General features: G+C 31.9%; 1 protein-coding gene across 3 annotated transcripts; it reads left to right on the top strand.

The window, feature by feature from the left end:
* The first annotated feature begins 19,586 nt into the window (after positions 1-19,586).
* LOC135142613 (scavenger receptor class B member 1-like) lies at positions 19,587-108,189 on the top strand. 3 transcript variants are annotated; one of them, XM_064074352.1, is made up of 9 exons: positions 19,587-19,670; positions 74,314-74,487; positions 94,989-95,244; positions 95,293-95,434; positions 95,482-95,682; positions 106,912-107,152; positions 107,199-107,464; positions 107,516-107,644; positions 107,697-108,189. In XM_064074352.1, the coding sequence occupies exons 2-9, from the start codon at positions 74,370-74,372 to the stop codon at positions 107,901-107,903; spliced, it is 1,560 nt and encodes a 519-aa protein (XP_063930422.1). In that variant the 5' UTR covers positions 19,587-19,670; positions 74,314-74,369; the 3' UTR covers positions 107,904-108,189. The 3 variants fall into 3 exon arrangements, with proteins under 3 accessions (XP_063930422.1, XP_063930423.1, XP_063930424.1); XM_064074353.1 differs by lacking the exon at positions 19,587-19,670 and adding an exon at positions 51,047-51,201; XM_064074354.1 differs by lacking the exon at positions 19,587-19,670 and adding an exon at positions 65,569-65,639.
* The last annotated feature ends 2,365 nt before the right edge of the window (positions 108,190-110,554 follow it).

Here is a 110,554-nt window from a genome sequence, read left to right as displayed (position 1 = left end):
ATTTTCTCTCTCCTATTCCCCATACTATTCCTATCACTTTGTTCGCTTTTCGGACCATTTCTTGAATATGCGCTCTATCTGAGTTATTGCACTTTAATGTATAATGTAATGTTACGTGGCTCTCGACCGCGACTAGGCTCAACCGGGAAGGCCGTGGGTGATGGTAAAAAAAAATAAAATAAAATTGGAGCCTACAATTAATTAAATTTATTTAGAACGGGGGAGGTGAGTGACTGTGTGACTGAGTACAAACTATCGATCTAAATATAAAAAAAAAACTTAAATAAATTACTATCCTAACCTTATGAGTACTTCGCGTCCGTACCGCAACAGTGCCGTTCCTGGCGGTGGCGAAGATGCCGAACGCGAATATACTTAACCGAGCAAATAATAAAAAAATTGGTCTAAAGAGTTTCGACAGTACTTCCCTCGCTGTCGGAAACGTGACGACTGCATGCCTATTATGTTTTTTTTTTCGCAGTGGATTTCAAAGAATTCGGTTTTGTTGTTTCTGAGTAAATCAGTAAAATAAATTTACGCATTCATTAATTTTTTTGAGTCACCCTGTATATGCAAATCCAAAAAATATGAATGGAGTGATAGATCACAAGTACAGACTCATCATATTTTGTACATTTTAGATATGATTTATTCGGCAAACTTTCGAGCTGACGTCATCAATTTTTTGGAGGGGATAAGCAAATGTATTTTGACTAAACATTTATTATGCTCTTTATAACCTTAAAACATCTGCAAGATTTCAAAGCATTCGGTTTTGCAGTTCATGATTAAATCGAAAAAATAAATTTACGCATTCATTAATTTTTTTGAGTCACCCTGTATATGCAAACCCAAAAAATATGAATGGAGTGATAAATTACAAGTACAGACTCATCATATTTTGTACAGTTTAGATAAGATTTATTCGGCAAACTTTCGAGCTGACGTCATCAAGTTTTTGGAGGGGATAAGCAAATATATTTTGACTAAACATTTATTATGCTCTTTATGACCTTAAAACATCTGCAAGATTTCAGAGCATTCGGTTTTTGTAGTTCCTGATTAAATCAATAAAATATATTTACGCATTCATTAATTTTTTTGAGTCACCCTGTATATGCAAATCCAAAAAATATGAATGGAGTGATAGATCACAAGTACAGACTCATCATATTTTGTACATTTTAGATATGATTTATTCCACAAACTTTTGAGCTGACGTCATCAAGTTTTTGGAGGGGGTAAGCAAATATTTTTTGACTAAAGATTTATGATGCTCTTTATAGCCTTAAAACATCTGCAACATTTCAAAGCATTCTGGTTAGCAGATTAAAAATTAAATTTCAAAATGTTGTTTTATAATTTTGATTTTTTTTCCAAAAATCTGGACGTTTCGGGTGAAAAGTCGATTCGGAGTTGTAAACTACATGTGTAGGACTATGTTATTTTATACAATTGAAAACCCATTTACTATGTACAATTTTGAAGTGACGTCATCGCATTAGTGGTGGGGATGATTAGACAAATTTTGGTTAGCGTTTTACCATCTACATGATATTCTTAATATAAGTACAAAATTTCACAACAATCGGTCGAGTACTTTCGGAGATTATCTGTCTAATAAAAATCCGGGACAACAGACGGACAGACGGACGGACAGACGGACAGACGGACGGACAGACGGACAGACGGACAGACGGACGGACAGACGGACAGACGGACAGACGGACGGACAGACGGACAGACGGACAGACGGACAGACAGACGGAAATGGGAGACCTATTTCTTCGTCTTCTAGGGGTCATGAAAGATCGAGAAAACGTAAAAGTAGAGAGTCGGCCGACGGACTCGATTACAATACTTCCTTTGCTTACGCTCGGGAAGTAAAAAAAATACAAGAAAATAAAATAATACCTAATACCCTATAACTAACGCCTCTCCTTGTTTCCGGAGTCCAGCACGGCGTCCTCACTTAGAAAATGGGGGTGGGGTGGGGCGGCTAGTTGACCTTCGTCCAACCTTCACACAGAAAAAAAACCTTTCCACGCCAAGAGCGCAAAAAGATAGCAACACGTAGAAAAGAGGAGGGAAAAAAAACCCAACGGTAAAAGTAAAGCGAAAAAGAAAGAAAAAGGCCTGAAAAGAAGATTGACTAAATTTCAATCCAGAACCCAATCCAGTAATTACCTCTGATGGTGTGCGGCCTTAAAGTAGATTTTCGGGGGTCTCAAAAACACAGGACACACGTCCTCGTTCCCAAATGCGGTGGCCTCAAATCGTCTCTAACGCAATTTGGAGAAGAGTAATGCCACAACTGGCTAAAATAAGGGCTCTACCTCCAAAAATGGCCCCTTCGCACTGGATACTCTGAAAACACTCGCACCCGTTCCCAACGACTCGAAAAATCAAAATGGAGTCCCTCCTGGTTTTTTTTTCCCTCTCTGTGGCATGCGCGGTCCGAAATACCCAAATTGATTGAGGGAGGGGAAATATCGATACCCCGAATCAATGAGAGCTGTCAACTAACCTCACAAACTCATGTAAATAAACAAAATCAACCAAAATCGTATCAGTAAGTACTGGAATTCTTTCACCTGTTCAATGTTCTTCCCTCTCCATGCCCACTCTTCCTTCTCCTTTCTTAGTTTCTTCCCAAACACCACCATTTTTGATTTTTCCACATTCATTTCCAATTGCTTTTTGTTACATACTTCTCGAAACTTTTAATCATTGTTTTAATTTCTTCTCTTTTCTTTGCCACAATCACCAAATCATCTGCATACGCCAACGCCCACACTTTCTCTTTGCCCACTACCACCCCTCCTATCTGTGCTTCTCTGAACATTTCATCTATATCTCCTAGATAAGCTGCAAACAATGCGGAGCTGAGTGGGCATCCCTGTCTCACTCCTTTATTTGTATAAAAACTCTCGCTCTCTATTCCATTCACTCTCACCTTATTTACTGTTTCTTCATATATTTCTTCCATTTTCGTTACCAGATACGCATCTACTTCCTTTTTCCTCAAATACTCCCACATTTTCTCTTTATTCACACTATCAAACGCTGCTTTGAAATCTATGAACAATGCGTACATTCGTCCACCCTCTTTCCTTATTTCGCTTCCCACTAAATGCCGCAGGATGTACACATTGTCCATACTACTTCTTCCTTTCCTAAACCCTGCCTGACCGTCTGGTAATATACCCCTTGCTTCTATCTCCTTTCATAACCTCTCATCTATAATCATTGTGTATATCTTGTACCGCCGTATTGAGCAAGGTGATCTCTCGGTAGTTTTTCTCTTCACATCACTTTTTTGCCCCTTTTTAAATAATGGGATTATTAGACCTTCTCTCCACTGCCAAGGAAACCCTTTTCCTTTCCAAACTCCATCTACCACTTCCCATATCCTTTTTTCACTCCTTCTGTCCCGGACATCCACGCTTCGTTCTGGATTCCATCCCCTCCTGGTGCTTTTCCTCTTTTCAGTCTTTCAATCTGTCTTCCTATTTCATCTTCTGTTATTTCCGAACCTCTCCACATTTCTTCCGTCGTTGTGATTCCTTTATTTATTTTGCAGCATTTTTCCTCACAACCTCCCAATAATTTCATAAAGTGTCTTTTCCATTCATGTATTTTGATTTTCCTGCTGACTTCAGTTTTCCTTCGCCGTTCCTTCTTTATATGTGTCCATACTTCTTCTTCTGTTTTCAGAGACTTTATTGTCTTCTCTTCCTCTTCTCCTTTTTCTATTTTTCTTTCTTCCCATTTTCTCCTATAATTCTCTCTCGCTTTTAGGTAATTTTCTTTCCTTCCCTTGTTATTCTTCCATTTTCTTAATTTTTCCCTTGTTTTCTCTTCAACTCACTACATTCTCCGTTCCATCGATTATTTCTCCCTTGCCATATGTATATCTTTCTTTTTTTTTTGTAAATCCCTACCTTGACGCCCCTCTAGGACGTGGCACAATGCTGCCGATGAAGGTGTTGAAAAACACGAGCTGCTCGAAGGGCTTCATCTCGGGCTTCTTGGATACCGCCTGGGTGTAGTCGGAGATGGCTCGTTTGACGGGGTCGCCCACTACGACCAGCATCAATTTGTGTAGGTTGATTAAGCCTGAACCTAGTGTGCTCCCTTGTCAATTGCTCTAAATTGGAGTTGTTTAAAAACTGAATAGGGTTTCTGGATTTTGAACTAGCCGGGATAGCGTCACTGACCCAATTGATATTTGAGTAATTAATGACTAGTTTGGAATTATTATTATTCATTTGAAGAAGTTTGTCAAATAATGAATTATCGTTTTCTTCTGGGCTGTAGTGAGGTGTATATAAACACACCAGAGAAAACTGGATGCGACTGGACAAAAATTGAGGTGTAAAAAGTCAGTGTCACCAATGTGGCAAGGTTGCGATATTATTGTGAAGTTTGTAAATCTGAAGTTTTTGATATAAATACAGACACCTCCGATTCTATTCACCCGATCGCATCTGTAGCCAGGTAGTCCGGAATTCATTAAATTACGAATAGAGTCTTCTTGTATTTATTTTATCTTATTGATGTGAATACGTAACAAATGCGTTAATAAAATACTGACTTACTGCTTTTTCCATTCTAACACGTTTTTTTACCCTTTGTATGTTAGAAAAAATAAAAACAAATATCTATAATTGTCTCATCAAATTTTTCAAAGTGCAAAAGTAATTGTTGCAATCACCGCATAATTTGTGACCGGGTCATCTTTGGAAAGATGTCGATGATTAAACCACGCTGATAAATGTCAAAGAGTGACATATCGACTAATTCACATTAATTTACTATTAAGAAGTTCGTTAACTATTTATTTATCCGAAGAAAGTGTACAGTGGAGAAATCTGGAACTAGTGAAGTCCTAAAAACAATATATTTTCAGGGTTCGCGTTTCAAACATTAATTCAACGACACTTCGCCAGACGGCGACACCAATCTGAGCCACCGCTTCCAAAAGTCCCCATACAGAAACCTTCCCTCCGTATAACTGGTTGCCTATCCCCACTCTCCAAAACCCGCGAACAAAAAATATGAATGGACTGCATGACTCCTTCAAAGGTCAGGCCATGGCAAACACTTTTAAATTACATCACGCTATCACCTATTACAAAACCCCATCGTACGAGCAACTTAACGAGCACACGCTTCACGTAATTAATAATAAAATGCTTCTTTGACGACCCGCCCGCATTTAAAGCGGCTTTTCAAGGGGGAGCACCATAACGAAGAGCCGTCGAGGTCTCGCCATTGTTCGCAGGATGCACCTCTTTTGAAACCCAACACCAATCAGTACTTACACAAAAATTTCGGCAACGTACTATAAATATTAATTTAAGAGCGACGACGTCATGCAGTCGCGTCATTCTGCTTTTTCGAGCGAATCCGGGTTTTTTCTTTGTTGAGAGGACGGGATTTCACGGCGATTTGAGTGGCTTATGGCTGTTTGTTTATTTATTGTTATTAACAATGCGTGTATGAGTAAATGGCAACGTGTTGTACGTAGCGTAGACAAAGATCTGTCGATTAACATAATTTTTCGATTTAAATTGCGTGTGGGATTAGGTGCGTTTTTGCGTTTTTCGGGGCAGACAGTTGTCGGACTTGAGGTTTTGGCTTCCTGATGAGATGTTTGATGGTGTTGTCAATGGAATTATCCGACCGCACCTAAGAGGTTCGGAATTTCAGGGTAAAGGAGATCGACGGCCGCGATTCTAATGAGACTGAAAAATAATATGTAATAATAATAATTACTTATGTATGGCGTAAGGGGTTGTGGTGTCCCTATTTAAAAATGAAATTTCGCGCAAAGAATGAAATTAAAGCCGTGAAACCGCATTAAAAAAAATAAAAAAAATATTTCAACAGTGTAGACAACCAGCCATGTTTGGGTGCATTTAGGATATTACGGAATGCCACCCTTCAGTTAAAATTTGAGGGTTAGCGACAGTTTTGATTCGTGGAGATTTTAACACTTCTTTTTATGGAGCGGCGTTGAAAACATTTTGTGCTATTTAGAATTTGTATTTGTATAGAATAAAACAAATCATCACAATTAAGATAGGGCGGGTGGGCGGGCTTACATTTTGCCTCTTTGTTTTAATCTGTGTAGACCAGGGGCGGCTTGTCCTATGAGGCAGGTGAGGCAGTGCCTCACCAATGAATTTTACGCCTTATTAGGATTTTTACTATTTTTTAACGACACATTTCGGCCAATAATTTGTGTCTTTTTTCTAAAATTTTAAAAATAAATATGGAAAATTATATTCTTATTTTTATCTCAGTTGGTACTCGTTGCTCCCTTAATTAAACTGCGCGCTGAAACACTCGACACAACATGTATTTTGTGACGCGAATGAGGCAAACTCGAAGCTTGCCTCTACAGCAGATATAGAAATCATATCGTTAATAGGCAAGCAACCTGCAATACACTCATAAGCGGTATGAGTTGAAAAAAGACAAAATTGAGGCTAGCCTCATTTCCGTGCTTGCAAAAGAGATGGACAACAATATTTGCGCGCGGAGAACGTGCGATTACAATGCAGTCTGCATTTGCAGAAGTATTCAAAATTAGGCCGTTGATTGTTTTGCCACAAATCTGTGTGTGTATAAATTGATTCAAAATTTCGGTAACAGAATTTTGTCTTAAAAGTGCCTACGTTTGCGTGTGTCGCGTTAGTGCTTTGTGCTTGTCATAGTTTGATTTCGGTAATCGTTATTTAAGATTACGAGTAAATCGGAATTTTTCTCTACTAACGTTAAATGACAATAGCAGTTCTGTTTTTTCTACTTTCACGTATGATGATAAATTGTATGTAGTTAAGGAATTAAAACGGCCGGTTCCTGATTTGACTAAATCGTTAATTGATCTACATATAAAAAGGTTTAAAATAAATCCAGAGTATTTATGTTTTATGTTTTTCGTTTTGTTTTTTGTTATAAATCAAATTAGGTTTATTTTATGTTGTATTTGATTTTTTTCGATATGTTTTCTTTAAAGTTTATTTTAATTTTGTTTTTTTTTAAAGTTATATTAGTTTTTTCTGACCACGTTTCCTTTTCCTTTTGTCCTGTCATTCCCATCCTTTCCTTACAAGAGTTCCTTACACCTTCACGTTGGTTCTTGGTGGACAGTTAAATAAGTTTACAAATTTGTTTATTTGACTAAGTAGAAAATATTTAGGTGTAAGTAATCTTGATTTATTTATATTTTGGAGCGTATTGTGCTTTGCCTCATCAACTTTTCAAGTCATGAGCCGCCCCTGGTGTAGACTTCTTTTTGCAATATGAAACTTAAAATATGTTTAAAATTGCAAAATCTATGTTTCCTTGCAAAAACCATTTTAACCGAGGGGTAAACCGCAGAGGAAATCAATTGTACACGCTAGAGGAAATCTAAGGAAATCACAGGAAATCACAAAGGAAATCACAGGAAATCACAGGAAATCACAGGAAATCAAAGGAAATCAAACGAAATCAAAGGAAATCAATGAGAAATTAACCAGAAACAAAGGAAATCCAAAATCATCATAGCAAATCCAGTTAAACTAGATATTTTCTAGAACTAATAAACGTAACATGTACGACATAAGTCATAGCATTCATCATAAGAAAGAAAATATCAATTTAATCTTAAAAGTGGAGATTAAATAACCTTTTGAGGGCATATTGATAGAAACTTCCAGTATAATATCATTAACTGACAGCATGATATTTCAGCTTGACAAATATTAAAGTTGTAGTTAATGAAGTGCAGTTCCGATGAGAAATGATACATTATATTACTTTATACCTACAAACCAAATTTATAATTTCACCCTAAATTAGTTTTTAAAAATTGAGTTTGTGATATGCGGTACCAAATTCATTAGTTCAGGTCATGCAAAAATCTTACTGATGATATGTTCTTGCCGTGGAAGTTTAGCTTTCAAACTTGTGAGAGTATGTTTAGAAGCCTTAGATCAATGACCTCAACTTTTAGCACAATTGTTAATTTTAGTATAAAAGGTATGTTGCATCGAAGTGACAGACTGCAAACTATAAACAACATTAAAAACGATTTGGATAAAAAATTCGTTTTTCTTAGAGAAATCAGGAAAAAAAGTTCAATCATGAAGAGAGATTTTGAAGATGAAATGTTTAGTGAAGAACAGTGCGATCACATTGAAAATTACAACAATTCTCAAATAACCATGAAACGTAACTGATTTCAAAGTTTGGAAAACGATCCAGTTGACCAAGATGAAGATTTACTGAATGATCTTTGCACAATTTCGTACGAATCTAGGAAATTTGACAGAGACATACACCTTAGAAGTTTTGATAGTGACGATATTTTTGTTAAGAAAAGTGATCTAGTCAGAATACGCTTAGATAATACAACAAAAGTTATAAAAAAGTCTTCACTTTGCTGGCTGTTAGATAATGAAAAGGATCGCGTCAGTGTGGATCGTCTCAAAAGATTTATTCAAAATAAGAAATGTAATAGTAGTGGAGTTAACTCAGAAACAGATACCTGCATTCAACATAAAGATGCATCTCAAATTCAAAAACCAGTCCAAATTGGAAAACAAAAAAGACGCTATAATATATCAAGTGACTCATCTGATTTAGACAACCAAAGTAGTATCGAATATGAGAACAGTACGGACACCGAAAGTTTGAATTCTTCCAATTATTCTGATGATTTGAATCTTCGTTTGAATTTCAAGGCTGAAAATAGTAAGACTGATCGTTCTAAACCAGACTTAAATGTAGACGATTATATTATAGTACAATTAACAACTCAAAAACAAAACAAAAAATGTTACATTGGTAAAGTGTTATCACTTAACCCTATTTTTTGTGATTTTTTGAAAAGGAATCCAAAAATTCCGGATGCTTTTATGTTTCCGGACATTAAAGATCGGGGGGAGATCCAAGAAAATGAATATATAATGAAACTACCTCCACCTCAGGTACTCAGAAGAGGCAGTTTAGTTTTTGAAAAAAAATTATTGAAAAAATATTTGATTTAATTCTACTTTTTTTTTAAGTGATGTGATTAAAATTTGTGATAATGTAACCTCAACCTGGGTCGAGATTTGTATAAGTGTATAGAATACTAAAGTAAGAAACTGTGCAAAATTCTAGGTGCCCATGAACACTTTTAAAGGGGAAAATTACCTCTGAAAATTTATCAAGTGGGGTTATCCACTCCTTCATTGTGCAATAAAAAATTCATTCATTCATTCAAAATTAAATTCAACATCATTATCGGCAAAACAAAAAACTCAAGTTAAAAAAAAAGTCAATAATCGCCCTGTAGTACATTATGTAAACAAATTTTGAGGAAATCAAAAGGAAATCATAGGAAATCAAGAGGAAATCACAGGAAATCATAGGAAATCAAGAGGAAATCACAGGAAATCATAGGAAATCAAGAGGAAATCACAGGAAATCAAAGGAAATCACAGGAAATCAAAAGAAATCACAAGAAGTCAAAGGAAATCAGAGGAAATCAAAAGAAATCGGGGAAATCAACAGGAAATCATTGTCAAAAGGAAATCAATTGTACACTTGATGGTCGGCGGTTTACCCCTCGATTTTAACCATGTTTTAAGTTCCTTGTTATGAAAAGATGGCTGTGTATATTAAAAAAAAAGCAAAATGTAAACCCCTCCCACCCAACATATCTCAATTCTGATGATTTTTTTTATTCATCGTAAGCCGAGGGGAGGAGCTTAATTGTAAAATCGATATTTCCCTATACAAATTTATGATTTTACACATGTTTTAAGTTTCTTGTTGTGAAAAGATGACTACACATATTAACAAAAAAAGACAAAATATAAGACTCGCCCACTCGCCCTATCTCAATTGTGATGATTTCTTATTCGTCGTGAGCCAAGGGGAGGAGCTTAATTGCAAAATCCTTATTTCTCTACAAGAAATAAAATACATGTTTTTGAGTATCGTGTTGTTCAAAGAATACTATGTATAAGCCAAAAATTAAGCCCCGCCCATATCCACCCCAAGCTCAATTGTGATGAATTTTTCATTCGTTGCCAGACCGAGAGGCGGAGCCTAATTTGGAAAATCGATATTTTCCTATAAAACTTTACGATTTTAAACATGTTTTACAGCTATTTACAATATGAGGTTTTCGGTGAACAGGTGATTCCTTTCATGTCTATCCGCATGTCTGTCTGTCTGTCTGTCCGTCTGTCTGCCGTCCCGATTTTTTTTTTTGTATGTTTTTGCAGAGCATGAAGCATAAATCAAATAGTATATACTAAAGCATTGTCGTATCAGAAATGCGGGATTTGCAAATTGCATATAACTCGGTCTCTAACCTTGAATGTTGAAAGTATGATAGTATAAACTAAAGCATTTATTTGTCATATCAAAAATACGGGATATGCAAAGTGCATATTATAATCCAGTTTTTAATAGCACACTGTGACCTATAGGTAAAAAAAATTAAATGGGATGGTGGATCGATTAAAGTCTCGTTTAAAGAGTTAGAGACAAGCGGTATATTAATTTAAATAACCTTATTATCTTCAAAATGGATTTCTTCAACACTTTTAATTAAAATAAGGCAGATAATATTTGCTACCGCTATCAAAAGGTCCACGGGGCATTTTTTAAGATAACAGATTTTTTTAAGTGTTTGCTAAATATGTTTGTTTGTTTCTTAGCTTCAATTTAATAACGATATATCCAATGTTCTGGATGGTTTTCCCTATGAGAGATTTTAAAATATTTCATTAACATTGAGCTATTTTGGGAGAGAGAGGACTCTGAAAATTAACATCATTTAAACTAATAAATAATATTTACTTTGTGTTATCATGGTCATGATCTCAGGAAATTGGAACTTTAATCTGCATAAACGTACGAGAAGACGTAGCTAGTGAAGGCAGAGTGATGGGTCGGAGTTCCAATTTACAGGTTTCCTCTCATTGTCATTGTTCATGCGAATGTTTATCATCCGCCTAGCTGGCTGTCTTCTTCGCGAAAGACAAAGGTTTCTTCTTGCTAGTATAATAAATTAGTAATACCGAGTGTCCCAGGTTACCTGTTCCACTAATATATCTCAATTATTTTAAAACATAAAAAATTGGAATTTGGCAGGGGAGGTGTTAGATCTCCATATTCTGCATTTTGATTTAAGGTCAGTTTTCCACCCTTGGAGTTCACTTCGCATTTGAATGCATTCCGCCATTTTCGAACACAATGCAGGATTCTATTTTTTTGACGATCCCAGCTCAGGGCCAAATTTTAAATCTTCGTGTTCATTACTTTAATGAAAGACCATCTATCGTAAATGAATTATGTATTTACGATGCATAGATAAGTTCACCAACCACACAAACATGCTTTGATTACAGTGCTAAAATAAACACATAAAATTCAAATTTAGTTTTAGCATAAAACCGTGAATTTATTTAAGAAAAGGTTTTACAACTTTTAATTAACATGGTTTAAATTTAATTTATATTAGATTATTGTTAACATTAGCAATAGTTACAAGACAGTATTATTATTAACCAGTAGATAATTCAGATTTTTATCAAAACGTTCTTTGTTTTTAAAAGCCAGTTTGATTATTATTATTTATTCAACATGTTCCCAATGTACACTTTTCATAACGAGGAAATGTAAGTGTGGATAGTGCTGACCTAATATTAATAAGTTCCGAACAAATAAAAGGTTGAATCAGATATTCCGCCAAACCTGCTGCGTCGGGTGCGCCGACCTAATCCGACCCTGAACCTGGAGCACGCATACTCAATTTGACGGACAGTTATATGTAAGAAACAAAAACAACCCTAATAAATACTATCGAATCCGTTCCTTACCCTGTTTAATGTTTCGAGTCTTTCGTGGCGCTTCGGATACGACAGACCGGCTTTTGTACTCTGAAAGATCAGGACCGTATCTGAAAAAATAATCGAATCGGATAAATTTTGATTAAAATGTGAAAGATGACAATCTATTATCGTCTACGTATGAAAGTCACCTTGGGTCACCCCTGCTTAAACTATTAAAATTAAAAAAATTAATTGACCAATTATTTATATTGCTGTCTGGATCAAATAAAAAACTGTTCTAATTTTGTTTTCGGTACCTACATTAAAAATTATTTTTATGTGTCGATCAAAAAACGCCAAAAATATCTTCGACAAAAACTCTGAAGACGGTTCTAAGCCAACAAAACAAAGACTAAATGAGCAGTCACTTGACCCTGAGGCGAAAACATCAGTATAAACAAGGTAAAGCACGGTCGACAATTTGAGAACAATACATGAGTTCGCCGTATTTACACCATCTCATATTTCATATTTTTGTAGTACATAATTGCGTTGTTTGCTAGCTATGTTCGTATTTTTTTTTAAACGAGTGTGTAAACCAGTAATTTAAACAAAGACAAATAAACACAATTCGTCATTTTTATAACACAATTTAATTGTGCTTGAATTTCGGCTTAGTCTTCTCAAACTTGGGAAGAAATTTGTTCATACAGTGTGTCTTTAGTGGCAACTCATTAACATAAACTATAAATAAGAAGGATGTTAAAAGTGGGGCCCTATGCTATTCGGTAAACAAAATTTTAGAAAAATAGAAAACTTGTAACGCACGTAACGAAAGAAAAAAAGAAAGAAATTGTCTAAAAAAACACCGTTTATGAGTCTTCTGACTCTCGTGAATCTCATTTAAATTCTGGTGGTGATGTAATTAATTCTTCTTATGCTACTTCTTCTGTTTCGACAAATAATTACTCTTTCACCTCATTTTTTATCCATTTAGAACTATCAAAACATTCATGGTATCAATTCAAAATTAAATGATTTCTATAGTTCTTTACTTTCTTGTAGTTTTGATATCATATGTATTTCGGAAACGTGGCTGACTGACTCGGTTAGCAATTCTGAGTTCTGCCCCTGGAATTTCAATATTCTTAGATCTGAACTCGGTTGACATTATCGGTGCTAAATGTCTCTATGACCATTCTTCCTTGTCTATTTTTGTAATATATGTTCAACCAAAAGCAGCCATTGATGAATTCTCATTATTTTTCAATTTTTTAAGTGTTCTAATACAACTACATGATCAACATATTTTAATTATTGGGGATTTTAATATACCAAAATATCACACAAACTTAGTAGACGTTGTTATTGGTAATAACAAATCATCTGTCTTAATCAATTACCTTTCAACATTCATACCATACTTAGCTGAGTTAAACGCACCATTAAGACAGTTGCTAAAACAAGATATAGAACGGGTTTGGAATGAGAAGCATCAAGAGAGTTTGGAAAAGCTGAAACACTTGTTATGTAAAGCACCAGTATTATCGTATTGTGACCAGAAAGTTCCAATAATTATTATTCAAACGGATGCCTCAGGAAATGGTTTAGGAGCGTGCTTATTGCAAAATCAACATCCAGTTGCTTACGCTTCTGGAACACTAACAGAAAGTGAGAATAAGATGGCACAAATAGAAAAGGAACTGTTAGCGATTGTGTATGCTATAGAAAAGTTTCATTATTACGTTTATGGTAAGAAGTTTACAGTACAGAGTGATCATAGACCCCTGGAAGCGATACTGAAGAAAGAGATAACGAAATTCACTAGTAGATTACAGAGAATGATACTGAAATTGATCAAATATGACTTCAAAGTGACTTATATACCAGGAAAACATATGTACGTAGCGGATACTCTTTCTAGAGCATATTTAAAAGATCCGGTATCAGATGATCCAGAGCTTGAAAAGGTCGTTCATTCAATATCTAAGCATTTAGCGGTAACTCCAGAAAAAAGAAAAGTATTCCAAGGAAGACAAAGTATCAAAACTCATAATGAAAACCACTTTAATGCTTGGCCAGACAATAAGAAGACACTCGAAGAAGAAGTAAAAGAGTATTGGAAATATAAGAATGACGTGGATATTCAAGATGGATTAATTTTTATTGGAGATAAATTACTTGTACCGAAGAAAATGAGACAAGAAGTTTTACAACAAATTCACCAGGGACATTTTGGCATGGAAAAATGCAAGATGAGAGCAAGATCAGTTATCTTCTGGCCAGGAATAACGAAACAAATATAGAAAATATCGTTTCCGGATGTCGGATATGTAAGAAATATCAACACAACAACAGGAAAGAAACACTTATCACATATCCAGTTTCGAATAGAACTTGGGAGAAAATAGCAGCCGATATACTGACATTTCAGAGAGTTGACTATTTATCGAATTGGATAGAACTGGTTAGATTGAGCGGAAAGACTGCCACAGACGTGATAATGAAACTAAAAGAAATTTTTTCACGCAGCGGGATACCTGAGATATTGATTTCGGACAATATGCCATTCAACAGTGTGCTGTTCAAAGAGTTTGCAAAAGAATGGGACTTCAAGATTGTTACAGGTATGCACAGTCTCATGGATTAGCGGAAAGAGGTGTGCAAATTGCCAAGAACATACTCAGAAAAGCATGGAAACAAAAGATAAATATATATACATTTCTGATGGAATATAGATAAAAGAATTAAATAAATCACCAGCTCAGATAATGTTAAACAGAAGAATCAAAACTTCGTTACCAATTTTATCCAAATTACTAGAACCAGAAATACCAGATAACATCAAGAGGAAGAAAGAAGAAGTACAAAGGAAAACCAGCTATTATTACAACAAATCTGCAAAAGTTCTGCGACCACTAGAAATTGATCAAAGCGTGACGATAAGAAAGGAGAACGAGTGGGAGCCAACAGTAGTGGTCTACCCCGAGATCATTCGTTGTTAGAACCAGCAACGAAGAGTACCCATATGCAATTGTTGATAACGGTACCAAAGAAGGCAGAGTCTCCTTACCCCTTAATGACAGGAATGTACAAGTAACAAATGATCGTCCTGTTAGACATAGAAAACCGCCTGTTAGATTTAAGGATTATATAGTTAAAAAAAAGGAAATGTATATTATAGGGTATTTGGTGTGACAGGTTGGCAAGGAACAGGAGTTGCAACATGACCGCCGAGACACACAGTACAGATGTCTGTGAAAATCAATAAACATCCTTTGTTATAATCGAGTTTCTTACAATGCACAGTATATATCAAGTTCTTCTTTCCCATTCTGCTTCTGTTTGTTTCCCTCCAAGGATTCTTCTAAATATCTTCCTTTCCCAAATTTCCAGTCTTTGTTTCATTTTATTTGTCATAATCCATACCTCGCACGCGTATGTTAAGGTTGGTCCCATTATGGTTTTATACATTCTTAGTTTTGTTTGCCTTGATATTTCTTTATTTTTCATAATTTTTCTTAATCCTCCTGCGCAGTTGTTACTTTTAGCAATTCTCAGTTCTATTTCTTTGTCTTCTTGGCATTTGTTGGTTATCAACATCCCTAAGTCCATGAACATTTCTACTTCTTCAAATTCTACTTTTATTCCTTCTTGTCTGTCTATTTGAAGATTGTTTTTGTTTCTACTCCCACGGTTATTCTTTCGTTCGTCCCATATATTTTGTTTTTTCTATATTAAATTCTAAGCTTACCTCTTCTGCTTGTCTCATTAGCTTTGCTGTTATCCTTTCTAATTCCTTTCTGTTCCTAGCTAGTAGGACTAAATCGTCTGCTTATTGTGTTTTTCAATGTCATTTTTATTAGATTTATTAGTTTTTCGGGAATATCTGGTTCTCTCAATATGTTTACTTTGTCCTGTTCACCGTATCGTAAGCTCTTTTGAACTCCACGAAGAGTAAATGAGTAGGAATTTCGTATGCGTAGTTTCCTACCACGATTTGTTTCAACATAAATATTTGATCGGTTGTCCCTCTTCCTTTTCTAAAGCCTCCTTGATATTCTCCTAGAGCTTCTTCCATATATCCTTCAAGTCTTCTTTTTATTATCGATGTCAGTAGTTTGTACGTAACGTCTAATAACGCAATCCCACGATAATTTTCGCAACTTTTTCTGTCACCTTTTTTAAACAGCGGCGTTATTAGTGTTCTTTCCAGCTATCCTGCATTTCTTCCGTTTCCCAAATTTGCTTTATTACCAGCTGGATATCGTCGTTTAGTTTTTCACCTCCATATTTTAGGTTTTCTTTTGTAATTCCATTTCTCCCTAGGCTTTTGTTATTCCTCATCTGATTTATGATCTCCTCTATATTTTCTCTTGTTGGCGTTGCTATACTTTCATTACTTAAAGTTCTTTTTTTGGTACTTGTTTTTGCTCTTCTCTCTGACCTCGTCTGATTTCGCTATTTAATATTTGTTCGAAGAACTGTTTCCATCTTCTTAATTTTCCTTCTTCGTCGCTTCTTAAGTTGCCTTCTGTATTTTTTATATATTGCGTAGATTCGTGTTTTGTTGACTTTACGTTTTGTGTGTCTTTATAAAAGTTTCTTATCTCTTTCTTCTGGTATGTTTCGTCTATAGTTTTTATTTGTCTTTCTAAAAAATCCCTTTTTTTTTCCTGCGACATATTTGCTTAACTATCTTTCTTTGACTGTTACAATTCATTATATTTTCTTCGTTTCTTATCTGCAGCATTTTCATTCTGAGTAACTTTTTATGTTTCATTTCTGCTTCGCATTCCTCATCTAACCATTCTTTCCTTTCTCTTGCTTTTGTTTTGCTCACATGTCTTTTTATCGCTTCTGTTACTATTCGTTGTATATTGTTCCATTTGGTATTTATATTTGTTTCTTTTGAAAGAAAAATCTGGTTTGTTTCTTGTCTTCCTGGAATGATCCATGTTCCCTTGTGTATATCTTTTCGTTGAAATTCGTACTTACTATTTTCATATTTCTTTCTATAGCCAATTCGATTAATCTTGGACCATTGTTGTTTGATTCTTCATGCTTGCTGTGTTTTCCTACTATTTCTTTATATATTTGTTCTCTCCATACTTTTGCATTTGCGTCTCCCATTATAATTATGATATCTCTTTTTGGTATTTTGTCGATAACTGTGTCCATTTCTTCATAGAATGCATCGTTTACATCATCTCCTTTTTCTGCTTTATTTCTCTTCTTTTCTTTTTTTGCTTGTTACCATATTTGTTGCTAACTTGAATATTTTCATTCGTTAGTTTTTTTTTAATTTTAAGCTGCTTCGTTTTTATCAGCTTTTCTTTTATGTTGTCCCATTTTCACTCTTCAGTTCCTATCAACAGTTTTTTTATACTTTATTTTAGTGACTTGCCCGTTTTCTTTCTTTTTTTGCTCTTATTATAATTTGCTTTTGTATTTCTCTATCTTTTTTTGATAAATCATCTCGAATAAATATCTTTTCCCCTGTTTTCGTACTTAATTACACACGCGGACACGGCAGACAGTCAGACAGAAATGAGAGATTTGAAAATTGAATAATGAGTTTTTGGCCTAAACAAATCGATAGTGTAGTCAATATGTTCATCACTGACACGTGGAAAAACTTTTATAAAAACAAACATGTTAGATAATAACTCCAGTAGAGATATCTATAGACTCGTGTTATCAGGGACGTCTTAAACAACACCGGGGTACTGAAATTAGTAAACAGTGATGTGAAACAAATTACTTTGTACAAGACACATCCATTAAATTATTAGAATTAAAGCACCGTATCTAATGTCAACCGGCAACCGAAATACCACCGTTTGCATTTGTTTCAGTTCAATTATACTGAGCATGCGCACTCATACACAGAAAACACACAAACGAATCATTGTAAAATGTACTAATTCAAAAACCTTGGCGATCGTGTTCAAAAAACACTTTATGAAAAAAATCATCTTAATATGAATTGGGCACTCTTGTGGAAATTTTTAAAATATGCATATACTGGGAGTTCTCTCTCTGATAACACAAAACTAGCACATCGAACTCGCTCACTGCGATTTATAACCGTTTTTGACATTTATGAAACGAAATAGACCACGTCAAGTTCAATGCAGACCGCAGCTTTCGAAACAGAATCCACAAGCCGAAGACCCACACTTTTTCACTAATGAGAACTACGAAATCCGGTGATAAAGGTAACCGTTTGTCATAAAGAGCTACCAGAACGCATAAAATATTCAAACTACTTCTCACGATCATTGACTTATTATTACATCTCACGGACGCGTGAAACTGTAGACCGTAAAACCCACACAAGTATGTACCAACAAAAATAAAGTAAATCACGACTACATAATTTTCACATTCAAATAACTTGCAATTAAATGAGCAGAAAACAAGTTGAAATTGCCAGAAATGTTGTTAATTTTAAATACCCAAATTACCAAGTGTTAGTGGAAGACAATAGAACACTAAACATCTAATTTACGTCTCCTAAATGTTGCAATTCCTGTTATATGTGACGATATAAAGTTATTCACTATGAAATTTGTAAGTCAAGGTTTTTTTATTTAGCACGTTGTTAGTTGCGTTGTTGGTGGTTCCAAACCATGAACTTCTTTTTTCTTAATTGATGTGACGAAAAACAGCTTTGTGTTAAACGTACAGATTTTCGTTAATTGCTCTAGAGTCAGTTGTCTGCTTTTTTAAAAAAAGGGAGATGAGTCTTGCTGGAATTCATGAATTATGTTAATGTTTGTCTCAAACCTTGTCGGTACGTTCTTACCAGGACAACGCCCCAGACAGGAAAAACACAACCAGTAAACAGTTTTAATTTTGTAGTCAAATAATGTTCTTAAAAAAGATACATTTGCAGCACTTTCATTAATTTGGGATGAGAGTATTTCTAGAGGATTTTTTTAGAATTTTTATTCATTAACTATGCTGTCATCAACTGATGAACTTGATTTAGTCTTAATTCGAATTTTAAAACAAATTGTACACCAAAAATTATGGATTACGTAAGTATACTAAATTAATTGTTTGCATTATTTAATTTCGCCGGAAGTAACCTCAACTTGGCAATAAAAAATTTGACATTGCTCGACAATTTTCTAATATTTATATTCCGCAACGTGCGAAAAGTTGCGTAAATATTTTTCTTCCGGATTTGGTAGACGTTGTTTCCTTGTTCCGGCACTTTTTTCAATGCGTTTTTGATTTATTTTATCTAAATTTTAAAGCCCCAGCAAAAGGGCTAATTTTCCTGAGTTAATGCTAATCAAAGTTGATGATGTCATTTCCCTAAAATAATACTAAATTTTATATATCTTATCTCGAGGTTGTTTAACTTTTTATGAATGAAGTGTTAATCAGCTGTTTTAAAAAATGCACGTTGTTATCTTATCGTCAACACTGTAAAGAATAAATTTCGCCACTACTGTTATTTTCTTCCACAATTCGTAATTTCTTTGCTTATTTGTTTATTATATTTGATCGAAACATTTTTGATGACACGTGTTTATATGTTTCTCCGAATTTTAAACATGGCTTTCTTTTATCATTATCAGTATGTCAATAACGTGCAGCTTTTCGAACAATTCCACTCGCCAAATTGAAACAAAAAAGTTTTGACGTTTTAAATAATGATGACATTCTGACCCATCGTAAACTTTTGGATCATCCGCAAATTTTATAATTAACTGCACTGGTGACCATGACAGTATTGTGACCTAAGCAGTATATAACCAAAATTACACAATTTTATGCGCATTGCAGACAAAAATCTTGCGTGTACCAGTTGAATTTTCACTTTATTCGGTGAGTAGAAAATATTTTTTTAATGACATGGGAACTATTGGAAAATAGCTATATGTGTACAAGTGTGTACGACAAAAAGTTGACATTCGATTTTTTCTATAATTAAAAAAATCTGATTTTTGCTTTCGCAGTTTTTTTGACTGCAAAAATATCGACAATCATGATCCCAATAAATTTTCTCATAATTTATTCGCCCCGTAAAAATATCTGTCCAAATATTTGTTTTAACAAATGACGAAATTCTGAATTTCTAAATTTTTCTGTAAAAAATGCAATTATTGTAAACTATTTATGAAAATACGGTTGTGTATGAATCATTTTTCTTTTTCTTGGTTTTGTAAGGAACTATACTCCTGCACTTGTGTTTTGTGAATCCGTGTTGAGTTTTTATTCTAAACGGTCAGATTTTTGGGGAAAAAAATCAAAACTGTATAACATTTTACAATTTAACATCGAAATTGCAAAACCAAATGCTCAAAAATCTTGCAAACGTTTCAAATTTATCGTGGTAAATCGGTAATCAAAATATATCCCGTTAACCTCTCCCAAAAAACTGATAACGTCATCTCAAAATTTTGCCGGATAAGTCCCACATAAAATCAGAAAGATATTATGACTCCATGTGGTTTATCACTGCTTTCATAGTTTTTACAAGTTGAAATGTTATAACTTTGGACCAACTTTTTTAGTAAAACCTGAACGGCTCGCTGTGCTCGCATTCTAAACGTTTTTTTTTTAATTTGATCTTAGACGTATTTAAGAAAGGATCTTAGGGAAGTTATTTGTTTCTAGATTGTAAAAAAATACACCTTTAGAATACGAGTGCAGTGTTTAAATGGCTAGAATCTCCCCAAGTGTAGCAATTAATCACAAACATTTTTAGGATTAATTTTTTTTACAAAAAAAAATCTTATTAATATTTTAGTCTCTGAAGAACACTTGACGAGTAATTTTTAATAACATCTAACGTGCTCGCTGCGCTCGCATTTTTAATATTCTTTTTTGAGACAATGCATAAGAACGTTTACGAATGAAATGTCAGTGAGGTTCCTTAGATTTGTTTTATTATAATAATCCTATACAGGTCCCTGTGAAGTTAAGTTTCATCTTTTTTAAAATACATTTTATCAGTTGAATTTGTTTAGATAAGTTGTTTAAAAAAAGTTAATGAATCAGTTAATTTTACTGATTAATTTTTGATAAAAATTATCACCAAAAGTACTGTATGTGAGGCAAATACTGCATGGTCCCCAAAAATATAAAAAATTGTGTAAGGTTAATATTTTTAACAAAATTCTGATATGACCTTCTACAAGTACCAACGGAATAACCCTGGTGCTAGTGCAGAAAAAATTGAATCTGTTCTTTTTTTCGAGGATAAAGATGTGTTATTGGGAAAAATGGGACAAAATTTGAGGACGCATTTTACTACGGCCCATAAAAATTTTAAGAAACAAAGCCCAAAATTTAAATATTATAAACATGCAAGACATCAACAAATTTTTGACGAGGACAAATATTGAGAATGTTGTTTGGTGAAACAGTCATGGAGATAGCAAATAATAATTAGAGAAATTTTATTCCCAAAATTTTGTCAAGAAATGTACTTTTCCTTTAAATAATAAAGCAAACTCACAAAACTACCAATATTGGAGTACAGAAAATCAACATTTACTTGCCTACTAACACCCAATAGCGCGGTAGTGTAAATGTGTGAGTCATCATTAATTTAAAGAACGGGTTTATTACCCAAATATTTTTCAAAATATGCGCATATAGAGGATTAGTTTGTAATTTGAAAATTCCAAAATTGTTCTAAATGTTTCACGTTAAAAATTGCGGCGTTTAATCAAGTACCCCATCGGGTAATAACGGGTTCAGGTATCAGTCGAGTATTTGGCAACATTTCTATATATATTTGCACCCTCAAAAGTGACTTTACTACAAATATTTTTTAACATTACTTATTAAGGAATTTACAGTTGGAATTTCCTCAGCATCAGATTAGATTAGGATATAAAAGTTTAAGTTGTTAACTAACCTTAACCATCTTTGCCGTTGCATCAGACAACGTAATTAAAATCTTCTCTGCCGAAACAACATCAGGAAGAAAGAAATTTGTGAAAGATTCATTGTAATACTAGAAATAGTCTCATTGTAAATATCCGGTACATAATTTTTTATCAACATACTTTCGTCCGGTATAACAATTTTATAATATTTTTCTAAAAACGCTTTGAAACAAGGGTCTTTCAACTTTCTAAAGGGAATATTGGCACTAAACGTCACTTTACGTAAATCTGCTTACTGTTCATTTTTCTTTGAAGGTGCAACAAGATTTTGTTTCAAGAAAATTTGCAGCAGTTTTGATTAGTAGAGATTTTGATGCTTCCTTTTCTAGAACTGTGTTGAAACATGTTGTGAAATTTGGAACTTGCACTCACATGTTACCTAACATTTTTTTTAACTCACGGTTTTCCCAGTGCTTCACACAAAATGTTTTCGTCAGTTGAAATAAGTTCAGGATTAACTTTCTCATAAATTTATTAAAGTTTGCGCATTTTTCAAAAAATGTACTACCATTGGCCTTCTTCAATGTATAATTTTGAATGAATTAGCAATATTTTGCCAGTAAGGCTCGGGCTGTATGCAAAATACATGTTCCCTAAAATGTGGTATATTAAAAAAAAAATGTTTTCAGGCCATATAACATGGAACAAAACATACATGGAACAAAACATAGATGGAACAAAATCTTTCAACGTGATCGGTGGTGTGTTTTACTGCTATGTATTTTTCATAGTTTTGTTGAGTTTGTTCCAATTTATTTAATTGTTGAACAGCACTAAAGTGTTCCTAACTGGTTGATACGTCGATCCCCGACTTCCCCCGAGAAAATTCTTTAATTTGGGGTTAAACTGCCGATTTTTGGGTTTGTTGGCATTCTTGATGCTAAAATTTTTATCGATTTCGTTTTTGCTGCTAATGGATAAAATTTTGAAATCACATTTTATTTTGTAAATATACTATACGTGTAACGAAAACAACCAAATGTCACTTTACCTATGTTATGTGAAAAAAGGGTACACTCGTTAAAATTTTATAATTTTTACTTCCCGAGCGTAAGCTGAGGAAGTATAGTAATCGAGTACATCGGCCGAATTGCCACTTTCATATTTTCTCAACATGACATCTAGATTACGAAAAAAGTGGTCTCCCGTCTCCGTCCGTCCGTCTGTCTGTCTGTCTGGTGTATGTATCCATTTTTATTCGACAAGTAATCTCTGAAACAACAACAATTGTTGTCAAATTTGGTATATGTATTAAAAATATCATATAGATGGTTAAATGCTAACTAAAATTTGGCTACTTGTCCCCACCACCAATGGAATGACGTCTCATCTCAAAAATTTATATTAAAAACTTTTTTGAAGTTTTATAAAATAAGATACTCTTGTGGTATATGAATCCGTTTTGAATTTTCTCCCCAGAATATTCTGTAATATAACTTTGAAACTGTAAAACCGAATGCTCTGAAATCTTGTAAATATTGTAAGGTTATTATAATCATAGTAAATCGTTAAGCAAAATTTATTCATTTATCCCCTCCCAAAAAATTCATGACGTCATCTCAAAATTTTGCCGAGTAAATCCTATCTAAAATATACAAAATATGATGAGTTTATACTTGTGATTTATCATTGCATTAAAATTTTTTAAATTTCTTATACAGGGTGACTCAGAAAAATTAATTAAAGAGTCAATTTATTTTATTGATTAAATGAGGAACGGCTCACTCAATTTTCCCGAAAATTTGGGAATACGATAGTGTTATCATTAGTATTACAGTGCACCTATCCAAAGTGGTATACGTGTCTTTGCATCACAAAATTTTATTAAGGGAAAACTCATTTGGAACGTACACCCAGCACGCTTCGTTACATTTATTTTAACGTTACGTACATATCTTTATTTGAACTTATAAGGGTTTATAATTTTTCAAAATGCTGGATATGTTTTATTGTGCTTAAGGAGCGAGGGAAGTTCTATCGAAACAACGTTGACCATTCTTTTTGTTTAGAACGAATTTTCTGGAAATCTCACAAAAATTGGCCCCCCGTAAACGAAATCCTGTATCCGCGCCTGTGCCCGTGATAGCTTTAAAACACCTCCAAGATTTCAAAGCATTCGGTTTTGTAGTTCCTGATTAAATCAATAATATAAATTCAGGCATTCATTAATTATTTTGAGTCATCTGTATATGCAAATCCAAAAAATATGAATGGAATGACAAATCAAAAGTACAGACTCATCATATTTTGTACATTTTAGAGAGGATTTATTCGGCAAACTTTTAAGCTGACGTCATCAATTTTTTGAAGGTGATAAGTAAATATATTTTGATTAAAAATGTATTATGCAAAAATCGGGTAAAAAGTCGAAGTCATAAACTACATGTGTAGGACTATGCTATTTTATACAATTTAAAACCCGTTTACTATGCACAATTTTGAAGTGACGTCATCGCATTAGTGGTGGGAATGATTAGACAAATTTTAGTTAGCGTTTTACCATCTACATGCTATTCCTAATATAAATACAAAATTTGACAACAATCGACCCTGTACTTCAGGAGATTATCTGTCTAATGAAAATTCGGGACGGCAGACAGACAGACGGACAGACGAACAGACGGACAGACAGACGGAAACGGGAGACCTATTTCTTCGTACTCGAGGGGTCATGAAATGTTACGCTCGGAAAGTAAAAAGCAAAAACGAACGATTCCTGTGAAAGTCTGATACCAAGATCAGACTTATTGCTTCCAGTCAAAGGTTTATTGAACAATAATACAGAACAGGATCCCCTAAGTTATGATGAAACTGTAGAATTTATGGATAAAGCCATGGGTGACTTACACTAAAGATGTTGATGGGGTGTACAATTTATTATATGACATGTAAGCAAACAATCTTCAAACAAATGTAATTAACAGAAACTCGGCCAAAAACAGTTAAACAAATAATATGCTTATGGATTTATCTTTCCTGCAAGAGGGATCTCATACTACAGAAATAAATGTTTTCTCTCCTAATTAAAGTTTCGCTTAGTTCTTAAATTATATATTCATCTTCACTTGTTTAAATCACACATCTTCTTCTTCAAATTACTTTGTCAGCTCTATTGTTTACACTAATGTGGCTTCTTAAATCCAAAATATGATGATTTTTGCGATTTTATGGAACTGTATAAACCCTCTATTATATTGTTAACCGAAACTTGGTTGACTCCTGCATTACCAGACGGATTAGTTTCTCTGGAAAATGATTCACTCTTCCGAAATTATCGGATGCATATGAAGGAAGATGGGGTTTGTATATATTTTTCAAAATATGTCTTGCCCAATTTTCAGGTCACTCCCCTATCGTCCGATAAATGTGGTATTGAAGCCTTGTTCCTCAAGTTGGCTAATAATGTATGTTACTTTTGTTATGGGCTGTGTATATAGGTCTCCTTCGTCTTCAATTGACGAGGATCAAATTTTAACTGATTTCATCATGAATGTTTCGAACAATTTTGAGAAATCTTTTATTTTTGGCCTGATATTTCATCGCCTCCAGACACTAGTCAGTCTTATAATGCATGCTCCCAACTCTTAGTCGAACTGCTGATTAACAGCCGTCTTAATCAGCTGATTATGAAACCTACGAGACACAAACCAAATCAAACTCCTTCTTTACTTGACTTAATAATCTCATCCGACGACAACTCACTGGTCAACTCGGATTACTTAAGTCCAATTGGCCAGTTAGATCTTGCTGCCTTAAAGATTGACCTACAAATAAGCTTTAAACCTTATATAAGGACCGTCTCAATTAGGAAGACGTATATAGATTTTAAAGTCACAATCTAAACGAACTTGATTGGGAATCTACATATATTGTCCAAGCAGGTAGTCAGTGATAACTGGAACGTGTTTAAAGGTATTATTCATGATAAGGTTGAGGAACATATGAAGGTCGTAACCCTTAAAAAATCAGCAAAAAAACCTTGGATTCATAGCAAAATTTTAAAGGTAATCAAGAAGAAACGGGCTCTATGGCGCACTTTTAAAATATCTGTTTCTGAAAGACGTCAATCAAAATTTCACAAGTGAAATATTAAAAAAACACCAACATATTAATTCAAAGAAATGTAATAAATAAATTGAACAATTAAATAAATTTAACTAACATAAGTAGGTGTACTGTTCAAAATGCCCTCCCTCCTGCGCAACACATACTTCGATGCGATTTAAGTAAGACAACCGGTAGCGGACAAGTGTTTCGGAAGTTATTATTATTAAGAAGAAATCAACTCAATAGGCATATGGCCCAATTATTGAGTTGTAAAAATAAATAAACTAAATAACAATTAACTTGTTTGACAGAGCTTTTTAAGGTCAACAAGTTTTGATGAAAATACTTATATCAAATTCTTGTTCAATATACGAATAATTTTGCAGCGCTTGATAAGGGGGTGACATTTTCAGTACATTGGTTTTAGGTACAGGTATCTGAAAGCAGTTTGTATTTCTTAGCTTTGACTGAGGTACCCGTAGGTACACTTGCTCAAGCAGTTCTGGACAATCAATTTTTGCATTAATGATTTGGGGTAAAAAGGATATTGACTCAGTAATTCTTCTTGCAATCAGATTGTTCATGCCAAATCGTTTCAATAAAAGGTTTTGTGGAAAATCCTGACTTGGGTAAACATTATCAATTAAAAAAGTTAAGTACTTGATGAAGCGTTTTTGAATTTTTTCGAGCCTATCAATGTGTACGTTGTAAACAGAACTCCAGACAACTGAGGCGTATTCCAGTTGCGAACGAACCAAAGAGTAATATAAGATTTTTAATGAATCCACCACTTCCAAACCTTTGATATTATTAAATTCAATTTCAAATCAAATATAACGCCCAAATCATGTATGTGCTCTGGCCTGGCTAATATATTATCACCAATTTTGTAATCAAATTTGATTGCATATTTCTTTTTAGTGTACGACATAGCAAAACACTTCTCATGATTAAGGGCCAAGTCATTAGCAGACGACCAGTTTATTATTTTTTTAAGATTTGATTGAAGGTCTTCACAATCGACAACATTTTTTACTTCTAAGAAAATTTTTAGATCATCTGCGTACCTTTAACCTTCCAGTTAAATTCTCAACAACGTCATTAATAAAGATATTAAAAAAGAGTGGTCCCATGACCGTTCCCTGTGGTACACCACAAAGCTGAGTATATGACTCTGAGTGATAAGCCAGACAATAAACATATTGAATCCTATTTTCTAAATACGACGTAATCAAGTTTACTAAAGAGTCTGAATCACCAAAATATCTGAGTTTACGAATTAGAAGACGATGATTTATTTTATCGAAGCCTCGAGAGAAATCTGTATAAATACAGTCAACTTGACCCTGTTTGTCCAAAACGCTACATACGTACTGAGCTTTTACAGCCAAATTAGAAACGGTGGACCTCCCGTTCACAAATCCATGGTGACTAGCAGTAAACATTCGAGAGACATGAGAGTATATAAATGAATGAAGGACGAGCTCAAACACCTTTGAAAAATTGTTTATAATGGCTATAGGTCTGTAATTGACGACCTACAGCCATTATTATTGCAGCACATGCATTTCTAGTACTGGTTTTTAAACCAATCCACTTAAATATGTATTTGCAAACGTCTCATCCCTAACGACTCTATGATAATGAGGTGGTGCCCCGTCCTATTGAAACCACAGCTCTTGTATTGTCTTGTTGAGAGGGACATTTTCTAATAACTCCGGAAAATCATTTTCCAAAAATTGTCGAAAATAGTGACAGTTAACAACGCTGACCAAAACTTTGAATTAAAAATTGTTGTCCAACTCTAGTTGATGTTGCATAAAATTGCAAAATTGTATTCTTCTGGGAAAGTCTTCTTCTTTTAGATCTTGTACTACTGTCACATGGTAAGAGTGGAACTTATTCGCTCTCAAAATTTTTGAAACGGAAGATTGAGATATTCCTACCTGTCGTGCTATAAATGTTTAGCTAGTGTGTTTGGCATATTTAGCTAAATATTTTTAATAAAATGGTGTATATTTTGATCAATGATCAATAATGGGTGCATATTTAATAATAATAATAATAATAATAGTTTGTTTACGGGAAACCCCATGATATTACAGAAAAACAAAAATATAAGAACAATACAAAATAACTAAACTAAACTAACTTAAATAAACTTACACAACGTGTGATTGAATTTAACAGAAACACAATGTAAATAATGGTAAAAATCAATACTGTATATCCCACAATGAAAGTTTAAATTTTCTGAAAGATATCCCGAACAGTTCCACTTCGTGAGAATTTGCTTCACGCGTTAGGCGAGCAACAGTCGATGAGAATCCATAATTTGTTCGATGTAATGGAGTAAAGAAAATTAGATTACTTCTAAGACTTTTTTTAGGACAATTTAAACCAAAAACATATAACAAATCACTGGAAGATAAATAACCATTAAATAATTTGAAAAGAAATATTAAATCCGATTTTAGTCTTCTAGTCTCAAGCGAATCTAAAGAAAGCAGATTTCTCAACTGGCAGTAAGTGTAACTATCTTTACTGTGACCCATTTTCCACGTACATGTTCGAAAAAAAGAATTTTGGATTTTCTCCAGCGACCTAATATGCACCAAACACGTGGGTGACCGAACCACAGTGGCGTATTCTAGAACAGACCTTACCAAGGCACAGTAGACAAGCTTATGAGCATCAACAGAAAGACGATATAACGATCTATTAATTAAACCTAACATTTTTGATGATTTACTCAGAACATAATGCATATGTGAAACAAAGCTCAGTTTTTTATCAAAAATTACCCCTAAGTCGCGTATTTCCGACACTGCCTTTACAGAAGTTTTATTAATTCGATAACAGAAATCAGCGTAAGGTGTTATTCGATAAAAAGATATTTTAAAACATTTCTCTGTGTTAACTTTCATGTCATTCCATACACACCAATTATATATTCGATTCAAATCATTTTGAAGAAGGGCACAATCCAGAGCTGACTATATCTCTCGAAATAATTTTAAGTCGTCTGCAAATAAGAGTATTTTTGAAAAATATGCCGAAAGGCAAATGTCGTTAATAACGAGATTAAATAATAAGGGCCCACAATGGGTTACTTGTGGGGCACCTGATTTCACAGAAATGTTGTTTGAAGAGGAGCTTCCAATTCTAACAACTTGAGACCTATTTGATATGACACTTTCAATCCACGGAACAAACATCTCATCAAAATTCATAGTTCTTAGTTTGTGTACTAAGATTTTGTGGTTAACCCTATCAAAGGCTCTCGCCAAGTCCCCATAAATTCAGTCAACTTATTTACCCTTTTCCAAAGTACCAATTAAAAAATTTTGGTACAAAAGCTAATTTGTGGTGGTGGAACGACCTTGACAAAATCCGTGTTGAACATCACTTATTATGCCACTACTGGCCGAATTTTTTAAACTTAAAATACTGTTAAATACTTCTTCTTCGGTAAACCTATGAAAAGCAAAGGAGACTTCACCTGAAACACCTATTCTGTTAAAATGTATATTGTCTGAAGGGTCACTATACACCCCTTGAAAGAACTGAGCAAATAAATTAGCTATTGATTCTGGCCCAAAGGCTTCTTCAACATCAAATTTCATGCGACTTGGATATCCCAGATTGTTGTTTTGCTTCTTCCAGAACTTCCAAAAAGATTTAGAAGGGTCGGAATATATTTCGTCTTCAACTTCTGCGATATATTTCTGATAACATTTATTTGATTTGTTTTTACATAAAGCTCTAATTCTAGAAAACTCCATGTAATCCCTGTTTTCACCAGTTATTTTATACTGTAAATGGAGCTTTTTCTTTAAACGGATTAATTTTTTCAGTTCACTAGAAAACCGTTTTGGAAATTGAGATGTTCGAAATTCTTTTTTAGGTACTAAATTATGGATTACGTCATAAATTAAATCATAGAATGTGAGAATTGCCTGGTTAATATCTTTGTCTAAGAAAATTGCCTTCCACTTGATTTGTCACAATCGATAGTTAATTTTTTCATAATCAGCATTTTTAAAATTATAATATACCATATCCTAAATGTCGCTGATCCAAATTACAAGTAACCTGAAATTCATAACTGGAGTGAAAAACTGATTCTTTTAATAAGGGCTTATGGGCATAAGTAGGTTGTAGGTCCATAATATTGGTAAAAATAAGATCTAAAAAATTGTTAAATTCATTGGGCAACTGATTGACTTGAAACATATTTAAGTAAGCAAAACAATTTGCAATAGTCAGAGCTTTTAGGATCGGTATTCCCCTCAAGCACGATAGTATTGTCAATAATATTCCATTTGGTATAAGGTAATAATCGCCACAGATAATGAACAATGATTCAATCCGGTTATCTAGAATATTTTAGTAATTTCACAGTACCTCTCGTAAACTGAAAATTTTCCATTCGGCGGAATGTATGTTGCTTCCAAAATAATGTCTTCCGATTTGTTCAGTTTTATTTACTAATGTAAACTGATCAAACAAATTTTCAAGTAGATTTATTTAGAGAAATACCAGAAAACCCCAAACAAATGTTCAAATGTACTTAGACTTTCGCCAAACGGAAATCATATATAAACTTTATTGCCCCCTAATAAACCACTGTAGGCAGTGCTGACTATAACAACAGCAGAACTAACTTCATATTTTACAAGTATTTTAGGAAAAGAGGTAGTTTTATTTTCTTTTAAATATGCACACATACAGACAAGATATGCAATGGATCTTCAAAATATGCAATAATTAATCTAATTAGGGGAACATTTCTGTGTTTACATGCAAAATTCCGATTTCCAAAAAACGACTCTACACCCGCCATAATATAAACTGCACTTAGCCTTGACTGATAAGTAAAAATGTTATTCATATCAAAACAATGCTCTTGTGTAATGAAAACAGAAACTGACAAAATGTGAATAAACTTTAGAAGGTATAAATAGAAGCGACAGTGCTCTTATCGCCACAAAACAACTAATTTCACAGTACCAAGTATTTACTTTCAACTGATACCGAAGGTTTCAAGGATAACTCCTTCGTCGCTTCGCACATCTTTTGTCTATTGATGAAAATAGTTCCGCCTTACATATCAACAGCGTTAATTAGTACCACAGTACAAACACAATCGCACACTTTTTTTTACATGTTTTTCTTTACCCATCTCGTAGATAAATTAATTATTTACACTATCATTGATAAAACCCGGAAATTTTTTCCAATTCTGAGACAAACTAGATCGGTTTCAAGATCTTTACCAAGGCTACTAATTTATATCTATTTTCTCCCGCATTTATTAGTTCATTAGTCTTAGGCCTTCGTGCGTTTAACACACACTTCGACCTTTTATTATTTTGACATCTTAATTTCGGTAAGTGTTCGCCAAGCATAAAGCATTTCTGCGGTTGTCTAAATACCTGAATTTTTTTTCCCAATTTCGCCTTCACCGATCTTAATTTATAAGTATGTGTGGGTTTCTATTGTTGCACGGTGTTGTATAATTTTAGTTTCGTTTGTCATTATGTAAAATTGCGTTGCAGTTTTCTATTTTAAGTACTTCCAAACTTTCATGTTCTAATTAAAGTTTCGTGAAATTTCTGCATCTGATTTTAGATGTTAATATCGTTGTTAATTAGGCGTTGTGTTTAGGAGAATGAATAAGTTCCATGTAAAAGCAAGTGGTGTTTTAATCGAGAAACAGACAATGATAATAATCGAGAGAAATAGTGCATTTATATCTTTAAAGCTGTGCGGTTCATTACCCACCTGAAAAGAAGAAATCCTTCGTAGAATATTTCGCAGATAACAGCGACTTTAAACGTTTATTTTGTTTCCTGAAATAACTTAAAGTTTAATCAACTCCTTCACGTCCTTTAAATTTAATAATGTCGTGAACGTAAAATATTCTATACAAACACTGATTTTATTTGGAAAAAGCGTCCTGCAAGAAAGTCATAATCTGTTTTAATGAAGAGACAAATTTTAAAACTAAAGATATGTAGAGAATAAATACTGAAATTTTGAAATTTGTTACAAATATCTAATTATTCTTCTAATTAAATTAATTAATGGATCAGTGGTTACAAATCTTAATATTTCCAAATTGTTTAAAGACGTCTTTAATGGCACCGGTCCACAAAAAGTTGCTCCCAACTGCATGAATAATTGCCACCAAATATCTTTTTTACACTTTTAGCTAAAATTCTTGGTTTTATGAAACTACGTCTAGGAATTAGGTAATTATGACTTTTATTTATGTCATTATCGAGTCGTTTGGGCAGTTTGACATTATATTTGTTAAGCGTTCTTAGAAAAATTTAAATATTTATAATTTTACCGTGTTTATCTACGTCATCCAACTTTTTAATAATACTATATATTTCTCCTTCTTCAGCGTAAGCTAAGAAAGTATTGTAATCGAATCCATCGGAGATTTGCTATTTTCATGTTCTTTCGACGTTTCATGACCTCTAGAGTACGAAAAAAAAAAGGTCTCCCGTTTCCGTCTGTCTGTCTGTCGTCAGTATCAATTTTTATTGGACACAAAACTCCGAAATTACTTTTTTCGATTTGCAATTTTTCAGTTTTGTAATTTTTCGACATTACAATTTTCATTTTCCGATTTTTAAATACTTCGTTTCCTCAGTTTTTCAACTTCTTAACTTTTATTTTTCATTTTCTAGATTTTTTAATTTTTAATTTCTCGATATTTTATTGCAATTTTTGTTTTTCAATGTTTCTTTTGATTGTATAATTTTACGTTTACTCAATTTTTCAAATTTTCAACCCATGATTTTTCAATTCCTCGATTTTCCAATTTGTCAGTTTTGCAAATTTTGTGTTTCGAATTATTCGATTTTCGATTTTACAATACATATTTTTTTTATTTTAAGTTTATCAATTTTTAATACTTCGATTTATCATTTTTCCAGGTTCTTGATTTCCAGTTTATATTTTTTAGTTTCCATTTTATACTTATTCGTTTTTCATTTTTAATTTTTCTGTTTAAGAAATTTGTACTTTTTCCATTTTTTTTATTCGAAAATTTTAAAAATCGAAAAATTAAAAATTCAAAAATTGCAAATCGAAGAAATCAAGAAACGGAAAGTCGAAACATTGAAAAACTAAAGATCGAGACACTTAAAAATCAAAACACATTAATAAATCGAAAAATTGGAAAGAAGAAAAAACGAATCGAATCGTAAAATTGAAAAACCCAAAAATTATATAATCGTCAAAATTGTAAAGTCGAAAAATTGTAACATCGAAGGACTGAAAAACTGACATATTATTAATATCGAGAAATTGAAAATAAAAAATCTAAAAATTGAAAAATCGAATAAATGAGAAAATTTAAACTCCAAAAAATCAAAAATGAAAAAATTCAGAATTTTGGTTTTTTCAACATTACTTTTTTCAATTTTTGCAATTTTTGTATTTGCAATTTTTGTATTTGCAACTATCCGATTTTCCGGTTTCTTTAATGTTTAAATTTTTCCATCACATGTTTCGATTTTGCACTTTTTCGATTTTAAAGTTTCTCAAGATTTAGTCTTTAGATTTTTTCTGTTTTTATTTATTCAATTTTGTACATTCTTAATTTCTAGATTTTAGATTTTTCTGTCTTTACTTTATACTTTTCCGTTCTTTCATTTTTGATTTTGTAGTTTAACAATTTTGCAATTTTTCGACTTTATTTAATTCGAAAAGTCGAAAAATTGAAAAATTTTAAATCGGAAAAAATCGAAAACTCGGAAAACAAGCTTTAACATTACATACTTATTTTTATTTTATTTTACTTCCTCTTGTCTTGTTAAAGCTCGTTTACTGTCGTCTGAACTATCTCGGTAAATTAGCCTTTACACGCACCCTGCCTGTAAAGCGTTACCGTGGCAGCTTTACAGGCACCTTGCCTGTAAAACGTAACTCATGACAGCACCGGAATCAAACACACATTCGCTGCGTCGGCCTTTTTCTTAATCTCACTAATACTGTGCTAATACTAACGTTAAAATCACCTTCAAACTCTTCATCTTCATCGAATTCCACAATTAACAGAGCTCAGAAACAAAATTAAACTATTTAAATTATTAATCGAATTTACAAATTGACAGTCCCGTTATTTTCAAACAATTCAATTTTCCATAGTTACCGGAGCAAACTATGAAAAATAACTACAATTTCTATGACTGTAATTTCAAGTAAAATTTCTAGAGATGCCAAAATTGTTCATTTTCAGGATTTTCAGCAAGAGGAAGTAAAACGTTGTACGCGGCTCGCTTGCAACTAGCCTTTACTGGGGCTCACCGGATTACAGAGCTCGCTCCTACGTCGCTCGCCCTGCAAACATTCCGGCTCGCCCGTAAAGGCTAATTTACTAAGCTTGCCACGTAAATAACTATTATAAGGGTTATAATTTATCATAGAAAAATAAAATTCGCATAGTCAAATCTTATAATTATTCGAAAAATCTCAATTTAATTACTTTATGCCAATTTTGTGATTATGATAGTTTTTCGTTGTTCATTTTCTACAATTTTACAATTTTTTGTTATCACAATTTTTCGTTTTTTTTCAATTCTTCAATTCCTCCACTTCCAAATTTTTCAATTTTTCGTTTCATCAATTTTCGGATTTTTCATTTTCTCAATTTTGCAATATTTGGATTTCTCAATTATCCGATTTTTCTGTTTCTGTAATTTTCAAAACTCCGATTTTACAATCTTTCGTTTTCTCCATTTTGCACTTTCCCGATTTTTAATTTCTCAATTTTTTATCTTTCGATTTTTCAATTTTTCGTTTCTCCAATTTTTTACATTCTTAATTTCCAGATCTTAGATTTTTCTGTTTTCATTTTATACTTTTTCGTTTTTCATTTTCAGTTTTTCTATTTTACATTTTTTTTTAATTCGAAAATTTGAAAAATCGAAAAAATGAAAAATCAATAAACTAAATTAACGAAAAACCGCAAAATTGAAAAAGCGGAAAATCCAAAAATTACAAATCGAAATAATGAAGAAATGGAAAATCGAAATATTGAAAAACTAAAAATCACTTAAAAATCGAAAATATCGAATCGAAAAATTGGAAAGAAGAAACAACGAATCGAATCAAAAAATTGAAAAACCCAAAAATTGTAAAATCAAAAAAATTATATAATCGTCAAAATTGTAAAGTCGAAAAACTGTAACATTGAAGGGTCGAAAAATTCAAATATTAAATATTAGGCATTTGAAAAATTAAAAATCGAAAAATTGAATAAATGGAAAAATTTCTACATCTAACAAATCAAAAATGAAAAAAATCTGACTTTTTGGTTTTTTCGACATTAATTTTTTCAATTTTTCAATATGTTGAAGTCCAAATTTTTTAATTTTTGAATTTTAAATATTTCGTTTCCTCAGTTTTTCAACTTCACAATATTTCGTTTTTCATTCCCTTTATTTTTTCAGTGTTTCGTTCGAATTTATATTTTCACGTTTATTAATTTTTTCAAATTTTCTATCTTTGAATTTTCGAAACTGAGGAGTTTTCCAATTTTTTAGTTTTTCAATTTTGCAATTTTTGTTTTTGCAGCTATCCGATTTTCCGGTTTCGTTAATTTTTCAATTTTTCGGTTTTACATTACGTATTTCGATTTTGCACTTTTTTGATTTTAAAGTTTCTCGAGATTTATAATCTTTAGATTTTTCTGTTTTTAATTTATGCTTTTTCGTTTTTCATTTTTGATTTTGTAATTCACTAACTGAAACTTGTTTGTTATATTTTATAAGGGTTATCATTTATCATAGAAAAATAGAATTCGTATAATCAAATCTTATAATTTTGCGAATAATTTGGATTAATTTACTTTATACCAATTTTGTGATTATCACACTTTGTCGTTTTTCATTTTTATTCGATTTTACAATTTTTTGTTATCACAATTTTTCTTTTTTTATTTTTTTTTTTTTCAATTTTTCGTTTCATGAATTTTTCGATTTCTCATTTTTTCAATTTTTAATTTGTTGATTTTTCATTTCCTCAGTGCAGTGTTTCAAATTCTTGATTTTTATTTTTCATTTTCTCTACTTTATATTATAATTTTTCTTTTATTATTTCCTTCGTTTTTCCAATGTTACTTTCGATTTTATAGTTTTTCATTTATTCAATTTTTCAAATTTTAAATCTTTAATTTTTCAATTGCCCGATTCTCCAATTTTGAAATATTTGGATTTCTCAATTATCCAATTTTCCGATTTCTGTAATTTACAAAACTTCAATTTTACAATATTTCGTTTTCTCCATTTTGCACTTTTTCGATTTTTAAGTTTCCCAATTTTTAATGTTTCGATTTTTCAGTTTTTCGTTTCTCCAATTTTTTACATTCTTAATTTCCATATCTTAGATTTTTCTGTTTTCATTTTATACTTTTTCGTTTTTTCATTTTTGAATTTTCAGTTTAACAATCTTGCAATTTTTACATTTTTTTTTTCGAAAAGTCGAAAAATCGAAAAATTTAAAATCGAAAAACTAAAATCTCGAAAAACTGACTCTTACATTGATATTTTGATTTTATTTTATAAGGGCTATCATAGAAAAATAAATTTCAAAAAATCAAATCTTACAATTTTTGGAAAAATCTGGATTTATTTACTTTATACCAATTTTGTGATTTATTATCACAAGGTTTCGTTTTTCATTTTTCTTCGATTTTACAATTTCTTTTTTATCACAATTTTTCGTTTTCTTTATTTTTTTCAATTTCTCAATTTATTTCTTCCAAATTTTCAGTTTCCGTTTCTTCGATTTTTCGATTTTTCATTTTCTCAGTTTTTAATTTTTTGATTTTTCAATTTTCCGTTTCCTCAGTTTTTCAAGTTCTTGATTTTTATTTTTCATTTTCTCTACTTTATATTACCATTTTCTTTTATTACTTTCTTTGGTGTTCCAATGTTTCTTTCGACCTTATAATTTTTCGTTTATTTAATTTTTCAAATTTTCAATCTTTGATTTTTCAATTCCCCGATTTTCCAATTTTGCAAGTCAAAAATCGGAAGAAATCGAAAACTCGAAAAAGTGGAAAAACAAAAAATTCCAAAACTGAAGAAACAAAAAAATTAAAACACTGAAAAACTAAAAGTCAAAAAACTGAAAAATCGAAAAAAATTTATCGAAAAATTGAAAAATTAAAAATCAAGTAATTGAAAAATCCAATAAACGAAAAAGTTTTAAAGTCCAGTAGTTGAAAAATGAAAAAATTCTGAATTCGTAAAATTGAAAAAAACGAACATTTGAAAACATGAATAAAACAAAAAATCGAAACCAAAAATTACAAATTGAAAATTGAAGACATGAGAAATTGAAAACACCAAAAATTCAAAACTCGTGAAACTAGAAATCGAAAAATTGCAAAATCTAGAAACTGAAACATCCAAAAGTTGAAAATCGAAAAACTAAAAAAGTTAAAAATAAAAATTCTAAAAATTGCATATCGTAAAATTAAAGAAACATAAAAATGAGACATTAAAAAAAAATAAAAAACAAAACATCATAAAATCGAAACTTTGAAAACTATAAAATTGTAAAAATAAAGAACATGAAAAACCGAAACGAAAAATTACAAATCGAAAATTTGAAAAATTATACTTAATTGAAAAATTGAAGAAATATAAAAAATAAAAAATCGCATATCGAGAAATTGGCGAAACAAAAAATTATAAGATCGAAACATTGAAAATTCGAATAACTGAAAACATAAAGAAAGTAAAAAATTGAATCGAAAAATTGCAAATCGAGAAATTGAAGAAACAAAAAAAATTGAAAACTGAAAAACTGAAAAATTAAAGTCAAAAAAGCCTGCTGGTTCTCATTATAGAGGTTATCTAAGAACAAAAGTAATAAAAATAATAATTGCTGAGGCATTGCCTCACCTACCTCATAGGTTATGCTTGTATTTCTATGGAGTTTTCCCATTTGAAAAGGTCCCGATCAACATTATTTCAGCAAGGACACGTATGTTGTTAATGCTGTCATAAAATACTAATTAATATTATATCAATTACAAAAAAGCAGTCGACTGGGAAAATGTACGCATTATTAAAATGATTGCCAATTAATAATAAATTATTTTTGAAAAACACAAACTAGTATAACTAGTATACACAAAAATAGTAGTACCTAAAATGCATACGTGACGCTATAATAATAAATATCGCCACACCTTCAAATCAGATTCATCGTACTGTATTTTAGATTACATAATCAACTAAAAAAAATAAAACATAATTAACCACAAATCCGCTACTCTAACTGCACTTTAATGACCTCTTCACCGCACTGGCTAAACTATTGCATTTTCTAAATAAACACAAAATGTGTCCTCGAATTTCATTTTTCCGTTATATGTACACAAGTTTTTAGACAAGAGATTAATCCACATTTACACAGTATTTCATTATTCCACTTCTTGATTAAAGTGAGTCATTTTCAGCATCCCAGTGCGAAAAATTTCTAACTGGTATTGTATACCATAACCTAAATAATTCATCTAAAGTTTTTGTTCCATCGTCCACATCATTGTAACCAGTTTTAATTAATATTAATAAAAATTGCAAAAAAGTACAGCCGTAAAATTAAGTGCGTTTTTAAAAGCTGTTTGTTTCGAATATTAAATCGAGAGGTACGGCCTTAAAACAGCTTTTTGTGTCCTGTGACGCACAACGAAATACTTTAGACAGTTTTTATACATGACATTAAGTCATCGGTTGTAAACCTAAAGCAATTTTTTTACAGATAAAGATAAATATAAGGTCACTTTTGAAAAGTGGCATTTCATCTAACAGTAGTGTAGATTAGTGAAAAGTTTCAGAAAGTAAGTAATAATAATAATAATAATAATAATAATACAGTGACAAATTTTTGTATTGGTTTTGTTTTACATTTTTCATGTTTTATGTGCATTTTTACAGATTTACGTTTCTTAATCCATAAAAGAAAAACAATATCAGACACCCATGTTGTTTGGCCAACTGAATCTTAATTTAGTTATACAGGCTGATTAATTTTGAAAATTTTCTCATATATGAAACTAAAATTTTGACTTGTTAAAGTTATTAAGACTAAAACAATAATATGATAATGAGAAATAATTCTAGTATAATAGAATTTGTAAATAAAAAAAAAATGCTGCTAATTGGTATATTTTAAGTCTTTATTATTGATAACGTCAATAAATTTTTTACAATACACTTAAAAACGAGTGCAAAAAATTTACGTCTTGGGACAAACAAATTTGGCTAAATTAAGGATTAGCATAATATATAGACATGCGATAATTATTTAAAAAAAATATACAGATTACTTTCGGAAATTCCAAAAGTAGTTTACGCATTAATTTGCAACCTGAACATTTTTTTAAGAGGCAATTAACGACAATCATTTCATCATTTTTTGTTTACATGGTCAAGGTTTTCTGCTATAAAAAAATTATGGCCATCCAAAACAAGTTCGTGAGTTTGAAAGTATATTTCTGTAATGTCAACGGCTATTTGGAGTCTCCCTTGGTACATGCCCAGACCAAATCGTATTATTTATCTCTTTTCATATGTAAAAAATAAGCTTTATCAAATAATCCGATGAAAATTACAGCGTCTCATTTAAAAAAATCATTTACAAATTTAACGTAAATTTTTTTGACAAATGTCAAAAGATAGACAGTAAAATGGAAGGCTTGACATGTTTTTGGATTTTTTTCAAAAACAAATGCTGCCCTTTTTATGAATTTTGTGCATTGTTTTATGATAACTCTGTTTATAAAGACACGTTGATTGAAAAAAATTATTCCAACTAAAATCGTTCAGCAGGGGAGCGCGGGGCTCCAAGGACATACGGGCAGAATTATCGCATCTCTTTGTCTGCTAAAGATTTTTTGAGAAAAGTAAAAGCAATTCAACGTCTGCATTATTATAATAGTAATTTGTTAAAAAAAAAATAAGTAAATTTATTTTTCCTCGACAAGAAGGCAAATATGTGGTTTCAAGGAACGAGTTTGTTAGTTGCTTTCGACGATAAACAACTAAAAGCACTCCAAGGATTGTCTGTTAAGATTAAATGCAATTCTGTTTTTTTCTTAAAGTGCGATCACTTTACCCAACTCCATTCACTATTGAATCCCTCTTTGGGGGTCCAGTGAACTTTTTTCCAGTAATAAATTAATACCAAATGTGTTTACTATCTTAATTTGGAGAAGGCGCAATTTTTTTGAAAATAAAAACGAGACAAACACGGAAACGAGGGATCTATGTTTTCGTACTCTAAGGGACATAAAACGTAGACAAAACATAAAAGTAGCCAGTCGTCCGATGGACTCAGTTACAATACTTCTCTAGCTTACGCTCGGGAAGTAAAAACGAAAAAGAAGACCAACATTTTTAAACTCTTGATATTTCAAAGCTTGTTTACTCGAAACACATGCATCAGAATTAAGTTGCTTTTAATTTTAAATGTATTTAAAAATGTGAAAGACCGAGAATTTAGAACGCACCTTTTAATAAACCAATATAGAACAATTCAAAAGATATTAATTTTCATTATACATATTTAATTCAAATAAATTAATGTTGCATTTCACCTTCTGCGTGAATTAAAATGCTGGCACAGCGAATTTATTCTGAATTTTAAATGAACACTTAAAAGTGCGTTGTTACTAATTCGGTTATTAATAAATTAATTAGGGTTCTCAAGCGTTAAAGTTAGTCGCTTTTGTGAAAATCTAGCAAAAAATTACATTATGCATTCTATGTAATGTAGTCGTGTAAAGCACGCGTTCTTATAAAAAATGTATTAGTTAAAAAAGCGAAATTTTTAAGAGTTTTGAAATTTCAACAACTGCATAATCTGCGAAGCTAATGTTCCAAATTACATACATTGTAATATTTAGTTGGTAAATAAGCTGATACTGCAAATTTTGATACTACGACAACTCGTCGCAGCACAAATGGTCGCACGCGACAATAGATCGCAGCGACAACTTATCGCAGCGTCAATTTATCGCAAGGTAAAATTCATCGGGAAGTATTTTCTTTTATTAAAACTAAATATTTTGTATTCTGAATTTTAAGTTGCAATAAATTTAGCAATCAGGTAAGGTGTAAATATCGAATTAAAAACAATTTGAATATAGATAAGTGACGAAGTTTGTAGTTACACTTTAAAAACTAAAAAATACGAGCGTAAACACCTTGTTACATATGATTTTTTATTATTAAATTGTCATTTTGTTTTTTTTAAGAGATTGTTAATATTTATGTCGTTGCTTATTTTACCTATTATATTATAGGAACTAGCTTCATTATAATAAGTACTCAACATAAAAAAAGTGTTTATTGTTCTTAACTAGATTTATTACACAATTATTTAAAAAATCATATTTTTAACAACCTTTAAATTTTAACACATTTTGATACAGAATTGTCTCTATTGTCTATTCTTGCCTTTATACATATCACCAAACAATAAAATTTATGATCGAATAGTATATCTAGAGTATCCATATGGAGCGAATATAACACTGGACGGATATAATACTTATTTTAATCCCTTGTAAAGTGCAGCGGATCTTTTACAGGGTTTGAGAAAGGTTAACGTGTATTGTAAATATATATTGCAAAAACTTTTGTTAGAGCGTCAAGAATAATTTTGTGTTACCGGGAAATCTAAGAAATGTAGGTACTAAACTAACTAAAAACTCACTTTTTAATTATTATTATGTGACTAGTATTGTACTGAAGAAAAATTCAGTTGTACCATATGTGGGTATAAAATTACATACACAGGGTTAGTCACGAGAAAATTACTTCCGAAAATTATTTTTACGCAACCCAAAATACGAATACCGTGTACCACTTGATACTAACTGAATTTAAAATGAAATGCTTAATCCATGATTGCTTTGAATTTGGCAATGTCATTTTGACAATTCTGGAAAAGGAGGTTACGCGAGTGTCCATGGTGGTACCGCAGCCAGCTGGAGATCTCCGCTGGCGCCGCTAATAAGTTTGTCAGGGCTTGCTTCGAGTGCCTCTTGATCTTTTGCAACCGATTAATCACGAGAAAATTATTTCTAAAAATTCCTTTTACGATAGATATTTCTGTGACGTGTAAAACAGCTCTTAGATCTAAAAAAAAGGAAGAAATAATTGGTTCGCAGTTTTCCATGAATGACCCTGCTACGGGCTGCTACCTGATTTTATTATTCTCCGCACTTAGCATCCTACAAAAATTTACAACATGGGCTGGAATAGATTATTGAAGCCTCAGTTTACATCTGCCCACCTACATCCGGCAGATTAGGCAAATAATTCTGAGTGAATAGTCGGCCTTCCGAGTGAAATGCCCCTCAATAAACTTTTCAAACTTCCCAAACTAAAAATTAGTCACGCCATTGCGAATAACCACTACTCAGTGGCGTCGTCATCCTGGTTGTTTCTACTTTTTAAGGATATTCACAGTTTGTATTACTTGTTACTCGTGATGTACTGATTGATTTAAATATTTTAAATAATATTAATTAATAGATAATATAAATCTGTTATGTGCGTTGTTTTATTCAACAATTTTTATTCCATGAGCCACTTAAAAAAAAACTGTACGTCACTGTCATCGGCAGTATTATCTGGGTAATGAGGGGTACTGTCTATGACACTTTACCGGTTCGGCTCGAAACCATCATTTTAAGTCTGGTACTTCCTCCAGTATGAGTAAATTTTCTGCTCCATGGTCAAAACTAATCTTTTTACAATCGTGTTTACACAAATGGCGTAAAAGTGAAGATTGGTATGTAGGTAGTAGGTACTTAGCAAAGGGAACGGGATAAATTATTCATTCTTTCGTATCTACAAGCGCCTCATTAATAGTGAGAGCGTTCAAAAAAGTTCTGAATGAAAAAACTTCTTTAGTTTTATCATGGATTAAAGATAATCCAGAACTAATTTGTAGTGACCAAAAAATTTTCTGCAAAGAATGCAGTAAACTCCGAGATTAATTGTTAATATATAAATTCAAATTTCTTTGCACCAAATTTATTAAATATATATTTAACTTTTTAAACAATCAAACGTAATGAAAATAATACTTTTTCGCTTAAATTTGTAACGAGAGTTTTTTCACGATTTCATTGATTATGATAAATCTGTAAATTTTTAATTTGACAGTTGCAATAATTTTAAAGCCATTGTTTATTTAAAAAAAATGACGTGTGTAACACAATTTTGAAAGCTATTTTTTTAACTCGTTTAATTGACAAACTTTAAACTATGAGAAAAAAATCATGAATCACTTACTTAAGTGTCTAATTAATAAGACGAATAATCCAAATGAACATTACAGTAGCATACCGACGAAATATGTGTCAACAATTATTTTACAATATTTTTACTTTTTTGCACTTTGGTTTAGTCGGAAATGAGCCTAATACTGTTTTTATGGAACTCGTATGTATTTATTTTGAGAGTTTTTTAGAAATAATTAGAAATTTTTGAGAATATTGCACTTTATTTTATTTTCCTCATTCAAAACAATTACTTATTTCCTCTATAAACGTTATCATTTTTCGCCTGCGATCAATTGTCGCATTGACCACTTGCGACGAAATGTTCAAAATGCTTCACAAAGTTCTATCCTAGGTTCAAAATTTCTACGAACTCTATCTATCTAAGATGTCGGGAGTTATAGATCTGCATGATGCTGTTCGTCGCCTGAGAACTTGTTTGATCCACAGACCGGAGTGCACTCAGGCCAATGTCGACTCTAAGCATTCAGAATTTCTGCGGAATAGTTTAGATGCTTTTGTTTACAAACATAGTATCACATCTCATATATATTATTATTATTATTATTATTATGTTAGTGATGGTCAACAGGCAATAGCCCAATTACTGACCACCTTAGCAAAATATATGACCAACAGCTGAACCCACGAAGGCAAAGTTAAACAGACTGAATGTAGCTACATATACAAAGAAAAAAAACCTATCTATTTAAATATATCAAATGCATTCTGTTCCGAATTGTATAAAGTACACATCTCGTATATAGGTGAGTGTTTTACAACGTTTAAGCGAGGAGTAGGCAAATAGAAGCAATCATGAGAACGAGATGACAATCTGGGGACAAGCAAATATAATCGACTCAAAAGATCCGGACAATCAATATGAAAATGAACCAACTTTTTTAAAAAATTCAACGATGCAATAGTCCGTCTGCAATGTAAATCTCTAAACCCAAATTTATTTAAAAGAGTAATATGGGACGAACCCCTTGGTGGATAAACACCATCCGCCCTAAAAGCTAAGTACTTCAAAAAACGTCGTTGAATCTTCTCCAATGTGTCTATATGAATCCGAGAAAATGGAGACCAAACAACACTTGCATATTCAAGCTTGGATCGCACATAAGCAAAATATAAAATTTTCAAACAATCAAAGTCACTAAAACTACTGCCACATCTTAGTATAAAACCGAGTGATTTGAGAGCATTGGCACATATATTGTTTATGTGATTTACAAAAGAGAGTTTGGAATCAAAAGTGACTCCCAAATCACAGAAAGAATCAACTCTAGTCAAAATGGTGTTATTGAGATCATAGGGATACAAGGTTTGGATATTTTTGTTAGTAAATGACATAATAAAGCATTTGTCAAAATTTACCGGGAGAAAGTTACAATTGATCCAACATAGAAATTTCTGCAGATCATCTTGTAACATCCGGCAGTCATTAATACTCGAAACAGTTCTAAAAATTTTTAAATCATCCGCGTACATAAGAATGTTTGAACTAATATTCTTGGCGATGTCATTTATGTAAATCACGAACAAAAGAGGTCCAAGAACCGAACCCTGAGGCACTCCAGACAAGACAGAAATACTATCTGACACATGACCATTATATTTAACGCACTGAGTCCTATTGGATAAATACGATTTAAACAATGAAAGTAATGAAGCAGAAAACCCAAAATTACTTAATTTAACCAGCAAAATATCATGATTAAGTTTGTCGAAGGCCTTGGAAAAATCAGTATAGGCCACGTCAACCTGAAGCATAGCATCAAAGCTTTCTGAAACAAACTGTGTGAATACACAGAGGTTAGATACGGTGGAACGGTTACTTACAAATCCATGTTGACAATCAGATATTTTATTACGAACATTAAATAACAAAAATTTATGTAAAACAAATTCAAAAACTTTGGCAAAGTTACAAATTAGCGAAATGGGCCTGTAATTCTCAATTGTATTTCTACTCCCTTTCTTAAAAATTGGAGAAATAATAGAATGTTTCCAGATATCGGGAAAGATGGCAGAATTTATTATTAAATTAAAGATGACTGATAAGGGATGAGAAAGCACCGAAGCACAATCAGATAATAAAAAACCCGGAATATTATCGTGACCACTCGTTAAGTTACACTTAATTTTTTTTAGCGCTTTAAACACATCTGCTTCACTTATCGTGTTGAATTGTATAAGATCATTGTAAGACTCACATACGAATTCATTCAAATTTGTGGCTTTACAGTCAGTGTAACCTGAACTAAAATGGGTTGCAAATGCATTTACTATATCTGCAGGATTACAGAGTACCTTGTTATTATAACTCATTTGGGACGGTATACCCCCTTGTTTTTTAAGTCTGCTTATATGTGCCCAGAATTTATTAGGATTGGCTTTTATGTTATTTTCCAAATCGCAGATGTAATCACGATAGGCAATTTTGACATCACGTTTTATTTCGGAACGTACAGATTTGAAATTCAAAAGATCCTCTAAACTTTTACTTCGTTTATACCTAGACCAAAGTTTCCATTTAAATTTGATTTTATTAATAATGTCAAATGTGAACCAAGGCGGGAAGGGGCTATGACGAATGTTACGAGTCTTGGGCACATAAATATCAAGGATGTTAATAAGTTTATTGTAGAATAAAGTACATGCAGTATTCGGATCATTAACTCCATTTAAAAACGACCAATTAATTTGCCCAAGATGGTGATAAAGGTTGGGATAATCAGCTTTCCGAAAGTTCCACCGTTTAACTAATATTTCAGAATTACCTAAAATCTTACTTTTTCCTTGATGAGTATCTATGGTAATTACCAGAGAAGGATGATGACTGTCTTCTGGCAAAAGATAATCATGACAACCATTAACAGAGCACTCATAGTTAGAAAGAATCAAATCTAAAAGTCTGCCATTAGTGTTCATAATAGTATTAAACTGACAATAGTTATTAAGATTTAAAAAAGTGCTTAGGGCAGACAACTTGTTATTACCAACAATATTGTTCTCTAAACCAATATGATATTCAGCAATGTTAAAGTCACCTATGATAACCACACGATCATTCCATAAATCAGCAAGATTACCGAGCAAATTAAATAATGAGATATAATCATCAACAGATGACTTGGGCGGAACATAAATTACCAAAATGTAGAAAGAGACATATCTATATGTAAGTTTTACCCCCACAATGTCAATTAAATGCAACTCATCAAAACCATGCGGGGACAGATCAATCTGCAAAACAGAGAAATATTTGCGCATTGCTATCAAAACCCCACCACCTCTGGAAATATATGTTTTATTCGATATTGACATGCAACAATTTTTTTGTATAACTAAGAATTAACTGTGATTTTTCGAGTTTGCTTTTTTGCTTTTCGATTTCTCAATTTTTCTAATTTTTAATTTCCCAATTTCTGAATATTTCGTTCAATTTTATGATTCTTCAGTTTTTCGATTCTTCAATTTTTCTTCTATTTTTTAATTTTTCTATATTTCAGTTCTGGGATTTTTTAGTATTTCAACTTTTCGATTTTTTGAGTTCTGGGTTTTTCTTGATTTCTCGACTTTTTATTTTTTATTAGAACTTTGAGATTTTTCAAATTTTTGACTATTTTATAATTCGATTTCTTAATTTTTCAAATTTTCGATATTTTAACTGTCCAATTTTTCAAATTTTAGTTTTTTTTGAGTTTTCTGTTCTTCTATATTTCAATTTTGCAATTTTCGGAATTTTTAAATTTTCAATTTTCCAATTTATTTTTTAATTTTTCGATGTTTCGAAATATACAGTTGGTTTCACAAAAAACTGGACAAGATGAGCAAATCAGGTTCTCATAGATCAATGAAAAGCAATGGGAATATGACGTTCATGTCACTGTGATTTGTTCCGTTTTTTTTTGTAACCAGGTGTAAATAGGCCAATATCGAAAAATCGAAAAATTAAAAATGGAAAAATTGATAAATCGAGAGATTGAACATTGAAACATTCGAATTTCAATTAATCGAGATCTTAAAAATTTGAAAAATTGAACATTTAAAAAATGCCGAAAATTGAAACATATATATAAATAAATACATATATTGAAATATAGAAGAACTGAAAATACCAGAAATCGAAAAATCTAGAATTTTAAAAATTGAAAAATTAAAGTATCGAAAAACGGAAAAATTGAGAAGTCGAAATGTATAAAACAGCCGAAAATTTGAGAAGCTAAAGTTTAAAAAACGAAACTGAAAATCCAAAAAGTAAAAATTCAAAAAATCGAAGAATCCAGAAGTCGAAAAATCGAGGAATCGAAATATTGAAAAATCCCAAGACCGAAAGAAATATCCAAAAAAAGAGAAATTAAAAATTTGGAAAATTGAGAAATCGAAAAATCAAAAAAGCAAAGTCTAAAAAACGAAAATCGAGGATTTGAAAAATTGAAAAATCGGAACTTTGAGAAGTCGAAAAATGAGAAAATCAAAAATACATTAATCGGGAAATCGGAAAACTGAAAATTTAGCAACGTCAGAATTTGAAAAATTGAAAAATAGAAATACTGAAGAACCGGAAATTCAAAAAATCAAGAAATCGTAAAATCTAAAATTTAAAACATTGAACAAAATTGAAAAATCGAGAAATCCAAATATCAAAAAATCAAAAAATAAAAATTCGAAAAACTAAAATTTAAAAATCGAAAAACTGAAAAATCGACAAATCGAGAAATTGAAACCCCAGAACTGGAAAAATTGAAAAACTGAAAAATGGGATAACTGAAAAATCTAAACATCGAAAAATTAAAAAGCCCAAAAGTAAAAAAATTGAAAAAACGAGAAATCCAAAAATCGAAACATCGAAAAATTCAAAAACTGAGACATTGAAAAATCGAGAAAGAGGGGTCGAAAGTCGAGAATAAAAGTCAGAAATTGAAAAATTGATGAATCGAAAAATTGAACAGTCAACACATCGATAAATCTAGGAATCAAAAAATTGAAAAATCGAAAATTTTTAAAAAAGAAAAATTGGACAATCGAAAATTGAAAAATTTAAATAAAGAACTGAAAACACGAGAAATCGAAAAACGTAGAATTTTAAAAATTGAAAAAATGTAACACCGAAAAGTTAAAAATTGAGAAACCGAAGTATGAAAAATCGAAAAATTGAAACATCTAAAGTTTAACAAAAAATTGAAAATTCAAAAAGTAAAAAATCGAAACATCAAAAAACCCAAGAGTCCAAAAATTGAAAAGTCGAAAAATCGAAATATTGAAAAATGCCAAAACCTAAAGAAATACCCAAAAAATTAAAAAATTAAAAAATTAGAAAATTGAGAAATCGAAAAACCAAAAAAGCAATGTCGAAAAAAAGAAAATCGAGGAATTGAAAAACTGAAAAATGGAAATTTTGAGAAGTCGAAAAGTCAGAAAATCAAAAATGGATTAATTGGGAAATCGGAAAACTGAAGATTTAGCAACGCCAAAATTTGAAAAATTAAAAAATAGAAATACTGAAGAACCGAAAATTCACAAAATCAAGAAATCGAAAAATCTAAAATTTAATACATTGAACAAAATTGAAAAATCGAGAAATCCAAATATCAAAAAATCAAAAAATAAAAATTCGAAGAACTAAAATTGAAAAATCGAAAAACTGAAAAATCGACAAATCGAGAAATTAAAACCCCAGAACTGAAAAAATTTAAAAACTGAAAAAGTTAATAATTGAAAAATCGAAACATCGAAAAATTAAAAAGCCCAATAGTAAAAAAATTGAAACATCCAAAAATTCAAAAACTGAGACATGGAAAAATCGAAAAATCGAGAAAGAGGAGTCAAAAGTCGAGAAGAAAAGTCAGAAATTGAAAAATTGATGAATCGAGAAATTGAACAATCAATACATCGATAAATCAAGGAATCAAAAAATTGAAAAATCGAAAATTTTTAAAAAAGAAAAATTGGAGAATCGAAAATTGAAAAATTTAAATAAAGAAGAACTGAAAACTCGAGAAATCGAAAAATTTGGAATTTTAAAAATTGAAAAAATACAACAATGAAAAGTCAAAAATTGAAAAACCGAAGTATAAAACAGTTGAAAAAGTGAAACATTTAACGAAAAATTGAAAATCCAAAAAGTAAAAGCGAGACATCAAAAAACCCAAAACTCAAAAAATCGAAATATTGAAAAATGCCAAAACCTAAAGAAATACCCAAAAAATTGAAAAATTAAAAATGGAAAATTGAAAAATCGAAAAACCAAAAAAGCAATGTCGAAAAAACGAAAATCGAGGAATTAACAAACTGTCAAATGGAAATTTTGAGAAGTCGAAAAGTGAGAAAATCAAAAATAGATTAATTGGGAAATCGGAAAACTGAAGATTTAGCAACCCAAAAATTTGAAAAATTGGAAAATAGAAATACTGAAGAACCGAAAATTCATAAAATCAAGAAATCGAAAAATTTAAAATTTAAAACATTGAACAAAATTAAAAAATCGAGAAATCCAAATATCAAAAAATCAAAAAATAAAAATTCGAAGAACTAAAATTTAAAAATCGAAAAACTGAAAAATCGACAAATCGGAAAACTTAGAATTCGAAAAATTGAAAAAATATTACATCGAAAAGTTAAAAATTGAAAAACCGAAGTATAAAACAGTCGAAAAATGGAAACATCTAAAGTTTAACGAAAAATTGAAAATCCAAAAAGAAAAAAATCGAAACATCAAATCCAATCGAAAAGTCGAAAAATCGAAATATTGAAAAATGCCAAAACCTAAAAAATACCCAAAAAATGGAAAAATTAAACAGTTGGAAAATTGAGAAATCGAAAAACTAAAACAATCAAACAAAATCGACAATTGAAGAATTGAAGAAGTGAAAAATCTCAACTTTGGGAAAGGTCAAATTTTAAAAAACTGAAAAATCGAAATATGTATTTCAAAATCGTAAAATTGAAGAGGACAAAAATTAAGAAATCGCATCATTAAAACATAGGAAAAGTGAGAAATCGAAAAATAAAAAATGGAGAAATCGGAAATTTGAGGAATGGAACAACTGAAAAAGTTCAAAATTGAAATATTGAAACATGACATTATCAATTCCTGGGGGTATGAAGGGATAAATTTTGACTAACACGCTTCCAATAACTATAAATTGTACAATGTTGTTGATTTTTTTTTCCAAAAATTTTGTCGTCCAAGGTAAAAACTCAACACGGATTCATAAACCGTAAACGGAGGTTATAAAATATAAATTACATCTACTATTGTAAAATTTTAAAATTACGTCATTTCATTGTTGGTGACAAATTTTGGTGAGCGTTTTACGATTTGATAATACAACTTGAAATGTAAATGTTGTCATTCGGGAACATTATGTTTTAAATCGTTAAAATGTTCAAAAACTTGAATGTGTATCAGATCAGCTCTAACGAAAGTCGGCTTATAGATAAATCGCTTAGAGACGATATTGGCCTGAGTGCGCTCTGGTCCGTAGATCAAACAAGTTCTCAATAGTAGTATACGTATAAACTAGGTATCATGAGAATACGACAGGTGGTCGACTTAAAAAAAAACGTTTAATATCATCCACAAAAAGAGGATACATTAGGGGTCCTAAACCCGAGCCCTGTGGCACCAATCCAGCTCCAGCCGACCACGATACCGCTACTATTTACCAAAAAACACCGCACACCTAACCCAACAACAACAAGACGCTAATTAAACCAGACAACAAAACAAACCCAATCCAGCCAGCCCATTAATCACAGTCCACTACGTCACGAATGCAAATCTTCGCCGTAATTCCCATCTGTCGGAAACGTCGCAAAGGTCGCCATCCACCTCGCGGAACCGAATTCCTCCCACCCCCACGCCACAGCACGCCACATATATATTTCGCAACGCCGCCAAAATTCCCCCAAACGCGTCCAACCTCGCACGGAGCCACCCCCTTCCAAGGTCACGCCGGACGAATCGGAGCGCGCTCGCGAGCGTTCAAAGTTAATGTCGCGTCTGTGCGGTGCTCACGCGTTTGGGTTCTAGTGCGCCAGTGGAGCTTGGGCTTTAGCTGCATCCGATCCAGTAAGTAGACGCCTTAACGGCACGCGAAGCGCCACTTTTGAATAATCGCATTGTGCAAGCGCATTTTCGTGGCTTGCGAAAGCACTGGCCGAAATATCGACGATTTTATTTAATTACGAGTTCAAAGTCGACTGGTTGGTGGTGTTGGGCAATTGTTGAATGTGAATAAGAAAATTTTTTTGGCGGGTTTTTGCGAGATGACGGGTTTTTGTGTCGGGTGGTGAGGAAGGTCAGTTGCGTAATGTGCGACGGGGAGTTGAGTTTGGGGGTTGGTTTGGCGGGAAAGTCGAAAAATTGATACCGGGAGTTAGTGGAAAAGTTTGGTTTGGTTTGGTAGTGTTGGTTGTTGCTGTCTGGGTGGAAGAATGTTTATAGAATGTTTCACGTGCACGAATATTTTAATTGGTCGTTTACATTCAAATCCTAGTGTGTGCAATATTGGTGATAGTTCTTTGCTTCGCTGACAAATGCAGACCCAAATATCTATATTTAGTGAGAAATACACATGCATATACGAAAAAATGTGGAGGACTTACCGTTCAGTGTTAAACAAATAAATAAATTCCTTGTGAATTATTGTTCTTTTGTTTGTCTTCGCTTGATGCTCGTGATTTGTTTTTTAGCACTTTGCAAGTGTCATTATATTCTGTTAATTTGAAGGTTCCACATTCAAAATAGTCTCGGGAGCTATTTTGAAAAAAAAAAAACGTCAAAAACTAAAAATTGTGAAATTTCGAACCTTGTGGGTACGGAACACGTGCTTAGCATATCAGAGTTAAGTTACTTTTAGTTTTGAATGTATTTAAAAATGTGAAAGATCGAGAATTATTGGAACTCGAGTTTTAAACAGAATAAATCATTCAAGAGATTTTAGCCATACATATTTAATTTAATTAATAATTTCATTTTCCATAATTATTTTACGTTTCACCTCCTGCGTGAATTAAAATGCTGCCATAGAGGATCTAATTTCAATTTTAAATTAACTCGTAAAAGTGCGTTGTTACAAATCGGATTATTAATAATAATTAGTAAGAGTTAAAGTTAGTTATGGCTATGGAAATTTTAACAACACATTTAGTATGTTTAAAAAAAGCATTATCGACTGAAAAATATGTCACTTATAATATGCAAAAAATAGTTCAATAAAATTTGACGAAATTTTGAAAATTGAATAAAAAACTGTTTGCTTGTAGTTGTCGCAAAATTCAGCTTCTAAACAATTTTAAATCCTAAATATTTTGAACTATAGAGTTAATTACAACAAGAAAATTATTTCAAGAAACTACACGAAAAAGATTGAAATTTTTGAAAATTTAGGTACTCGAAATTCAGTTCGGAAAATCAAACGCGACTTAATGTTAATAAAAAAACTGGTCCATGTTTATTTAAGCAGAACTTCCCTTGCCCCTGAAGCATAATGCAGCATATTCAGCTTTTTCGAAAATTTTAAAATTTGATTTTGCAAATTTAAGTTTTTTACTATAACCCCTATAAATTAAAATAAATGTATGTATGTAGTGTTAAAGCACAGGTAAAGAAGCTATGCATTTCTTTAAAATGACACTTCAAGAATGAAACGGATTAAACAATAAAAAATATAATAATAATAAACAAAATCACGATAGATTCATAAACCACAGGTACAAGAACATTATTTTGTAAAATATGTATAACTTTAGTTAAGCAATAAAATGAGCGGACCTCATCAAATTTTTGATGGGTCCGAGAAAGTTCTGGAGCTTTAAAAAATTTAAAATTTTTAGAAATTCCAAAGTTTTTAATCTAATCACATCGTTCAATGTTTACAAAAATAAATGAACTTCACAACTTATTAAGGGTAAAGAATGTTTAAATAAAGATAAAAATTATTAAAAAAAGAACGAATTTCGTAACATTTCTAAAATTAATTATAATCGTTGAAGTTATCGTTTTGAGTTGCAACCGAAAACAAAATTCCTCAAAATTTGGTGTTTGTTTTTATTACAAAATTTGCTCTTTGAACTAGTAAAAATTCTTTTGAACTCTCTGAGTTGATAAGCATAAACAATGTAAAACTACTAGAACAAGTCTAGAAAGTTGAAATTAGTTAATTGAAAAAATCTTCAAAATTACAAGATTGACAAAGTTTCAAACTTCGTAAAATTTCACGTTTATTAAAAAATGTTAGCATTAAAATCGGAATATTTTGAACTCTAGAATTAACAAAAACAAAAAACGTAAATCAATTTTTCGATTTTTCAGGTTTTCGATTTTTCAATTTTTTCAGGTCACGATTTTTGATCTTTGCTTTTTTAGTTTTTCGATGATTTTTGAATTTTTCAATTTTTAGACTCCTGGATTTATCGATTTGTCGATTTTTTACTTTTTGGATTTTCAATTTTTCGACTGTTTTATACTTCAATTTCACAATTTTTCAAATACGCGTCGATGTTTTAATTTTTTAGTTTTTAAAATTCTAAATTTTTCGATTTCTCGAGTGTTCAATTCTTCTTTATTTCAATTTTTCAATTTTCCGAATTTTTCAATTTTCGATTTACCAATATTTTCTTTTTTACAATTTTTCAATTTTTCAATTTCTTGATTTCTCGATGTATCCAATTCAGATGTTTCGAAGTTTTGATTGTTCAACTGAAATTTTCGATGTTTCGTTTTTGGATTTCTGTGTTTTTCGATTTTCTACTTTTGGGATTTTCAATTTTTCGATTTTCCAATTTTTTGGGTTTTCAGTTATCCGATTTTTCAATTTTTTAAATTCTGGGGTTTCGATTTCTCGATTTGTCGATTTTTCAGTTTTTCGATTATTAAATTTTAGATTTTCGAATTTTTATTTTTTGATTTTTTGATGTTTGGATTTCTCCGATATTTTACTTGATCAATGTTTTAAATTTTATATTTTTCAATTTCTCGCTTTTTTGATTTTTCAGTTCTTCAGTATTTCTATTTTTTAATTTTTCAAATTTTGATGTTGCTAAATTTTCAGTTTTCCGATTCCTCAATTAATCTACTTTTATGTTTCCCATTTCTCGGCTTTGCTTTTTTGATTTTTCGATTTCTCAATTTTCTAATTTTTTAATTGCTCGATTTTTGGAAATTTAGTTCATTTTGTCATAGATGAGTGAGTGTGAAAGCATTTTTTTTCCTCTCAATTCCCTAATATGATATCACACATAAATAAGAAAAACACGAATGGTCAAATCATAAGAATATCGTTCGGTACACACTTCGCTATGAGAGGATGCCCGAGAATCAACGTTCCAAAATTTAGTCATAGAAAACAAATCGTAAGAAAAAACCAACATAAAATCCCCTTTCCCCACTTCGAATTCACGATGACCGTAGTTGCAAAAAAACTTTTCCAAATTTTTGCAAAATTCGCAAAAAAGTTGTAATAATTTTGGTGAAATAGTGTAAAAAATTATGTTTATCGTTATTGCAAAACTCATTGTGTAGACAATTTTAAAATCGGAATATTTTGAACTCTAGAATTAAGAAAAACAAAAAACGTAAATCAATTTTTCGATTTTTCAGGTTTTCGAATTTTCAATTTTTTAAGCTCACGATTTTTGATCTTTGCTTTTTTAGTTTTTCGATGATTTTTGGATATTTCTTTCAATTTTGGGATTTATCAATATTTCAATTTTTTGACTTTTCAATTTTTAGTCTCCTGGATTTGCCGATTTCTCGATTTTTTACTTTTTGAATTTTCAATTTTTCGACTGTTTTATACTTCAATTTTTCAATTTTTCAAATATTCGATGTTTTAATTTTTTAGTTTTTAAAATTCTAAATTTTTCGGTTTTCCAATTTTTCGATGTTTCGATTATTCAGTTATCCGATTTTTCAATTTTTTAATTCTGGGGTTTCGATTTCTCGATTTGTCGATTTTTCAGTTTTTCGCTTTTTAAATTTGAGATTTTCGAATTTTTATTTTTTGATTTTTGGATTTCTCCGATATTTTACTTGATCAATGTTTTAAATTTTATATTTTTCAATTTCTCGATTTTTTTATTTTTCAGTCTTTCAGTATTTCTTCTTTTTAATTTTTCAAATTTTGTTGTTGCTAAATTTTCAGTTTTCCAATTCCTGAATTAATCTATTTTTATTTTTCCCATTTGTCGAGTTCTCAAAGTTTCGATTTTTCAGCTCTTCAATTTTTCGATTTTTCGACTTTACTTTTTTGATTTTCCAATTGCTCAATTTTCTAATTTTTTAATTTCTCGATTTTTGGAAATTTAGTTTAATTTTTCAGTTTTTCGATTTTTTATTTTTTTGATTTTCAGTTGTTTTTTTTTGAAACTTTAGATTTTTCAATTTTCCTGTTTTATATTTCGATTTCTCAATTTTTCAGCTTTTCGATATTGTAATTTTTCAATTTTTAAAATTCTGGATTCTCGAATTTTCAGTTCTTCTATATTTTTTAATTTTTCAATTTTCCTAATTTTTATCCGGAAACCCGAATGTTTCGATGTTTTGATTGGCTAATCTCGCGATTTATCAATATTTCCATTTTTAACTTTTCAATTTTTCGATTTCGTTCAAAATCGAAAAATCGAAACTTTGAGAAGTCGAGAAATGGGAAAATAAAAAAATAGATTCATTAAGAAATCGGAAAACTAAAAATTCAGAAACGTCAAAATTTGAAAAATTAAAAAATAGTGAAGAACTGAAAAATCAAAAAATCTGAAATTTAAAACATTGAAAAATTAAAATATCATAAAATCAAAAAATGAAGAAATCTAAACATCAAAAAATCAAAAATATAAAAATTCGAAAATCTAAAATTTTAAAATCGAAAAATTGAAAAATCAGCAAATCGAGAAATCGAAACCCGAAAATTTAAAAAATCGGGAAATTGAAAAATCCGATAATTCAAAATCGAAAAGCTGAAAAGTAAAAAATCGAAAAACCGAAAAACCGAAACTTCAAAAAATTCAAAAACTGCGACATCGAGAAATCGAAAAATCAAAAGATCGAGAAATCGAGGAGTCGAAAAGTCGAAAATAAAAGCATCTAAATAAGAACCATTTCCGGCAGAGATTATGACCGCTTAGAGTCGACATTTGGCCTGACTGCACTCCGGTCTTATTTGTTATAGATGAGTGAGTGGGGAAGCATTTTTTTCTCTCAATTCCCTAATATGATATTACACTGTATACAGTTGAAATACTACATCGTGAATCGAATTCCCTATCACATAAATAGAAAAAACACATGTTAAATATGGTCGAAATCATAAGAATATCGTTCGGTACAGACTTCGCTATGAGAGGAATGCCCGAGAATCAACGTTCCAAAATTTAAGTCATAGAAAACATAAATCGTAGCATAAAACCAACATAAACTCCGCTTTCCCACTTCGTATTCACGATGACCGTAGTTGCAAAAAAAATCCTCCAAATTTTAGCAAAAAATAAAATGTTGTGAAAATTTTGGAGAATAGTGTATAAAATTATATGTTTATCGTTATTGCAAAACTCATTGTGTAGAGAATTTTAAAATCTGAATATTTTTTTACAAACTGAAAACAAAATTCGCCAAAATTTCCGCTTTTAATATTTTTAACTTCAGTTAAAAATAAAAAAAAAAACATGTTGCTTTAAATAAAAAACACATAGGCATTAGTCAATACAAATCAACTAAATTACGCTAAAATGAAAGAATGTTGAAAGATGTGTCTACAGTTAAGTTTGTTTCAATTTAGTTACTCCAATTATTTTTGGAGAATTTAAAATTTTAATCAATATACATCAGTTCAGAAGATAAAGTGGTCAAGAGAAAAAGTCATCAAGTTGGCGTTGGTTGCTCGATAAAATAAAACAGCCAGAAACGCGTGTGTTTTATTAATTCATACGGTTGTGTACTGTCACAAATTAAATTTTTATGTTTACTGTAGACATACACATACACAAGGCCAACTTGATGATTTTTTCAGTTGAAAACCCGATATTACACATTTAATTAAAATAAATAAATTTTCCGTAATTATTTTCGTTTCACCTCCTGCGTGAATTAAAAATGCCGGCACAGCGGATATGTTTTGAATTTTAAATTAACACGTAAAAGTGCGTTGTTACTAGACAGATTATTAATTAAAATTAATAAGGGTTTCGAAGCGTTAAAATTAGACATTTTTGTGGAAATTCTAAATATAAGTAATATTATGTATACATGTAATTAACACAAAGTAGTCCTTGAAAAAAACACGTTTTCCTAAAAAATGTATTAGTTAAAAAAACAAGTACAAAATTTTGTGTTTATTAATAACAATTTGAAAAAGAAAATTTTTGTTTTTTCATTTTAATTTGTTATGTATTTGTGTACTTACGGTTGTAGAGTCTGATGTTTATAATATCGAAGAAAATCTGAAAGTATGAAGGAGACTAACAAATTATGAAAAAAAAGTTGAAACTAGTTTGTAACACTGTCCTAAATGCAACTTTTTTGCACCTTTTTTCAACCTTTGGCGCTTACAAATCATAGTGATTTAAATAAAAAAATATCTAAATACGAAACAATAAAATCAAAAATAAATATAAATTGAGGCACAGTTAGAAAGTGAGTCAAAATTCTAGATGCCTTGAAATTTCAAACTTCAGGTCTCAATTAAAATTTACTTAAAAACCTACTTACTAAAGTTAAAAACATTTTTCAAAACAAAAATCGCCAAAATTTGAAACGATTTCAAAGTTTCAAGTCAAAGAACGCTAAATAAATACATTTTATATCTAAGAGCTCCGTGTGACAGGACTGATGAGGAAGGTCAGTTGGGTAACCGTTGAATTCGTAATTACATGGATTGTAGTTTCTTTTTCACCTCTAGAATTACTGCGGTGATTTTGGTGATTGAATTGATAATCACAAATTAAAAAAAACCTTAATAGTTTATTAAAAAAACGAGTTCTGTTGTATAGACATCCTAGTCAAATTTATTATCCAACTGCATTAATAATACATGCACACGTTTAAGCTAAAATGAAATTGTATGTTAAACAAATAAATAATAAATTGCTGGTGTTTTAAATTATTAACTACATGCTACATTGTTTTGTGTAAATGTTTCACCTTTAAACCACTTTAAAAATATTCGATTGTTGCATAATTATACTGATTTCATCAACGTGTTGGTATCAGTAGGGAAAACATTTCTAATCATAATCATACATAATGAATAAAATGCCTGCGGGTTTTACCTTCAAAATCTCGTTTAGTGCATTTATCTTCATATCCGAATGGCAATAAAAAGTTGACGATGGATAAAACGGTAGTACCAATATGCACATTTTTTTAATGAAGCGTGTTACGTCACACAAAAGCACTCTCAGTTTCGTTTCTCAGCGCAAGACAATTTACCAATTTAATAAAATGTATTTATCCATCCCCTCTAGGAAGTTGATGACATCACCTTAAAAAATTATTAATTATAAAAAATGTGACAAACAAAGAAATATTCGAACGAAAAGAACGAAATTCCTTGTAAGAGTTTGTGCGAGAGATGATGGTTTTTATTGTAAAATTGATGAGGAAGGTCACTTACGTAACGCTTGAATTCGTGCAATTATGCCTCTTGGCTGTGATTTCGCTTTTTATTACCTGTGGACGCACTGCAGTGGCTTTATATCAATAGCGTTGATGAGAAAGGAGATAAACCAAAATTAAACGTGAACTGTTTACCGTTTTTGCGATATTATGGCTCACGGTCTAAAAAAATAATTGTGGGAAGATTAGAAGTGTATCAGCTGCAGAAGTTTTGCTGGTGTGCCTAAAGAGCAAATATAGATAACACTCCATAAGAGTTGTTCAGTGTACTCGACTACGGGCCCGTCCGCCGGTTTGCGACCGTCAAGTTTGAAATTTATACAATTAAAAACCATTTAAAAGAATTTCGCCAATTTGAATTTGAATTTAAATTAATCGAAAGTCGTAAAAAGTACGCGGGCAGTGCCTGCGATTTTGTGTTGCTGCACTCTTGCGTAACTGTTGAATTCGTGCAGTTATGGGTGTTGACTGTGTTTTCCTTTCTTTGCTTTCGTGTTTTCGTAGTTGATGGGTTGTAAGATTTCGGTAATTGTTTTAACGAGAAAGCGAGGAAAGTCTGTAATTAGGTGGAAATTGTTTTGGGTGATATTATCATTGGCTCTCAAGCTGAAAAAAATACCGCCAATTATGTTCCATTTGAAGAAATATTTGAAAAGTAGTTTGAATTTCAAATTATTTGTAGAATTGTTGTTTAATTTATCTGTTAAATGATTTTCTTTTCCATAATTTGTTGCCACTCAGTGTTGCCAACTGTTGCAAACCATCAAGTTTTTTGAAAATAGAAATTGAAATAATTTAAGGGATATGTTTCATTGTACTTCAGGAGCAAGGGAAGTTCTGTCGAAAAACTTTTGACCAATTTATTTATCAATGAAATGATTCACAAAAAAATCGCAAGAGGGTTATTTTTGAAAATCTGTATTTCAAATTTTTGTGAATAGATAAATAAAGTTTATTCCCTAATCTTTTCTGTTTTCTTATTCAATAAAAAGAGAAAACAACTAAAAACAGAACAAGGCATTTGACAACTGTAATATTTTAGAATTTTTTTTTTTTTGCACACCTTGTACATTAGAAATTGATTTAATTGATACCACAACATACACACACCTTTGCTTATCTCTCCATAAAATATTGCAACACAGATCTTAAATTAATATTAATGATGCTATGATGTTATTGCGATTTTTTATGAACCCTTACATTTGTAAAAAAAAAAACAAGAAAATTTAAATGACGTGGCAACGGCGCATCGGAATTTGACAAACAAACTACGGTTATAAAGCCTAGAAAGACACTAATGAGAATACGAAAATATATACAGGTTGTTCTATTAAAAAAAAAACTAAGCTTTTTGCTACACCTCAAAATAAATCACTCTGTATACTTAGTTGAAAATAATTTTAATGTATACTGCTCAAAAGAAAAAAACGTACAACTCACCATATGATCAGATATTTTTTTAACTGAAATCAACGTGTGGTGAAATAAAAAAATTCCGTGCCGTTAGAATGGCCTTGAGTCATTTTAGTAACATATACAGAGTGAGTCAGTAAGAGCACTTTATTTTATATTTTTTAAGTTTTACACAACGTTGCCAAGTTATTCCAATTCTCTGGAATTTTTTTGGAGATTCTAAAGTTCACAAAATAATTCGCAATAGGATTGATTTTAACAATAGTTGCATTGTAATGTTGTTGTGTTGTAACATAAAAAAAATCTGTATTCAGTTCAGTCGAGGACCCTTTACTTTTTGTTTTTGAAGTAGTTATGTAAGAATCCCAACGGTTCATTCTTATTTTTAAAGTAATTTGTAAGAATTTTGAAGACCCCCTTATGTGTTGTTTTTGAAGTAATTTGAATGAACCTCGGATATCCCTTTTGTTTTTAACTGGTTTGAAATAATCTCTGGGAATTCTTTTGTTTTGTTTTTGAAGTAGTTTGAAAGAGTTTCGGGGTTTCCTTGTCCTATTTTTAAAGTATTTTGAAAGAATCTCCGGGATCCTTGTGTTTTTGAAGTAGTTTGAAAGAATTTCTGATTCCTTCTGTGTGTTATTTTTGAAGTAATTTGAAAAAATCTCGGGAACATCTATTGTTTTGTTTTTGAAGTAATTTGTAAGAATCTCAGGGATCTTTCTGTGAATTATTTTTGAAGCAATTTATTACAATCTCGAAGATCCCTTGTGTTTTGTTTTTGAAGTAGTTTGAAAGAATCCCAAGGGTTCCTGCCTTATTTTTAAAGTAATTTGAAAGAATCTCGGGGAGCTCCTTATGTTTTGTTTTTGAAGTAATTAAAAAGGATCTTGGGGTCTCAGTGTGTCTCGTTTTTGAAGTAAATTGAAAGAATCTCGAAAACCACTTATGTTTTTTTATTGAAGTAATTTAAAATAATCTCGGGAATTTTTCTATGTATTGTTTTTGAAGTAATTTAAAAAAACCTTGGACACCTTTTGAAGCAGTTTTAAAGAATCCCAGAAGTCCATTGTCTTATTTTTAAAGTAATAATATAAGAATCTCGGGGACCCTTTACTTTTTCTTTTTGAAGTAGTTGTGTAAGAATCCCAAAGGTCCATTGTCTTACTTTTAAAGTAATTTGTAAGAATTTTGAGGACCCCCTTATGTGTTCTTTTTGAAGTAATTTGAATGAACCTCGGGGTCCCTTTATGTTTTGTTTATGAAGTAGTTTGAAGGAATCTCGGATGTCCCTTTTGATTTTAATTGGTTTTAAATAATCTCTGGGAATTCTTTTGTTTTGTTTTTGAAGTAGTTTGAAAGAATTTCGGGGTTTCCTTGTCCTATTTTTAAAATAATTTGAAAGAATCTCCGAGGTCACTTTTGTTTTGTTTTTGAAGTAGTTTGAAAAAATCTCCGAGAACCTTGTGTTTTTGAAGTACTTTGAAAGAATTTCTAATACCTTCTGTGTGTTATTCTTGAAGTAATTTGAAAAAATCTCGGGAACATCTATTGTTTTGTTTTTGAAGTAATTTGTAAGAATCTCAGGGATCTTTCTGTGAATTATTTTTTAAACAATTTATTAGAATCTTGAAGGTCCCTTGTGTTTTGTTTTTGAAGTAGTTTGAAAGAATCCCAGGGGACCCTGCCTTATTTTTAAAGTAATTTGAAAGAATCTCGGGGAACTCTTTATGTTATCTTTTTGAAGTAATTACAAATGATCTTGGGGTCTCCGTGTGTCTCGTTTTTGAAGTAGATTGAAAGAATCTCGAAAACCCCTTGTGTTTTGTTATCGAAGTAATTTGAAATAATCTCGGGAATTTTTCTATGTATTGTTTTTGAAGTAATTTAAAAAAATCTTGGACACCTTTTGAAGCAGTTTTACAGAATCCCAGAAGTCCATTATCTTATTTTTAGAGTACTTTATAAGAAGCTCCGAGACCCTTTACTTTTTGTAGTTGTGGAAGAATCCCAAAGGTGCATTGTCTTATTTTTAAAGTAATTTGTAAGAATTTTGAACACCCCCTTATGTGTTGTTTTTGAAGTAATTTGAATGAACCTCGGGGTCCCTTTATGTTTTGTTTATGAAGTAGTTTGAAGGAATCTCGGATATCCCTTTTGTTTTTAATTGGTTTGAAATAATCTCTGGTAATTCTTTTGTTTTGTTTTTGAAGTAGTTTGAAAGAATTTCGGGGTTTCCTTGTCCTATTTTTAAAGTAATTTGAAAGAATCTCCGAGGTCACTTTTGTTTTGTTTTTGAAGTATTTTAAATGAACCTCAGGGATCCTTGTGAGTCTTGTTTTTGAAGTAGTTTGAAAGAATTTCTGATACCTTCTGTGTGTTATTCTTGAAGTAATTGAAAAAAATTTCGGGGACGTCTATTGTTTTGTTTTTGAAGTAGTTTTAAGGAATCTCGAGGATCCCTTGTCTTACTTTTAAATTAATTTGAAAGAATCTCGGGGATCTCCTACAAATCTCGTTTTTGAAGTAATTTGAAAGAATTTCTGGGATCCCTTGTTTTGTTTTTGAAGTAATTTGAAAGAACCTCGGGGATCTTTCTGTGAATGATTTGTGAAGCAATTTATTAGAATCTCGGAGGTCTCTTGTGTTTTATATTTGAAGTAGTTTGAAAGAATCCCAGAGGTCCCTTGTCTTATTTTTAAAGTAATTTGAAAAAATTATGTTATGTTTTGTTTTTGAAGTAATTTCAAAGGATCTTGAGGTCTCCGCGTGCCTCGTTTTTGAAGTAGATTAAAAGAAGCTCGAAAACCACTTGTGTTTTGTTATTGAAGTAATTTCAAAGAATCTCGGGAATTTTTTTATGTATTGTTTTTTAAGTAATTTAAAAAAATGATGGACACCTCTTCTGTTTTGTTTTTGAAGTAGTAGAGTAAGAATCCCAGAGGTCTATTGTCTTACTTTTAAAGTAATTTGTAAGAATTTCGAGGACCCCCTTATGTGTTGTTTTTGAAGTAATTTGAATGAATCTCGGGGTCCCTTTATGTTTTGTTATTGAAGTAGTTTGAAAGGATCTCGGATATCCCGTTTGTTTTTAATTGGTTTGAAATAATCTCTGGGAATTCTTCCTTTTGTTTTTAAAGTAGTTTGAAAGAATCTCGGGGGTTTCTTATGGGTTTTACTATTGAAGTAGTTTGGAAGAATTTCTGGGATCTTTTGTGTTTCATTTTTGACGTAATTTGAAAGATTTCGAGGTTCCCCTGTGGGTCTTGCGTTTCAAGTAATTTGAATGAATCTTGAAGACCACTTACGTTTTGTTTTTGAAGTAATTTGAAAAAATCTCGGGAATCCTTCTGCGTCTTGTTTTTAAAGTAATTTGGTAGAATCTCTGGGGAATCTTGTGTTTTGTTTTTAAAGTAGGGGAATCTCCTATGGGTCTTGCTTTTAAAGTAGTTTGAAAGAATTTCTGGGACCTTTTGTGTTTCATATTTGCGTCCCTTGCCTTATTTTTAAAGTAATTTGAAAGAATCTCGGGGAGCCCCTTATGTTTTGTTTTTGAAGTAATTTTAAATGATCTTGGGGTCTCGGTCTTTCTTGTTTTTGAAGTAGATTGAAAGAATTTCGAAAATCAATTGTGTTTTGTTACTGAAGTATTTTGAAAGAATCTCGGGGTCCCTTTTATGTTTTGTTTTTGAAGTAGTTTGAAAGAATCTCCGAGGTCATTTTTGTTTTGTTTTTAAAGCAGTTTGAAAAAATCGCGGGATCCTTGTGGGTCTTGTTTTTGAACTAGTTTGAAAGAATTTCTGGTACCTTCATTGTGTTATTTTTTAAGTAATTTTAAAGGATTTTTCTGTGAAATACATATTTTCGAAGCAGTTTATTAGAATCTCGAAGGCCACTTATGTTTTGTTTTCAAAGTAGTAGAAAATACATACCTAGAGGACCTCTTTTGTTCTGTTTTTGAAGTAGTTTGAAAAAATCTCGTGGACCACAATTTGGGTTAGTAATGCTAAGAAATTTTTTGTTTTTTTCGCGTTACTTTTATTTACTGAGTACAGTGAAAACATGTGTTAAAACTAAGGGCGTGTAAAATTTAGTTTGTACTTTCACATAAAAAAAACATCTTTTTTATACAAAATGAATCGCCTTCAACGCCACAGTCCGCCTCAACGAGGGTAATTTGTCCAATATCAGTAAATTAATGATTTTCTAATCCGAAAAAAAAACACGTGTTCATGGTTCTAATGCAATTTAACAATCAAGCAAATGTTCATATAAAACACATTGCGGAATTTTAGCACGCCAAAATGAAAAGTCTCGATGTTTTTACTGAAGTTACTACATTATCACTCGAGATAGGTAAATAGTTCATTTACAGCATTTAATCTTAACCGTTGATCTAATTTGAGAGAAAGAACCTTGGAAATTATCATCAGTTAAATTAATATCATCGTAGGAGTGTGAATTTTAGGTTTGTTTTCTTACAACAGCATGTGAATGTTTATCCGCAATAACGCAATTTTCAACCCTAGTGAATCAAATTGTCTAGTTGGCTGGAAGCCCCATGAAAGTGGATGATTAAAATCCACAACGCTCTGGGCCTATAGTTAGGCAAACAGACCTTCGCGAGAAGACGCCCTTCGCACCGCTGTCGCTTGTTTTTCAGTCATCTTTGTTCCTTTTTGCTCGATTGTTCATATTTAAATTTACGGCCGCACAATCGTAACAACTGGACTATTACGATTCAATTACTTTAATGATGATTTCCTCTTCCTGTGTTTAAATTCGTGACATTCAAAAATTTACGTCATAATATTTGATTTCATTTTTTAAAGATGGAGAAGAGTTTTGCAGATTTTAACCATTTCCTTACCTTAGCATATTTCAACAGTAAAACGCTTTCAGAAACTTGATGACAAAATTTCTTTTGTAAATGTTACTCCAAATTTTAGTTTTGATAATATATTCATCTTTTTTTGAAAACTAAAAAATATCCATTGCATAAATCTTCATACCAAAAAACGTTCCAACATGCACCCGTTGTGCGTCAGAGGAAAGGGAAGCTTTATCTCAATAACTCCAGAGCAATTATTTATCGATGAAGCCGCCGATCGGTGAGGAAGGTCAGTTGTGTAACGCTTGAATAAAAGCAATTATGATTCATTGCGGTTTTGCTTTTTCTTTACTTTCGGTAATTGTGGATGACTTGTGTGAGTTTGGTAACAGCGGTTTAGGAGGTTAATTGCCTTAATAAGAAAGCAAGATAAACCGGCAATTAATTGGAAACTGCTGTTTTGACTGCTATTAGTACTTGCTGAAGCTGAAAAAAAAAAGTAGAACTGTTCTAAGCCGATTTTAGCCGCAGAAACTGGTAGTTTGCATTCAACCGGTGAAAAGAAGTACTTCGAGCGCATAAATATCGTGTTATAAAGTGAATGATAGTTCTTTGTTTCTCCGACAAATCGAGTGTCTATATTTAGCAAAAAATTGTGAGTAGGTATCTGTTATTCGTCTGTTGGTTTCAAATTTCAGTTCTGCGATGTTACGTCACCATTATTTTATATGTGTTTTGCTGTGCGGTAGTAATAGCCATTTTTACAACACCTACACGTTGTTACCTTCAAAGTGTTCACTGGCGCATTATTATTATTAGCATTTCCTGATCGCTTTATTTCAGACTGAGTAGTAAACACAACATTGTATCCTTTGTACGTCACAATGGATCAACGTCAGTTTCGTTTACTAGCACTCTTACACACTACGATGCGCCCATGACCCATTTGATGTGCGTAGGGTAAGCCCCAGACCGCACTGACAATGTCCACTTTCACAGACGAAACGTCTCAAACATTACTCAATATTCGTCTAGATTCAAGTTCAAGCGTTGCAACTTTTTTGTAAGCACTTGTAACCTTTGCATAAGACATTTTTTGTCCTTGGTTTTTAAGCATTTCTCTTTCGATTTCGACCCGTGTCATTGGCATTGATTTGAAACGAGTTTTATGTATTTATATTTTTCACATTTGATTACACGGTTGTTTTGAACCTGAAAATCGTTACACTTGTTGTGGCCGCTTTTCATCGACTTTCTTTCAGTCGGTCGCTAACTGAAAACCCAAATAAAGGTACTAATCAATCGTACCGTACATTTCGGCTCATAAAACAAACATTTGTACATTTTTACATAATAACAATGTCACAAACCGTGTCCTAAGGTAAACAAAAAGTGAAAAATCAGGATGTGGAAAACCTTAGTGGTTTCGGCTTAAATAAATAGGAGTTTGTCGTCACGTTCCAAGACATTTGGTAATAGTTTAATTATTGTTTACTTTGTGTTGTTGTTGACTTCAACTTGATTTGCTGCAAAGAGACGAAAAAGCTCGCCTTGGAAAGTGAAAACTTTACAAAAATAATTTATGATGTATTATGTCGGTACAGATTAGTCACTCGATTAATATTTTTGGAGCAAAACGTCTTGCAACACTCGGTATTTCCACTTTCGCGCAATTGACAGATGGTACCATTTCTGACCTGTACTTTTTAATATCGTTGTCTTATTTTTGTAGGTTGGTATTGTGATTTCAGCGATTGCATCGCGAGCTACTTTTTTTTCGTCGTTTTTGTATTGCTACTTCGTGTCAAAATTCCTTTTACTTTTTTCCCCACAGTGGAATTGTTCATCTGTGGCGTGTTCAATATTGGTAAGCCTGTAAGAATAACCTTTATAAAAACGGAAACATTTCAAAACACAATGTTGTTCTAGTTGGGCAATAGATGACACACATTTAACATTGGAAGATTAAAAAAAAAGCGAGTAGGTACGTTCACTTGGATTAATTACGGACTATTTGCTATACCTACGGTGTGAAACGATCTTAATATTGCGCGTTAAAATGTTTTTCGAGACAGAAATGTCATCGGGAAAACCACTGAATATTAATATAATATGCCAAATAAAACTAATATAATGACACCAGATGCAAATATTTATTGTTCAAGTTTTTGCGTTAAAATAGTTATTTTCCGTCTGTTGTTAAATTTGTAGCCACGCTATAAAGACACATCTATAATTATGCAATACCTTAATTAACATTATCTGATACGTTGTTTTTTTTTTTTGTCTAGAAGTTTGACGGGATTCACGAGCCATAAATTTTGGTTATATCATAGAACCATAACCGGGTGAACAATATATCACACTGGGTTTTCCAAACCCAAAATAAACTTTCAATCCACTCCGTTGTGTAGGTGTAATTAACATTTGACAGAGTTGTTCAAAATTTTAATTTTTTTTATACGGAAAAGTGAGGTTAAGTTATACCACTCCGTACACAAGCCCAACTTGATGACTTTTTCAATTGAGCACCCAGTATGATCGTGATCTATCTATTTTCATATATCTGTGGAATACTCAGCACCTTGTATATTACGTGTAATAAAGAGAGCTAGCCTCTATAAAACCATGTGAAAAATATGAATGCTGTGAGTAAATATGTTAACTATCACCTGTCAACGACCTCGACATATTGGAAGCAACTCTTTTTATGTCATATACATTTTTATTACACTTCCGTGTTTTGAATGGATTTATATGTTGAAAACACGTGTTATTTCAACTCTATACGGTGATCCAAAAATTGCGGGAAAGCTCGAAAATGGTTCAAAAAATCCCTGCACCTAAAGTTCACATATGTTTACTAACTATGTTGATTATGTTGGTACTTTAAGAAGTGGTGGCGATTGTTGATTTTAAGAAAAATAATCTACTATAATCTTTTTGAATATTTCTAGACTTTCATGAGTGTCTAGAAATTTACAAATATTAACGGACTTAACATTCGTGGAAGATATTCAAACTTATAGAACAATTTCTTTTCAAATTGGTTAAAAAAAAGTCAGTCATGCAAGGAGACAACGCTGTTGAAAAAATTTCCTGTTGAAGTGAAAAATGTTCTGTTTCATACAGATGTTTATTAATTCTCTTACTGTGGTAAAATTGACAAAATTAATCAACAAGGTAAAATTGTTTTGTTAATATTCAGATCCCATATTTTGTGTTCAATCTAATCTAGATATATATTTTTGAAAAACATAAGGAAGTATTATAATAGAGTCGGTCCATTGGGTAACTGACTACTTTTATATTTTCTCGACGTGGCATGCCCCCTAGAAGGTAAAAGATAAAAGAGGTTATTGATTATATGTATAAATAACATACTCCTTATATATGTAGTTTATGAAACCGTGTTGAGTTTTTCCTCTAATCAACCAGGTCTGTCAAAATCTGTAGTTCTGTATTAAATATTATGCTTAAAAATGAAAATTTTGGCGATTTGACAAAAAAAATTTACAATTTCTGGATAAATATAAAATAATATAATTAAATGATATTCATGGTGAAGCCGATAATTTTCCTTTCCCTAATACAATTCTGTCACTATTGGTATTACTCTGCATCTATTCAAATTGATATACGCATCGAAAGCGAAAATGTTGATGACGGCATCATCACAGAATTTTGTGATGAAAACACTCACTTGAAACATAAACATAGTATGCTCCTTATTATCTTATTCCATAAAAATTCAAATATGTTGAAACTTTGATAAAAAAATAAATGTATAGGGTGTTCGATATTAAAAATATAATTACCATTGAGGTTTGAGATGATGTGAGTACTGTTAAACTGCGTCAAACAATATTTTCATTAGTCCACTATAAATGGTTAATCTTTTGACACCACCCAGTTGGAACACCTTGTATATATGTTATATATACCGGGTGTGTGTAAGCACGTAGTCCTCGATATTTCATTAATGATTAGAAAGTTGCGCGTTTCTTTCTCCTTAACTTTATCAGTATTGCAACTATAGTTTATTTTTGAAATTCCAATGTAACATTATTCCATTTTTCTAGAATTTTTTAACAATGCGAGAGTTCACAAAAATAAAATTTTAATACACAGACTGTTTATCAAAAAAATCTAAAACTTTTCAATTTTCAAAATTGGAACACTCTGTATTTTATTGTTGCATCTTACTAAATTTTTTGTTCCCTCACGCTAACTTTCAACTTCAAATATTGAAAATAGATAACAAATAAGAGGAACAACACAAAAAAATTGGTCGAAAGTTGTTTCGGGAGAACTTTCCTCGCACCGCAGGTACAATAAAACATATCTTGCATTTTTTTTAGTACTTGCTAAGTTAAGACTGATGGCAAATTACTCAAATTACATATCCCCTAAGAAAATAGACGGCGGGTGGGCGGGGCTGTTGCTTACTTATAAAAAATGATTCTGTAGGAAAAAGTTAAACTTAGCCCCGCCCACCCACCCCTCTCGCATTTTTTCTTCAGAAATAAAAAATAAATAGTATAAAAAATAATTACGATTAACGCTTTTTTTACGCCTACGTTCTATTAGTCCCCATTCTCACTTTACACAAGAACATATAATTCACCACGCCCACCCACCCCGCCTCCATTTCAGTGATTCATTTTGTTTAGTCCGAATGAAAGGCCGATCTCAATTGAAGCGAGATAAAATCGTTAGAATGAGTAGATCGTGTGTGGGCAGTGCCAGTATCTGCTAAGATAAGATTGATTTTGGTAAATGATCTACCCTCTAAGAAAAAAAAGGTAAGTGGGCGGGCCTAAAACATGCTAAGCTAGGACTGAACAATATTAAGAGTAAGCACTGAAACGAAGTAAGGGGTGGGTGGGCGGGGCGTAGCATTTTTTTAAGTTTTTACTTTACACAATTTTGTGATGACCCCATCAACATTTTTGCAAGGACACGTATAGGAACTTGGATTGGTGCACTGTAGTACCTGCTAAGATAAGATTGAATTTGGTAAATGACTGAACAATATTAAAAGTAATCACTGGAATGAAGAGGGGGTGGGTGGGCGGGGCTGTCGCTTGATTATAAAAGATTCTGTAGGAAAAATTTAAACTTAGCCCCGCCCCCCACTCCTTCCCTCATTTTTTTCTTCAGAAATAAAAAATAAGTAGTATAGAAAAAAAATTACGATTAACGCTTTTTTTAAGCCTACATTCTAACTATTAGTCCCCATTCTCACTTTACAAAGAACATATAATTCACCCCACCTACCCACCCCGCCTCGATTTCAGTGATTCCTTTTGTCTAGTACGAATGAATTATGGATCTCAATTGAAGAGAGATAAAATCGTTAGAATGAGAACATCATGCGTGGGAGGGGCTATTATCTGCTAAGATAAGTTTGATTTTGGTAAATGACCTACCCACTAAGAAAATAAAGGGCGGGTGGGGGGAGGCAGTATTTCTTAAGATAAGATTTATTTTGGTAAATGACATATCTTCTAAGAAAAAAAAGGGTGGGTGGGCGGGGCTAAAGCTTGCTAAGTTAGAACTGAACAATATTAAGAGTAGTCACTGAAACAAAGAAGGGGTGGGTCGGCGGGGCGTAGCATTTTCAAGTTGAGTTTATACTTTACACAATTTTATGATGACCGCTTTAACATTTTTGCAAGGACACATATATGAACTTGAATTTGTGCAGTGTAGTACTTGCTAAGATAAGACTGACTGGGGCAAATTACATACTCCCTAAGAGAATAGAGGGCGGGTGGGCGGGGCTAGTACTTGTTAAGATAATATTGATTTCGGTAAATGATTGAACAATATTAAGAGTAATCACTGGAATGAAGAGGGGGTGGGTAGGCGGTACTGTTGCTTGCTTATAAAAGACTCTGTAGGAAAAAGTTAAACTTAGCCCCACGCACCCACCCACCCGCTCTCTCATTTTTTTTCTTCAGAAATAAAAAATAAGTAGTATAACAAAAAAATTACGATAAACGCTTTTTTTTAAGCCTACGTTCTATTAGTCCCCATTCTCACTTTACCAAAAACATATAATTCACCCCGCCTACCCACCCCGCCTCCATTTCAGTGATACATTTTGTCTAGTACAAATGAAATGTGGATCTCAATTGAAGAGAGATAAAATCGTTAGAATGAGAACACCGTGTGTGGGAGGGGCTAGTATCTGCTAAGATAAGATTGATTTTGATAAATGACATATCTTCTAAAAAAAAAAGTGTGGGTGGGCGGGGCTAAAACTTCCTAAGTTAGAACTGAATAATGTTAAGAATAGTCACTGAAACGAAGAAGGGGTGGGTGGGCGGGGCGGAGCATTTTTAAGTTGAGTTTTTACACAATTTTGTGATGACCTTATCAACATTTTTGCAAGGATACGTATGAACTTGGATTGGTGCGGTGTAGTACTTGCTAAGATAAGCCTGACTGTGGCAAATTACATACCCCCTAAGAAAATAGAGGGTGGGTGGGCGGGGCTAGTACTTGTTAAGATAAGGTTGAATTTGGTAAATGACTGAACAATATTAAGAAGAGTAATCACTGGAATGAAGAAGGAGCGGGTGGGCGGGGCTGTCGCTTGCTTATAAAAGATTCTGTGTGTGGCCGGTGGTTGGTAAATGACATACCCTCTAAGAAAATAAAGAGTGGGTGGAGGACTAATACTTGTTAAGATAAGATTGATTTTGGTAAATGACATCTTCTAAGAAAAGAAGGGTGGGTGGGTGGGGCTAAAACTTTGTAAGTTAGGACTGAACAATATTAACAGTAGTCACAGTAGCTGGGCTACTGCTTGCTCAGAACTAGAAAAAAGCTAAATTTAGCTCCGCCCACCTCCTTTCTCCATTTCATTGACTTATTTTATTTAGTGTAAAATGGAAATTGAAAAATAACAGTATTGTATTCCCAAAATTTTCTCGAAAAATGGAGTGAGCTGTTCCTGATTTGGTCAATAAAATAAATTGACTCATTAATTTTTTTGAGACACCCTATATAAGCAAATCTAAAAAATATTAATCACAAGTATAGACTCATCATATTTTGCACATTTAAGGGGAATGAGCAAATACATTTTGATCAAAAATTTACCATTCTTATGATAACTTTAAAACTTTTCCAAGATTTCAAAGCATTCGGTTTTGCAGTTTCTGATTATATCAATCAAATAAACTCACGCATTCATTAATTTTTTCAGTCACCCTGTATAAGCAAATTAAAAAAATATGAATGGAAAGATAAATCACAAGTATAAACTCATCATATTTTCGACATTTTATTTCCTAGATACACCATATCTTTAACCTGTTCGTCTTTTTGTTGAATTTTAATGGAAGAGTAAAATGTTCCTGTCTTTCGAACACTATTATTTATTTTATTGCGACACGTGTTTCGGCCGAAAATAAAGTAAGGCCATCTTCAGGTTAGAATTTTGTGGACAAAATTGTTATTTCTAGGTTATGTCTAGGTGTACCTGTAAACTGTAAACTTACCTATCAAACACACTCTAAAACTTAAAAGTACAAAATGAAATAAGATGAAATTGTTATCAACAAAGGTTGTGGAAATTAATTGTTCTAATCGTTGTAAAAATTAAGTTTCTGTACATTAAGAACAAATTTTATTTATACTAAGTACAACAACTAAAACAAAATATTATTGCGACACATATTTTAAAAAACGTTGCAATGTCGCGTCGCATTGGAATTTCACAACCTAAGAATATGTATAAATACAGGGTGATGAAAAAATTATGTATATGCTCGATGGTACGTTGTTAAGAAGAATCTGCAGAACTCGAAAATTATGGTTAAAATTTTTTTTCAAAATATTAAATTTCAAAATTGAAAAATTAACTTCGTAATTCTGATATGTTTTACTGTGAATTTAATTGAAAATCTAAAATTCCAACAAAAATTGTTAAAACTAACATCTGTCAGCAGTAAAACATTACATTGTGAATCGTATTCTAGCAAATTGTATTAAAATATAAATAATTAATCATTTAACTATTTATTAGATAATGCAAATCCTTCTACAAGCTGAAAACAATGGCGTTTACAGAATTTTGATATTTCTAATCGTTGTCAAGATACAAAGTTGCGAAATTTTAACTCAAACTGATCCTTAAAAAATAACTTTCTTTGATTCTTATTTTTTCTTCTCAAAAAGTCACTTATAACAAATCTCATAGAACAAAAATTGTTTTCAAAATATGAATTTTTATAACAAAACACAATGTATTTAACACGACTTTACGATGACGTCATTAATATTTTGGAGTGACATTATAATTGTTATTAATGTTATTATTGTTTTATTGCACCAATTTCCTATATTTCATTAGGAAAGCAAAAATAAAAAATATTCATTCAAGGAAGAGAATGCAAAAACTACTCCACCCATGATAACACGGAAAGATGGAAAAATACAGTGCGAAATAATTTCAGCGACAATGACCTTTTAAAAATCTAATGATAGAAGGATACAAATTAGACCGCATAAATTAGGTATACCAAATATAATGCAATTATAGAACCAACATTTAACAGGTCACAGCGAAAATTTAATCAGTCACGCAGAAACAAGTAAATTATGCGTTGAATTAAACGTGAGGTGACGAATAGAACAACTCATAAACCTCCTACTATCTAACGTTGCTCTAGATTTAGCCACATAAATTAGAACGTTATGGAAAAATCCGTACGACTCCAGCAGCAAACGCCCTCCAGCTGCGGATTTTTCCACCTTGCTTGAAAACTGAAAGTCGCAAAAACTCCAATGACAGTGACCTTACATCTCCTGATACGTCTTAGATAATCGTCCTTTCGTGTACTATAACAACATAACAACCCACATGCAATCTAGGAAATAATTTAAAAAGCACACAATTAAAAAATCTTTCGCAATTATCGCTCGGCTCTTTGTTGTGTTAAATGCACCCCCCTCCAAAGATCACGCTATATGAAAATTCCTATTAAGTAAGGTCAGTGATTGCGCAAACCCGACACGAAAATTTCGGCTACTACATCACCATTAGAAACAACTTCCTCCATAACCGCCAAATTACGAATTAAATCACCAAGTTACGAATTAAAGACAAGTGAAGGTGATCCTTCGACTTCCTCCAGGTTTCGCGTTACGTAAAGGCGCTTCCTACTCGGGACGCAGAATTACGAGTATACTACGATACAAGAACAATTAGTGGTGTTAGTGCGAATTGATCGAAGTAGGTCAGTGTGAGCCTACTCGACGCACTTATTAAAAAACTAAATCAGGTCTCATGCAATGAAGTCAATCAATTGCAGGTCGAGCCATAAGATGCCCCACGAACGCAGCTGAATCTAGTCGCCAGGGATCAGGGATGTCTACCGTAGAGGACGAGATCAGCACTGCTGATACTGAAGATGCACTCATCAAGGGTTCGAGACACAGCTCGGAGACGATCAGCACGACGGAGCGCAAGCACAAAACGAAATGCGGTGAGTTGTTGCATTGTTATTAGTGTTATTATCGGCGTTGGTGTGTTATTATTATCGTTATTATTGCTATTATTGCACTGTTATTATCTGGGTAGCAATCGAAGAATGGTCAGAAAATTGTTGCCATTAACTCGTGTCCTTCAGGTATTGAGGAACCAAACTTGGACGAAAATGTTTTCAAAAAATTGGTCGAAGGTTATTTCGACAGAACTTCCCTTGCCTCTGACTTACAATCCAACAAATTCCACTTTGAAAAATTATATTTGTTTGCGACTTTGGTTTTCTGATAACCACTTCCGCAGCTTTTTTGACTTGGATTTTTCAAATTTTCTCAATTTTTCATTTTTTTGTTTCTTCAGTTTTTCGAGTTTTCAAGTTTAAATTTATCAGTTTTTCAATTTTCCAACTTTTGAATTTTTTAATTTTGACGTTAGAAGAGAAATTTTGTTGAAAAAATGGTTACATTACCATTTTTGTCACAAGTATTGCACAAATTTTAGATTTTACTATTTTTCGATTTTGCAGTGTTCTGATTGTATCGTTTTTATTTTTTCAGTATGAAATTTTAAATTTTTTGATTTTTCAATTTTTCGGTTTTTCAACATTTAGATATTTTAATTTTTCGTTTCTTCAATTTTTGATTTGTAATTTTTATAGTTTTCATTTTAAATTTATAACAATAATTATAATTTTTAAAAATTTTCACTTTTCCACTTACAATTTTTCGATTTTTTCAATTATTGCATTTTAAAACCTTTTCATTTATTCGATTGTTCAAGTTTTCAATTTCTCGATATTTAATTTTTGAATTTTTCGATGTTTCAAGTTTGCAATTTTTCGATTTTTCAATTTTAATGATTATATAATTTTTTGATTTTCCAATTATTCGATTTGCATTTTTCGATTTTGCAATGTGTCGTTTCTTTTTCAATTTATAATTTTTTAATTTCCCGATATTTAATTTTTCAATTTTTCGGTGTTTCCAGGTTACGGTTTTTCAATTTTACAAATTTTTATCATTCTATAATTTTTCGATTTTCCAATTTTTGGACTCAATTAGTTTTTTGTTCTTTTCAATTTTTCGATACTTTATTTTTTTTCGATTTTTAAGTTTCTCGATTTTTAGTTTCTCATTGTTTCAATTATTCGTTTCTTCAGTTTTCGAGTTTTTTACTTCTTCGATTTTTAATTTTTGAATTTCCCAATAATTAATTTTCCGATTTTTCGATATTTCAAAGTTACAGTTTTTCGATTTTACAAATTTTATCATTCTGTAATAAGTTTTCGATTTTCCAATTTTTCAGTTCAATTCGTTTTTTGTTTCTTCAGTTCTTCGATTAGCATTTTTCGATTTTGCAATTTCTCGTTTCTTTACTTTTTCGATTTTTCAATTTTTTGATTTTTCAACTTTTCGAATCGAAAAAATGGGAAAATTGCAAAATTGTAAAATTGAAAAAGCAAAAATGAAATTACGAAAAAGTATAAAATGAAAACTTTGAAAAATCAAGGACTTCAAAAATTGAAGAAACAAAAATTAAAAAATCGAAGGATTAAAAATTGAGACAAATTTTTTATTTTTCCAATTTTACGATTTTAGAATTTTTCGATTTTTCAATTATTGAATTTTAAAACCTTTTTGTTTATTTGATTGTTTAAGTTTTCGATATTTAATTTTTCAATTTTTCCATGTGTCAAGGTTTCAATTTTTCGATTTTACAAATTTTACCATTCTATACTTTTTCGATTTTCAAATTTTTCGATTTAATTCGTTTTTTGTTTTTTTCTATGTTTCAGTTTTTCGATTCTCCAAACCTTCGATTTGCAGTTTTTCAATTTTGTAATTTCTCCTTTCTTTACTTTTTCAATTTTTAATTTTTGAATTTCCCAATATTTAAGTTATTCAATTTTTCGATGTTTCAAGGTTGCAGTTTTTCGATTTTCCAAATTTTATCATTTTATAATTTTTCGATTTTCCAATTCTTCGATTCAGTTCGTTTTCTGTTCTTTCTAATTTTTCGATGCATTACTATTTTTTCAATTTTTAGGTTTCTCGATTTTTAGTTTCTCAATGTTTTAATAAAGACTTTCGGTTCTACAGTTGTTCAATGTGCATTTTTTAGATTTTGCAATTTCTCGTTTCTTTACTTTTTCGATTTTTGAACTTTTCGAATCAAAAAATGGAAAAATTACAAAATTGTAAAATTGAAAAAACAAATGTGAAATTACGAAAAAGTATAAAATGAAAATTTTGAAATATCTAAAAATTGGAAATCAAGGAATTGAAAAATTGAAGGATTGAAAACTGAGAAACTTCAAAATCGAAAAATCGAAATGTTGAAATTTAAAGAAATCGAAAAATCGAGAAACTGAAAAAATCAAAAACTGAAAATTAGAAAAATTGAATAAACGAGAAATTATTAAATCGAAAGAAACATTGAAAAACAAAGGAAATGAAAAAACGAGGAATTGCGATATAAAATCGGAAAATGAAAATTCAAAAATACGGAAATCGAAAAATAAAAATCAAGAATTTGAAAAATTGAGGAAATAAAGAATTGAAAAATGAAAAAATGAAAAACGTAATATCGCAAAATTGCCAAACTGTAAATCGAAAAACTGAAAAAACCAAAAATTAGGAAACCAAAGAAAAACGAATAACGAAAAATTATAATATAAAAAAATTGGTCGAAACTAAATAAATCCAGATTTTTCGAATTTTATTTTTTATGATAACCTTTATAAGTTAAAATAAATATGTAATAATAAAGTAGATGTAAGAAAGCATGCTTAGCGTTTGTTTCAAGTGAGTTTTTTCATTACAAAATTGTGTGATGACGTAACGTATAACAGTTTGGATACATGCAGTGTGATACTTATAATAACAGTAATGACTAATGAAATTACGAAAAATAATGAAATGACAACTTTGAAAAATCTAGAAATTTGAAATCAAAGACTTCAAAATTCAGGAAACGAGACACTAAAAAATCGAAGGATTAAAAATTGAGAAACCTCAAAATCGAAATTAATTAAATTGAAATTTAAAGAAATCGAAAAGTCGAATAATTCAGAGTTAAAAACTGCAAAAATTTAAAAATTTAAAAATTGAATACACGAAAAATTATAAAATCGAAAGAAGTATATTGAGAAAACAAAGGAAATGAAAAAACGAGAAATTGTAATATAAAATCTAAACAAGAAAATTCAAAAATAGAGAAAATGAAAAATAAAAATGAAGAACTTGACAAATTGAGGAAAGAAAAAAAATGAAAAATCGAAAAATTAAAAATACAATATCACAAAATTGCAAAATTGTAAATCGAAAAACTGAAAAAACGAAAAATTGAAAGTTTGGAAGTGGAGGAATTGAAAAATTGAAAAAATTAAAGTTGTAAACAAGAAAAATTTTGAAACTGAAACACTGAAAAATGGAACAATTGAAAAAATAAAAAAAAACGAAAAACAAAAAATTGCAAAATCGAAGAAAAAGGAACAACGAAAAATTATAATATACAAAAATTGGTCGAAAGTAAATAAATCCAGATTTTTCGAAAAATTATAAGATTTGATTATGCGAATTTTATTTTTTTATGATAACTCTTATAAGTTAAAATAAAAATGTAATTATAAAGTCGATGTAAGAAAGCATGCATAGCGTTTGTTTTAAGTGAGTTTTTTCATTACAACAAAGATTTATAACAACAGTAACGAAATTCCCAAATTTTCAGGAAAATGGAGTTCTTGATTTTAATCAGTAAAATAAATGGTCTCATATATTAAGTTTTTTTTGAGTCGTCCTGTATAAGTAACTCTAAAATCTGCGAGGAGATTGATAAACCACAATTATAGAGCCATAATATTTTGCAAATTTCAGACAGGATTTATTCAGCGAAATTTTGGGATGACGTCATCCACTTTTTGGAAGGTGACAAATGAATAAATAAATTTTGATTAACGATTTACTATGATAATCTTAAAATGTTTACAAGATTTCAAAACATGCCTAAGGTGTAAAACTGAACACGGATTGATAAACCAGATGTAAAGGAGTATCTTATTTTATAAAACTGAAGTAATAAGTGATCCAAATTTTGGTTATAGTTTTACCATCTACCCAATATTCTTAATAAACATATAATCGGTCTAATAATTTTGGAGATTATCTATCTAATAAAAATTCGGACAGAGGGCAGACAGACAGAGACCGATTTTTTCGCTCCCTAAGGGTCATGAAACGTCGAGAAAACATCGACCAGTAAATAAAAACATACAAATTTGATATGACCCAACTAGGTAAGATTTTGTATAAAAGTTGGGAAAACATTTTAGGAAGTTGTTTAGTAGAGTAAAACCTTTAAAAATAGGTTACATAAGTAGTTTGTACAACCTTTTTGTTAATTAACGAAAATATAGGTTATTTATGTAATTCCAGCACAATTAAATGGTACTTTTAGTAATGTCCATGCAGCTCTTGTAACCGTACTTACAAAACTTTCACAAAACAGAACATGACTGTTTTACGGTTATATAAAATTCTGGTACTTCTATATTGTTTTTTCTACTCATTGTGATGGTTAATTCCATTTGTGGAATAAATTGTCTTCCTGAGACTAACTATTGTTAAAACTTTAGTCTAAAAGTATCTGATTATCCCCACCAAAACTTTCATGACGTCATTTCAATATTTTGCTTAGTACAATCCTCCCTTATTAAAATTCACGAAAAAGCACCGACCAAAATTGCCGTTTCCCCAGGAAAGAAACAGCACGTTAAACCAACCTCACTAAAAAGCAACAACACAACTGCTCTTACATAAGCCACTTTTTTGCCTCCGAGAGGTTAAATTTAAATACGAGTTCTCCCATCTTCTAGCTTTCGGAATTGCACGAAATTGTTTTTGTGGTTTTGTCGACAATTATCCGCTATTATTATTAAGCAATTTAATTGATTTGCACATGTTCTACTTCGAAACCGCTCGATTTCGATGGAAAAAACACGGCGTGTACTTGAAGTTAGACGTTCACTGCGGCGATTGGTAGTGTTGGGGACAAAAGGGACGTGGAATTATGGGAAAAGATAATGAATGAAATGTGGGTGGAAAAATGTGCAAGGTGATCGAGAGAGCGATTTTGGTAGATCGTGCATCGAGTTTTGCTCAAACGGGAAATTGGTCTGTTTAACAAGAAGTGTCTTGAAAATTCGAAAAAATTATAGTTGCTATGTACGGCATTCATTCGCTGTGAGGAAAAGCGGCTGCGGTTTAACGTCGTCTGAAATTTTCAAAGATATTTTTACGGAATGATTACATCAGAACTTGAAAATTCGGCGAATTAGTGTCTTAAGTACTTCAAAAGATGAGTGGAACTCAAATATTTGAAATCAAATCTGAAACTAATGTACGTGGGTTTTTATTAAAACACATATTTAAAGAGTTTTTGCACACTAATCATAAGGTTTGAAATTATTCATTTTCTGACTAGACTAAAAAAAAGAAAAAAATTCTCTTAAAAAAATTATGTCATTCTATTTTATGGGGCTTAATCTTTCCTCTGTTTTTTTTTTACTAATCATTTGCAGGTTTATTAAGAAACCAAGTAAAATGTTAACCCCGCCCACCCCAATTGAAATAGGGGTGATTTGTATTATTCGCCGTGAGCCAGGAGGCGGAGCTTAACAGCAAAATCCTGATTTTCTTACAAGAAATTATAATTTGAAACATATGTTTAACTATCGTGGTGTTGTCATAAGGGGGAGGAGTTATATAGTTCCCTTTTTTTGAAAATGATGTATTTTCCAACAATATTATGATAATATTTAAAACATGTTTTCGCAGTTTCTTGTACAGAAATATGAACTTTGCATTTAAGCTCCGCCCTCTACTTGACAACGAATGAAAAATTTATCACAACTGAGGTTAGGGCGGGTGGGTGGGGCTTAATCGTTGCTCTGTTTTTTTTTAACATATGCAGGGTTAATCAAGAAAAAAAGCAAAATATAAACCCCGCCCACCCGCCCCCATTTCAATTGTGGTGATTTGTTTTATTCGCCGTGAGCCAGGAGGCGAAGCTTATTTGCAAAATCCTGATTTTCTTACAAGAAATTATCCTTTGAAACATATGTTTAATTATCGTGTTGTTGTCATAAGTGGGAAGAGTTACACAGTCCCCTTTTTCTGAAAATGATGTATTTTCCAACAATATTATGATAATATTTAAAACATGTTTTCGCAATTTCTTGTACAGAAATATGAACTTTGCATTTAAGCTCCGCCCTCTACTTGACAACGAATGAAAAATTTATCACAACTGAGGTTAGGGCGGGTGGGTGGGGCTTAATCGTTGCTCTGTTTTTTTTTAACATATGCAGGTTTAATTAAGAAATAAAGCAAAATGTAATTTTGTATAAAAATCTGCGTGCCTAATGAAAAAACGTCATCAACTTGTTGGTGGAAATGGTTAGACAAATTTTTACATACATCTGAAATTTCGGTCTGGTAGGTTAGAAGATTAGCTGTCTAATAAAAATCGACACAGACGATAAACAGACGACGAACAGGGACGGAGCTATTTTTTCATTCTTTAAGGTTCATAAAATATCGACAAAACATTAAACTGTACATTAGAATACAAATTAAAAGAAAATTCACTAAATTAAAGGGAATTATAATGTGAACAAGCTTTATTATTAGTTCGTATCTTATTAGCAAGATCTTTTATTAGCGAAATAAAAGAAGTAGAAAAATATAATAATCATAACTGATAATAAGCAATAAAAAGGTAGGTACAAAAAATTGACAGTTGAAGTCTAAACAACCTATTTTGTATCATCAAAATTACAACTGTTAAATCTGCCCCAGAGACTACTTGTAGGGTTGCATTCGAACGCCTAAAACTATGACCCGTGTGTTCTTCTGGATTTTGAAGGCATACAAATTGTGCAATTTTTCTGTGAATTGTTGAAAAAGTGTTCACTCCTACAGGATTAATAATAATGCAGATTAGTAAAATATTAAAAGTAGTATTGAAATTCACAGGATAATGAGAATTGACCGACTAATCACACTTATAAAGAAACACCAATAAAGCCATTTTCATTGACATTAACATTTCAAAATATCTACAATTATCGATAGAAATGACGGCAATGTTAACTCTTCAGAAATTTATCTATTTTAAAGAACAACGTTATCGAAATGTTCTCAGTCATAATGTTAAACTCTCAGTAGTTTGAACAGAACTAAGCCTATCCACATTTTACTTTAGCCACCCACGATTAGAAAGGTTAACCACAATGACCTTTGTTCGTGAAAAATTTCCTTTTATTTTATTTTAGACAAAAGCAATTTAAATACAACAAATTTATACTCTTTGTTTAGAAGGCAATAAATCATTAAAAATTAATATTTATAAGGTTGTATGAACACGGATATTCGACAGCGAAAACCCAACAGGTGTAAAAATATGCACTGTTTAAAATACAAAATATGCAAAACTAAAACAAATGCTTTGCACCAAATGTCACGTAAGCTGTGCATAATCAAAAAGTTAATTACACGGGGAAAGTCAAGCCTAATTCTTACTAAATTTGAAAACTACAATGTTTTCACTTTTAATTACAATAATTTACTTGTAGATGCTTATCTAGAAACGCAGTAACAACGTTAAGGTTTTGTTGTGAGACATACCCATATCGTGTTAAACCGACAATAGGTTAAAATATTTCATTACCAGCACACTATGTAAATGAGTATAAATTCCTGACATTTCACTTTTATTTTTTAAATATCTGTTAAGAATAAAAATTCCTCTCAGACGTGAAAAGCCAATCGTAATTAATCTGTTCAAAATTAACGTCGACAACAGCGCTCTTCATGCTTCGATACGTCCATAAGGTGAAGTCAGTTCTGGTTAATTAAGTCTTGACATGACTTAAACACTGTAAATAGCCGAAGAATAGCGACTGAGTTTATGCAAAATCATTTAATTGCATTTGCCGACAGTGCGTTTGCGTCTTTCAGTATGAATAATTAACAGTGGCTTCAATTTAGGTTAAAATTGGTACAAATGTGTATAAGTAAAAAAGAAATACTTAAATGTAAGTAAATATCACTCATTTTAAACGTGTTTCTTAATTGCAATCACCCTAATAAATACAAACCAAAAACAAAGTAATTTAATCAGAGCTGGTCTGTTTTGCAACAACTGCAATCAGATTTTTCAAAATGCATAAATACAGGTTTCCGGCTCAATTTTCTAAATGAATCTTTTGCAACCAATTGTCTATACAAAATGTTAGTAAAAAAAATTGAAAAAAAATTGTAACACGTCTAGCGAGTTGTATTTTCGAAATAAATACGGTGTCAATGAAAATAACACAATATTAATACTCTTTTTTTATATCATTAACATATTAATTTAGACGTGAAAGTTAATTTGCGTCTTTTATTGAAATGTATTGCTTCGGCACATGCAGTTTTCGTTGTCTAAATTTTTAAATATTTTGTTAACTGCTTTGGCTTGCACGTTATTGCCCAAATTAGGAGCTTATTATAATTTTTGTTCGAGTTTTGAAAACTTTCAGACTGTTTTCTCTGATTCAATGAATGTCAAAATTAGTTAGCAAAACTCGAATAGTATTATTGAAAGCAATCAACTGTTACTAAAATTCTAGTTTTTATTTAAATATCTACTAGGTTATTCTATCTAGAGATGACTAATGCTGTTATAATAAATAGTTGCGCTCATAAAATTAAATAGTGCACAGTTGAGCATTTTTTGTGATGTAACTTGAACGGAAATAAGTGTTTCTTTTTTTGTACTTTGTTTTAAAAACTGACACGGTCTAGTAATTTATTTTGTAAAACTCGTCGTTGTCATTACCGCTCGTTCTGAAACTCTTTCTCAACCTGGCTTTTATTTAACTATTTTAGTAACCCATCTTCGTATGCACCTCATTTCCGTAATTTAGTAAACAGTAAAACGCCAATCAAAATTTATCTGATTATCCCCACCAACAATTTAGTGACGCTGACTCAAAATTTTGCATGATAAATGCTATTTAAATTTTATAAATTAACATATTCCTATACTTGTGGTTTATTAATCCGTCTTGTTTATTTTTTGTATACATCACGAGTTTGACTTCCAGTGGAAAATAATCATCTACTTGAAATTGTTTCCAATGATTCTTCCACTGAAATTCCTAGAATGAATTATTACAATTTATTTTTAAACATCTTATGACCATATCCAAACTTAATTTAGTGATTACAGAACATCGACTAAAATTTATGTGTTTATTCCCTCCGGAAGCTTGATAACGTTATCTCGAAAAATTATTAAATGAATGTTTATTAAAAGAATTGTCCTGAGATCCAGTGTCGTTGGTGTTTTTACAATATCTTTTTATTTTTTGGAATTACTTAGACAGGAGGCATACAAATTAATGAATAAAGATTTTTTTATGTACAGAGTGAGTCACTTAGAGTACGGTCCTCTATATCTCATTAATTAATTATTAGAGATGCAAGAAAAGTTAAAGTTTAAAATTATATAATTCTTCATGTAGCAAACACTAAAGTTGTTGTTAACTATACAGAGTGTTCTGTTTTTGAGACGTTACATATTTTTTTTTGTGTTACGCTCTATATATTTTTGCAATTTCTGATTTTGCTTTGGTTAGGTTTTGAAACTGTAGTTTATAATTGAAATTCATATGCGACGTTGCCACGTTATTCCCATTTTCGAGGCACTTTATAACATCGTAATAATTTATTAAAAAAATAGGAACGTGTTATTTTAGATTTGTGCTGCAATGTTTCATGAAGAGCTGCATGCATTGTTGTGGTATCAACGAAATGTAATTTTAATATACAAAGTGTTCATAAAAAATTTAAAATATTACAATTTTCAAATATTTATATTTCACTTTTTTAAAATAGGAGACCTTGTATTTTCTTAGTGCATCTTACTCTCTTTTTTCACTTTTAATAATGAAGAAGATACGGACGCTTAATCGCTCACCCTGTGATGTCCAGACAAAATGCAATAACGTCATGCTGAAATTTTCTTAATAATAGGATTTCACTTCAAACATGCAACACCATTAATTATGCTGATTTTGATAACATACACCTATACTTGTGGTTTATTAATCCGCCTTGTTTATTTTCTGTATACATTGCGAGTTTGACTTCCAGTGGAAAATGATCATATACCTACTTGAATTTTTTTCCAATGTTTCTTCCACAAAAATTTGTAGAATGAATTATTACAACTTATTTTTAAACATTTTCTAACTATATCCAAACTTAATTTAGTGATTACAGAATATTGACTAGGATATTTATTTATTCCCTCCGGAAGCTTGATAACGTCATCTTAAAAAATTATTAAATGAATGTTTGTCAAAAAAAATCTTCTGAGATCCAGTGTCGTTGACATATTTACCATATCTATTTATTTTTTGGAAATACTTAAACAGGAGGCGTACAAATTAATGAATGAAGACTTTTTTATATACAGAGTGAGTCACTTAGAATACGGTTTTCTATATCTCATTAATTAATTATTGGAGATATAAAAAAAGTTACAGATTAAAGTTATATAGTTCTTTGTGTAGCAAACACTAAAGCTGTTTTCAACTATACAGAGTGTTTTGTTTTTGAAACGTTACATATTTTTTTTGTGGAACGCTCTATATATTTTTGCAATTTCTGATTTTGCTTTGTTTAGGTTTTGTAACTGTAGTTTATAATTGAAATTCATATGCGACGTTGCCACGTTTTTCCCATTTTCAAGGCACTTTATAACAACGCAATAATTTATTTAAAAAAATGGGAACGTGTTATTCTAGATTTGTGCTGCAATGTTTCACGAAGAGCTGCATACTTCGTTGTGGTATCAATGAAATGTAATTTGAATATACAAAGTGTTTATAAAAAATTGTAAAATATTACAATTTTCAAATATTTATATTTCACGTTTTATTTTCTTACTGCATCTTACTCTGGTTTTTTTACTTTTAATAATGAAGAAGATATCGGAAGCGGAGGCTTAGTCGCTCACCCTATGATGTCCAGACAAAATACAATAACGTCATGCTGAAATTTTCTTAATAGTACTTTTAAGGGCGTACAAATTAATGAATAAAGATTTTTTTTATCTACAGAGTGAGTCACTTAGCATACCATTCTCTATATCTCATTAATTAATTTATTAGAGATATAAAAAAGTTAAAGGTTAATGTTATGTAGTTCTTTGTATAGCCAACACTAAGTTGTTTTCAACTATACAGAATGTTCTGTTTTTGAGACATTATATATATATATTTTTTTTTTGTGAAACGCCAATTTTTAACTTTGCTTTTCTTAGATTTTGTAACCATAATAATTCGCATTAATGAAATTCCTATGCGGTGTTGCCACGTTATTCCCATTTTCGTGAAATTTTTAACAAATCAATAAATTACTAAAAAATTCGACAGTGTTATTTTTAGATTTATGCTGCAATGTTTTGTGGAATTAGTAAAATGTAATTTTAATATACAGAGTGTTTATAAAAAAATTGTAAAATGTTACAATTTTCAAATATTTATATTTCACGTTTTTGAAAAAGGGCACCTTGTATTTTTTTAGTGCGTCTTACTCTGTTTTTTTTACTTTTAATAATGAAGAAGATATCTGAAGTGGACGCTTGGTCACTCACCCTGTGATCTCCAGACAAAATGCAATAACATCATCATGAAATTTTCTAAATAGCACATCACTTCAAACATGCAGCACCATAAATTATGCTGATTTTGTATAAAAATGTTATTGGATTTTTAACTCCGTTCTTTTCGTATTATAGAAGACGTGTCCGAGGCGCGCCGGAATAGGACGTCGGTGTCGGTGTCGAGGACACCGACACCAGGTTGAACTGAGTCTGAACATAGGCTTTATTGCCGCGCTATAGAAAGAGAGAGAGAAATAAACTATTTAATAAAATGTGTTCGTTTGACTGTTCCGACGACTAAATTAGGTACAACAATTGATGCTGTTTTCACACGCTTTATTACTCAGTTAAGAACTGATATTTATATCACTCATTTTAGTCACAAACAATTGGCCACTAATAACTGTATTAAATGATAGGCATAAAAATACCGAAGGCGATAACGCTATGAATGAACAGTAGTTTGTATTTTAAATCGAATAAGTTATAATTATTTCTTTAGGATTTGTAAATATTTGCGTGTTACTTTAGTTGGTAAATTACACATTCTATTTTATTATTATTTTTTATACAATATTATTATAATAATTATTTACAATATTTCTATATGATAAATAAATAAATTAATAAAGTATATTCTATAATACACAGCAATTGACAATACATGGGCATTTACTTTAATTAACCCAATCATCATTTTGTCAAAAAATACAAAAATGCAACATAGTTTTGGTTTTTATTATTTTTTAAGAGAAAATTATTGACTTCGCCGCATATACGTGTTTAATTTATAAATATAAAATGACAATGCAGAGTTAAAAATCGATCCATGCGTCCCTGGATCGACGCACACTTTTTTAAATTTTATAAAATAACATACCTACTCCTATACTTGTGGTTTATTAATTCGCCTTGTTTATCGACTCCAGTGGAAAATGATCTGCTACCTAAACTTTTTTCCAATGTTTTTTCCACCACAAATTTGATGCGTCATACAATTTATCAAAAAAACACAAAAATTTAAACTATACTTCTGTTATTGAACCGTCACATACAACTTTTTTTTAATGCGACACCCTGTATATTTTTGCAATTTTTGATTTTGATTGTTTTATGCTTTATAGCCATAGTTTATTTTGGAAATTCTAATACAACATTGAATGATGAAGGCATCCAATAAATAGTTTTTCTGGAAAATTAAATTCTAAGACACAAACGTTTCGATTAATGTAGTTATAGGCAACAAAATTAATTTAAACTTCTTTGGTGGAAAATCTTGGCAAAAAGTCCTTCAGCGGACCAAAAAGTCACTCCCGTTTAAACTAATTTTCGAAGCTACAAATGATAAAAGTACAGTGTTTGAAAGCACTGACCTTGCATAACTTTCTAGTTCCCACCGACTGTTTTTAAATAAAAACAATAAAAATATCTCGAACAACAAATGGTAGTGGTTTTGTATTTGTGGTATAAACTATTTTCTGCTGTGGTTTCTCAGTAGCAATACGTGTTACACAAAAAAATGTTCTTGTTATATTATGTATTGTAAGTTTCAGTCACGTAAAAGCAGCGTCCGGTGTATATTTTTTCATATCATAAATATTATAATGAATTGATTACGTATATGTAGATTAAAAGCGTTTTTGTTTGAATTTAAAACATAATTATTGGCAACTGTGACACAACAAAATAAAAACAAACTCGAATCAATGAATCATTATCAAAAGCAGCAATCATCAACTAATGAATTAATAGTAACCATTTAGCCTCGAACCAATTAAATTTAGGTTGATTTGTCGTCATTTGAAAAAAAAAACAATTCGATAACCTAATAAATACCTATATAAAAACAACTATTCACCCTTTTGAAACCTCCGCCGCCAACATTAATCAAAACCTCCCATGATTAACAAAATCGTTAATTAACTTTCAGTTCTATTAAATAATTAGTTTAAAAAAACCTCACACAATAATTAATTTATTAGAAAATATTAGGAAATGCGTCGTTATTGACATGGTTTCGTACTTACAAGTACTAATTTGCATTCAGTTGCGACACGCTTCTACTTAACGCAGCGATGGACTCACATTGTTAATAATAAATAATAATGTTATAAAAAAATCGCAACAATAATTACGTCTAATGACCAAAATAAATAATTCATGTGGGTAAAAAAGCGCCTTGGCGGAAACGGCCGATTGTTCGCTAAGGACCATCGGCCCCTCTCGCCACCGAGAAAAAACAAGGCCGACGTAACTGTCAACGGATGACAAACGAAAGAAAAAGCGCCGGATCAACGGGACTCGGGCGAAAGTGCTCAAGGTCGATGCACAGTGTTATGCAAAAGTGTTGGCCGTGAACTTGATCCGACGCACTCGTGAAAGTTCGTCGTTCCAGTTACGACAGCGTGGAAGAGTTGTCGGCGTTTGTGTAACTATTAATTGGAGGATTAAGACGTGGAAAAAAATTAGGCGGAGGCGGCTTTGGAAATATTTAATTTGTGCAAGTGTAAATGGCTTTTGACACATTGTGTATAATAAGAAATATCTATAAAAAGTAGTGTATGTTTTCGAGTTTTGGTGCAAATGTCTCGATTATTTTACGTCAGTGTGTGTACTGTGTAGGAAAAGCCAATTAATCGTGCAGCGTGAAACATGTTGAGAAATACACAAAACACAAAAATGTAAATTTCAAAGAGTGTTTGTTATTGTCTAAAGTTCATGTATGTTGCAAATTATATGTCCAGTCCACTATAAGGTCAATGAATATTAAAAAAAAAAACGACATTTTCTCTCCAAAATTAAAAGTTCATACATACTATTTTTCTAGACATGTCTAAGATTATATTTGTAACATTTAAATTACTTAACTGTGGTAATAAATGCACGCCAATTACTAATAAATCAAGCAGGAAGTATTTAATATTCTTATGAATAGTATGTGTAAACCTATTTATAAATAATGTTAAAGGACTGACGAATGCAATATTCTGCATACGCATTTCACAGATTTTATTTAATAACCAATATCTCCCTCATTATTCAAGATATAGATAAACAAAGGAATTGACATTGTTATGGTGCTAACAACCTTCAATTTTTTTTATTTCATGTCAAAGAAAATTTTCAATATTTTTTTACAAAAATATATACTTCTCGCGCAGAGAATGGCGAGGTGTTGACATTCTGTGTCGCAATATGGTCGTTTTTGGTAAATGTCTGATTCCATATGCATTCTTCTCGGTATTTCAACATTTCTATACCTGATTTAAATAATGTGTCGCAAAATACATATTGTCATTTTGTTAATATAGACAAAAAATCTTATTGACAGGGTGGGAGTAATTTGCACCAGAGTGTGTACATAGCTTATTTAAAACTGTACTAGAATACGGCAATGGAGTTAGCTAAAGTTTTTCATTTTAAATACCATTAATTTGTATTATTCATGCATGCATTGTAAAAATATACAGGATGTCCCTTTTGTGTTGAATAGCACCTCACTATTTGATTTTTGTACCAAGAAACTCATTGCTCTAAAATCTTGTACACGCTTTAGGGTTGCCACAAACATAATAAATCCGTAATTAGAATTCACTTATCACCTTTTCCAAAAACTTAATGACGTCATTTCAAAATTTTTATCAGTAAATTTCGCTTCAAATTTGTGTTTTAACAGGTGTCCCAAAAAGTTACTAAACAAATATTATACAGTATTTGTGTGTTAAAAATTTAGCTTTCATGAGAATTTAGAATAATCGTTGAAAACAGAAATTTCAGAATTCTATTCAATAAAATCAACTATGATTTTTTAGATTCCAGAATTTTGTTAGCGAGAATTTTTTTTGACGGAATTTAAGCTTTTACGAAAAATTAAAATTTTCGAAAACAGAAACGAATATTTAAACAAAGTGGGGTTTTGATATGTAATTCGGTATTTAGTTCTCATAAGAATTTTAAATTTTCGGAAACCGAATTTTTGGAATTATGTTCAAGGAAGTAAACCAAATTTTTCAAATTATAAAATTTTGTAGATACGAATTTCAGCAAGTTACTGTTTTGATATGTGAATTAAACATTTGTTTCTCATGAGAATTTAGAATTGTTGAAAACAGAAATTTTATATTTAAATTCAATAAAATCAACTATGATTTTTCAGACTTCAGAATTTTGTTAATAAGAATTGCATCAAATTTTCAAATTATAAAATATTTTCAAAAAGAACTTCACCAAGTCAAGAGTTAAAATATTATCTAAACATTTAGTTTCAATGAGAATTTATAATTTTTGAAAAACAAATTTGACATTCATCTTTTTCAGATTTAAAAATTTTGTCAAGGGAATTTCTCAAAATTAAGATTTTGCTTAAGTATTTAATGCTTATGAGGGTTTAGAATTTTCTAAAATAGAAATCTCAAATTTACCTTCATCAAAATCACCTAAGATTTTCAGTTTCAAGATTTTTATCTCACGAGAATTTAGAATTTTTGAAAACGGACTGTTTCGATTTACCTTCACGAAATCAACCAAGATTTTTTAAAACAGAAATATTAGATTGACTATTAAATAACAAAGATTTCATATTTCAGAACTGTGTAAACAGAAATTTCAGCAAATCAAGTTTTTTAAGCGTGAATTAAATTCAGCAAAATCAGTTAAGATTTTTTTATTGAGATCTTTAGTTGTCACAAGAATTTAGATTATCGGAAACAAAAATTTTAGATCTACTTTCAATTTATTCAACAAAGATTTTTAGATTTCGGAATTTCGTCAACGAAAAATTCGGCAAGTTACAACTTTCAAATGTAATTTAAACATTTAATTCTCCTGAGAATTTACAATTTTCTGAAACGGAAATTTCATATTTACTTTCAACATTTAATAACTAAGAATTTTCAAGCTTCAGAATTTTGTCAATAAAAATTTCAACAAGTCAGGATTTTAAGAGATTTAAATTTAACAAAATCAACCACAATTTTCAAATTCAGGATTTTGTCAACGAATATTTTAGCAAATTGGGATTTTGATATGTGAAATAAACAATTAATTCTTATAAGAGTTTAGAATTTTCTAAAACAGAAATTTCAGATTTACTTTGAAGTATCAACAAAGGTTTTCAGATTTTGGAATTTCGTCTACAAAAATTTCAGTAAATTAAGATTTTAAGGTGTGACTTAAATTCACAAAATCAACGAAGATTTTCAGATTCAGGGTTTTTTCAACAAATTTTCGGCAAATTGGAATATTGATATGTGATTTAATATGTATTTAGTTCTCACGAGAATTTAGAATTTTGAAAAATAGAATTTTTGGATTTACCTTCAAAGAATCAACCAAAATTTTCAAACTATGAAATTGTATCTATCAGAATTTCAGCAAGTTAAGAATTTAGAATTTCCTAATACACAAATTTTAGATTTACTTTGAACAATCAACGAAGATTTTCATATTTCGGAATTTTGTCAACGGAAATTTCAGCGAGTTAAGATTTTCAGATGTAATTTAAACATTTAATTCCCATGAGATTTTCTAAAACGGAATTTTTTGATTTACCTTCACGAAATCAACCAAGATTTTCAAGTAATAAAATTTTATCAACTATAATTTCAGTAAGTTAAGATTTTGATATGTGAATTAAACATTTCAAATTTTAATGAGAATTTAGAATTTTTTAATACAGAAATTTTATATTCACTTTCAACATTTAATCAACAAAGATTTTCAGATTTCGGAATTTTGTCAACAAAAATTTCAAATTTCAGTAAACCAAGTTTTCGTGATTTAAATTCAACAAAATCAATTAAGAGTTTCAGATTCAGGATTTTGTCAACGAATATTTCAGCAAATTGAGACTTTGATATGTGATTTAAACATTTAATGCATATGAGAATTTTGAATTTCAAATACACAAATTTTAGATTTACTTTGAACAATCAACGAAGATTTTCATATTTCGGAATTTTGTCAACGGAAATTTCAGCGAGTTAAGATTTTCAGATGTAATTTAAACATTTAATTCCCATGAGATTTTCTGAAACGAAATTTTTGGATTTACCTTCACGAAATCAACCAAGATTTTCAAATAATAAAATTTTATCAACTAGAATTTCAGTAAGTTACGATTTTGACATGTGAATTAAACATTTCAAATTTTAATGAGAATTTAGAATTTTTTAATACAGAAATGTTAGATTCATGTCAAGATTTAATCAACAAAGATTTTCAGATTTCGGAATTTTGCCAACAAAAATTTCAAATTTTAGTAAATCAAGTTTTCGTGATTTAAATTCAACAAAATCAATTAAGAGTTTCAGATTCAGGATTTTGTCAACGAATATTTCAGAAAATTGAGATTTTGATATGTGATTTAAACATTTAATTCATATGAGAATTTTGAATTTCCTAATACACAAATTTTAGATTTATTTTGAACAATCAACAAAGATTTTCAGATTTCGGAATTTCGTCTACAAAAATTTCAGTAAGTTAAAACTTACAAATGTAATTTAAAAATTTAATTCTCATGAGAATTTAGGATTTCCTAAAACGGTAATTTTAGATTTACTTTGAACAATAATTAACAAAAATTTTCAGATTTCGGAATTTTGTCAAGGAAAATTTCAGCAAGCTAAAACTTTCAAATGTAATTTAAACATTTAATTCTCAAGAAAAATTTATAATTCTCTAAAACATAAATTTTAGATTTACTCTGAACAATTAACAAAAATTTTCAGATTTCGGAATTTTGTCAAGGAACATTTCAGCAATTAAAACTTTCAAATGTAATTTAAACATTTAATTCTCATGACAATTTAGGATTTTCTGAAACGAAAATTTTTTATTTACTTTCAACATTTATTGAATAAAGATTTTCAGGTTTCGGAATTTTGTCAACAAAAATCTCAACAAATCAAGATTTTAACATTTAAATTCAACAAAATCAATCATGATTTTCAGATTCAGGATTTTGTCACCGAATATTTCAGCAAATTCGGATTTTGACATGTCATTTAACCTTTAATTCTTATAGTAATTTAGAATTCTATAAAACAGAAATTTTAGATGTACTTTCAACATTTAATCAACAAGGATTTTCAGACGTCGGGATTTTGTCAACAAAATTTCAGTAAATTAAAAAAAAAATCAGCAAAATTAGCGAAGATTTTCAGATTCAGGATTTTTTCAACGAATATTTTGGCAAATTGGGATTTTAATACGTGAGATTTAATGTTTAGTTGTTAATTTTAGAAAATAGAATTTTTGCACCTACCTTGAACAAAAGCAACCAAAATTTTCAAATTATGAAATTTTACCAATCACGATTTCAACAAGTTAAGAGTTTGACATGAATTTAAAAATTTAGTTTTTATGAGAACTTAAAATTTCTTAAACATAAATTTTAGATTTACTATGAACATCTAATCTACAGAGATTTTCATAATTCGGAATTTTGTCAACGACAATTTCGGCAAGTTAAGATTTTCAGATGTAATTTAAACATTTAATTTTCATGAGAATTTAGAATTTTCTGAAACTGAAATTTTCGATTTACTTTCAACATTTAATCAACAAAGATTTTCAGGTTTCGGAATTTTGCCAATAAAAATTTCAACAAATTAAGATTTTAGGGTCGTGTGATTTAATTTAACAAACTCAACCACGATTTTCAGAATCATGATTTTGCCAACGAATATTTCAGCAAATTAGGATTTTGATATGTGATTTTAAACATTTAATTCTTATGAGAATCTAGAATTTCCTAATACACAAATTTTAGATTTAATTTGAACAATCAACAAAAATTTTCAGATTTCGGAATTTTGTCAACGAAAATTTCAGCAAGTTAAAATTTTCAACTGTAGTTTACACATTTCATTCCCATGAAAATTTAGAATTCTCTAAAATGCAAATTTTAGATTTACTTTCAACATTTAATCAACAAAGATTTTCAGACTTCGGAATTTTGTCAACGAATGTTTTGGGCAAATTGGGATTTTGATGCGTAATTTAAAATTTTACCAAATACAATTTTTGGATCTACCTTCAACAAAATCAACCAAAATTTTCAAATTATGAAATTTTATCAATCACATCAATTTCAGCAAGTTAAGATTTTAATGTGTGATTTAAACGGTTAACGAAATGAATTTAGATTTTCAGATTTCATATTTTGTCAACGAGAATGAATTTCAGTAAATTAAGATTTTGATATAAGATTTCACCATTGCATTCTCACAAGAATTCAGAATTTTCGAAAACAGAAATTTCTCGTATACCTATAACAAAATTTTTTGTCATTGCGTTACAATACTTCAAATTTATCAAAAAATCTAGAAAATATCAATTTTTTGTCAGAAAAACAAACTATGTGACAATGTCCATAAAAAATCTATTAAAATTCTTAAACCGAGGTATTCGTTTAATATTTCCAAAGAATTTAGATAATATTAGATGACTCATAGTTTTAAAAATATGACAAAAATACTCTGACACGAACAAATGGCAATTTCACTATCAATTGAAAAAACATCCGAAAAATAAAATTGTGCAATAAAAAAATTGATTCTCTTATTCTAAACATGAAATTTACAATTTTGACAAGGCACTGAAAGGTGAAAACAACTTGACAAACTTAACATGTTCCTCTCAATTTAATTGTGTGACATTTCTTTAGTCATTCGAAAAAAAAACAATTTGTCGTTAAACCAAGCTTTTACTACACACTGAGATACCAGTTAATAAAATCGCCGGAATTTTTGTTTCTTTTATTAAATAAACCTCCAATTTCAGCCCCCATCTGCTTCATCGTCACTTCCGCCTTCCTCTGCCTCTGGGGCATCTCCAGTCTCATCTGGACCCCGTTCTACATCCTCATGCGCGAACGCCTGCGGATGACTCCGGGCCTGCCCGCCTACGAGTGGTGGAAAAACCCCCCCGATGAAGTCCTCTTCAAGACTTACATCTTCAACGTAACCAATTCCGAAGAGTTCCTAAACAACACCGACACCAAACTCAACCTAGCCGAAATCGGACCTCTCGTGTTCATGTGAGTGTGTCAAACTCAGCCCTGACCACACTAACGACTACTTTTTAGGGAAAAATTGACACACACCAACGTAACCTTCAACGAAAATGGCACCATGACATACGTGGCGACGCGCAAGGCCATTTTCCTGCCCGAAATGAACAACATAGACTTAAACGCGACCATTATAGTGCCCAACTGGGCTCTTTTGGTGAGGCAAGTCAATAGTGAGTGTGTGGAATTAATGTGGGGTTGTAGGGGATAGCGTCGTACTTGGCCGACCAGAGCTTGTTCGTCAAGTTGGCCTATAATCTGCTGACGAGGTCGGTTAAACCGCAGCAGTTCGTCAAAGTGACCATTAACCAGTTCTTGTGGAACTTCACGGATCCTTTGATGGAGGCAGCACATAAGGTGTCGCCGTATTTGGTGCCGACGAAGAATTTGGGGGTTTTGTCGAGGGTGAGTTGGCTTTGGTAACGCGTCCAGTACTACCAATGTAAACTATTTCTAGAGAAATTCTCATTTTTCCATTAACGATCAGGTTTTTTTTAATGTAAATGGGGCTTTTAAACTGAGGTTATGAATTAATTGTGACAAATGTTGTCAAAGTTAGATTTCTTGTTGGTGCTTTTAATGACTTTGTATCCTTTGTTAATTTATTTAACATATTATTACTCTGTTTAGGATCAAAGGTACAATTGATTGCTAATATACAGGATGATAAAAAATGGAGAATGACTCACAATAAGATTAATTGCAGTGTGTACATTTCACGTTCCTTGGTGACTAAGTGGTAGCAATGTCTGGAAAAAACTATTTGAAATGAAATATAAATTGTTAAACACGCCACTGGTTTCTTGACCTACCATAACTACTATTCAATGAATGGCACAGAGCGACTAATATTAAGACCCAAAAAAGCGGCGCACTGATAAGCAACTTGTAAATACACGATAAGGGCAAGTTTTGTATTAGTTAGTTGCCGTCGTATGTTCGGTTAACGTCTTTGGCAATAGTGAATTTTTCCAAGTGTGTCCACATGGTAATGCTTTATGGTGTGGCTAATGGAAACGCCAGGTTGGCCGGGAATTGTGGATCGAGCGTTTTCAAAATCGCGTGGTTCTGTGTTCGCAAACATTTATATCAGTGGTACAGCATCATAGTACCTTAAAACCTCAAACTCACAATCATGGCCGTGATAAGACCGAAAGAATACTGCAAGCTGGAGAACAAATTTTGGAACGCGTCGAAAAACAGCCCGACATTCTGGCGTTCGTAGATACAAGAAAATTGTTAAAATTCTTCAGAAACGTCACTTTTGAAGCGTTTTCTTGTAGTTTTAAGCCAATCAGACACCCAACGGGCTCGGAAAGAGCAACGAAACCATCAAATTTTAGCTAGAAACTGTATTTTTGTCGATTTTTATTGAATTTGAACTATATTTCAACGTTTTTTGATGGTTCTGAGCCACCAAACACACTTAAAGCATGCAGAATCGTCTCAGATTAGGAAAAGGAGACGTTTGGGTCAATTTTATGCATTCTGGCGTTCGTAGATACAAGAAAATTGTTAAAATTCTTCAGAAACGTCACTTTTGAAGCGTTTTCTTGTAGTTTTAAGCCAATCAGACACACTACGGGCTCGGAAAGAGCAACGAAAACATCAAATTTTAGCTAGAAACAGTATTTTTGTCGATTTTTATTAAATCTGAACTATATTTCAACATTTTTTGATGATTCTGAACGACGAAACACACTTAGAGCATGCAGAATCGTCTCAGATTATGAAAAGGAGACGTTTGGGTCAGTTTTATGCATTCTGGCGTTCGTAGATACAAGAAAATTGTTACAATTCTTCAGAAACGTCACTTTTGAAGCGTTTTCTTGTAGTTTTAAGCCAATCAGACACTCTACGGGCTCGGAAAGAGCAACGAAACCATCAAATTTTAGCTAGAAACAGTATTTTTGTCGATTTTTATTAAATCTGAACTATATTTCAACATTTTTTGATGATTCTGAGCGACGAAACACACTTAGAGCATGCAGAATCGTCTCAGATTAGGAAAAGGAGCAAAATGGTAAATCTTGAACTGTCACTGATAATTTTGATTGGGTTACTTTTCAAATTAATTTCATGTACCCAATGACGAGTAGAAGATCCAGCAACAAAGACTCGAAGTTGTCTTTAAAACAGTTCATCCAACAAAAACTACACCACAGCCAGTCCTGATTCAGAAAGATCGTGATTGGAATATAAGTAACTTGAATAACTTCACTCCAATGTAAATAAATACACTCATTGGAAATGTCAAATTTGTCAATTTGCAATCGTACAAAAAGGAAGGTAACTTTTGTGGCGGCACAATAACACGTTGGTATGCGGAGAAAAATAAGCGGCCTCGTCGTCTAGTGGTCAAGATACCTGCCCGACAAGCGGGTGACGTGTGGTTTGATTCCCACCGAGGCAGCAATATTTTTCTTCGCTTACCTTTACTTTTTATCCGCGGATAAAAGTTGGGGAACCTCTTTATTCATAATAATCTAATAATCTTTGAAACAAGTCACCGTGGTAATTTTTGTACTGCAGTTCAGAAACATACATCTCAAAGTCGTTAAAACGACGTATCATGGTTTCCTAACAAATTCTGTGCTAAACTCACTTTAGATTTTAACTCCCTACTGGGTTAATCTTCTCTTTATGGGGACTTTCATTTTTAACCAGATAACTTTTTATTTCACAAACTCAATCATTCTGTCTTTTGGCCTTTGGCCTTGCAACTGCCAAACAGATAGATTTCGTTGAAAATAACTTGTTTCCAGCTAAATGAGTAACTCTTGCGTAACGACAAATTGTCTATTCCTAACCCCAAGTTCGTTTTGGAAAAACAATACCTCTAAAGGTTGATACAAAAACGTGCCACTTGGTATATTATTTCTACTCCTAAGTTTTTGCTAAATTTTCTAAGTGAGTTCACAGAAGGCTATTTCCTTCCAATGTTTCTTTGTTTAAAATAGTTTGGTAGAGAATAGGTTCTCCAACACAAATGCTTTTGACTGTATCTCATCTTCACTTTTTTCGTCCTCGACACTACTTATTTCCATTGTGAGCTCAACTAGAATTTCTTCTTGCTGAGAGTTTGTACTTGTGTTTTCCCAAGGACGCGATATTTGTTAACATCTTTCACACAGAATGTCAAGAGATAGGTATCTAGCGAAATAGCTATCTAGAGGTTTCTCGAATCACCACTTCAAACTGCATTCATTCTTTCTTTAACCCCGGTTTATGAACAATTTACAAAATCACCCCATATAGAGAATCTCATAGTTGCTGTATAGTGGTTATAAGTGATTTAAAATTGAAATTACTGCCGAAAATCTTTCTGATTATGTTACCCATCGAAAAAGGTACCTAGCTCTTTTCTTTATTGATGACCCGTGCTGGAAATAATTGATAATATGGTACCTTTACGAAAAGATACCATCATTAAAAATGGTTACGTAATCGTCGGTTGTGATGATTGGCTTTTGTATGAAGCAATAAATATTAAAATAGTCCTAATTGTTCTGGCTCTCATGATCTTAAAAAATGCAATTCCGAAATCTTGCGATGTGTTAATTGCACATTATTACACACTAAACAAAGTGGTAATTTCACTACAGGTTATGCAGTTTGGGACAAACTCGACAGACTTTTTCAAAAGCGTTAATTTTATTACAGACAAAAGTGAGGTTAAGTGGTCCCATTCCGTGCTATCAGTTGTCATCAATTAAATTTCACAATGTTTAGAAAAAATCAAGGCCAAATTGATGACTTTTTCAAGTGAACACTCGATGATAATTTGTAGTCGAGTCATCCTTGGAAAGGATTTAGGACCTATGTCGGTGATTAAATGGTAAATGTCAAAACAATGACAAATGTAAAAATGGCAGTCACTGATTTTTAATAAAATAAATGTGAACTTACATTACTAAATCCTATTAACTACTGAAAATGTTCCCCATTTTATTATAAGCATAAATGAGCCCTTCGTGTAACTTCATCGACCACATATCTCAACATCTCTGCATTATTGTTAATGTCGTTAATTTCTTATAAGGTAACTGTACCAATCACTGACAGTGACCCAATGACTGAGCGTTATGAGTTTAATTTTCCGAATATAATCACATCTTAGGTCTAGATGGCGTTTTAAAAATACATATATCTTCCCTAAATCTTCTTACAAGTTTCTACATAATTACAGATTTCTGCTGAAAAAACTGTATTATCGACAGACAATTTTCTTAACAAGCTGTTGGTTGCTCTCAAATGCTTGAATATTCCTTACTACATCTGTAAGACCCGCGGCATTTAAAAGTTTTTTTTTTCGCGGTTGTTTTACATGGTAGAGACTTTTTGAGTGATTTGGTAAGTAACATTGTTTTAAATATTTACTATTTTTGCAATAAAATGAAACTAGAAATTAAATTTTCAATGAAATTGGTAGTGTCAGTGATTGGTACATTTATTTTACACATATGCCTGGTTACTGACAAAAATGTCAGTATTTGGGTCATAATATATTTTTTTTTAAGTGTTTTTTTTTATAAATTCTACAGTATGTTACCAATATGATTATGAAAATTAAAAACAAAGTAATGGACCAAATGTTTGTACCAAATACTGACAGTGAATTTTCTATATAGTTTTTGAGAACACATGTGTAGAATAGCACTGACAATAATAGGTACCTAAGACTGTCAGTAATACATGCGTTTTCTTCCTTCAGTATAAATCATGGCAAAACGGCTTCAATATAGCGAAAATGATGTGGAAAAGGCTTTAGAGGCAGTGAAAAATGGAATTCCTGTTTTTAGGGCCAGCAAAATGTTTAATGTACCTCGTACAACTCTTCTTTATAAGCATACTGGCAAATATCCAGTGGAAAGAAAAATTGGCCCCGAAACAGTTCTTTCAAAACACGAAGAGGCACTTCTCGTTGACTGGATTTTTAAATCTGTCGACGCTGGATTTCCAGTGACCAAAAACCAATTGCTGGACAGCGTACAAATTTTAGTTAAACAGCTAAAAAGGTCTAATAATTTCACAGACTCTAGGCCCGGTCGTCATTGGTATGAGTCATTTTTGAAAAGGCATCCTGAACTGGCACAAAGAGTTTCGCAAAATTTGAGCAAGGCACGTTCTTTAGTAACAGAAGAAAACCTAAGGCAATGGTTTTCTGAAATTCAAAATTATTTTCAAGAAAAAGCGATACCACAGAAAAAAAGATGAAGAAAAAGAAATGTTGATCAAAGATAAAGAAGAGAGAAAAAGAAAAAGACAAGAGAAGAAAATCCTTAAAGTTACTTCAAAAAAAACACCCGTTTCAAAACAAAAAACTGAGGTGGCAAGAATTCAAAAATCGCAGCACGAAACCAAAGAATACTTTTGTGTATATTGTGATGAATTGTATGGACAAAGGGGAGGCGAAACATGGATTATGTGTTAAATATGTAAACAATGGGCTCACGAAGAATGTGCGGGAGCAGAGGACATGCATCAATTCATTTGTGAAATGTGTCAATAAAACGTAGATTTTATATTATTTGATTTTTGATTGTATTTCTACCTGTAGAATATCAATGACTGGGACAATCATCAGTCAGTAATTGGGACATGCGTCTTTTTGAGCTGTCAATAATTGGTACAAATGTGTTCTCCGGCTTTTTTATTTTTTCTAAATCAAAATATACTTTCACAACAGTCGTAATATTTTTTTATAGAAACTTAAAAGCATAACTATTAATAGTATGTATTTATTTTAGAGAAATATCTAATTCCCAAAATTCAATAATTTTTTTAATGTCAGAAATATCTCAACATACGCTTAAGATGTCAGTGATTGGTACAGTTACCTTACAGGGTGCCGCATCCAAGTCTGGATATAGGGAATTAACATGGGAATTGGTTTTTATTTTATGATATCTCCCCAGATCACTTTAAAGCTATTATTGAGTGATGCTTTTGTGGAGATCGAAGAGGGCTATCGGCCAGTATTTTTTTCAAATCGTTGCATCGCGCTCATTCACTGTAAAAAGGTTTTAAAAACCGTATTTTGAAATTCGCGCCCGATCCGATTTGTCGCGAAATGTTCCGTAGCACTGTCGAAGTTCGGCGATCGCGTGTTTGAAATAGCCATGCAAAATCCAAATGTCAAAATGAAATTAGAAATTTTTCTCAGAAATCAACGAACAACTCAAACTGGATTATTTTATCCAGTGTGGATTATTGTAGGACAAATTAAACGGAATAAATGCACAAATTGATCCATTCATTCGTCATAGTGCGCGACCCCGTTAAACGAGCCATCTCGAAACTACAATCAGACCGTATCCAAAAAGCCCGAGATGAAGACTTCGAGCAGCTGGTCTTCCTCAAAACCCCATCGGCAGCATTTTGACATGTACCGGGAGCCCTCAAGCTAGGAATGTACTCGCGCTGCCTCACTCAGTTAATCACTGAACGACTCAAATTGAATTATTTTATCCAATATGACGATTATTGTAGGTCCATTTAAACGGAATAGATGCACAAACTGCACAAAATATTTTATTAGGTTATGCTGCTGGTGCTGGTCGAGTCTTTATTACTAAAATCTCATTAAAATGTCATGTTCTACTGCGATTAGATGAAAATACGAGGGACCGCTTTTCTTATTGTGTGATGATAAGATTTACCATCAAAACAGCTGGCGCTTTTGAAGAGAACCTTTTAATGAAGCACTACAAATAACAAAACTTAACAATTGTTGATGAATGAAGTAATGAAATATTGTACGAATCTGGAGAAGTATTGCACTATTTTCAAGAATTGCTCAAAAAGACTGCTCTCAGCAGCTGTACAGTAAGTAAGCCGATCTTCAAAACTCCTACGCGTGTCGATCAGTATTTGAGTTGCAATCTGAAGACAATATTGCTGGACTGCTTGTTTCAGCGTTCTCTGTTTGTATAGCAGGTATTGTTTGAATACAGATGGTCGTGAAGAAATCTCCAAAGAAAAAATTTAGATCCGGCGAATTCTAACATTGCGGGAAAATACTGGTTCAAATAGACAACATTTACGAGAGCTCTATGGCTGGAGATTTGGTCCTGGATGTAAAAGACCTGCTGCAGATGCCGCACCCTTCGAGTCTCAGGAAGTATTTGTTGAGCTAGCATATTGTCCTACTTCTGAGCATTCATTCCGGATTCGATGAAAAAAAGTGCAATGACATGATGTCCTAGAAGCCCCAGTCATACACTGACAGTTGTACGTCATTGATAACGATACTCATGGACCACGTGAGAGTTGTGTAATGCTTAAATTTGATCGTTCTGACGATTATAACTTCCCTTAAGACCTAATGAATATTCGTCAGTAAAACAAATGTTCCTGAAAAACTCTCCATCAGCCTAGATTCTCTCAAGCGTTTCTTCGTAAAACTCCATACGTGAGAAGTAGTCCTCAGGCTTCAATTTTTTGTCATGATGCTTTTTGAAACTCTTCTATCCCATCTCTTTAAGATCCCTAGAAAACGTTGTGCCCACCTGATTTTATTTACTTTTTATCACCTTTCAAAATAAATGTAACTTTGTTTTGTGAAATATTATTTTTATTTTTGTTGTTGTTAACAAAATAAACAAATAAAACAGTAATACAAAAGTTTCTGAATCCCAAAACACATTCGTAATAGAGAAAAATACTTTAAAATGTTGATGAATCAATGTTCTACATTTCTCTCTCAAAAATTTCTTGTAACGAACATGCTTCCAGGTGGCAAAATTCCATCCCTGCTTAACGAATGTAAAATCAATTGACTTCCAATCTTTAGTGATTCGAAAAAAAAGTGTGAAACTTACCCAAATTACCTACTAATTAAATTAACCGTTGAAGAACAAGCAGACCCTCGCTTTTTCATCTAATCGCAGTAGAACATAGCATAACCTAATAAAATATTTTGTTCAGTTTGTGCATTTATTCCGTTTAAATTGACTTACAATAATCATCACACTGGATAAAATAATTCAGCTTGAGTTCGTTGATTTCTGAGAATAATTTCTAATTTCAGTTTGACATTTGGATTTTGCACGATTAATTCAAACACGCGATCGCCGAACTTCGACAGTGCGACGGAACATTTCGCGACAAATCGGATCGGGCGCGAATTTCAAAATACGATTTTTAAAACCTTTTTACAGTGAATGAGCGCGATGCAACGATTTGAAAAAAATACTGGCCGATAGCCCTCTTCGACCTCCACAAAGGTATCACTCAATAATAGCTTTAAAGTGATCTGGGGAGATATTATAAAATAAAAACCAATTCCCATGTTAATTCCCTATATCCAGACTTGGATGCGGCACCCTGTATTAGTATCAACCTTAATTCTTCTAACCTGTTGATAGGTGTTCGATAAATACTGTTCTAAGAGTAATCACAGGAATGAAGACGGGATGGGTGGGCGGGGCTATTGCTTGTTTATGAAAGACTCTGTAGTAAAAAGTTAAACTTAGCCCCGCCCACCCACCCTGCCCCCATTTCAATGCTTCATTTTATTTAGTTCCAATGAAAGCTGGAACTCATACTGAACAGATATAAAATCGTTAGAATGAGAACAGAGCGGGTGGGCGGGGCTAGTCTTCGCTAAGACTGATTGTAGCAGATGACATACCTTCTAAGAAAATAGAGGGCGGGTGGGCGGGGCTACTACTTGACAAGATAAGACTGATTTTGGAAAATGACATATCCTCTAAGGAAATAAAGGGCGGGTGGGCGGAGCTGGTATTTGTTAAAACAAGATTGATTTTGGTAAATGACTGTTTGAATAATCACAGGAATGAAGAACGGATGGGTGGGCGGGGCTATTGCTTGTTTATAAAAGATTCTGTAGGAAAAAGTTAAACTTAGCCCCGCCCACCCACCCTGCCGCCATTTCAATGTTTCATTTTATTTAGTTCGAATGAAAGCTGGAACTCATACTGAACAGATATAAAATCGTTAGAATGAGAACAGAGCGGGTGGGCGGGGCTAGTCTTCGCTAAGACTGATTGTAGCAGATAACATACCTTCTAAGAAAATAGAGGGCGGGTGGGCGGGGCTACTACTTGATAATATAAAACTGATTTTGGTAAATGACATTATCCTATAAGAAAATAAAGGGCGGTTGGGCGAAACTGGTACTTGTTAAAACAAGATTGATTTTGGTAAACGACTGTAAGAGTAATCACAGGAATGAAGAAGGGTGGTGGGCGGGGCTATTGCTTGTTTATAAAAGAGTCTGTAGGAAAAAGTTAAACTTAGCCCCGCCCTCCCACCCTGCTGCCATTTCAATGATCCATTTTATTCAGTCCGAATGAAAGGTGGAACTCATACTGAACAGATATAAAATCGTTAGAATGAGAACACAGCGGGTGGGCGGGGCTAGTACTTGCTAAGATAAGACTGATTGTGCCAAATGACATACCCTGTAAGAAAGTAGAGGGCGGGTGGGTGAGGCTACTACTTCATAAGATAAGACTGATTTTGGTAAATAACATATCTTCTAAGGAAATAAAGGGCGGGTGGGCGGAGCTGGTATTTGTCAAAACAAAATTGATTTTGGTAAATGACTGTAAGAGTAATCACAGGAATGAAGACGGGATGCATGGGCGGGGCTATTGCTTGTTTATAAAAGACTCTGTAGGAAAAAGTTAAACTTGGCCCCGCCCACCCACCCTGCCGCCATTTCAATGATTCATTTTATTTAGTTCGAATGAAAGCTGGAACTCATACTGAACAGATATAAAATCGTTAGAATGAGAACAGAGCGGGTGGGCGGGGCTAGTCTTCGCTAAGACTGATTGTAGCAGATGACATACCTTCTAAGAAAATAGAGGGCGGATGGGCGGGGCTTCTACTTGACAAGACAAGACTGACTTTGGAAAATGACATATCCTCTAAGGAAATAAAGGGCAACAAGATTGATTTTGGTAAATGACTGTATGAATAATCACAGGAATGAAGAGCGGATGGGTGGGTGGGGCTATTGCTTGTTTATAAAAGACTATAGGAAAAAGTTAAACTTATTACTCTTACCTAAATATATAGATAATCTATAATTTTTTGTATTTCGACTAATAATCCAGTTATCAAAAAAATCCCGGGACATTGCTGTTGTAGTTCTAGCCGATTGCGCTGTATCCCCGTCTTGTTCTTCATTTTATCGTCGTTGTGGTATAAAATCTGTAAAAATTTCTTGCTGATACTAGGCAGCGCTTAGGTGACCTTGAAGAGGATCACATGATTATTATTGTCATGATTGCTTTCACCCCATTATCCGTCGTTGACTAATTTCAGCCCAATCACTTCTTAGTTCTGAGTTTTGCATGTTTGGGTGCCTATTTCAAATATTAGGTTTACAAAATTATCGTTAGTTAAAATTAATTTTGTTACAATAAACTTTTCTATGACAAGCCTTAAATATATCATTTCAGAGAAGACGTACGGATTCAGTTACAAGGATAACTTGATTATTAATTATGTTGAGCAACATACATGTTTTCTCGACGTTTCGTGACCCCCTGAGTACGAAAAAGTGACTTCCCGTTTCTGTCTGTCTGTCTGTCTGGCTCGCGTCTGTATCGATTTTTATTTAACACGTAATCTCTAAAGAGACTTCTAAGATCAAAAACATTTAAAATCACCCAAAGAATAACGTCCTAAATTGTTGCAATTGTTTGCGGGAGATTTGAAAATTGGGAAAATATGGGGAAATATATTTGAAATACATGGGTATTCTCACTTTTTCTAGAAAATGAGGTACTTAATTTGATCAACAAAAAATTGGTCGAAGGCTATAAGTATAATCTGACAAATCCAGTTCTTTAAAAAAAGTATGAAATTTGATTTTAGGATTTTCGTTTTCTGATAAAGTAAAAACCAGCGGCGTAAGTAACACCACCGCAGCCCCTGCGCTGTACGGACAATGTAAAATATATTTAAAGCACATAACTAACGGTATAAAATCTCCTTCAGCACTAGCTAATAGCAATCTGACGCTTAAGCGTTTATTTATGTTTATACATCGACAGAATGTCACGTAGAAATTAGTTTGATTTAAATGAATTCCTCAAAACAGAGGACTAAAATTATTAACTAAACCACGATCGAACAAAACATAAAAGTGGCCATTTATCCGATGGACTCGATTACTATACTTCCCTAGCTTACGCTCCAATTCAACATCGTTTTGCTAAACGAAAGTCTACAATCACTAATTCGTTTTTAAAAACTCAATTTATTATAGATTGTTTGGGTGTTCGTAATCGGGTTAATTGTAAGACACTCACTTTTCTAAGGAGTTTGATCGCATCAATCAGAAACTCTTATTGCACAAGTTACAAATGTTCGCCTTAATTAACCTTTTTACATCGTACCTGAATAAAAGATATATTTCCTCGGGCGCACCAGAGTTCTGTGTTGGGCCCCCTGCTCGTTAATATTTATATAAATGATGTCGTTGAACAACTTGATGTAAGATAGTTTATGGAATTGCTCAGTTGTCATTGTGATCAATTATATTTACTAATGAACTAAATCTCTTCTTAAAAAAAAATATCTTACCGTAAATGGGCGATAAGCCCATGGAAAGGCCTTATCGATAATAATAATCATAACAATAATAATTTGCAGATTTACTCAAACTTCACCAATACAGTGACAGTCTACGTGGGGACAAAGCACGGTGACAAAAAATTTTTCCTTATCGATAAGTACGACGGCTCTTCAGATATTCCCAACTACGGGAACACTTGTGCGGATAGAGTCTCAGGGTCGTCCGAGGGCGTTGCTTACCCGCAGTTCATCACGAAGAACACGACCATTAAATATTGGAGAAAAACTTTCTGCAAGATGGCTGTTCTCCGATTTAAGAGTAAGTACCAACCTGACGAAAAAAATGACTCAGTAAAAACTTCCAGGAAACGAATTCAAATACGGCCTGAATGCGTTTCGGTTTGATCTCATCGACTCCATCTTTAACCGAACCAAACCGAGGAAGGCCGACTGCTACCAAGGAACGCCGGCGCTCATCGACGGGCTATCGGACATTTCCAAATGTCACTATGGGTTTCCCTTAGCTACAAGTTTTCCTCATTTTCTGTACGGAAGCGAGTCCATACACTCTTTGGTGACTGGTATGAAGCCGAACCACACCTTACACGAGTCCTATTTAATCGTTGAACCTGTGAGTATATATGATTGTGTGAGTTCTGTTATTTAACTCTGGCGGTTTTAGACTACGGGAGTGCCACTGGAGTCCAACGCACGCTCTCAGAGTAATCTAGTCGTGAAAAAATTAACCGGATTCAACGAGCTTGTGACGCCTTTCAGCGACACCGTCATTCCAATGTTTTGGATTGAATATGTGAGTCACCTGACTGGTTGACGTCAGTGTTTTTTGTAATGAATGATTGCAGAAACAAATGGGGCTACCTTGGTACATAGTCAGCTTGGTCTACTTCCAAGTCAACGTCCTCCCAATTTTCCAGACGATTCTCACGTCGTCTCTACTAGTCGGAAGTGCGATCTTCATTTACCTTTATATTAAACACAAGAGAAAGCAGCAGCTGCTCGATAATAAGACTCTAGTGTTTGAGAAAGAACTGTTCATCAGTAAACCGTAGTTTAGGTGACATTGCATCAACAATCCGTAGTTTAACGATGATCACGCAGTATTCTAGTATTGCTCAATTATTTTATAAGAAGTGTCATTTTCTAACGGGAAATTTTTCACATTGTTCATTGTAGTTGTTGTAGGTTTAAATTTAATTATAGACCAAAGTTTCTCATTAAATGTGATACTTTTTGTTAGGCGAGGTTGGCAGCAACGGAGCGGTTGGTGCGCCTGCAGCGATAGTCCATTTCTAGTTTAATTTTGTACAATAAAATATGACATGTATTTATATCGAATGGAGTGTTTTATTTTTCAGAGTTGAAAAAGCCACACAAACGAACTTAACCCTACTTTAAAACTATGTCTCTGTTTCTTAAATATTTCTAAACTTTCAAAAGTGTGTAGAAACGTATAATAGTTTTATCGATCGACTTTTAATAATCAAGTAGATGTAGTTAAATTATAACGAAAGCAAAAAAGGGTCAAAACAATTAAGAAAACTGATGACAATAATGAAATCATGAGCTCAAGTCAAATAAGATCAAGTCAAATCATTTATCAGGTCATTTCAGGTTAGAACAGATCAGGGAAGGTCAAACTCCAACAAGTCGATTCGGGGCATATCAGTTCAGGTCGGGTTAAGTCACATTATCTCAAGTCAAATCAGACTTTACCATGTCAACTAGATCACTAGAATTGGACCGTTCTGTGTTTTTAGTCATAAAATTAATGTAATTAATCTTTTTGTTTCCTCTGTATAAAATAACCATAATTCATCAGCTGTGATATTTAGATAAGTATAGAAATTTCCTATAGCGGTATATTGTTTTCCGCTTTGACAAACATCTTTCAAATTTTTTGCATCTATTTCTTTTAGACACAAAAAAAGGAAAATACGCAGTATGGGGTACAAATTCACCTAATTGAGTAGTCGTTACGCCAACATTGTTATCCATGAGTCTACACTAAAAGCAAATATTCAAGCCCTTAATGGAAGGTTGTCACAGAATAGAATCTTCCAGTTCTTCAAGTTCCAATTCAAGCCGTGATAGAGAAATTTAAGGAATTTTATTTACCCTATTGCAATATTTAATAAACACTTGATAGTTTGTTGGCATAAAAAGTCGAGTTTTAATGAAGATGCAACGAAATTCCGGGGGAGAGACGGTGACGGTCCGGAATTTCTCCGATAACGCGTGGGGGCGGCGTAACTCGGTGCCGAGCCTCGGGCCCAGTAGTGCCGCTGAAATAGAAACACGTGTGGCCGGCCTTGGCTTATGCTGACACCTTTACGCTACCGGGGGGTGGCGCCGTCCGTCGGGAGCGGCAGTGCTCGGGCGCCAGCTAAGACTTTCCTATCGTATCAACATGAAAAACGGTCTTATAAATTTTATTGTTGTTTTTTGACAGTAACATCTGTTGTTTTCTCTTTAAACTCTAAATCAATAAGCCAATAAGGAATGAACTCTATTTATTAGCGAATAACTTCGTTATTTTTTTTAATGTAAACAGGTCGCAATGCCTTGAAATTTATCACAGCTAAGGCGAATTTTAACTGTTGTGCTGAAGAGGCCCATGAGCCGAGGGCTTTTTTTAATATACTTTAAAAACAGGTTAAAACCTTAAATTAACACATGTAAAAAAATTGAAAGACCCGGGAATATTTCAAAAAATTCAAAAATTTGGCCTTGGCTCTGATCGTCTAACAAAATGGAACCCTACATTGTGTTGTTTTTTTTTGTGGCGGAATGCGTTCAGATGCAAGTGGTAGACCCCAAGGTTGGAAAAGTACCGCTAAATAAAACACAAAATATATAGGGGACAAAATTATTTATTCCTCCACTGACAAAAAAAAGAAAAAAAAAGCTGCGACAAAGTTGTGCCGGTTGAAGACTTGCCTAACTTTGGATGAAATCAAATTAAACGTTCTGAATCAATGTAAATATTTGAAAATCACAAATTTAATAAAAACAAAGAAAAATGTGCATTAAAGTAACTGTATGCAAATACACAAGTTATTAAGTACGTGTGGAAGCAAATTTCAATTATGGCAGGAGAACAAAGTTTTAATAAAACTCTATGCAGTGGGGCGCACAGCGACAGCGACACCAGAGCGCTATAAGAGTGTGGCGACAGAACTACATCAATTTCGTTCTAGAGCACGAGTGGAGTTTGGGGCTCCTGGTTGTGGCTGTTCTCCTACCCACGACAGTGATTCTATTCTATCGGCAAACACTGCCGCACAGCATACGAGCAGGCTCTTACGGTTGGATCAGGTCAGGTTGGGTCCCGGCTATTGGGACAAGCCGATAGCTTCACGTCAACCCGACCGCCCCTGACTTCTATTCAAGAAGATTCTTTTGTGCAGCTCGACTAAGAACCGCTTCTGCCACGTGTTTGTGTTATTTATCTCAATTCCATTTAAATGTTCACTTTCTATATATAACTCTGATATTAAACTACAATCGCACAAGTGTTAAAGTTTCAAAAGAGCAATAAACAACATTTAAATTCGGCATACACTCTCGTGAAATTTTAAACAGCAAAGAATTCTTATCTGAGATGAAAATTGGACATCAGACAATTTATATAACGAATTCATCAAAAAAATATTTAGGTGATCAGCAAAGCTAGCAAAGATTTATAAAACAAATAAAAAGC

The sequence above is a fragment of the Zophobas morio genome, unplaced genomic scaffold (genome assembly GCF_036711695.1).
Source record: "Zophobas morio isolate AGI-343-1 ecotype UQ-CSIRO unplaced genomic scaffold, CSIRO_AGI_Zmor_V1 ptg000049l, whole genome shotgun sequence".
NCBI classification, from domain to species: Eukaryota; Metazoa; Arthropoda; class Insecta; order Coleoptera; family Tenebrionidae; genus Zophobas; species Zophobas morio.
The sequence above is the reverse complement of the archived record's forward strand: the minus strand, read 5'-3'. Positions and strand labels throughout refer to the sequence as shown.

Bases quoted from the DNA above. Each gene is read 5' to 3' on its own strand.
- LOC135142613 (XM_064074352.1), top strand. From the start codon at position 74,370: ATGTCTACCGTAGAGGACGAGATCAGCACTGCTGATACTGAAGATGCA. The intron at 74,488-94,988 runs GTGAGTTGTTGC...CTCCAATTTCAG, and splicing joins CAAGCACAAAACGAAATGCG to CCCCCATCTGCTTCATCGTC. The intron at 107,645-107,696 runs GTGAGTCACCTG...GAATGATTGCAG, and splicing joins CAATGTTTTGGATTGAATAT to AAACAAATGGGGCTACCTTG.